Source organism: Lynx canadensis, chromosome E1, assembly GCF_007474595.2.
Source record: "Lynx canadensis isolate LIC74 chromosome E1, mLynCan4.pri.v2, whole genome shotgun sequence".
Classification (NCBI taxonomy): Eukaryota; Metazoa; Chordata; class Mammalia; order Carnivora; family Felidae; genus Lynx; species Lynx canadensis.
In genome coordinates, this window is record NC_044316.2 from 8,868,338 (window position 1) to 9,011,935 (window position 143,598).

General features: G+C 42.1%; 4 protein-coding genes, 1 non-coding gene and 1 pseudogene across 13 annotated transcripts in view; 5 read left to right on the forward strand and 1 right to left on the reverse strand.

Moving 5' to 3' along the window:
- The window catches only part of LOC115501485 (zinc finger protein 883-like), an 11,664-nt gene extending 514 nt beyond the window's left edge, over positions 1-11,150 (reverse strand). Inside the window, exons 1-6 of the mRNA XM_030296564.1 lie at positions 10,046-11,150; positions 9,868-9,958; positions 7,346-7,428; positions 4,647-4,794; positions 4,257-4,352; positions 1-1,652 (exon numbers count right to left, since the gene is read on the reverse strand). The exon at positions 1-1,652 is cut by the window's left edge and continues 514 nt beyond it. Of these exons, the coding sequence (XP_030152424.1) occupies positions 31-1,652; positions 4,257-4,352; positions 4,647-4,794; positions 7,346-7,375 (1,896 nt within the window). The 5' untranslated portion in view covers positions 7,376-7,428; positions 9,868-9,958; positions 10,046-11,150 and the 3' untranslated portion in view covers positions 1-30. The remainder of the gene's footprint in view (positions 1,653-4,256; positions 4,353-4,646; positions 4,795-7,345; positions 7,429-9,867; positions 9,959-10,045) is intronic.
- A 16,687-nt stretch (positions 11,151-27,837) lies between these two features.
- On the forward strand, positions 27,838-54,907 carry ZNF286A (zinc finger protein 286A). 3 transcript variants are annotated; one of them, XM_032591149.1, is made up of 6 exons: positions 27,838-27,869; positions 28,267-28,487; positions 29,467-29,555; positions 33,354-33,468; positions 34,822-34,914; positions 43,501-45,930. In XM_032591149.1, the coding sequence occupies exons 2-6, from the start codon at positions 28,460-28,462 to the stop codon at positions 44,730-44,732; spliced, it is 1,557 nt and encodes a 518-aa protein (XP_032447040.1). In that variant the 5' UTR covers positions 27,838-27,869; positions 28,267-28,459; the 3' UTR covers positions 44,733-45,930. The 3 variants fall into 3 exon arrangements, with proteins under 3 accessions (XP_032447040.1, XP_030152145.1, XP_030152146.1); XM_030296285.1 differs by lacking the exon at positions 27,838-27,869 and adding an exon at positions 54,326-54,907 and having other exon boundaries at positions 28,369-28,487; positions 43,501-44,755; XM_030296286.1 differs by lacking the exons at positions 27,838-27,869; positions 28,267-28,487; positions 29,467-29,555; positions 33,354-33,468; positions 34,822-34,914 and adding an exon at positions 36,602-36,950.
- Positions 54,908-65,252: 10,345 nt separating this feature from the next.
- Positions 65,253-98,952, forward strand: ZNF624 (zinc finger protein 624). Of its 6 annotated transcripts, none has more exons than XM_030295720.1 (6): positions 65,253-65,328; positions 75,851-75,939; positions 78,194-78,259; positions 85,934-86,060; positions 86,806-86,901; positions 96,453-98,952. In XM_030295720.1, exons 2-6 carry the CDS (start codon positions 75,853-75,855, stop codon positions 98,669-98,671), a joined length of 2,595 nt encoding a protein of 864 aa, XP_030151580.1. In that variant the 5' UTR covers positions 65,253-65,328; positions 75,851-75,852; the 3' UTR covers positions 98,672-98,952. The 6 variants fall into 6 exon arrangements, with proteins under 6 accessions (XP_030151580.1, XP_030151581.1, XP_030151582.1 ...); XM_030295721.1 differs by lacking the exon at positions 65,253-65,328 and adding an exon at positions 65,576-66,190; XM_030295722.1 differs by lacking the exon at positions 65,253-65,328 and adding an exon at positions 76,406-76,493 and having other exon boundaries at positions 75,850-75,939; positions 77,901-78,259.
- Positions 98,953-114,175: 15,223 nt separating this feature from the next.
- TRNAW-CCA lies at positions 114,176-114,247 on the forward strand. Its single transcript has one exon. It is a non-coding gene; the product is annotated as a tRNA-Trp (tRNA).
- A 6,820-nt stretch (positions 114,248-121,067) lies between these two features.
- LOC115501327 lies at positions 121,068-127,283 on the forward strand (annotated as a pseudogene).
- A 10,373-nt stretch (positions 127,284-137,656) lies between these two features.
- The window catches only part of ZNF287 (zinc finger protein 287), a 19,393-nt gene continuing 13,451 nt past the window's right edge, over positions 137,657-143,598 (forward strand). Inside the window, exons 1-6 of one of the 2 annotated variants that reach the window (XM_030296630.1) lie at positions 137,657-137,721; positions 138,492-138,535; positions 139,175-139,775; positions 140,410-140,510; positions 142,871-142,997; positions 143,482-143,568. In XM_030296630.1, coding sequence (XP_030152490.1) covers positions 139,373-139,775; positions 140,410-140,510; positions 142,871-142,997; positions 143,482-143,568 — 718 coding nt within the window. In that variant the 5' untranslated portion in view covers positions 137,657-137,721; positions 138,492-138,535; positions 139,175-139,372. The remainder of the gene's footprint in view (positions 137,722-138,491; positions 138,536-139,174; positions 139,776-140,409; positions 140,511-142,870; positions 142,998-143,481; positions 143,569-143,598) is intronic. The other variant, XM_030296631.1, reaches the window with a different exon arrangement.

The following is a 143,598-nucleotide window of genomic DNA, read 5'->3' on the forward strand; positions in this document are numbered from 1 at the left end:
TTAACAAAGTGAAGAGTCTGGATGACACGTTCAGAGTGATTCCCCACTATGAAGTCTTTGATGCCTAATGAGGGCTGAACTACACCTGAAAGCTCTCCCACATTCATTACACTCACAGGGTTTCTCTCCAGTGTGAATCCTCTGATGTTGAGTAAGATGGGCACTTCTGCTGAAGGCTTTCCCACACTCAGGACAATCAAACGGTTTCTCTCCAGTATGAATCTTCTGATGCTGAGTAAGAGACGAACTCTGGCTGAACGCTTTCCCACAATCTTTACAGGTGTAAGGTTTCTCTCCTGTGTGGATTTTTGTATGTTTTATGAGAGTTGAGCTCTGACTGAAAGCTTTACCACATTCCCTACACGTGTAGGGTTTTTCTCCAGTATGAGTTCTCTGATGGCGAATAAGGGCCGATCGATCACTAAAGGCTTTCCCACAGACATTACAGGTGTAAGGTTTCTCTCCAGTGTGAGTTCTCTGATGTTGATAGAGGTGTGAGCTCTGACTAAAGACCTTGCCACATTCACTACATTCGTAGGGTTTCTCTCCAGTGTGAATAAACTGATGGACGATAAGGGACGAGTTGTGGCTAAAGGCTTTCCCACATTTACTGCATTCATAGGGCTTCTCTCCAGTATGAATAAACTGATGTTCAATACGGGATGAATTGTGACTGAAGGCTTTACCACATTCGTTACATTCAAAAGGTTTCTCTCCAGTATGAATTCGCTGATGTTGAATAAAGTGCGTTATCTTAATAAAAGCCTTCCCACATTCATTACATTCATGGGGCTTCTCTCCAGTATGGATTCTCTGATGTTGAATAAGAGAGGCACTATGATTAAAGGCTCTCCCACATTCATTGCATTCATATGGTTTCTCTCCAGTATGAATTCTCTGATGTACTGTAAGGGCTGAATAATTACCAAAAGCTTTTCTACATTCACTACATTCATAAGGTTTCTCTCTGTATTGGGTTCTCTGATGCTGAATAAAAGGTGCATTCTGAATTAAGGCTCTTTCATGCGCATTATATTCCTTCCCACCATGAACACTCTGACGATGTTTGGTAAGGTACGAGTCCCAGATATAGCCTTTCCTATCTTCATAAGACTTCTCTCCAATATTGGTTTTCTCATGTTCAGTGTGGTGTATGCCATGGCCAAAGGTCTTCCCATACTGATTACATTCCAAATTTTTTTCTCCACTATGAGCTATACAATGTTGCACATATACTGAGCGATCACTGAGTAGTTTACTACATTCATTACACTGAAGAGCTTTCTCATTTGTGCTATCTTTCTGATGTCTTGCTAATTTTGAATTCTGTTTAAAGATCTTTCCCTGAGCGTCACATATATATGGTCTCTCTTCTTTAGGATGTCTTGATTGTGTAACAAAGTCTGACTTTGGACTAACACATCTGCCAGATTCAATACATTTGGGGTTACTTTCAGCTACAGAAGTTCTTTTCTTGAAGATAACCGTTGCTTCTTTCCAGAGTCTATCTTGAGCATCCTCTTTGAACCCTGTATATCCCCAGGCTTCTTTCAAACTTGCATCAGCCTCTGTGTTTTTCTCCATACTTATCCCCTGGTATGATTCTTCTTCAGAAAATACATTCTTTGGGCTTAATTTTCCGGTCTCCAAATCTGCAGGGGAAAAGTAAAAATGTTCCCTGTACTAGAAGAAGGAAATGGCTACAGCAGGAATGAGGTAATAATTGCATAAATACTATTGGTCACGAATATAAGTCTAGTAGTCAAAAAATAATTTACGGTGGGCACTTGGGTGGCTCAGTCGGTTAAGCGTCCGACTTCAGCTCAGGCCGTGATCTCAAGGTTGGTGAATTCAAGCCAAGCCCCGTGTCGGACTCTGTGCTGACAGTTCAGAGCCTGGAGCCCGATCCAGATTCTATGTCTCCCTCTCTCTCTGCCCTGCCCCACTCACGCTGTCTCTCTCTCTCCCAAAACTAAACATTTTTTTTAATTTATAAAATTATGAATTTTATTTATAAATAAATAGATAAATAAAATAATTTATTGAATACCTATTATGGGCTAGGACTCAGTGATGAACATAGTACAAATCTCTTTTGAGATTTGTAGTCTATTGGGGAAGATAGGTATTAATCAAATAATTTCAAGAATGATGACGCTGTAAAATAATGTGTTATGGAGATTTCAACTGTGAGGTGATCAGTGTAGGAATGATACCTGCCCCTAGCCTCTGAACTGCTAGAATCTTCCCTTGCTTTTGCTACTGTCACCACCAGCAGTCCCCAGGCCCCTCATCTGGAGTTCACTACAGCTAGGGTCATTCTTCAGTGCTACATCTTCTGTTCCCACTGGTCTAGTTCCACCCTCTTTGATGATGTCTGAGCTTGCTATCAGATTCAGTAAGATCATTTCCCATATTGTCCTTTGCTACCATGAATGTTACCATTTGCCAGAGATCTCCTTTAGCTTTCACTTTTTTCCTTCTCTCTGGGCCTCCAAAAATACACACACACACACACACACACACACACACACACACACACACACACAATCAAAGACAAAGAGGGTCAAAGCTCAGGAGAACGCAGAAATTTTAGGAGGATCAGGGATTAGGCTTACTACTGGTACTAGTTCAGCTTCCTTATAAACTACACATGACATACATTTTAATTGTAAAATTGGGGCTTCGTAGTTGGGGATCTTGTAAGTACTTGTTCTACCTTACTAAGGGTCGAACAGAGCATACATGTTTTGCAAGCTGGACCATTTTCAAAGTAATCTTGTATGTGGCTTATATAATGTAGGAAAACGAAACTTAAAAGAAAGCAATGGAAGTTAAGCAGGGGACAAGAACAGTAGCAGGGGGACTAATCCACTATCGGAATAGCCGAAAAGAAGGAATGACCTATTAAGTCCAATGGATACTCTTCAGGTCTTCTTCTCTTGATCACGTAACGCTATGAGCACCTCCTCTCCTTGAAATGTTCTTTTCTGTTGGCTTCAGTGACAAAATCTGACCTGGTTTCCTCCTACTCTGGCCACCCTGTCTTAGTATCCTTTTTAGACTTTCTTTCCTTCATTTACATTGATAAAATTTGTATGGCATATCTTTACTGCCATCACCCATTATTAAAAATTATTACCATTTTATTATTTTGATACCATTTTCCTCCTGTGTTTATTTTTGAAAAATTACGCAAGTGATATAGATATATACATAGACAGACAGATAGCAGATACTTAAATGTGTATGTTCATTGGGCTTCTAGGTTCTCTTTCACTTTTCATGCTCTATTTCTCTATTTTCGTATTTCATCCACTCCCGCGACTTCAATTACCATCTATTATTCTCAGATGATTCTCAAATCTGTACAACCAGTTATGATCTCTTTCCTTCACCAAAATCCATTTGACATCTCTTTCTTATATTTATCTACTTTCCAGACACCCCGATTTAGGCCAGAGTTTCTCAACTGCAGCACTACCGGCATTTTGGCAAGACAAGTCTTTGTGTGAGAGGTTGTCTTGTGCATTATTGGATATTTAGAAGCATCTTTGGCCTCTACTCACTAGATGCCCATAGCACCCTCCCAGTCTTCAGACATGTCACCTGGGGGCAAAACTGCCAGTCTTTCAGAACTACTGGTGTAGACCTACCATCGACTCTTCAAACAACTCAGAATAAACAGAACTTATCTTCCACGCCCATCCCCAAACTTGCCATTTCTCATGCGTTTTCCATCTCAGGGAAAAGAACTTCCATCCACCTACATCACCAAGCCAGAAACCTGGACATCATCTTTGTCTGTTTCTGCCTCACCTCCCACATATACTCAGCAAATTCTATCAATTTTACAACCTTAAAATTGGATGTAAGATCACATTCCTTAAACTTACATTCAAGCTCCTTCATACCCTTCATACTTTTTAGGGAGGACAAAAACCAGGTGCAATGAAAACAAAGTAAATGAAGGAGAGACTCCAGCAACTAGACAGGAAAAGGGAATGACCTCATACAATGCCTGGAGTGAGACACAACAGTGATCTCTGCATCGAGTGTCAGGGCTATAACTTTAAGGAGGAAGTACATCATTCTTTGAGTCTGGGAAGAAGTAGAGTTAGGCTAACAAGACTCTGATCATGTCCAAATGAAGATGAGACTTGAGGAGGCCTCAACATTTTCTATAGGCTGGAGAATTTGGGGAAGAACCCCTAACTCATATTTCAAATGATGCTGTCTGCCTTGTTTCCACTTACGTGTGCAGCTGCCTCTTAGTACCTCTCCCTCCTGCATCCATGGATTTACTGCTTGTTCCAACTGGGAGATGATATCAGGTTTAGAAAATGGAAATCCTACTCAAGGAAAAGAAACGGAATGTGATGATTGGTTTCAAAGACCGAGGACCACCCCATTTTCAACCCTACTCTTGCATTTTTAAGAGCAGAAAACAAAATAACTAATTGCCAAAAGCAATTAAATATTTTCAACCAAAGTGGGGTGAGAAACAGTTTAAGGATCTGCTCTGGAAACTGGAGGGAAAAGTTAACCAAAGCCTCCTTTGTGATATTCCCCTAACAGGAGCAAGGGAATCTTTAGAAAGCAAGGGCATCCCAAAAGGCCTACCTGAGGTGAGGACCCAACCTTACCCAAGGAGACCAGGTTCCTGTAGTTCTCCAGCATTACATCCCTGTACAAGACTCTCTGCACAGGGTCTAGTTCTCTCCATTCTTCCTCAGTGAAGTTCACAGCCACATCCTTGAATGACACAAAGTCTTGAAACACCGGCAAGTGGTTCTGAAGGGATGGATGAATAAGGCAGAATTAGGGGAGATTGACGGAAATGGAGAGGAAATGGACCCAACCATGTTCATAGTGCCAAAAGCATACTGATTTGTTGGTTAAGGAGTCTTAAAAATGTATATACCCTTTTGACATGCCAATCGTATAACCAGAAATCAATTATAGGGGCGCCTGGGTGGCTCAGTCGGTTGGGCATCCGACTTCGGCTCAGGGCATGATCTCACAGCTTGTGGGTTCGAGCCCCACATCAGGCTCTGTGCTGACAGCTCAGAGCCTGTGCTGACAGCTTGGAGCTTGCCTCAGATTCTGTGTCTTCCTCTCTCTCTGCCCCTAACCCACTCGCATTCTGTCTCTGTCTCTCAAAAATAAATAAACATTAAAAAAAAAAAAAGAAATCTATTACAATAAAATGGTCAGAGACATGACAAAAGGGTTATAAACAGATTCTTATTTTTAACTTACGACAGCACAATAGTTCTAAATAACCTAAATGTCTGAGGAGAGTTGCAGAAACTGCTAACTACACTTCCCCTCCTCACCTTTCTACGTAGACAAACGTTCCCAATCTCCTTTGCAGTTAGATGGGGCCACGTGACTGAGTTCAAGCCAAGAGAACGCACCACATGCAGGCCTGACTCATACATTCCTCCATGCTGTTCTCCCCTTCTGGCTGGCTAGTATGTGATGAACCCAAAAGTGAATTTGGGAGCCATGTGGTAGAGATATCAGAGCTTCAGACAGCTCATGGCCCTGAATGGCCACACTATCAACCCACTGACCCAGTCATGGTTGATGAAAGAAACTGATGAAAGAAACAAGAACAAGAAAGAAACTTCTATCTTACCGCAGCCCTTATACATTTGGGGTCTATTGGTGACACCAGTTACAAGTTAGCCAATCCTAATTAATTCAGAAACTAGCACCTTGAAGCGGAAGGTATCATAACAAAAACCTCAAATATACCGGGGCATTGGCTGACATTAAGGCAGCGAGTTTCAAAGAAATGGGTATTTAAGGCTGGAATGATGTAGACTCTTGATGCACACTGGCAAAGTAATTAAGAGCCATGAAAGCAACACCAAAAGTTCACTGAGCCTGTAGCTCTGGGGGAAGAAGTAGCAAAGAGCCAGAATGCTAGCTTGTGCAGGAGGCTTCTGGATATACTTGGCAAAGAAAACAAAGACTTGCGCTCTGAAAGGAATTTACCACTTTCAAGCTAAAATAAAATGGAGTCCCCAAATTGGGGGCTTCACATGGTTGGAAAAGCAAACAGTTTCTACACCTCATACAAGAGGAAGTAAATCTCAGAAAGGCTTTGAGCGACAAAGGCCCATTAAAACTTCTCAGCTAAACAAAGTAACTTAACCCAATAAAAAAGATTGAGTTAAGGATAGGGTGTTCCCATTCAAGCCTATTGTTCAGCAAGCCTTAAGGTTATCTTCATTAAGAAAGAGACACAGTAGGGGCACTTGGGTGGCTCAGCTGGTTAAGGGTCTGACTTCGGCTCAGGTCATGAGGTCATGAGGTCATGATCTCCCGGCCCATGACTTCAAGCCCCGTGTTGGGCTCTGTGATGACAGCTCAGAGTCTGGAGCCTGCTTTGGATTCTGTGTCTCCCCCTCTCTCTCTCTATTTCTCTCTCTATTTCTCTCTCTCTCTCTCTCTCTCTCTCTCTCTCTCTCTCTCCCCCCCCCCCCCCGCTCACCCTCTGTCTCTCAAAAATAAATAAAAACATTAAAAAAAATTTTTTTTTTAAAAAGAGACACAGTAAGTAAGAAACAGAAGTATACCAAGCTTGAGAATTAAATCTAGGAAAGAACTTTGGGTGTGATTATTAGTACATGGCAAACAGATCAGAAGCTTCTTAAGTTCTTTAAGTTTTTATACCCATGATTTCAATGGACTTCCTTTCTTCCTGTCTCAGAGGAAGCAGTACATCTCCTCAGTTCTAAGCTGCTTATGTCACTGACTTCCCAAATATTTCTTCTCAAAAATCTACTCATCCTTCAGGCCCCATTTCAAATCTCACTCCTTCTATTAGCCGGGGGCTCCTTAAAAGGGCTTAAAAGTGCCGACTGAATGAATAAAGCCTTCCCCAATCTCTCTTAGCCAGACACACTTGCTCACTCTCCTCTGAAATCATACATTTTCCCTAAAGCACTTGGAGGAGGCTCTCCATAAATTTACTGATCTGGGCCACACAGATTTGTGTTCATGTCTTTTTACCCCACAGAGAACATTCTAAGCAGGTGGATACCATAGATATTTCATGGGTCTTTGCTGATCTAAGCCAAATGCCTCAAGGGGACAAAAGGAGGCCTGACTCTCACCCAACCGTGCTCCCAGACCTCTCCCTCCCCATGCCCTCTATTGCCAACTGATGGGAGAGACCACGTTGTTGACGGTCCATCCCACCCTCTTGATTCTATCTTTTAAAACTACTGATGCAGACAGGGCTGACGAGCTTCATGTGAAGAGAGAGAAACTTATTTGCTTCAGGAATTAAAATGAAGTTTCAGGGAGGACAGGAAAAGCCCCGACTCACCTGAGACGTTGCTGCCCAAACAGCAGCCATATTCTCCTCAAGAGACCTCTTTTAGAAAAGGGCAGAGTCCCAAGATGGCAGAACTGGAAGGAAAGTATGAAAAAGTAATACAGTTTATTTTCTTAACTTTACTCATTTATTTTGAGGGCGGAGGGGGGGAGAGAGAGAGAGAATCCCAATCCCAAGCAGGCTCCGCACTGACAGTGAAGAGCCGGACAAGGGACTCGAACCCACGGACCAGGAGATCATGACCTGGGCCGAAACCAAGAGTCAGACGCTTAATGGACTGAGCCACCCAGGTGCCCCAGGATCCCATTTATTAATATGTATCTCAGACCTGTTTTTTGGAAATAGCCTCTTCTGACAAAAAGTACCTCTGACCTTGGCCTGTCACATGGTTTGAAGGATTCCCGCAGACATCCACATTATGAGGCTTCCCAGATAACCTTAGAGAGTAGACTGAATGTGAACTTAGGGAACGGTATGATCATTAACTGGGTTCAGGACATACCTGAGCCTGTTCCCTGAGAATGAGGATCCCTGTGACACACACCACAAAAAGCACACACTGTTAGGCTTGGCAGGAAGCTAGCTTACAGATCTCCTGCCTCCTTTATTCATAAACAGAGAAACTTTCCAACTTCACAGAACAAGAAAAAGGGGCCACAGAGGAAAAGGGCAACGGTACCCAACCTGGCGGTCAAGGGCACCGGAAGCATCAGCTACCAGATCGTGAGTGTTCCAGGCCCCCACCAAGTCTACAGCCATCCTAGGTTCGTTCCATCGCACAGGTGATCCACTAAATCGTCGTCCATCATCTCAGCCTCCCCTGCATCCCAAGCACCCAACATAGTATACCAGACGGCAACAGGCCCAAAGTGTTGGGAACGAATTAATGATCCCCTAACTTCTTTGTCGGACCCCATGCCCATCAAGCACCCTCCTGTTTGCGATTGCCTTCCCCATCTTGATTTTTTGCCTACTGGGAGAAAACCAATAATACTAACTTTGAGCACTTCTTTGAGCTTGTCTCTGGATGGGACGGTTACACACCATTTATTTTACTCCATATATAATTCGGTTGTCCTAATACTCTACAGTTTATTATTCAACTCTCACCCTCCACCACCACCAAAAAGGAATACGTAAAGCCCCTTGTGGATTTGTTTGGGGAAGAAATAGGAATTTCAAGCCCTTATCAAAAACAGTTTAGGGGCGCCTGGGTGGCGCAGTCGGTTAAGCGGCCGACTTCAGCCAGGTCACGATCTCGCGGTCCATGAGTTCGAGCCCCGCGTCAGGCTCTGGGCTGATGGCTCAGAGCCTGGAGCCTGTTTCCGATTCTGTGTCTCCCTCTCTCTCTGCCCCTTCCCCGTTCATGCTCTGTCTCTCTCTGTCCCAAAAATAAATAAACGTTGAAAAAAAAAAAAAAACAGTTTAGAGTTTCACGATTTAAAAAAAAAAAGTATGCCCGCCCCTAAATGTTTTCTCACTAGAACACTGCCTCTGGAGGCCGCCTGCCAGCTTTAAATCCTGGGCTCTGCACGGCTACAGGCAGGTTTCTTCTGTGCTTCAGTTTCCTCATGTGAAAAATGGGAATAATAATAGTATCCGCTGCAAAGCATTGTGCATTAACGTATATAAAGGGTTCAAATCAGTAAGCATTCAGTAAAGGTCATTTGTCAGTTAATTCTTATTACTATTTTCTGCATATCACCACTAACCAAAATGTTATGGGATTTTCTTTCTAGCCTTTGTTTTATGAAAACAGAAGGCATAATCAATGTATTTGGTCATACCCCAAACCCCGACTTCCCCACAAGATGCCTGTCCCCTCCCTGTGCTGAACGCTGAAAGATAGGGTAGAGACAGGAACCGGTAAGTTTCAGGGCCTTGAGGGGCACCTGGGTGGCTCCAGGGGGTTAGGCGTCCGACTTCGGCTCAGGTCGTGATCCCACAGTTCGTGGGTCAAGCCCCACGTCGGGTTCTGTGCTGACAGCTCGGAGCCTGGGGTCTGCTCTGGATTCTGTGTCTCCCTCTCTCTGCCCCTCCCTCGCTTGCACTCTTCTCTCTCTCTATTTCTCAAAAATAAATAAACATTAAAAAAAAAAAAAAAAGTTTCAGGGCCTTGAGAAACCAGAGGGGTTGCAGGCAGGATGTCTGAGAAAACCAGACCACAGACAGACCATGGAATCCCCTTCTAACCTGGGCCATCCCTTTGTATCTCCCTCCTTAAGAGAGAATACTTCAGAGAGTCTGAAAGGAGTCCTACCAGAGCGGGCAATGGGCCCTGCAGACACAAGCACCTGAGCTCCCCCAAGTGCTAGAATGCCAAATCAATTCATCAGCCTCTCCCTGCCCATTTCCTTCTCTCCATCCAAGGAGTCTGGCACGCCCCCTTGTCCTCCTTCGGAGAGGCATCTGGTATAACAGAAAGAGGATGGAGGGTGAGAGGTCTTACCCTCTGGAGCTTCAGGTAAAAAGGGAATGACGTTAGTAAAATTACTACTACTCACGGCACTCACCATGGACCCAACGCTTTCCATAAATCACTTGTTACAAATGCGGAAGTTGATGACGCGTGTCAGACCTGCCCACACACATCTTACAAGGCTGCTGTAAAGACAAACCAAAATGAGGTTATGTGCGCACACTGAAGGTGCCCAGCTAACAGCAGAAGCCTGTCCCCCTTGTAGATCTTACCTCTGTTCTGGGGTTTGCGGATCTGCTGCTCCAGAACCACATCCTCCACACCGCCATCTCCGTAGAGCGACCTCACCCAAATCCTCCATGCGTCCTCCTGGGGATTTACCAACATTCTCCCAGAAACTCCGGCAAGAGATTCTGGACTGAATTCTTCTTTCCCGTGCTCTGAGACCCCCCTCGTCACAGTAATCAGGGAGTCTGAAGCAGTCTACTTTGAGCGAAGACTAAAGCCAAGAAGTTCAGCCGTCACTCAGGCTTCAGGAAGCCCTATTCACAGGGGAGTCTCAGTGGAACCTTGACCCCGGGGCCCTGCAGAGACAGACACCCAGGAACATAGATCATCACAGACAAGTGGAGGTACCGTTGCCAACATGCCTTTAGGACACACAAGTGCAGGCCATGATGGCAAGCGGCCCACCGGGAGTGAAGGCACCCGGGTTCTCACTTCTACTATGTACCAGCTGGCTCGGTGACCCAGAGCAAGTAACTTTTCCTCCCTGGGTTTCAGTTTCTTTTTATGTGCAAGTGGGAAGGGGGATACCTACTATTAATAATGGCTACTACTGATCCAGCCCTTACTTAGTGCCTGGCGCTGTCTCAACTGTCCCATATCACATTTCCATCTAACCTTCACAATCACCACTTAAAAGGTAGGAACAGTAAACTTCACTTGACGGATACGACACGGGGGATGCAACGTTCGGTATGCTTACGGTTCCATCAGTATGCAATAACCGCTTTCTCGAGCTGTAGACACACAGATCCCTTACATCCACAGCGTCTCACGTCAACATTGAGTCCACGCAATGGTTCCACCACGCCGTGGGTTGCAAAGGCACAAGGGCAGGCGCGCGTTGGTCTCCGGCCTGGGAGCACGGAGAGCCTTGGGCCCTACCTGCCTCGCCTTCCAGCCAAGCGCTTCAGGCTATGCGGGCGCGCAGCCCGTTTCCCAACAAAGGACCTAAGGTATCCCAGACGTCAAGCACACGTACACACCACCGACACGTACACACAAATGCCAGAGCAGAGGGGCAGGGTCGAGGTGGCCGAGCCCAGACAGACGGCACCCCGACTCCAGAAGAAGGGATTATGGTCAGGTCAGCAGGCCCTGGGAGAACCCCAGTGGGACGCGGTGAGACCCCCCCCCCCCACGCCTGACAATCCACTGCTGGACACCCCCCCACCCTTGCCCAGCGTCTGCTCCTCCCCGCTTCAGACACCGAGCAGGTCACTTTAAGGGAGCACCGCTAGGACAGAGTCGCCGCGAGCAAAGCCCGTGCAGACAAAGGAGCCGGAAGCGGAAGTGTGCGCGGAGGCTTCTGGGAAATGTAGTCCCTCCCTGCCCCGCGCGGGGACGCCCTGCCTCGGCCGTGGCCTCCCCGGCTCCCGCGTGTTCTGCGCTCAGAGACAAGCCGTCGCACGGCCCTAAGAAGGGAGGTTAACGTTGGCGGCCCCGGGAAAAGTGGACAGGAACCATTGGGGGCGTCTACTAAGCCATCTATGACTGTCGAGAGTATTTGGGGGCGGGGCGGGGTGCATCCAAAGAGCAGAGGTCTCGTCCGGTGGGGTGGTCCCTTTGGTCACTTGTCATAGAATGATTGGAGCTGCAGCCCTGCTTCAGAAAACCCGACACAGGAGTCCCACGCGTGCGGTTCCGCGTCATTACCGGAACCCGGGCGGATACCCTGTGCTCTCGCATTCTGTGGCCAGATCTTCGGTGGTTCCGACGCTCCCACATCCTCAGCCCAGAGCACGCGGTCGTTTGACGGCCTTTAGGGTTCCTGTCACCCAAGTGTAGTATTCTGATAGTGGAGAAGTGGGACCCTCCCCGGGCGAGGAACAAATCTAACGTGCAAGGCTGTTCTTAGCACCATGACGTTTACATGTCCCTGTCCAGAGATGTGCAGCATTGTCCCCGTTAGTTCCTGTTTGCTAGCCACTTTCATAGGCATGACAGTCCTCTGGATCCCTTGGTTGATTGATTTGATATGTATACAGATTCAGTTAATTTAGTTTCTTGGGGGTAAATTCTACAGCCAACCTCTCCATGATAGGCCCATCAGAATGTGCTTCTACTCGGTTCTACTGGGACAAGACTGAAGCTGGTTGAGCTGTTGGTGTCTTCGTTGTCACTTCCAGAAGCAGAAGGTGCTGAGAAGGTGAATACTCCAACTTCTAGAACAAACCCGCAGGCTTACCACGGCCTTTACCACCCACCCCGCTTCCATAGCGGAGGAGAATCTCTATGCAAATACAGCCTATTCGGTCTTCATATCTATGCCCTGGATCCTGTCTTTCTAAGCTCTTTTTTACCCAGAATACAGTGGGAATCCACAAAAATCCTACCGTAAAAAAAGCAAACCATGACATACTTGTGCTGGGATTTCAGAAGAAATGCTGAGGCCTCTGTTATTTGGGGGGAGGGGTGTTTTTTTAATGTTGGTTTACTTTGAAAGAAAGACAGGGAGAGAGCAGGGGAGGGGCAGAGAGAGAGAGAGAGAGAGAGAGAACGAGAGAATCCCAAGCAGGCTCAGCACTGTCAGCACAGAGCCGGATGTGGGGCTCAAACCCATGAACCGTGAGATCATGACCTGTGCCAAAACCAAGAGTCAGATGCTTTACCAACTGAGTGACCCAGGCACCCCTACAATTGGGGATTCAGTAGGGAGATCCCACAGAACATTCTACCAGCTGGACTCTCCCATCCCCACACTATCTCCACCCCCAAATCCCAGAGCCCCCGGTTGTCTAATGGTCCGTTTTAAATGTGTGAGCTGATGGATGCAACAAGAATGGAAAATTGTTGAAAATTGTTGACAGTGGATGACAGATAAATGAGGGCTTATGAAGCTATTGCCTCAACTTTCGTGTGTTTGAAATTTCCATAACTTTTAACAGTATAAATTAAGTTAAAAAATAAAGCAGGTTTGGGGCGCCTGGGTGGCGCAATCGGTTAAGCGTCCGACTTCAGCTCAGGTCACGATCTCACGGTTCGTGAGTTCGAGCCCCGCGTCGGGCTCTGGGCTGATGGCTCAGAGCCTGGAGCCTGCTTCGGATTCTGTGTCTCCCTCTCTCTCTGCCCCTCCCCCATTCATGCCCTGTCTCTCTCTGTCCCAAAAATAAATAAACGTTGAAAAAAAAATTAAAAAAAAAATAAAGCAGGTTTGATCATATCTCTCCTATACTCAGAGAATTTTTAGTTGGCTTCCCATTGCAGAATCAAATCCAAAGTTCATACTACTAAGGGTTCTTGTAATCAGTTTAGTGCCACACCACCAGCATTTTTAGAGAGTGATATAGAACACAAAAGAAGAAAAACACTAGAGTGCATTACATGTAGTAAGAATATGTCTTGTTCGATGCAGTGTTCTGTGTATGTGCGTATTTGATTATGATGGGGTGTGTGTGTGTGTTCTGTGGGTCATATCAATAAAGTTTCAAATTATTGCTGTAGTGATCCAATCTCCAACCTCACATCTCTCTCCCGTGTCTCTTACCACTACTTTACCCTCCACCCCCGTCCTCAATGCACGCCAGCCTCCTGGCTATTCATTAACATGCCACACTTAGCCCCAGATACCCCCATAGCTCCCACTCCCTCACCTTTTGCAAATCCTGTTTGAATGTCCCCTTTAACACCAGTTAAAAGGGAGCCCTAGAATGTCATTCACTATCTCCCTGATCTACCTTTATAATTCCTTTTTTTTTTTAAGTTTATTTATTTTGAGAGAGAGAGAAAAAGCCTGCGTGGGGGAGGGGCAGAGAGAGAGAATCCCAAGTAGGCTCCCTGCCACCAGCACAGAGCCCGACTCAGGGCTGGAACTCACAAACTTTGAGCTCATGACCTGACCTGAAATCAAGTCAGTCGCTCAACCAACTGAGCCACCCAGGTGCCCCCGCCCCCGCCGTTATACTTTCTTAATGATACTTATTTCTACTTGACATACATTTATGGTTATCTGTTTACTACCTTCCTCTCTCCTCTCCAAAGGGAAGCTCCTCTGTTTTGACCAATGTTGTATCTGAAGTAGACACTTAAGAAATATCTGTATTGTCCTGGGCATTCTTTATTAGGTTGACACCTAGGTATTTTTGTTGAGCTTGTGACCGGCGTCGTACAACATTGGCCCCTTCCACCATGTGAGGACACAGCAAGAAGTCCACAGTCTGCAGCCTGGAAGAGGACTGTCACCAGAACTCAACCACACCAGCACCCTGATCATGAACTTCCAGCCTCCAGAACCGTGCGAAATCAATTTCTATTGTCCGTAAGTGACCTGTTGTATCCTGTTACAGCAAAACAGGCTAAGACATGTTTTTTTTTATTCTTAGAATTTGAGAAGTAGGCATTATATCAAACATTTAAAAATGATACTTGGTGGCGGGGGGGGGGGGGTGGTGCGCAGTGCACCTGGGTGGTTCATTCGGTTAAGCGTCCGACTTTGGCTCAGGTCATGATCTTACAGTTTGTGGGTTCGAGCCCCATGTTGGGCTCTGTGCTGACAGCTCAGAGCCTGGAGCCTGCTTCAAATTCTGTGTCTCCCTCTCACCCACCAGTGTGCTTGCTCTCTCTCTCTCTCTCTTTCAAAAATAAATAAATGTTAAAAAAAAATTCTTTTAAATGATATTTGGGAGTGCCTGGGTGGTTCAGTCGGTTAAGCATCTGACTCTTGGTTTCAGCTCAGGTCGTGATCTCATGGTCATGAGATCGAGCCCCACGTTGGGCTCCACGCTGGGCATGGAGACTGCTGAAGATTCTCTCTCTTCCTCTCCCTCTCAAAAGTATAAATGAAGTATAAATTAAGTTAAAAAATAAAGCAGGTTTGATCATCTCTCTCCGATACTCGGAGTATTTTTAGTTGGCTTCCCATTGCAGAATACAATCCAGAGTTCATACCACTAAGGGCTCTTGTAATCAGTTTAGTGCCACCCCGCCAGCCTTTTTAGAGAGTGATATAGAACACAAAAGGAGAAAAACACTAGAGTGCATTACGTGTAGTAAGAATCTGTCCTGTTCTCTCCCTTCTCAAAAAGAAAAATATTTCAAATATGGTCATGGTACGAATATTATTAAGAAAATATAATATATTTTAATACAGCTACACAAAAATCATTACATAAATTATAGAGCCCTCGGCAGCAGCTTTTAGTATTTTCCCAAAGGGAAGTATTGTATTTCATTGTAGATTATTTTTGTGTTCTACAGAGCACCTGTGCATACACACTCCAGGAGGAAAAACAATCCGTATTGCAAGTTGCAACTAGCATAGCATGGAATTGTTTTTGGTTTTTTTTTTTTTTATTTTCACTGGTAGTTTACAGCCAAAAATTGTTTTATTAGGAACAACATACAGAGTCTTGAGTAAGACCATCTTCATCATCCTGAGTTCTATTTTACAAAAGAAATCAATCTGGAAGAAATATAGTGACGTATAGTAGCTTATGGTTTACTTATTTCCCAGATAGGAAAAGAAGAAACAAATTAATACTTAATGGCTGCTTTCCAAGTGCTCAGTTCACCATGCTTTATATGTATATTATCTTATTGCTTTATATATATATATATATATATATATATATATATATATATATATATAAAATCTTATTTACTCTAAGAAGAATGTTCCTTTTTTTTTTTAAGTTTTATTTATTTGAATAATGTCTACACCCTATATGGGGCTCAAACTCACAACCCTGAGATCAAGAGTCACATGCTCTTCCAACCAAGCCAGCTGGGTGCCCCAGAATGTTCCCATTTTAAAGATGGGGCTGAGGTGCCTGGGTGGCTTAGTCAGTTAAGTGCCTGATTTGGCTCAGGTCAAGATCTCACAGTTTGTGGATTCGAGCCGGTATCGGGCTCCGTGCTGACAGCTCAGAGCCTGGAGCCTGCTTCGGATTCTGTGTCTCCCTCTCTCTCTCTGCCCCTTCTCCACTAGTACTCTGTCTCTCTTTCTCTCAAAAATAAATAAACATTACAAAATTTTAAAAAATAAAGATAGAAAATATTTCCTTTTTTTTTTTTTTAATGTTTATTTTTGAGAGAGAGAGCACAAGCAAGGGAGGGGCAGAGGAACAGGGGGACAGGAGGTCTGAAGCTGTCTCCATGCTACAAGACAGCCCGTTATGGGGCTCGGACTCCAGAACCATGAGATCATGAAATCAAGAGTCAGACACTTAACTGACTGAGCCACCCAGGGGCCTCTCATCATCTCCTTTTAAAGACAAAAAAGTGGAGGCTCAGGGAGTTACAGTAAATAGTCCAAAGTCACACCAGTGGAAAAAGACATTCAAGCTAAGAACCAGGTACCATTTAATCCACAAATCGTGTGATATGTTCACTATGTTCTGCCTAATTGAGAAGAGATTATCACTTTCTGATGAAGATATAATTATATAGACTATTAAAATATCAAAGCACTCGGTCTGGTTGAGCGATAGCTCATGTAGAGTCCCCTTCAGCTGCCTCCCAGAGACTATTTTTGGGAATAGAGGCACTACTGAGTGTTTAAGAGCCGGGGTTGTAGAATCTGAAAGCTTGCATTTGAATGTGGGCCACTACCATTAATAAATCTTTCTACGTCTGGGTTTTCTCATCTGTAAGACGGAGATAATAGCATCCAACTTAGCAGTTTGTTATTAGGAATGAATGCAATAATACAGAGCTCTTAGCATGATTCCTGGCGTGTAAAAAATGTCCAGTAAATATTAGCTAATTGATTTGTGTAGGAAATTTTATTTTCCAACAGTAAAGGGAAGGAAAAAGCTTTGGGAAGAGAGGAACCTGAATAAAATGCAGTGGGATAGAATGGTCCCTGGGATTTAGTGATTAGATGGTAAAGGCCAGCAGTCAAAATGCTGTTATGGGGCACCTGGGTGGCTTAATCAGTTAGGCATCTGACTCTTAATTTCAGGGCAGGTGAAGATTTCACAGGCGTGAGATCAAGCCCTGCATCAGGCTCTGTGCTGAGCAGGGAGCCTGCTTGGGATTCTCTCTCTCTCTCTCTCTCTCTCTCTCTCTCTGCCCCTTCCCAACTTATGTTCATGCACTCTCTTTCTCTCTCAAAATAAATATATATGGGGGAAAAAAAAGATTTGTCTATCTTAAAAAAAAAAGAAAACCTGTCTTGTTGAGAGGCTTTATATGAAATCAATCAGTAGGAGAACCCCTCCACATCCAGCTGACTGGCAAAGAAAAAGCCATGCTTCCCCACCTCTTCATGAACTTAGTACCTTCTAAACACTGTGAAGATTGGCAACTTGGGAGTACCAAGAGGTAGAACAGTAGAATAGTCCGTGGTTTTCTTTACTACTGGCAATAATGAGTCTCCTTCAACATTTGAGCAGGCCGTGAATGTTCCCCAGGGGAGCCAGAGCATGAACAGGAGAATGAGATAAACCCCCAAGTCTGGTTTATGCCCGGGTAGCTTCTAGAACCTCACTGTGCACTCCCAGAAATGCCTGGGGTGACCTTGAAGGAGGGAATATAAGAACAGAAGGCAAGAGCAGCAATTCGGGATTATCAATTGTAACATGGTATAATAGCATATCTTCATGGTGTAAGATCTGACACTTTGGTAGATTTTAATATTTATATTATATACACACATAGGTTTATATAGATGGATATATTGGCATCATGATCTCTTTCTTCTGCAAATTCATTAATTAGCACCCCCCCCCCGGCCAAATAAATGTAATATAAATGTATAATGCGTTGGGAAAGCAAATTTTGTAGAGCAAAGATTTATCTAAATGACAGAACCCCTGACTTCCACAAATTATTTTTAGGTTGTTAGAAAATAGGAGAAAAAAGGACTCCCTTTAAAAAAATTTTTTTTTAATGTTTTTATTTATTTTTGCGACAGAGAGAGACAGAGCATGAGCAGGGGAGGGACAGAGAGAGAGGGAGACACAGAATCGGAAGCAGGCTCCAGGCTCTGAGCTGTCAGCACAGAGCCCGAGGTGGGGCTCGAACCCACAGACTGTGAGATCATGACCTGAGCCGAAGTCGGATGCTTAACCAACTGAGCCACCCAGGCGCCCCAAGAACTCCCTTTTAAAAGCTTATGATATAAATATGACACATGCACACGAATGCATACTGCTTCAAATAATAGTAAAACATGCCCGTGTACCTACTACCCAGCTTGACATTCTGTGACCGGTATGTTACTTTCTGTGACAGTTGGTGTAGAGGAATGTTACTGGTATCAGTAAACCAACTGAATCTAGAAACTTGGCTAACCGATTTTTTACGGTTTTAAGGATTTGTTGCTTCTTTCAGGTTTTCTCTGTAGATATTCATATCCTACTACATCATCCGCAAAGAACTAAATAAAATACATATGAACCCATTTAACCCTCACCTGTATAACTCATTTATCTTCACAACCATCAGGGAAGTACGTATTATTTATTGTCCTCACTTTACAAAAAGAGAAGTGAGGTATAGAGAGGTTAAGTAACGTGCCTGAGGTCAGACAGTATGCAGCAGAGTCAAAATTTTAAATTTAAAACCTGGCAGTCTGGCTCTAGGGTCTGTATTTTAACTTCTATGTATATAAGTAATTGCCATTCAAATTTTGTCTCTTCCAGCATCCTAACCAGCACCCCCCCCCCGCCATCCCCCCCTTCCTATACTGGAGAGTACTGTACTCCCTCTTCTGTATTTAACATCAACAGTGCTAACATTCTCGCCTCATTCCCTCCCAGGCTGAAGGGACTACTCCTAAGCATCTGTGTTAAATTCACATTTGCTCTGGGCTTTTGGTAAATAGATTTTACCAAGTTAAGGAAGCTTATCTGAGTTTTTAACCTAATCATTTATAGATAATGAACTTCGCCAAATGAAGTTTCGGCTTCTGTTGATTTCATCATTTTATTTAATCATGTAATCATTTTATTCTTATCCTTTAGAGTCCATTAATGTAGCAAATTGCATAGCTAGATTTCCTGATGTTAAACTCTATTTGACCATGGTACCAGCCAAATTCACTTGCCTTGAGATACTATAGATATAGGATTTTTGCATCTATATCGAAAAGTTGAATTAGTTTATATTTGTGTTCCACATAGTGTCCTTATCCATTTTAAGAACAAAGATGATCCTGAGTCACTAAAACAAATGCAGCAGCTTTGTCTCTTTGTTTTCCTGTTTTTAGAACATCTTGTACAAGGTAGAGATTTGTTCCTTGAAAGTTGGGTAGAATTTGCAGTATGGTCTCTTATTTCAATTTCTTTTATGGTAATTGATTTCCTAAAGTTTCCAATTTAATTGTGTACCGATATTTTTTCATTTTATATTTTCCTAAATTTATCTACTTTATGTTTTCAAATGTATCGTTTAATAATTTCTGTTGTGTCTCTATTTCTGCTGCTTATTTCATCTGTCTGCTTTCTTTTTTATTCCTTTTTTTAAAGTTTGTTTGTTTGTTTGTTTGTTTGTTTGTTTATTTAGAGAGACAGAGCATGTGCACAAAACCGGGGGAGGGGCAGAGAGAGAATCCCAAGCAGGCTCCACATTGTCAGCTCTGAGCCCCTACACAGGGCTCAATCTCACAATGAGATCATGACTCAGCTGAAATAGAGCTGGACGTTTAACAGATTGAACCACCCAGGCACCCCGCTTTCTTTTTTTAGATTCATCGTTCTCTCTGGAGATTTGTGTAACTTATTAATGTATTCACCAAACCAGTTTTAGGGTTTTTTTTTTATTAATTAATTGTTTTTAAGTAATCGCTACAGCCAACATGGGGCCATAATTCACAACCCTGAGATCAAGAGTTGCACACTCTTTGAACTGAGTCAGGTAGGCACCCTACCGGCTTTAGGTTTTGATAATTTTCACTACTGGTTTTGGGATCTAGTAGTTCATTTATTTTAACTCTTTATTATTTCTATATTTCTTATTTCTTTGGCTTAATCCATCCTTCTTTTTAGCTCCTTGAACACACTCCTTAGCCCACTTGTTTCTAATTTTTCTAAAATGTGTTTAAAATTATATGTGTATCTCTGGGGGTTCCTGACTGACTCAGTTGGTAGAGCTTGCAACTCTTGGTCTCGGGTTTGTGAGTTCAAACCCCACGTTGGGTGTAGAGATTACTTTTAAAAAATCTCTAAAAAAATTATATGTGTATCCTTTCAAGTATCCTTCTAGTTATGCCCTCCAATATTTGAATGGAAATTTTCAGTGTGATTCAGTTCTATGTATTTCTTTATTTTTTTCATTATTTTCTCTTTAACCCAAAATTTATTAGTAGTATATTTTATTTTGCTCTTAATATTCAGAAGTAGAGAATTTTTAGCTCCCTTTTCAATTTTTATTTCTATTTTATCACATACAAAGAAGATAGATCTGTGCTATCCAATATGATAGCCAACAGCCACATGTGGGTACGGAGAACTTAAAATGTGCTTAATCTAAATTGAGGCGTGCTCTCAGCATACAATACACAACAGATTTAGAAGCCTTAGGACAAAAATGTGAAGTGTCTTATTAATAAGTTTGATACTGATTAAAAGTTAAATATATTGGGGTCGCCTGGGTGACTCAGTCGGTTGAGCGTCCGACTTCAGCCTGGGTCACGATCTCGCGGTCTGTGAGTTCGAGCCCCGCGTCAGGCTCTGGGCTGATGGCTCAGAGCCTGGAGCCTGCTTCCGATTCTGTGTCTCCCTCTCTCTCTGCCCCTCCCCCATTCATGCTCTGTCTCTCTCTGTCTCAAGAATAAATAAACGTTAAAAAAAAAATTTTTTTTATAGTTAAATATATTGGATATGTTGAATTATTTAAAAAAAATTTTTTTTATTTATGTTTTGAGAGAGAGAGCGTAAGTGGGGAAAGGGCAGAGAGAGAGGGGGACAGATGATCCAAAGCAGGCTCTGCGCTGACAGGCCGACAGTAGCGAGCCCAATGTGGGACATGAATTCATGAACCGCGAGACCATGACCTGAGTTGAAGTCGGATGCTCAACCCACTGAGCCACCCAGGTGCCCCTGGATATATTGAATTAAATAAGTATATTTATTTAATGCATTTTGCCTCTTAAAAAAAACCTTCAAAATATGACTATTAGAAAATTTTCAATTACATATGTGTCTTGCATTCTATTTCAATTATCTATAATATATGTAGTGACGTAGATATCTGATACTCATTTTGTTTATTTATTTATTTTGAATTTTTTTTTTTTTTTAAGGAGACTCCACACCCAGCATGGAGCCCAAATCAGGGCTTGAACTCACGAGTCTGAGATCAAAACCTGAGTTGAGATCAAGAGTCAGGTGCTTGGGGCAGCTGGGTGGCTCAGTTGGTTAAGCATCTGACTCTTGGTTTTGGCTCAGGTCATGATCTCACGGTTTCATGAGTTTGAACCCCGCATCCGGCTCCATGCTGATGGTGCAGAGCCTGCTTGGGATTCTCTCTCTCTCTGCCCCTCCCCCACTCACGCTATCTCTGTCTCTCTCAAAACAAATAAACTTAAAAATGTATATATTAAAAAAAAAAGAGCCAGATGCTTAACTGACTGAGCCACCCAGGCATCCCTGATACCTAATTTAATTGAGGCATCTTCTGTATTTGAGCATATAGTCAGTTTTTCTGAATAATGCATGTATGCTAGAATAGAATGTGTATCTGTTTGTTGCATGACAAGTTGCTGTAAATCTATTATCTTGGGCTTCTTAATCCTGTTATTAAAACTTCTATAGCTCTCCTTCCTCTTGTCTGCTTGGTGTATAATTTCTCAGGGGTTATGTAAAACTTTCCTACTACCATTACTGACTTTTCTGTCAGTCATTCTATCTACTTGATCTCTCATTCATTTTTTATAAGTATATAATGGGTTCAGACGAGAGGATACGTAGACTGATTTCTCCCTGATCCTTCCTGCTGAGTTCATTATAAGTGCTAGAAATAACAAACGAGAGCTCTGATAGGTAGAAAGAGGAGGGTGGACTGGGTAGAGAGACAGACCTCAGGACTAGAGGAACCCCATGGTGGCAGAGCAACTCACAACCCAAACCTAGCATGAGAAGGTGGCCCAGGTAGGCTCATTCTTCTCCCAAATCAAATAGAGGCCCTACCTACAATACCAGAGGAGCCTGATAGCACTGGAGGGGGAACTTACTGGAAGGCCCACTGACCATAAGAACCAGGGAAAGCATTCTCTTTCCCTATAAGCCTGACTCTCCTCACCCATCCAGAACACCAGCTGTATGGGGAGCACCTGCAAGTGGGGAAGGGGGAGGCCTGTCACGATCACACAGCCAGGAAGCCTCTTTGTCCCTTGGACCTGAAACTCCCCTCCCCCGCCTAGAGCTGAAGTAGGAGGGCAGTGTCACTTAGAAGAAATGGCACTGACAAGGGGGATCCCACCACTACAACTGATTGAGAAGCTTCCATGTTCCCCCAAGCCTGAGACCCCTCCCATGCACAGAGAGAAAACAGGCTTTAATCTGCACATACTGGGGGATCCGACCAAGACAATCAGCTGGCCCAGAAAGCTCTCTCTGTCCCAGCCACCCCTGGGAATCTCCACCTCCACACCCAACACACATCCACACTCACATCTGGAGACACCAGGTGGTTGGACCAGCAGGGGAATGCCACCACATGAAGGGCCCAAACTAGGAGCACTCTTTTTCCTCGTGAGCTGGAGACCCCTTTCCCCACCTTAGCCCAGCCTGCGGAAGCTCTTTCTACCCACTCGGGCAGCACCAGCAAGGACCAGTGGGAGCCCCAGCCAGATCCGATAAACCAAGCAGACCAAAATAGTATCACAAAGGCTCTGAATGTTAAATGCTTATTGAAATCACAGCCCACAAAAGTAGGCCAAGACTTGTATGCTAAACCTAAACAGGGTGACAGTGGTCTAAAACAGAAGATTTAAATAGGACCCAGAGTCTCCTAACGTAATCGACAGAATATCCAGGAATCAATACAAAATCACTCATCATACCAAGAACCAGGACAATCACAACCTGAAGGAGAAGAGACAGTTGACAATGTCAGCACTGAGAAGAATCAGATGTTTGATCCATCCAACAGGGATTTAAAGGAGCCATCATTTGAAAAAAATATTTCAGTAAGAATTTACAAATTCTCTCAAAACAAATTTAAAAATTTTAAATCGTAGCAAAGAAAAGAAGTTATACAGAAACAAATGAACATTATAAAACTAAAAAATACAAATACTGAAATAAAAACCTCACTGGATAGGCTCAATAGTAGAGTGGAGATGACAGATAATAGGATCTATGAACTTAGGTACAGATCAATAGAATGAACTCAATCTGAAAAACAGAAAAATACACTGAAAAAAAAAAAATGAACAGAGCCTCAGGGACCTGTTGGGACAATGACAAAAGATTAAGCAATGTTAACATGAGTCCCAAAAGAAGAGGAAAGACAGAGTGAAGCTGAAAGAGTATTTAAGGAAATAATGGCAGATAAGTTCCAAAACTTGGTAAAAGACATAAATTTACAGATTCAAGGAGCTGAACAAATCCCAAATAAATAAACATAAATAAATCTTGAACAAGACACATCATAATTAGAATTCTGCAAACTAAATGCACAGAAGAAATCTTGAAAGCAGCAGAGAAATGTCACATTACCTATAGGGGCACACCACTGAATGACAGCAGGTTTCTCATATTTGAAACCATAAAAGCTAGAAGGAAATGGTACATTTTCAAGTGTGTCAATTTGAAGGGAAAGCATTGCCGACCATGAATTGAATACCCAAAGAAACTATCCTTCAGGAATGAAGAGGCATTCCAGACATTCTCAGATGAATGGTAACAATGAGAATTTGTCACTTAGCAGACCTACCCTTAAAGAATGGCTAAGAGAATTTCTAACAACAACAACAACAACAACAAAAACAACAACAAAAAAAGACATGATAAAGGAAGGACTCACGGAGCATCAGAAAAGAAGAAAGAACAATGGAAAGAATAGAAATATAGGCCAATACAATAGATTATACTTCTCATGAGCTTTATAAGTATATGAGGTCCCTCTTTTGTCCATTATGTTGTTTTTATCTTGAGTCTAATTTTATTAATAATAACATTTTATCTGGGTATTCTTTTAGTTCTTTGCCTGGTATATCCTTTGCCATCACTTTGTTTTTAATACTTCTCTGTTGTTTAGTTTCCAGTGTATCTTTTGTAAAAAATATATTGCTGCATCTTGGGGTTCATGTTAGTTTTTTGTTTGTTTTTAATTCAGAGATTCTCTGCCTTTTGATGGATGGGTGTGACTCATTTACATTTATTGTGATAAATTCTATAATAAGTCTTATTCAATGTTTTCCCTTGATCATACTTTATTGTTGTTTCTTGTTTTCCTCTTGTCTGGGTTTCCATTAAATAATCAATTATTTTCTTCTGGTTTGAATGTTACATCTACTTTTACTCTCATGGTACTTGTACCTAACTTATTAAAACTCACACCTATGTTTTTCCCCCAATTCCATCCATTTATTAAGCTTGTGAATATGTGTATTCTCCCTGTAATCAAGACAAGTAACTTAATTACCTCACTTTTGCATTTCTACTTCCCACCCTCATCCCCAATGGTATTAAAATTTTAGTACTGGATCGTTGGGTACACGTAGTTGGTGTCACCCTGTCTTACTACCTCTGTTCCTTCGTTAAGATGATGATAAACTCTTTACTAAATTCTTTCCAAGATGATGATAAACTCTTGGCTAATTATTTCTCTTTATTTATATCTTGAAGCATCTTCTTGAATTTTTTCTTCTTGCAGAAATACTTCGTCCAAGAATATTTCCAAGGTCTTGTATGCATAAGAGCGTCTTTATTTTGCCTCAATTACATGGTACTTAACTAAAATTCTAAGTTTTATCTTTTCCAATTTGAAAACACCATTACACTTTCTTCTGCAGTCAGTACTACGATTGAACAATCAGATTTATTTTTGCGATTATTATTTACTGAAGGGCCACACAATTCCAGGTGCTGTTTTTGACAGTGGGGATTTAGCATTGAACTTTGTTTTGTAGGTGATCTGTTTTGTTTCTGGGAGTTTTTAGAGTTTCTTGTTATTTATTGTGGAAGAGATAATCAAGAGTGACTGCCAGTTGAGCTGTGAGTTAGACCCAAACAATGGGAAGCTCCTTGCCCCATCCCTTGTCCTTGGAAATATATATTCTGCCCACCGTTGCCACAGTAAGGGTCATTTTGGGGATGCAGCCTTTAGAGAGTAATGTGTTATTGAGACCATGTGGACTGAATATGTGACTGAACCCAGTTAAGGCCTCTTTATAAACTTTAAAGATTCTGGTGGGTGGGTGCAGAGATAAACTTGTCTTGCAGCACTCAAGACAAGCTGGTATATAATTTCCTTTGCTTATTAAAATTGCTGCTTATTGGGGCACCTGGGTGGTTGTCGGTTAAGCATCCAACTCTTGATTTCTGCTTTATATGTTATAAATTGTTCAGTTTATTTTCTTTTTATAGCAATAAAATTCTTAAGATATCTCCCCCCCTCCCCCTGTGGGCCCAACAGGTTATAAGCCGATAATAATAGGGAGGGAAGAGAACCAAGCCCTGGAGTGTTTCCTTTATCCTCTTCAACTTACCAGGAAGGGCACAAGCTGTAGATCATATGTTTGTCTGTGGAGATGGCAAGGGGCACTTAGGGGGATTTGAGTTATTTTTAAAGCAGAGAATCTATTGCGGTAACATTTGGGCAAGGTCACTCCCCATATACCACCCTCTCCCTAACAGATTACCTTATCCCTCAGAGGACCTATCTCTACCTCTTTTTTTACAATAATCAGCTGGCTCACTGTGTGTGTGTGTGTGTGTGTGTGTGTGTGTGTGTGTGTGTGTGTGTGTGTGTCGGGGTGGGAGAAAGCTGAATAAAATCCTTTGAGATGAATATACTTGCATCTATCAGTATCCACTCTTCTCCCAGCCCAGCTCTAAGGCTACCCTGTGAAATGGTGAAGGAGTAGGCAAGGAATTACCCAGCTCAGTGTGAGAGTAGATGGAAAGGACCAGAAAACAAAAACAAAAACAAAAACAAAAAAAACTAAAAAGCAGCCCCACTCCCTATAGCACCTACCTGCAGTCTCCTTTTGGCATCTGTCTTCCACTGCTGCTGCCATTCTGTCCCCACCTACACACACACACACACACACACACACACACACACACACACACACACACACACCCCCCCCCCCCCCCCCCCCTAGGACCAGCCGTAGCCATTAGTGTTCCAGAGGGTTTCCAATCAATTTTTCAGTAGTCCCTCAATCCAACAACCTCCCTCCTACCACAGGATATCCAGGTTGGGTTTGGGGAAAGGAGCTAGACATTTAAGTTAGGATGCTGTATTAGTTAGCTTTTCTTTGCATGACAACATTGCTATACATTTAGTGGCTCAAAACAGCATGCATTTATCATCTCATACTGTCTTCAGGTGAGGTCTGAGGCCAGCTTAACTGGGTCCTCAGCAGCCAGCTATTAAGCTGTCAGCCAGGGCTAGGTTCTCGTGTGAAGACTATCCTAGAAATGATCCACTTCCAAGCACCAGGGGGTTGTTGGCAGCGTTTGGGTTCTTGCTGGCCACCCACAGTTCCTTGTCATGTGGGTCCCCCCCCCCCAAACACCAACCCTTTTTATATCAAAGCCAGCAAGGAGTCTCCTAGCAAGAAGCATTAGAATCACGTGACCTTTGTCGTGTGCAATTGTTTAACAGTGAGTCACCGGTCCTACCCACACTCAAGACGGATTACACAAGGGTGTGAATGATGGGAGCTACGCCGGATAACGGGGGCCAGAGAAGGGGTGCCTTCTTGTGGGGACTAAAAATCATTTTTCCCCAAAGTTTTTGAAAACCATTTCAAAAGATTTTGGCAGTAAAGTAACGTTATATTCTTGCTTTAGAATGATCCCTGACCAGAAAGTGAGCAGAATACACTGGTGGGAAAGAAAACTTGAGTTAGGGACTTGGAGATAGACCGTGAAAAAGAAGAGTTGAGCATATTCTGGTTCTGGCTTTTGCAGAGGGGTTTGTGGGCAAACGATGAATGAAAGTCATTCGTCAAGATGAGGAAAGGCAGTTTAGAGGTTCTAGAGTTTGGTCAGTTAGAGGTTAGTGAAAGAATACAATCAAAGACTAACCACGCTCCCTTGGGCAAACAACCTCTTTTGATAAATTTCAATTAATTGTTATGGCTGCAAAGAATCTGCTGCTCCCAGTTGTTGAAACTGGCCGAGTCTTTTCAACTCATCTATCTCACAGAAGTCAGTGTTCTGCATCACAAGCCGTCTATGGATGCACGAACAGCGGTTTGGGGATACAACCCGCTGTTCCCCAAAATACACCTTTCACATTGTTTGAAGGCAAAGGAGGAGTTTGGGAGGACAAAAATACGGGGAAAGCCTACATGCCCTCATATAATCTGACAGCTGAGTCGTCAGGGTTGAAGTCCTCAGCGGTCCTAAGCACTGCGCGGCGGTCCCACGAAGAGACAAAGCGCGGGCACCCGCCGACGCGGCTCAGTCTCTCGCCGTCCGCGCTCTCCCCGGGATGAATCCGACACGAGCGTTGCGGCCCGATACTCTCGCGAGAGGAAAGGAGACCACAGCTCCTTCGAGTCTCCCAGCCGCGCCACGTGTGCTCCCACCTGCTGAGAAAAGGAGTCTGGCAGCGCCCAGAGGCTTCTGGGATTCGTAGTTCCGGGGCTGGCTGAGGCCTGCCAGCCTTGCCCCGCTCCTTCTTACGCATGCGCGACTCCGAGCTGGCCCAAGAAGTTCGTAGCCTTTGTCAGGCCCGGGATGGGAGGTGAGTTGGACGCTCGCCTGCCGCTCTTCTCCGCCCAGCCTAGATGGTGGCCCCTGGGGCATCCTTTCGTGCCGAGTCGGGGCTGGAGTGCGCGTTTGTGGAAGGGGCCTCGAGGGAGGATCATGAGCCCCATCCCTTCGCGCTCCGGCCCGAATCCCTCCCGCGGTGCCGCCTCCCCGGGACGCGGGTGCGAGCGCGGTGCGGGCGGGGGCGCGACGGGCGGGGCGCGGGGCAGGCGCGGGGCTTCGGGGAGAGGCCGGAGCGCGGCGGGGTTTGTCTGCGCGCCTGCTACCTTGGCTGGACCCGTGCAGCCGCTCGGTGCCCCCAGGGACAGCTGCGAGCTGCAGGGACAGGCACCTGGCACCCAGCCTCAGGGATGCTCTCCCTGGGTTTCCAGGTTCCAGCCTCGCGGCACCGAGCCAGGCTCGAGAGTGAGGAAGAAACCCGACCCGACCAGATCGAAACCTTTCAGCGGAGCCCCCCGAGGGAAGGCAGGAGGGAGGACGACGAGGCCACGGAGGCTTCTCACTGTTCGGCCCAGAGAAGTCTGAACTGGCGGGGGAGATCGGAACCGGGAGCAGGTGGTGATCATGGAGACCGATGTGCACGAGAAGAGAGGTGAGAGTTGCATAAGTATTGAACTTGTGTTGTGGAAGGGCCAAATTCCTTCCTCCTGAAGGGAAATCAGTTGGCCTCACAGGAGGTGGCTGGCTCTTGGTTGAGAGTGCTGTCCGTCTCCTTTGTCTGGGGGACGGATGGTCTCTTTGAGTGAGCAGGGAGGGCTTGGTGTGGGATCCATCCCCCTTTCCTCTCCATCTGGGCGCACAATGGACCCTTCAAAGCCACCCCCAAAGTCCGAGCGGAATGTTAGCTTCTAAGCGTGAACATAGCCTGGATTACTTTTTCTCCCACCTTCTTCTTCCCAGATGATTATGCCATCCTAGCCTCAATCATCGGTCTGAGAACTTAGCTTTTTGCTTGGCAAAAGTATTTCCCATACCTTTTATGCCTTTTTGTCTGGACAACAGCCCTATGATTTCAAAAAGCAAGTGATTTTTGTGTTATACAGGAGAAAACAGGCCTAGAAGTCCGTGACTGACTTCCAGTGCTACTAGAACAGTCTTTGTTGAAGTCCGTGACTGACTTCCAGTGCTACTAGAACAGTCTTTGTTGAAGTTTGGCTTCCTACATCAGAATTACATGCCCGGGTGCTTGTTAGATTTCTAGATCGCACCGCAGACTCAACTAACGATAATTATTTGGAGATGGGATACAGCAGTCTCCGGTTTTCAGTAAGCTTGCAGGATGCTTTTTGAAAACCGGTTGAGTCTGTTTTTCTGATAGGGACGTTCGGCTCAGGGATCAAACGGACTTATTTTGCTTTCAAGATCAGAGAGTGCCATCTTGCAGAATGTGTTATAATTGTAGCAATGCTTCTGGACATTGGCCGTGACGCTGGGATCCTGGGTTGTTTGGGGCTCCCTTCTGTTACGGTGCTGGTAGGGAGCTTCATTCGTATGGTGGGGGGGGGGGGGGTTGGCTGATCCGAGTCACAAGATGGATCCAGGTCCCATCATCACTGCTTTCTTGCCCTTAGCTCTGTCTTCCCAGGATGCTCCCCTTTCCCAAGAGCAGAGCACAGAAGAGGGGGAAGTGGCAGCTCTGCGACTCACAGCTAGATCCCAGGTGAGTGGGAGTCCCTACCGATTATTGAAAACGCCGCCTGATTTCTCAGAGTACACACGTACCCCCTTGTTTTTAGGGTGGGCTTTCGTTGTCCGCTAGAGCTGGAGTAGAGAGCTGGGTTCCAGTTCTAAGAGACTGCTTGGGTATCTAATGCACTCCGTAGAAAATGTCTTCTACTTACCCCCAGTACCCTCTCCATCTAGTATTTATTGTCATTCAACAGGCATAGGAGGAGCATTGTCCTTCTTGGACTGTTTATGCTCTTTCTGTGCTTGGTAACTTGGGGAACTTTTTTTTTTTTTTTAATTTTTTTTTTTTAAGGTTTTATTTATTTTTGAGACAGAGAGAGACAGAGCATGAACGGGGGAGGGGCAGAGAGAGAGGGAGACACAGAATCCGAAGCAGGCTCCAGGCTCTGAGCCATCAGCCCAGAGCCCGACACGGGGCTCGAACTCACGGACTGCGAGATCGTGACCTGAGCTGAAGTCGACACTTAACCGACTGAGCCACCCAGGCGCCCCGGGAACTTATTTTATTTTTAAACGTTTATTTATATCTGAGAGAGAGAGAGAGACAAAGTGTGAGCGGGGTAGGGGCAGAGAGAGAGAGAGGGAGACAGAGAATCCGAAACAGGCTCCAGGCTCCGAGCTGACAGCACAGAGCCCCACCGTGAGATCATGACCTGAGTCAAGGTTGGTTGCTCAACGGACTGAGCCACCCAGGCACCCCCTGAAGACTTAATTTATTTTTTTTTATTTTTTTAACGTTTATTTATTTTTGAGACAGAGAGAGACAGAGCATGAACGGGGGAGGGTCAGAGAGAGAGGGAGACACAGAATCTGAAACAGGCTCCAGGCTCTGAGCCATCAGCACAGAGCCCGACGCGGGACTTGAACTCACGGACCATGAGATCATGACCTGAGCCGAAGTCGGACGCTTAACCGACTGAGCCACCCAGGCGCCCCTGAAGGCTTAATTTAAAGAATTAGAATCCAGCCCTCCAAATTGATGAATGTTGAAGTATTTTAGAGGTGAAGTGTTACGTCTGCAGCTTACTTCCCGATCCGCCCCCCCTTCCCGAGGGAAAATACTAAGAATTGTTGAATTCGAGTGGTGGTTGGACTGTGTGGGCAAACAGTGTATTAGTCTCTTAACTATTTGTATTTTGAAAAGTTGGGGAGAAGACAGAGCTCCCCATGATGTGCATGGCGTACCTCAATTAGCCTTTCTTTTTGCTACTATAATCCGAAGCGAAAAAGTAGACACTGGCACATTCGTACTGTTTGAAAAGTGACTTCTCAGGATCCTTTTTTTTTTTTTTTCTTAAAGTTTTTTAGTTTTTTATTTAAGCACTCTACACCAAACATGGGTCTCGAACTCACTACCCCGAGATCAAGAGTCACACGTTCTTCGGGCTGAGCACCCCTTCTCACGATCCTTCTATATACTTGCTTGTCTCCCTTGGTTTCTCCACTGCCTTACATGAATCTCAAAGCGTGTATTAGTCAAGAAGTTTTAAGATGCAGCTCATGAAAACTCAAAACTGGCTTAAGCAAAAAGTTATTGACTAACATAAGTGAAACATCCAAGCGTGGTATGGAGTTCAAACAGTATTATTAGAACTTACTCTACCCATTTCAGTGACCTTTTTTTCCCTCTCTCATTGGGTTTTGCTGTCAAGCAGACTTTTTTTTCCTAATGCTGGTTCCTAACATATTTAGGCTTACATCTTCCCGTGTTGAAGACCAGAGGAAAAAAAGGCATTTTCTCTCCTACTCATTCCAACAAGTCCTGGAATTAACTCCTTAATGGGCACTAGGCACATTCTGGCACCATTATTGGCCAGATCTGATGGTAATTTTCCAATTGGTTAGACCTAGGGGATATACCTGCACACACCCTTATAAATACATGTCCCACCCATGAGTCAGGATGGAATTAATACCACCTGAACTATACTAAAAGTAGCCAAGCATAGCAGCCAGAGGAAAATCGGGGTATAGGTACCAAGGGAAAGGTGAGCGCTTTCTATATTTCAACACTTTGATAATGGATTCAGGACTGTTATCGCTTCTGGGTGGATTAAACCTTTTATGGAATTTTTTTTTTTAAAAACTGTCTTTTGCAATGCATTAGATTTTGCTTGATGCCAACTTTGCAACTTTCTTACTAGAATTTTCCTGGGCTATTTTTTGTCTTTAACTTACTAGATTTCTTAAAACATTAAAGTTTTAATTCTTGCTCGCTGTAACCAGGTGAACAGCACAGACATTTATAAAGATAAAGGTAATATTACTTCCTCCCATTCAGTCCCCCATTTCTCCCTACTGAGGATAACAGTGTGATGTATATTTCACTTCCCTCTCATCCCAACTTTGGATTTTTTTTTTTTTTTGAGAGCCCTTTCTGTAAAGAGGATGCAGCATTTAAAAAAAACAAAAACATGGGGCGCCTGGGTGGCGCAGTCGGTTAAGCGTCCGACTTCAGCCAGGTCACGATCTCGCGGTCCGTGAGTTCGAGCCCCGCGTCAGGCTCTGGGCTGATGGCTCAAAGCTTGGAGCCTGTTTCCGATTCTGTGTCTCCCTCTCTCTCTGCCCCTCCCCGGTTCATGCTCTGTCTCTCTCTGTCCCAAAAATAAATAAACTTTGAAAAAAAAATTAAAAAAAAACAAAACAAAACAAAACAAAAACAAAAACAAAAAAACCCCACCTTTTTATAAGGTAAATTAACTTATTCATATTAATTACTTGTTTCAGATTTTTACCACATGATTTTTATAATTCTGTTTGCTATGCTTTGTTCTTTTGTATTGTTTCTTGCCTTTTGTGTAATAGTTGGCATTTTTCTGGGGTTTTTTTTCTTTTAATCTGGAAATTAATTCCCGTTGAGTGTCATTTCAGCTATAGATATGCAGATTATAGGACAGCACCAAGTTCATTTTTTACTCATTATATCTTGTCTGTTTAGTGGCTACTCAATGATTTTTTTATATTTCATTTTATTTTTCAAGGACGATTCTTGTTTTTTTTTTATTCTTGTTATTTAAATCTCAGATCATTTCCACTTTGGAAACGTTATTTTGAAGTAATTTTAGACTTAAAGAAATGTTGTAAAAAGAGTTTTCAAATACTCTCCATTCAGATTCTCTGAAAGTTAACATTTATCTCACTTATAATAATTCATTACAGCTTTTATATATTTTGTATTATATAAACTTAATCCTATGATATTTACAACGTTTATAAGTTCTATCTGTGCCTTCAGTTTGTTGCTGGTAGTTTCCAATTTAATGCTTTTTGCCTTGAATTCCATGCCTACCTGGATTTGGTGCCTTTTGCCAATCTTTTCATTCCATAACTTCTTCCTTTGCAAGTTTTGCATTTCAATTCATCTTCTGATTGGCTAGGTTAATTCTTTGAGTTTTTATTGAGGACTCACCAGGAGAATTATGCAGACATGCATCATTTTTCCTCTGCTCTTTTTTTTGTTTACTTTGCCAAATTGCATTGTTGACTCACTGGTTCATGTTTCAGGTCTTCATTTCCCAGAAGAACTGTGGTCTCAATGGAAAAACCACAGTCTGTCTTCTTTCGGTTCTCATATTGAATCCAGGACATAGGTGATACCCAGTGACTTTGGAGTATTCTGAATTTGAATACATGACAAGGCTTGTCATTTATCACAACGATTCCCCTCATGCATGTATTTTACACATCTCCTCTAGGGCCATCAGAAATTGGGGGGTGAAATTGAGTCTGTTGAGTGAAAGATGTGAACAAAAGTATGTTTGTGTCTTAGGCATCAGTGACATTCAAGGATGTGGCCATGGACTTTACCCCAGAGGAGTGGGGGAAGCTGGATCCTGCCCAAAGGGAGGTGATGCTGGAGAACTATAGGAACCTGGTGTCGCTTTGTAAGGATGGGTTCTCATTGTGACTCGAATCTGCTTTGGGGACGTCATTACTTTATTGAAAGTGAAATAGCTTAACAAAGCATTCACTTTTGCATTCAGAAACCATGAAGTATTGATCCCTTTGGGCCCAGAGAAAATCTATTTCTGCCCTTGGTTCTTGGTGAAATGTCTGTGCTTGTTTTATATCAAAATTCTTTGGATTCAAATGACCGAAACCTATTTCACACTAACTTAAAGGGCATAAGAATCTTGGTTCAGGAAATTATAAATATTGTCAGATATCTCCTTTATTTTGTTTTAATCACGTGGCTTGCTTTGCCCTATATTAGCTTTATTCTTAGGCTCTCCCCATGTGGCAAAGGTGGCCATCGGCAGCTCTAAGGTGGCATGAGTCTCTCAGAGAGAGAAATTACTCTCTGGCCAGTGTGGATCTTACGCTCACTTCCGTGAAGGGTGTGTGGGTGTGGGAATGTGCGAATGGGTACTCCCACATGTATGTGTTCTTTTGGGGGTAGAAGGAACTATGTTATCTTCTCCCAGTGATATTTACACATGAACATTCAGAAGTTCTATTTGTATCAGTAATTTGCTGCCATCATTTTCTAATTTAATACTTTTTGCCTTGAATTAATTTTGTGCTTGTGTAATAAATTCCCTAAGAAAGTGGGTTCTGATAAGTGAAGAAGGAAGAAAGGGGAAAACTATTAAAAAGGAGACAAAAACTCTAGTCGCCACGGGGCACAACTTTTTGGTGCTGCCACTGAGGTCCCACTTTCTCTACCTCTTCCCTAAGCTAAGGACTCACCTGCGGTGTCTCTCTGGAACTTCCTCAATAGAAAAATAAAGAGAAATTGTCTTCTTCCTTTTTAAGTAAGCGCTACACCCAACGTGGGGCTTGAACTCATGACCCTCAGATCAAGAGTCATGTGCTCTCCCCACTGAGCCAGCCAGCCAGGTGCCCTGAGAAATTCTCTTCTTTTTGACCGGCAGATACATTTGCCTTTTCCAGTGCATGTAAACTTACCAGACCCAGACTCTTGCTGCAGATATTTTGAGTTCCATTCAAGGTCCATCCTCCCTTATTTCTGATCTTCTTTTAATATCCTATCTTTGTAGATTAAGGGGTTGGGACTGTGCTCTAGAATAGACCTTTGTGCCCATCACAAATAGTTAAGTCCTGTTTCTTTTTGTTGTTGTTCTTTCTTTCCCTTTCCCTTTCCCTATCCCTTTCCCTATCCCTTTCCCTATCCCTTTCCCTTTCCCTTTCCCTTTCCCTTTCCCTTTCCCTTTCCCTTTCCCTTTCCCTCCTTCCTTCCTCTCGTTCTCTCTTTCTCTCTTTCTTTCTGTGAGCAGGGCTTCCAGTTTCCAAATCTGAGAACTACAGTTTGGAGAGCGGAAAAGAACCACTGATGCTTGAGAGAAAAGCCCCCAAAAGCAGCTATTCAGGTGAGTCAGATGTATGGGAGTCTTCAGAAACAGTAACACCACAGGACAGCGAAAAAGTGACACTTTTCCGTGCTTAAAAAAGAATACTGGCAATACCTACGCGCTTTTATTTTTTAATATCTTATTTTAAATTATACAGCTTTTTAAATAATATAAAAGTTGAGAAAATAAAATAACACGTGTTCACTGTCAAAACCAAACATAATATGCCAGTACTTTGCTTCTTTTGCCTTTGTTTCTTTATTTTGCAATGCAAAATAAAAATATAACTGTACAGTTCTTTGAATTTTCGCAAATGAACACGTTCATGTAACTACTGCCCAGATCAAGAAGCAACCTCATCAGCCCGGAAGCACCCTTGTCCCTTCATTCCTTCCAAGGGTGACCTTATCCCAACTTCTAACACCATAGAACTTGTTCTTGAACTTCATTTAGACAGAATCCTATTGTATATTCCAATGTCCGGCTTTCTTCACTGAACATGACCATGAGATACATCCATGTTCTCGCATGTACTTATAGTTCGTTGTCTTTGTTGTGCCATCTTTCATTATGTCAATATACCAGTTTATCCGTTCTCTTGAGATGGGCGTGTGGGTAGTTTCCAGGTTGGGGCTAAATGAAGAAGACTGCCCTGTATATTCTTTTACATGTCTTCTGGTGAACCCATGCAGGCATGCCTTGGAGATACTGTGGGTTTGGTTCCAGACCACCAGAGTAAAGCAAGTGTTGCAGTAGAGGAAGTGAAATGAATTTTTGGGTTTCCCGTTGCATGTAAAAGCTAAGTTTATATTATGCTACAGGGTACAATAGCATTATGTCTAAAAACCAAACAACACGCAAACCTTAATTAAAAAATGTTGTCTAAAACTCCTGTCATATGAGCCTTCAGCAAACCGTAATCACTGATCGCAGATCGCCATAACAAATACAGTACTAATGAAAAAGTTTGAAATACCGCAAGAATTACCAAAATGTGACCCAGAGGCACCAAGTGGGCAAATGCTGCTGGAAAAATGGCGTTGATGTACTTGTTTGATGCAGGGTTGCTACAAACCTTCCATCTGTAAAAAGCAAAACACAAGGCAGTATCTGCGAAGCACAATTAAGTGGAATGAAACAAGGTATGTCGGTATATGCATTTCTGTTGGACAAACACACAGGTAGAATTGTTGGATCCTGGGGCCGGTATTTTGGTAGATGGCACCAAATAGGCTTCCAAAGTCATTGTCTTAATTATAGTTACCCTCCCACTAGCAGAGTATGTGAGTTGCCCCACATCCTCACCAGCACTTAATATTGTCTGTCTGCTTCATTTTAGCCATTCTTACAGGTGTGTGATATCTTTTTAAGAAGTAAAAAATGGGACAGATTTAAAGTCCTTTTATTTGCTCTGTCCCTAGAAGTAACTAGTTGGGGTGAATCATTCTAGTGTGTGTGTGTGTGTGTGTGTGTGTGTGTGTGTGTGTGTAGTTACTCACACATATACATATACACACGTCAAAGAACAATTGTAGGGGTGCCTGGGTGGCTCAGTCAGTTAAGCGTCTCAGTCTTGACTTTGGTTTAGGTCACGATCCCAGGGTCATGGGATCTAGCCCCGTGTCAGGCTCTGTTGAGTGTTTCCTCTCTCCTACTCTGTCCCTCTCCCCCACTCACACTCTTTCTCTCTCTCTAAGATAAAAAAAAAAAAAATAGTAATAATTATGTGTGCATAGTATTATGTTGTACTTTTTATTTTGTAATCAATTATTTTACAGCTTCACACTGTATTTTGATAGTACCTATGTTAATGCATGTGAATTGTGTTCATTTTAACTGCTGTGGAGTAAGTCCATTGTGTAAGTGAACTGAGCAGTTTAATTTCTCTGCTGTTACTAAGAGAGTTGCAATGATCATCCTTTTATTGAGTCTTTATATTCGTCTTGAGATTTGGTTTAGGTACGTAACCAGGATAAGGTGGACTGAATCTTCAAGTATCACATGTTTGGCTTCATTAGGAACTGCCAAGGTCCTACCTTCATCCGGGCCAACAGGTGATGCTATCAGATGTAGTAATTTGTGTCAGTCTGATGGGTGTGAAATGAAATTTCATGTTTTTTAATTTATGGTTCTCTGGTTATGAGTTTTAGTAATTCATATATTTCATTAGCTACTCAGGTTTCCTCTTTTGTAAATTACCTACTTACATTCTTTGCCTTATTTTTTTTTTTGAAATTGGGCCATTCACACCTTTTTCTTGATTTGTTGGAGTTCTTTACATATTTTAAATACCAATATATGACAGGTACCCTTACGAATCAGTGAGAAAAAAAATATTGTTTCTTTTTCTCTGCGGCTTATTCTATTTTATGGTGTCTTACGCGTGCAGAATTTTAAAATTTTAATGTTAATAGATTTATCTTTTTTTTAGGTTTATTTATTTATTTTGAGGGAGGGGTGCAGAGAGTGAGGGAGAGAAAGGGAATCCCAAGCAGGCTCCACGCTGTCAGCACGGAGCCAGCCGTGGAGCTCGAACTCACAAACCACGAGATCGTAACCTAAGCCGAAATCAAGCCTCAGGCACTTAACCAACTGAGCCACCCAGGTGCCCTGTCTTTTATTTTTTTTTAATATACTTTATGTTTTTTCTTTTTTTTTTTTTTTTTTTTTTTTTTAATTTTTTTTTTTTCAACGTTTATTTATTTTTGGGACAGAGAGAGACAGAGCATGAACGGGGGAGGGGCAGAGAGAGAGGGAGACACAGAATGGGAAACAGGCTCCAGGCTCTGAGCCATCAGCCCAGAGCCTGACGCGGGGCTCGAACTCACGGACTGCGAGATCGTGACCTGGCTGAAGTCGGACGCTTAACCGACTGCGCCACCCAGGCACCCCCTTTATGCTTTTTCTGAATTGTCTTCTTATTCCAGCGCCAGGAAGATAATCTATACTTTAGTCTAAAATGTTCAAGTTTTACCTTGCAGGTAGATACTCGGGGTTTGCATACTGTGTGAATAAGGAACTACTTTTATCTTTTTCCATGTTTAAAACTGATAATTCAGCATCTTTTTATTGAAAAATCTATATTTTGTCACAGATTTGTAACCCTAACTCTGGTAAACTCTGGTCCCATATATACTTGGGTCTGTTTCTAGGCTCTCTGGTCTTACTTATCTGTCCATGCTACAATAATATGTTTTAATTATCACAATAATTATTTTAATTATACCTGATAGTATATCTCCAAAAGGAAATCTTGTCTTAATATCCTTTTTTAAATCCTCTTATTCTTTGGAATACTGAGAGTTCTAAAATCTTCCCCTGTGATTATAGATTCATCTTTTCCCCATGTAGGCATATCACTTTTTGAGCCTTGCTTGTTTGTAACCCTTCTCCCTTTTTTTACAGGAGATCTTGCCATTTTCTAAATGAGCTACAAGAACTCTTCATACATGAGGCATTTAATCCTTGTCAGACGTTTTTTCTAGGTTTTGTTCTTCAGTTTTGGGTGCTTTTTAATGTACAAATTTAATGTATTACAATCTTCTAAATATTCCAGTTTTTTTAAGTTTATTTATCTTTGAGATGGAATAAGCAGGGGAGGGGCAGACTGAGGGGGGGGGGGAGACACAGAATGCAAAGCAGGCTCCAGGCTCTGAGCTGTCAGCGCAGAGCCTGATGAGGGGCTCGAACCCACGAGCCTTGAGATCACGACCCGAGCTGAAGTCAGATGTTTAACTGACTGAGCCACCCAGGTGCTCTTAAATTTTCCAATTTTTGATTTGTGCTTGGAAAGATCTCTCTCTGGCGTGCTTGGGTGGCTCAGTCGGTTAAAATCAATCCAACTCTTGGGGAACCTGGGTGGCTCAGTTGGTTAAGCGTCCGACTTCGGTTCGGGTCATGATCTTGCGATTTGGGAGTTCGAGCCCTGAGTCAAGCTCTATGCTGACAGCTCAGAGCCTAGACCCTTCTTCAGATTCTGTGTCTCCCTCTCTCTCTGCCCCTCCCCTGCTCTCTCTCTCAAAAGTAAATAAAACATTTAAAAAAAGATCAATCCAACTCTTGGGGCACTAGGTGGCTCAGTTGGTTAAACATCTGACTTCAGCTCAGGTCATGATCTCAGGGTTTGTGAGTTCGAGCCCCACGTTGGGCTCTGTGCTGACAGGTCAGAGCCTGGAGCCTGTTTGGAATTCTGTGTCTACCTCTCTCTCTGCCCCTCCCCCGCTCACTTGTGCTCGCTCTCTCTCTCTCAAAAGTAAATAAAACGTTAAAAAAAAAAAGTCTATCGAACTCTTGGGGCGCCTAGGTGGCTCAGTCGGTTAGGTGTTCGACTTTAGCTCAGGTCATGATCTTGTGGTTTACACGTATGAGCCCCATTTTGGGCTCCGTGCTGACAGCTCGGAGCCTGGATCTTGCTTCAGATTCTGTGACTCCCTCTCTCTCTCTCTCTGTCCTTCCCATGCTTGTGCGCTCTCTCTCTCTCTCAAAAATAAATAAAAACATTTAAAAAGAATTTAAAGTCAATCCAACTCTTGATTTTGACTCAAGTCATGATCTTGCAGTTTGTGAGTTCAATCCCTGCTTGTTAGGGTCTGTGCTGACAGTCTGGAGCTTGCTTGGGATTCTCTCTCTCTGTCTTTCTCTCTGCCTCTCCCTCCCACTCTCTCTTTCTCTCTCTCTAAAAATAAATACATAAAACTTTAAAAAATCTGTATAAATTGGGTGGGCCAAATACAGTAAGTCTGAGGGTCAGATTTGTCCCACTGGCCGCCTGTTTGCAACCTCTATTTTCTCCCACAACCAAATGATCATCACTATCTAGATGAATCCCAAATTTGTATTTCCAGCCTAGACCTCTCCTTGGGCCAACTGTTGTAAACATTTGTGTAACTATTTGATGTCTTTATTTGCTTATGTTAAAGACGCCTCAATACAGCATGTTTGAAACTGGTTGCCTGATATATGCCCAAATTCTCCATCCACCCAGGAGAATCCTTTTCCAATCATTGTCTTAACGACACCCGCTGTCTTGTCAAATTGCACAAGCCAGAAATCTGTGAACGGTTTCTACCCTTCCCTCTCTCTCCTTTTCCAATTTGTCACTGCATTGATCTAATTTTATTGTAAATATTTCTTCATTCTTAGCCTCCCTCCGTCTCCCTTTTGTTTGCCTGGACTACCCAGATAATCTCAGTTCTACCTTTGCCCCCATAGATTTCCACCATTCTTTATATCACAGTGAGAGTGATGTTTTCAAAATACAAATCTGATGGTGTCATCTTTTTGCTTGGAACATTGAAGTGTCTTCCTGTTGCTCGTAGAAAACAATCAAAATCCTTGGGGCGCCTGGGTGGCACAGTCGGTTAAGCGTCTGACTTCAGCCAGGTCACGATCTCGCGGTCCGTGAGTTCGAGCCCCGCGTCGGGCTCTGGGCTGATGGCTCGGAGCCTGGAGCCTGTTTCCGATTCTGTGTCTCCCTCTCTCTCTGCCCCTCCCCCGTTCGTGCTCTGTCTCTCGCTGTCCCAAAAATAAATAAACGTTGAAAAAAAAAATTTAAAAAAGAAAACAATCAAAATCCTTGAGGTCGACAAAGTCTTGTAAAGTCTGGCTTTTCGTCATCATTCCAACCTTATCTCACACGTGCTCTCCCTATTTCTGTACTCTTAGCAGTTCTTGGGTACTCTGGCGTGAAAGGATCCAGTTTAAGATTATTGAGGACCCTCACGAGCTTTTGTTTATGTGGTTTATATTTACCAATACTTCCTGTATTAGAAATGAAACTGAAAGCAATTTAAATTATTAAGTTATTCATTTAAAAATAACAAAAATAGGGGATGCCTGGGTGGCTTAGTCAGTTAAGCGTTCGACTCTTGGTTTTGGCTTAGGTCATGATCTCACAGTTCCGTGAGTTCAAGCCCCGCATCAGGCCGTGCGCAGCAGGCAGGGCAGAGCCTGCTTGGGATTCTCTCTCTCTTTCGCTCGCTCTCTCTCTGCCCCTCCCCCACTCACACTGTCTCTGTCTCTCTCAAAATAAATAAACTTTAGGGAAAAAAAATAGGGGCACTTCGGTGGCTCAGTGGGTTAAGCATCTGACTTCGGCTCAGGTCACGATCTAACGGTTTTTGGGTTTGAGCCCCACATCAGGCTCTGTGCTGATAGCTCCGAGCCTGGAGCCTGCTTAAGATTCTGTATCTCCTTCTCTGTCTGCAACCCCTCCCCCCCACACACACACTCTATCTCGATCAAAAGTAAATAAACATTAAAAAAATAATAATAGAAAAAAAAATAACAATTACACGGGCACCTGGGGGGCTCAGTCAGTTGACTAGCTCTTGATTTTCCAGGGTCATGGGATTGAGCCCCATGTCGGGCTCTGTGCCGAGCGTGGAGCCTGTTAAAGATTCTCTCTCTCCCTCTGCCCCTCTCCCCCACTCATGTGCACTCTCTCTTTCTCTCTCTCTGTCTCTGTCTCTAAAATCAAAAAAAAGGGACGCCTGGGTGGCTCTGTTGGTTAAGAATCCGACTCAGCTCAGGTCATGATCTCACAGTTCGTGAGTTCGAGCCCCGCATCGGGCTCTGTGCTGACAGCTCGGAGCCTGGAGCCTGCTTCAGATTCTGTGTCTCCCTCTCTTTCTGTCCCTCCCCCACTTGCGCTCTGTCTCTCTCCAAAATAAATACTAAAAAAAATTTTATGTAAAAAAGCAATTATAAACCCATTACATGTTAATGCAAATGATGTAATTTTTATGAAAACAACTATTTGCTGCAAAAAAAAAAAGTACTGAAAACACACTGTTTTACATTTTTGTAAATCTGTATTCTGCTTCTGAATGCAGTTTGTTGTGATATGTTGTTCTGGTTGATTTGTGTGAAAGAAATCCAGCCTCACTCCAATATATAGTTGGAAAAGAGAGGAGTATTTTATAGGTGTTTTCAGATAAGTGTGGCTGTTCTGATCCACACTGAAACTGGACAAGCGGTAGTTTCTTAAAGACGAGATACAATGTGGTATCTGAAATCAGATCCATGAATTTTTCGTACTCTTGTTAAAATCTACTGATCTTTTCGAAAATAGTGGTTCATCGAGTCATGCAGATCTTCTGAGTATTGAGACATTACATTATACAATTATTTTTTAAATCGTAACTTAAAAAAATTTTTTTTAATGTTTCTTTTTGAGAGAGAAAGCGTAAGCAGGGGAAGAGGGGCAGAGAGAGAGGGAGACAGAATCTGAAGCAGGCTTCAGGCTCTGAGCTGTCAGCACAGAACCTGATGCCGGGCTCAAACCCACGAGCCGTGAGATCACGACCTGAGCCAAAGTCGGACACTTAACCACCTGATCCACCCAGGCGCCCTTAACTTAATTTTCTTCTAAATGTTTAATCAGTTGTCATAGCTCCATTTGTTGGAAAACAAATTACCTTTTACTGACTGACTGAAATATCACCTTTGTATTGTTTTTAGCCGCACATCCTTGACTCTTTCGGAAGTTGCTCTCCTGTTTGATTGACCAATCTATTCCTTTGACGCACACTCTTTAAATTATTTTAGCTTTATGAAGTAGTTTTATATTGGATGTAAAAATTCTAATATATTTAGAGAGATCGAGCTTCCATCCCTGCCCTCTTCTATTCTGATACTTTCCCCATAGGCAGCCATTTTTACTAGTATTTCATTAATCTGTCCTTGGTTTTTGAAGATATAACTAAATATGTATGTATATTTGTATCTCCCTACCCCCCTCCCCTTTTTTCCTAGACAAAAAGTAGCAAACTATACACCCTTACTTGCAGCCTGCTGGGTTTTTTTAAAAATTATTTACTCTATTCTGGAGAGAACTTCACACCTATATATGGAAAACCTTTCTGACTTTTTAAAAAGTTGCCTAGTACTCCCATTTTATGTCTACATCGTAGCGTATTTAATGAGTTCTCTACAGTAGAATATTAAGATTTTCCAGTTGTATGTCTACATCATCATGTGTTTAATGAGTTCTCTGTTGTATAGGTAGGATATTAAGATTTACCAGTCTTTGGCTGTGTCAACTAGTGTTATAATGAGGAGTCTTGTGTAAGTATAATTTCATATATTTGCCATTATATCTTTGGGCGATCATAGATTTTTGATCAGAGGTGTATTATAAAAGCATTGTTAGGGAAGATTAGACTGGAAATGGGACGCATATTTGGACACGAGTAGGACTGGATGTCTGGAAACCTAGACGTCATGACCGTCCTCTACACTAAAAGTGATAACCGTGTATTTATTACAGAAGTCGATGTTCTGTAAGAATTTGTTTCTCCCCTCTGCTGATCTAGTGTGCTCAGTACCTGCTCATCCAGTGATGTATTGCTCCATCTGAATCTCTCCTTCTCCTGTATTTCTGGTCATCTTTATCCCCTTTTGACTGTCCTGGATAAGGTCTCCTCATTCTCTCCGCGTCTGTGCATTTGTTTCCTTTCATTTGCTTCTCTTTGCAAATCATCTTATGAAAGTCAAATCCACCTACTCCTCGAAAGCATGCATTTCATCTTCATTAGCTGTTACAGAACTGCTTTTTGTTGAACACTGAAAACAAAGGAAATTTGCATTTCCAATTTCTTTCAGACCTGGAGGCTAAACCCGAGGGCAAAGATTCAACTTCAGCACAAGATATTTCCAAAGAAGAATCATGCCAAGCCGCAGTAATAGACAGACTGACAGGAAACGGTGTCTATGACTCCAGCTTGGAAACAACTCTTGAATGTGAAAATTGGTTAGAGAATCAGCAAGGAAATCAGGAGAGACCCTTGAGAGAAATGTTCACCCATGTGAATTCACTCCCCGAAGAAGGAGCTCATGAGCATGACGTATATTGGAAAAACTTTGGTCAGAAGTCTGTTCTTCTCACTCAAGACAGAGTTCCCAAAGGATCCTATGTCTTCCATACACTTGGAAAAAGGTTGAAACCGAAATCAAACTTAATGAAAAAGCAAAGAACCTGTAAAGAGAAAAAACCTCATAAATGTAACGATTGCGGGGAGCTCTTCACTTACCATTCAGTGCTTATTCGACACCAGAGAGTCCATACTGGAGAGAAACCCTATAGCTGTAATGAATGTGGGAAATCTTTTAGCCACAGAGCTAATTTAACTAAACATCAGAGAACTCATACCAGAATTCTCTTTGAATGCAGTGAATGCAAGAAGGCCTTCACAGAAAGCTCATCCCTCGCGATACATCAGAGAATTCACATTGGGGAGAGACCGTATGAATGCAATGAATGCGGAAAAGGGTTTAATCGAAGTACACATCTGGTACAGCATCAGTTGATTCATACTGGAGTGAAGCCGTATGAATGTAATGAATGTGATAAAGCTTTCATTCATTCCTCAGCTCTTATTAAACATCAAAGAACTCATACTGGAGAGAAACCCTACAAATGTCAGGAATGTGGGAAAGCCTTTAGCCACTGCTCATCCCTTACTAAACATCAGAGAGTTCATACTGGAGAAAAGCCATATGAATGTAGCGAATGTGGAAAAACCTTTAGTCAGAGCACACATCTTGTTCAGCATCAGAGAATCCATACTGGAGAGAAACCCTATGAGTGTAACGAATGTGGGAAAACCTTCAGCCGGAGCTCAAATTTTGCTAAACATCAAAGAATTCATATTGGAAAGAAACCGTACAAATGTAATGAATGTGGGAAAGCCTTCATTCATTCATCAGCTCTTATTCAACACCAGAGAACTCATACTGGAGAGAAGCCTTACAGATGTGACGAATGTGGGAAAAGCTTTAAGTGCAGTTCATCCCTCATCAGACATCAAAGAATTCATACTGAAGAGCAACTCTGAAAAATTACTGAATGTGAAGAATTGTAAGTTGGTTTTATCACTGTGTTAAATACCTGAGCATTTAGGTGGAATACCCATAAAATGCTGCTGGAGGACCAATCGTGTATGCATCTGATTTTACTTGCATAATACATAGTTTTGAGCCATAAACAGAATGTTCCTTCTATCTACTGATTGAATCAGTATGAAAGCTTCTAGCTAGGGATCTCAAATTTTGATCCCCTTCCCCCTTACCCCCACCAAATACCCTTTCGTGGAAATTCAAGAAATCCTTGGGAGTGGATAACAATATCATTGTGGTGAGATCTGGGTCCTCCCTCTCTTTGTCACTTCAAAGCCCTGTTTATAGCTTCTCATTCTGTACGGAAATTCTTGTTTGTTAACTTAGGCAGAGGACCCATATCTTTATCATCAGGAAGGCACAGAGCTGTTCCTCTTTGGATCCAAAGTAGATCTCCAGATAATACAGGTAGTGTCATTTCTCCAGAGAGGGTCATTTCTTTTATATTAGCTATAAAACTTAAAGGTTAAAAGTTGAAATATGCTTTGGATCCTCTCCTTGCCCCAAAGGCTACATAAATGCACATAAATAGAATGTATTTACAGCAGGTTCCAAGTCACATTCATTTAAGATTATGCTGGTCATCAGTTTAGATAATTGTTACCCTCTACTGTGTAGATCTTCTTTTTCTACTTCCTTGGAATTACCCTGAAGTTGAGAATGGGTCAACCTCTTAACTGTAGTTTTCAGTCAAATGCCTCTTTTCTCATCTTTGGCATTGAAGGAATCCTGGTTTGTTTGTTTGTTTGTTTGTTTGTTTTTATACTCACGTGAAGATTTCATTTCTTTACATTATTCTGCTTTCTGTAAACTATGTCGCATTGAGAAAAGGCCCCTGGGATGTTGAGGGTCTGAAAAGTTGATGAGTTCGATGTGTTATTATATTTAGGGTCCCAGTCAAGAGGAATAATTGAAGCAACTGTGAGACACAAGGACACACCTTCCTGTCAGATATGGAAATTAGTTCACAAGGCAGTGACTCATTGGAGGATAAGCAGCCTCCCTCCATGAAGAAGAGGTTGCCATTTCTCTGGCTCTTAAAAGTCTGTCCACACTTTTTGTTGTTATTACTGTTCTCCCTATATGTGTGTTGGTCTTTGCTACATCCCAGAGCCCTAAAGAAGGTAGAGGGGTGCCTGAGTGGCTCAGTCGGTTAAGCGTCCGACTTTGGCTCAGGTCACAATCTCACGGTTCGTGAGTTCGAGCCCCGCGTCGGGCTCTGGGCTGACAGCTCAGAGCCTGGAACCCGCTTCAGATTCTGTGTCTCCCTCTGTCTGCCCCTCTGCTGCTTGCACTCTGCCTCTCGCGTTGTCTCAAAAATAAACATACATTTAAAAAAAAAAAATTTTAAGAAGGTAGAAAAGACATGAAACCACAATGATAACATAAGTTACTTGGGTGACCAAAAACCAGCAGTGGGATTGGAAAAGCAAAAGTTGAAATAAATATTTAGCCAAATGCTATGCAAATGTCAGTTTTTATTGTTACTCTATTGTATGACAAGAAAATTATAGAAAAGGTAGAAGGAAAGTAGTGACAGATTTCTTTTCTCTTCTGACGTCTATCCTTTATGAACATTTCAGCAACCAGTCCGTGCTCTTGCCTTTTCCACCCTGTCCTTGTTACTGTAATTCCTTCTCTGTAAACCTTTGTTGTATTATTGAAAAAAAGTAGAGGAATAGAGTTTAAAGAAGTGATAGTGGAGAGCAAACAAGATGGTTAAGGATGAAGGAGTTAACTCCAGCAGCAATGAAAATCAAAACAATAGGATATGGGGCCAAAAGGGCTGGAAAGAGGTTTTGGAAAGAACAGAAAATACGTTGAAAGGGTGGAGGCTGGTGGGAAGGCTCAAGGTCTGAGAGGTCAGAATAGGGGGCTGGCACAGGAACAAGGGAAAGGCGCTTAATCCTTTCACCACCTCAGTGCTCCATATTCATGGTCTAAAGTAGGAACTGACAGACTGTGGCCTGGACCCATGGACCAAGTCCAGCCTTCTGCCTGTTTCTCCAAACACAAGGCTTAGTTGGATCTTGACCACACTCATTTGTGTATGTTTGTTGGTGCTACAACGGCAGAGTCAAGGAGTTGCCGTAGAGATTGTATGTCCCCCACAAGCCTAAAATGCCTAATATTTCTCAGCGTGCCCAACACTTGAGTGAAAATAAGGTCATAATTTGGTGGCCCAAATTTGACTAACAAAATGAGACCCACGTGGGATTTTCAAAGTTGGGATTGAATTCTGCCACCTTCACTTAGCATTTATGTGACCTTACTGAGTCTCAGTGTCTTTATCTGTAAAATGGGAATAAGTCATCCTTCTCTCATAAGATTGTGAGGATTAGATAAGAATGCATGTAAAAGACCTGGCACAAGATAAGTTATGTGCAAAACCTCTATATGTATATGTATGTTTGTAAATATATATATACACACACATATGTATATATATGTGCGTATATATATATATATATATATACGCATATGTATATATATGTGTGTATATATATATTTACTTTTTTTTTTTTTTTAATGAAATGTCAGTCCATTTGGGCTGCTAACCAAATAACTCGCCATAGACCGAGTGGCTTATAAACAACACTCTCACAGTCCTGGAGACTGGGAAGTCCAAGATCAAGGCCTCAGCACATTCAATGTCCAGCGAGGGCCTCCTTCCTCGTTCTGGGACAACCATCTTTTTGCTGTGTTTTCTGGTAAAAGGGCAAGAGGGCTCTCTGGGGCCTCTTTTCTACGGGCACTAACCCTATTCAGAAGAATTCTGCCCTCATGACCTTCTAAAGACCCCACCTCCTAATACTATCACTCTGGGGATTAGGTTTCAAGATAAATTTGGGGAGATAAAACCTCAGTCTATATAATAAGTGGCTAAGCATCAATCAAGCAGAAATTACTTAAGAATGAATGTATCTGACACCTCTTGTTTACCGGTCAAGAACTGTGACCATCCTACTGTCTAGTTCATCATAGAGAAGGGGCTTCTCTATTCTTCCTTCCATCTGGTGCTGCTCCCTACAGAGCCTCCTTGAGACCTTGGGGAATCTGCTTTTTTCCCTTCTGCATACCACTCTACTGGGAACTATCTGACAGTTCCAAAGACTCAAGTTTGTAATCTATTTACAGTTTCAACAGCATTGAGAGACGTGCTCTAAGTTCGTTTTGCTGAGAACTCTGATCCTTTACATTTCAGTATTCTGTTTATGCTCGATGTTCGACCTGTGTTGTTTGTACTCCAGTGTGATTGTTGGATGTTTTAATGTTCCATTTTTCAAGTGTTTTTGGTTACGTATAAAACCAAATTGACTGCTCTTACCAGTCCACTGTCAATAAAGATGTTGTTTATATATATATATATATATATATATATATATATATATAGTCAGAAACTTTTGTAAATTGCTTCGAAGTTTTCCTAATTTAAGCATATTTTAAGAGGCAAAGAAAGACCTACCGTAAAATCCTTCAGGAAACCGATCATGCTTCTAATTGTTCATCTGGGCTCCACCACTTGTCAGACAGGGGATGGGGAAATTCCCTCCACGCCCCATGGATCTGCAAGAAGGTTAAAGAGTAGAGAAAGGTCGTTTCTACCAACTGGTGTTGAGTCCTCAAGCCAAGTGCAGGCTCCACTCCCTTAGCAGGGGGTAATGGAGAAAAAAGGGACCACTCATTTAGCAAGAGTACCTATAGAAAGTACAGTTACAACTAGACAAGATCAGGTAGACCGATTTAGCATAAATCTTAAACTATGTCTGGCTTTTGGGAGGAGAGTGTAACCACCCAAAGAATAAAAATAATAGTACTGTATAAGAACACCAAACAGTACTCAAACTCGTTGGCAATTAACCAGTTCAATTGTCTATTGAAAGTTTCTAATAACTTTGTTTTCCTAGGTGAGTTTTTACTTTTTAATATTGCAACAGGACTCAACAGGAAGCTCTTTGTCCCTGCTTTGTCCTTTCCTTTACTTTTTTAGGCCCCAACAGGGCAGTCTTGGAATCCAGAACCACATGAGCTATCTCTCACCATAGGCTTTATTGGCAAGGGGAAAGTGTGTGCCCCTCTGGTAATACATATAAAATGACATCTGTGGATTACCTTCTAGTTCCAATTAACGCCCTCAAAAAATCAGATGTTTTCGTTGAATTGTTCTTTACATTTTTCACAGTGGTAGCCTCTGTTAGTCCATAAAGCAGATAGTCTGCCCTTAGATTGAGTAGACTGTACATAAAATGTGCATACTTTACTCTCCCCCACTCCTGCCAATTCACTCATAAACGTTACTACCATGTCAGAAAAGTTCACGTGTCTGGGGAATTGAAGGGTTGAAACCAGAGACTCAGGCATTGCTTGGTCAAAGACTTCCATCTCTGCTCTGTTTTTGTTTTTTGTTTTTTGTTTTTTTTTTTTTTTCTGTGTGGGCTATATTCTATCTTCTCCAGTGATGACAAATACATCTACTGGAAATCCCAAGTTAGTATGGTTCGAAACATTTACAATTCCAAGAGGAATACTTCTTTCTAAATAGCTCCGGCAAAATCCACAAGGCTACTTCTCAGCTTTGCTTGAGATCATGCTGATTGATCACCGAGCCATTTGCTGCTTTGAATTGCAATCTTATCATTGAGCAGGCCGAGTCCCTATAAAACCGTGGAGCAGGGGAGGGTGAGGCCCATCCCACTCAACTTGCACTGCAGTGGGAAAGGGCTGCTTCCCTAAGAGAAATCCAAGGATGGTAAAACAAACAGGTCCACTGCAATTGGTAGCAACCTTCAGTATGAACAAGTCTCCAGCTGTGTCCCCAAAAGAGCTCTTCTTCAAAGATCAGTGACACACTGATAAAAAAAGGCCAAAACCTAAAAATATTTACAACATTGACTTCATAGGATTTCTGTGAGTGTTGAATATGTGAAAATGCTTTGTAAGCTATAAACGTGTTGCAGAGTTACATTGTTATGAAAATGGTCTATTCTTTGATGTCAGGCTCTGGTATATATACAGTAAGCATGGACTTCTCACCAGAGTGCCAATTCTGGTTTTTTGTTTTGTTTTGTTTAATGTTTGTTTATTTTTGAGAGACAGAGACAGAGCATGAGTGGAGGAGGAGCAGAGAGAGGGAGACACAGAATCTGAAGCAGGCTCCAGACTCTGAGCTGTCAGCACCCAGCCCGAAGTGGGGCTCGAACCCACAAACTGTGAGATTGTGACCTGAACCGAAGTCAGATGCCCAACCAACTGAGGCACCCAAGTGCCCTGCCAATTCTGTTTAAAAAAAAAAAAAAAAAAGTTTATTATTTTGAGATAGAATCCCAAGCAGGCTCCATGGTGTCAGTACAGAGACCTACTTGGGGCTTGATCCCATGAACTATGAGATCATGACCTTAGCTGAAATCAAGAGTCAGATGCTTAACCGACTGAGCCGCCCAGGTGCCCCCAGAGTGCCAGTTCTTTTCTTTCTTTTTTTTTTTTTAATGTTTATTTATTTTTGAGAGAGAGCACAAGCAGGGGAGGGACAGACAGAGGAAGACAGAGAATCCAAAGTAGGCTCCAGGCTCCGAGCTGTCTGCATGGACCTGAGCCACCCAGGCACCCCCAGAGTGCCAATTTTTAATGCTAACTTGTCCTGTCTATTGTGGGTTGGCAAAGAGTCTTTGCTCATCAATAGTTATGTTCCCGAGGTGATATGTTACTTTTGCCATAGCAAAAATGTGGTTATTTTATGTGGAGTTGAACTCAATTCCCAATTTTATTGACCCATGCAACTCATGTTATAGTGACTTAAACCTACTGAACTATCCAGGACTCTAATCAGTGAAAACCCATTTCAAGCAAGCATAAACAAAAGGGCTACCATGATTAATGAGTTTAAGGGCTAGACATAACTTAAGATATGACTGCATCCAGGGGTTCAAATATGTCATCAGATCGTGCTCCAGATTCGTTTTATTCTCAGGCAGACAGAATGGCAGAGATGGCCATTGGCAGCTTTTGGCTTGAGTTACCCTGGCAGCTGTTGATGCCAAAGAAAATATTTTATTGTCTATGGGGCCATTCAAAGTTGCAAGGTAGATTATGATTGAATGGCTTGGATCACGAACCCATTGAACCAATCACTATGGCCAAAAGAATTGGGTATTCTGACATGGGGCAAGGTAGGGTGGAATTTAGCCTTATCCAAAATGGTAGCATGGGTTTCCCACAAGGTCTCTGTTACCAGAAGGGGAGAAGGGAATGTGTGCTGAGCAGAAAATAAAATCCACTATCTCAGGATCTAGGCCCACCCAATCCAGGGACATGGGCTTAACTTACTAAGTACAGGATGAGGGCATTATGCCTACTATAGACCTGGAAGGAGGTAGAGCGAGAAAACAAGTAGTGTGAACATGGATTTGTCCTCTTCGGGATCTGTAGTTTCCCTCAAATTTATGGCATCTCAGAAGGGTGGAAGAACTTGGCTTTTTACCTCCAGGGATCTTATTTCAAAGGACCTCATGTACACGTGGACATAAATATTGAAACAAAAATCTTTCATGCCCCCACAGAAAAGGACAGATTTAAGTGGATTTTAGCCTTTTAGTTTGTAAGTCCTTAATTACATCTCCTTTTATATTTAGAGCCATGTATACATAACAACTCAGCTTAAGTCCCATTCTATCGTATGTGACAGGCACAACTGAGGGAGAGGGAAATCTAAGGTTTACCTGGTGGGGGTGGAGACTGACTACATCTACTTCCAGATACTCTCAAGCAGTAGGAATGCTAAGAAGAGAGAGAGAGGATGTGGAATGTGATATTGTCCCCCTGCATTGAGATCAGAGAAAGCTCTCCCAGATTTCCCCCCCTCCCCATCGTATAACTGGATTGTGAGGTTAGCAAACCACAGCAGTATCATTGTTTTCGCCTACTCACTAGAACACTCATTCTCGATGCTTGCTTGTGTGACCTATTCAGTGTGGGCTGGCAGGAAGGTTCTCCTCATTATAATCATTCAGAAAGCCAAGCTGATGAAGCAGCCATCATCTCAAACACTGCTTTTGCCATGCTAGAAGGAGAGGAAGGATCTAAAGGGTCTTGCACTGACACATTTCATTTCCACTCACGTTTTATTTCCCTGAACAGGTCATGTACCCCAATCCAACCTCAAGTGAGGACCAGGAAAAACTATCTCCTTTGCAACACTTTCCTGGAAAGGAAGCCCACTCTCCTACTCTCCGCTCGTTGTAGGATTAGTAGAAGGTGGCATGGCATCCTTGTGTGTTTTAAGCCTTCCTCACCACCCCTCATATGTAAACACCTTCTCTGAGCCTCTGACTATGTAGCATTTCTTACCTTTTGCTGCCATCTCTGACTCCCTGCTCACTTCCCCATGTTCATTGAGCCTTTGGTCTCCTATCTTTTACCATTGCTCCCAATATCTACACCCAGGATTGTTCAGCAAGGACTTTGGAGCAACTGTTCTAGGTGCCAGGTACTATATGCTAGGCCTAGTATGTGCTAGGTGTCAGGGATAAAATGAGGAGTCAGACACAGACTCTGCTTTTAGCTAAGAGACTTGGCCAAGTCAACAAGCGATCACAATGTGGTGTGATAAGAGCTGTCATACAGACGTGTGTAAGAGACCCAGCCTTTCTTGGTCAGAGAAGTTGGCATCCAAAAAGCCAGGAAGATGTCACCGTAGCTGAATCTCAAGGCAAGGGAATCACATGCTGAAGAAGTTAAGTGGGAAGGCATGACATTGCAGGCAGAGGGAGCTATGTGTGAGGTAGAGAATGGCGTATTTCAGGAACTATGTGTGGTTTAGCACGTTGTGCCTAGAGCTTAGAGACGAAGAGTAGCACTGGTGGTAACTGAGGACGTAATGACCATCAACAGGCAGATCTTGAAGGGTCTTGTAAGCTCATCTGGAGTTGATTCTGGAGTATGGATATGGAAGGGAGGGAAGAGGCTTTCAGTTGCTATGTGTAGCAAGTGAGAGTTCATATGTGAGAGATTCCCATGACTGTGGTGTGGCGAATGCACTGGAGAGGGGTGAAATTGACAGCCAGGAGCAAGTTCAGAGGTTGTGCAGCGGTAATGTGGGAAAGAGACAGTGACTCTAGATTAACCTTTCTCCCTGTCCCACCCTTCTGAATAGGGTTATTCATGTTCTTCCATTGCTCGTCTAGGTTTCAAAGCTATGATTAAGGGCTCTTAAAGGTACAGATACACACACACTCCTTTAGACATTATTTGTATTTTTATTATCCCACTCTTGGAACAAAACTGGTGTACGCTATCCAGTACAGAAACAGAAGCATTACATTTTGCTCTTTTCTTCCACCTGGGAGACAGGATATGTTAAATTTTTGTTTTTAAGTTAAAAGTATGACTGTTCTATAGTAAGCCTGTGACGAAGATTTATTGGACTCATTAATGAGGGAACTACCTGGCTAATAATGCTGGTTCAAGGATGGATACCAGAGACGGTGTATAAACGGTCAGTGAAGGAAAGCATGTTGGGATAAGCTTGCTAAATGAGATACAAAACTGGCCAGTGTCGTACAGGGCAATAAAACCACAAACTCTGAGGTCATCTTTTCTACCAAGTAGAAATCCTTTGCAACTTATCAAGGGTTTTGCTTTTGTTTTTAACAGGGCAGCAAATGGCTTCACAGAGTTAGGCCCTAATCAATAGTAAATAGTAAGTCAAACAAAGCTATACTACCCCAAGGAGTCAGATAGCCTTTTCTTTTTTTAAATGTTTATATATTTTTGAGAGAGAGAGAGAGCATGAGCAGGTGAGGGACAGAGAGAAAGGGGGACAGAGGATCTGAAGCGGGCTCTGCACTGACAGCAGTGAGCCCAATGTGCGGCTTGATCTCACCAACCTCAAGATCATGACCTGAGCCAAAGTCAGACATTCAACCGACTGAGCCATCCAGGCGCCCCCTGGAGAGCCAAATCACCTTTCAATGGGCTTTTCAGATAAAGTTGCATTTTGATGTTCACATGTAACCAGACTTTTGCCTTGTTTCCAAGTTTTGGATAAAATTTTCTTAACAGTCTGCCCTGTGTTCATAGATGTTCTCTACAGATTTTTTTTTATTAAAAAAAAAAAACAGATTCATTGTGGTTTTGTTACTTGGCTTCATTTACATGGTACACCTATAGGGCACTTTGTTATGATGCCAGCAAGTCTCAGGCCGTCTGGTTCTGAGCAACTACTAAGGCCAGAAAACACATTTCTCATTGGAGACTTTATAAGGAATTTGGGGTTCCATCCTCAATGGTTTCCATCATTCTAGAGATTTTTCTAATGTTTTTAAATGTTTGTTTATTTTTGAGAGAGAAAGAGAGACAGAGTGAGTAAGGGAGAGGCAGAGAGAGAGGGAGACAGAATTGTAAGCAGGGTCCAGGCTCTGAGCTGTCAGCACAGAGCCCAACGTGGGGCTTGAACCCGCAAACCATGAGATCTGAGCCACCCAGGTGCCCCTGGAGATTTTTTTTAAGATTGCTTTTATTTGTTCTTCTGTTCCAGGGCTAGAAAACTAAACCCAATGGATTCATCTCTATCAAGTTCCACCTGTAATACCTATAAATATGGATGAATTCCTCTCCTTTTGCGGTTCCCCAGATCTGTTACAGCTCCTGTTCTACCGGAGAGTGACCTTCTTTTCGACTTGTAGGGCTGGGATCTTGAAAGCGATAGCATAGGTACCATAGACATTTCCTAGATGGCTTCTCTAGGTATTGATTCTATATATGAAATAAAACATTCTTCCTTAATGGTGGACTGCTCATGGCTGAGCAGGATATATTCTTAAATATAATTCCAATGCTGTATTTGCATAATTGATTTGTTCAGTTTTATCTTGGTAAAAAGGACAAATGCTTTTTGTAGTTACTCTATACAAATAACTGCATTGTTATGAAAAGAAAATAGACTCCATAAAAGTATATGCTCCTTAATTCTGAGTGATAATGAGAACAAAATCCCATTTAAGCTTTAAATTTTCACACTTTAAGGGATATTTTATTTCCATTTGCAAAGGCACAGTCTACTAAATTGAGCGTTAGAAACAGATCAAGAAGAGAAAGGGCTTCCTCATATGTCTATCAGATAGAATTTTTTTTTTTTCAACGTTTATTTATTTTTGGGACAGAGAGAGACAGAGCATGAACGGGGGAGGGGCAGAGAGAGAGGGAGACACAGAATCAGAAACAGGCTCCAGGCTCTGAGCCATCAGCCCAGAGCCTGACGCGGGGCTCGAACTCCCGGACCGCGAGATCGTGACCTGGCTGAAGTCGGACGCTTAACCGACTGCGCCACCCAGGCGCCCCAGATAGAATATTTTTTAAATTACCAAAATGCTCTAAACAGATAATCACAAATATATTTCATCTAACAGGTCATTCATTCCTCCTCAATTAACTCTTTGTCCTCCACTGAATCGTCGGTTAACAGTCTGATCTCATGAAGTAATCTGCTTCCAGACAAAAAACAAAAACAAAAACAAAAAACAAAAAAACAGAATACCGGAAATCTGACAGTTCTCTAAGCAATGTCAGCTTTGGCTTGGAAGTGTGCACCCATGAGTCTGTTCTTTGAAGCAGCAATAGCTGATATCCGGTGAGGTTATTTCCACCGAATGTTTACATCTTCCTTCTTTTTTTAAAGACTCCGTTTCTGGCTTGTAGCTTATAGAAGAACCTTCAGACAAGGAAGAAAGGAAGACATAAACCACTTATTCAGAATCAGACTGGCTAGCCCTGCTTAATTTATTACAGTAACCAACAATATCTCAATAGAGGAGAATAAAATCCTTTCTTGGTGTATAATACATGAGTCTTTCAAGAAGGAGTTGATCAGTGTTTCCCCAGAGGTTAAGAACATATTAAGGGCCATGAGGACCATCTCCAGGGATTTCAACCATAAATAAAGTGTACAACCTCTGAAACATACTTATCTTAATAATATTTGTATCAAGGTAGTCTCAAGAAGGCTTATATTCTCTTTTATTTGGTATCTCTTCCCATAAGCTGAGCAGCTGTCAACAAAAATTCTCAGCTAATTAATAACTATGAAACATACCAAACAAACCTAAATATTTCTCGCATTTCTCCTTTTGTGGGTGCCATATCACAGGCTCCTAGGTAAGGGACTATTTGGGGCCTGTTTATTTTTTTTAAATCAAGAGTATGACAAAGTTAGCACAAAGCACAAAACATAATTCTGGTGAGAGACTGAATCTGTAGTACGTGGACAGATTATGCAGAAAGTTAAGAATGATTTTTCACCTCCTCTTGTTAAGAGCGGACTATCACTGACACAAGGATATAACCAAACTCTGATGTTATATAAATACAATATTTAGAGTTAAAGATTTTGGGGGCACCTGGCTGGTTCGGTCAATGGAGCATGTGACTCTTGATCTCGGGGTCATAACTTTGAGTCCCACATTGGGGGTAGAGTTTACTTAAAAAAATAGAATCAAAGATTTTGCAAACATATAATGAATAAACCCATCAAAATCAAGCCAGTTTTTGTCAAAATTTTAACACATTTTATTGCTTCTTTTCAGTATTTGCAGCCATTATAAAGTACAACAAACAAAGTTCACTTTTCCTCAGACCTTCTAAAACTTACTGTGTCCACTCTAATTTTGTCTCTTCCTATCTTTTCACATCCTAGAACAACCAGACTCTAAGAAAAAGGTATTTGTGGGGCAGCTGGGTGGCTCAGTCATTTAAGCTTCTGACTTCAGCTCAGGTCATGTTCTTGCGGTTCATGGGTTCGAGTCAGGCTCTGTACTGACAGGTCAGAGCCCGGATCCTGCTTTGGATTCTGTCTCCCTCTCTGCCCCTCTCCCACTCACTCTCTCTCTCTCTCTCTCTCTCTCTCTCTCAAAAATAAATAAGCATTAAACATTTTTTAAAAGGAAAAATTAACTTTTTCTCTTGAAAAACAGAAGCAACATCCCATTCTCTTTTATATATGTCTGGGGGGGGGTCCCCAACATGACCCCCAGCCTCAATGATTGGCTAGAAGGATTAACAGGGTTCAGCATATTGCCATACTCGTGGCTGTGATTTATTACAGTAAAAGGATACAAAGCAAAATTGGTAAAGGGAAAAGGTGCGTGGGACAAAGTCTGGAGAAAACAAGGTATAAGCTTCCAAGAGTTCTCTTGGCACTAGAGTCACACAGGACATGCCCAATACCCCCTGCAGTGAGTCGTGATAACATGTGAAATATAGTTTACCAAGAGAGTTCACTAGAATCTCAGTACCCAAGGTGGTTTTTTAAAATATTTTTAAAGTTTATTTATATTTTGAGAGTGAGAGTGTGCGTGGGGGAGGAACAGAGGGAGAAAGAGAGTCCCAAGCAGGCTCTGTGCTGTCAGCATGGAGCCCAACGGGGGCTTGATCCCACAAACCAAGAGATCATGACCCGAGTCGAAATCAGGAGTCAGATGCTTAACCAACTGAGCGACCCAGGTGCCCCAGTACCCTTCGTTTTTATTGGCACCCTCTGTCTAGCACGTACCAAAACTACAGACTCCTAGAAGGAAAACAGGTGTTCAGCATAAACCACAGTGTTTATACACATAGTTTAGGCACAGCAACCACTCTTATCAGCTCTGGGAACGGTGGGAACCATCCCCAAGTCAGAAGCCCCAGACGCCAGCCAAGGGTCTACCTTGTCAGCAGGACTTTCTAAAAATAGCAGTCTTGCACTTGCCATGTTAACTATTTTTCTGCACAGTTTTGTTGCCATTATTATTCCAATATAGTCTTTTAACCACTTACATTAATCACAACTTTGCTAACCAAATTACCTAGGAAATAGATGATTGAGAACTCTCTGTTATACACAAGCAATTTATCAGATAAGCAAAATTCACAAACATCCATATTTGGCCTCCTTAGCTACACATCCCTTTTATACCTTCTTAACATGGGAAAATATATCGTTATATATGGATGTATACATACATATATATCTTAGCTCTGTCCACTGAAAGGGGCTAGAAACAATGACACCCAAGTTGCAGTAAGCTCAGAGCTTGATTTGATACCATTCTCCACGAAAAAAGAAAAAAAAAAAAAAGAAGAACCAGGGTTCCTCAGAGAAATGGCTGATTCCAAGTCTGAAGGAAGGTAGTTACAAGAAGATTCTGGAACATCTTATTCCAGAAAATAAAGTAGGACTCAAAAAATGGTGAGAGTAGGTCAGAAAGGCAAAGGAGCCAGCTTGGCGTGGCCCTCACTAACCAAGTCTGGGACAAATTGAGTACCAAAACAAGACAGTAATGAATTATTGAACCGTCGGGAAAAAATAGTGCTTGCGTTCACATTGATAAGAAGTAAGTAAACAGGGGCGCCTGGGTGGCTCAATAGGTTAAGCATCTGACTCTTGATTTTGGTTCAGGTCATGATCTCACAGTTGGTGAGCCTGCATCAGGCTCTGGACTGACTGTGTAGAGCCTGCTTGGGATTCTCTCTCTTTCCCTCTGTCTCTGCCCCTCCTCCACTTGCTCTCTCTCTCTCTCTCTCTCTCTCTCTCTCAGGAAGGAAGGAAGAAAGGAAAGAAGGGAGGGAGGAAGGAAGAAAGAGGTAAATAAACAAGGGAGAGCAGAGGCCCTTGCTTGCAGTAGAATGCCCAATGCAAACTGGTAAATGTGAAACTGGAAAATCATCATTTTGCAGCCATGACAATCAAGATTGGTCAGACAAGAATCATCAATGGATGGTAAATCCAAAAGGGGAAAGTGTGATGAGGAACAGGATATTTGCATAGTATTAAAGTATCTTCTCCATAAATTGCTTGTTACAATTGGCAATTGCAAGCAAAAAAATTATATGCTAATAATTTTATACTACTATATGGGAAGCACCCTGATTACATGATCAAAAATTAATATATTGAACAAGTGGCAGATGGCAATTGTGTGCCTCAGATGTGATACCATGGGGACACAACATAATTTATGTAATATTAGAGAATGCATAACTGGAATCCAATCATGAGGAAACATTCAACAAACCTCAAAATGAGGACTATTGGCAACAAAAGATTGGGGCACCTGGGTGGCTTAGCCAGTTGAGTGCCCGACTTCAGCTCAGGTCATGATCTCATGGTTTGTGCGTTCAAGCCCCATGTTGGGCTCTGTGGTGACAGCTCAGAGCCTGGAGCCTGCTTCAGATTCTGTCTCCCTCCCACTCTGCCCCTCTCCCACTCATGCTCTGTCTGTATCTCAAAAATAAATAAAGGTTAAAAATTTTTTTTTAAAGATCGCATTCTTCAAAAATGTTACTGACATAAAAGACAAAGAAAGGTTGAATCCCTGTTCCAGATTAAGAACTAAAGACGTGATGACTATATACAATATATTATCCTTAACTGGATCCTACGCAGGAGAAAAAATACTACGAAGGACATATTGGTTCCATTTTTCAAAAGTGCAATACAAGCAGTAGAGTGGATAAAAGTATTACATCCATGTTAAATTTATTGAAGTTGATAACTATACCATGGTTATGTAAAATAATATCCTTATTATTGGGAAATGCACATTGAAGTACGTAGAGGTAAAAAAGCATAATGCATGCAATTTGCTCTCAAATGATTCAGAAAAAAAATATGTATATATAGGGAGCGTACATGATAACACAAAAAGAATAAGATGTTAAGAATAAGTGAATCTTGGGGCACCTGGGTGGCTCAGTTGGTTAGGTATCTGACTTTAGCTCAGGTCGTGATCTCGCAGTTTGTGAGTTTGAGCCCCACATCGGCCTCTGTGCTGACAGCTCAGAGCCTGCAGCCTGCTTCGGATTCTGTGTTTCCCTCTCTCTCTGCCACTCCCCCACTCATGCTGTTTTTCTCTCTCTCAAAAATAAACATTAAAAAAATAAATAAATAAAATCATCTTCAGTATTGCTTTCTCTAAGCTCTTAGGAACCATATTAAGTCAATAACTGAACATCGTGGTAATGCCCAGCACATACAAGATTTTTTTTGTTACATTATGCCTAAAGGCAGCTGTAGTTTGCATTAGGCCAAGAACTAATTTATTTTTTTTTTAACGTTTATTTTTGAGACAGAGAGAGACAGAGCATTAACGGGGGAGGGGCAGAGAGAGAGGGAGACACAGAATCGGAAGCAGGCTCCAGGCTCTGAGCCATCAGCCCAGAGCCTGACGCGGGGCTCGAACTCACGGACTGTGAGATTGTGACCTGAGCTGAAGTCGGACGCTTAACCGACTGAGCCACCCAGGCGCCCTGGCCAAGAACTAATTTAACTTAAAATGATCTCATTCCAACCCTCTACAAAAATGTGGAATGGTTAGACATTATTTTTTATTATGTTCAAGAGTCTTGTTCATTAAGTTTGACAACAACAAAGCTGAGTAAGAAAAAAAATCTTCAAATAAAAATATAAAAACATGGTTGGTTGACTGGGTGGCTCAGTCAGTTAAGTGTCTGACTCTTGACTTTAGCTCAGGTCATGGTCTCACAGTTTGTAGGTTCAAGCCCCATGTCGGGCTCCATGCTGGCAGCATGGAGTCTTCTTGGGATTCTCTCTCTCCCTCTCCCTCTGCCCCTCCCCTGCTCTGTCTCTCTCTCAAAATAAACTTTAAAATATATATATAAATATAATTTTTAAACATATATTTCTTTAGAGAGAGTGGGGGAGAGAGGCAGAGGGAGAGAGAGAGAGAGAGAGAGAGAGAATCTCAAGCAGGTTCTGTGTTGAGCCCAATGTGGGGCTTGACGTGGGGCTCAATCTCACAATCCTGAGATCATGACCTGAGCTGGAGTCAAAAGTCTGACACTTAGCCATCTGAGCCACCCAGGCGCTCCTAAAAACACAATTTTTAGGGGTGCCTGGGTGGCTCAGTTGGTTAAGCATCTGACTTTGGCTCAGGTCATGATCTCACAGTCTGTGGGTTCAAGCCCCACATGGGGCTCTGTGCTGACAGCTCGGATCCTGGAGCCTGCCTCAGATTCTGTGCCTCCCTCTCTCTGCCCCTCCCCTGCTCACACTTTGTCTCTCTCTGTCTTAAAAATAAATAATAAAAAAACATTAAAAAGCACACACAATTTTTAATCCCAATTCCAGTCAAAGTACAGAACAATATTTTTAGAATAAATTTCTCCCACTCTATTTTTGAAATCCTGGTGCTATACAAAAGACTTGGAAACAAGACTTTGGATATACATAAAAGAAGGTGAACATGTATATATGTAAATCACTAACAAAAGTAAGGAAATGCCCTAGAAAAGAACAGTGACTGACGATTGCCATGTCACTTTTTCCAATGAGTCATGTTAGAATGCAAAAGCAAAGAACGATTTCTATGATTTTTTTTTAATGCTGGTAACAATCACCTGGAAAGAACTTTAAGGTTGTAAAGTCTTATATGTGTAGTACTTTTTAAAATGTACCTTTGAAAAATATTGATATCATAGAACCACCTATTTTAAGTGGCCAAAAATTCCATTTTGGTGGAACGTGTAGATGATGACCAGGTTGCTTTTCTATAGCTCTAATTATGTGAAATATTTTTAGTTACGAATACGCTGGGGTTATGATGACACCACCACCCAAAAAATGTGATGAAATATTTATGAAAATGGAATCTGATAATTCACTATCGTTTGAATGCCCAATCTTGAGCTACTGCAGACATTTGTACTTCTGGAACTGGGATGGAGAAAGCTTTGACTTTCAAGTGGAATGGATTTGTATGGCACAAGAAACGTATGTATTTTCTACAGAATCCAGGGAAAAAAATGCATCCCCATGCCCTGATGGGTTCCACCATGAAAAACTAATGCCCCTCCTGGGAACCCAGCTCGTCGTCTCTGAAATGAGCATCCGAGGTTTTCTCAGCTATGCATATTCTGAGCAGCTCTGCCACTGCCAAGGTGCAAGAGAGGACAGTCCTTCTGATCCTTCTGTGCCTGGCAAACCTCTTCATGCACTTAGTGTCTGCACATCTTCAAATAAAGACCGTCTGTCGCCATTGCGACCAGAAGGCACTTGCTTGACTATCTACTACACACTGGGAATTTTTTTTTTTCTAGATCATCTATTTTAACCCATGATGCTTCTCATTCTTTCACTTTTAGCTTCTCTTCCAGTTTCTCTGCTTTAAATTATTGCGTGTCGTCATCAAATAGTTTTTGGTTCATCTTCAGGAAGAATGCTATCACATTTTATATCTAACAATATGTTTTCTTGTTCCAATGTACCTTTAAATTGCAGTACGAGGGGAGAAACATGATGGGAAGAATTTTTGCTGCATTGTCACTGATTAAACTCAGATTCTGGATTTACAGTTATTTTCTTTCAGCACTTGAGAAACGTTGTTTCACCTACTTCTGGCCTCCATGTTTCCTGATAAGAAGTCCACTATCATTTGAATTATTTTTCTGTTGCTGATATGGTATCCTTTTTCTCTTGCCGCTCCCAGGATTTTTCTTCATCTTTTTTAGTTCTCAGAAGTTTGATTATTAGCTGTCTTATTAGACTGCATATCTTTGTGTTTATCCTGCTGGCATTTTCTTAGATTCTTGAATCTGAAGATGTAGGTCTTTAGTCAGATTTGGAGACACTTTTGAGTACTATGATACTCTGGATTTTTATGTGAATCTTGTGATTTAGCAGGCTTCTCCTGACATCACTCTGGTGGGAGAAGGAAGTTCACCACTGAGCTGTTAGCATTAGGTGGGAATGGAAGTCCAAGATACTCAGCTTCTTTTGACAGCTCTGGGGAGGGGAATTTGTTACTGCTGGGCAGAGGTCGAATTTCAGGCTCCCTATTAGACCACCACCACTAACAACACCTCGTTGAGGATGGAAGAGGTATTCTCTTACCTACCACATAGCTGTCACTGACACTGTGTGTGGGGAGGCTCAATACTACCAGCCGGGTGCAAATGAAAGTCCCAGCTCCCCATACTGTCTTCTCTGACATTATCCTTGCAGGGACAGAAGAGTCCCTCATTGCAATCTTTGCTGTTGGGGATGAGACGGGTCTACAGTTTTTTCTGTGGTGTTTGGCTGGAGTAGAGGTTATTTTCTTAAAGGTTTTCTGTCATTCTAGACTATCCTTTTCTTGGTCCTTTGGCTGGAGAGAGACAGGCTCTTCTTGGAGCCTTTTTTTAATCTGCACCCACTGGCATATTGTGTTGCCAGCTTCTCCAAGCACCCAGGCCAGAGTATATGAGGCAAAACAAAAATGTGGATAAGTTATCACTGTGTCTTTCTTCACGTTGCACGATCCCTAGCTGGCCTGCCTTTGATCCAAATTTCAGAGTCTTCTTATATTTGTTTTATCTATACAATATCAAGGGTTTTTAGCTATAATTAATGGGGGATACAGGGAGAAGCATGCCTATTCCATCTCAGCCCATTATCTATTCACCTTCATATATGACACTATTTTAATGGGTATAAATTTCTGGGCTGACAGGGTTTTTTTTTTTTTCTTTTTCCTTTTTTTTTAATGTTTTTATTTATTTTTGAGAGAGAGAGAGAACGAGTTGGGGAGAGGCAGAGAGAGGGAGAGACAGAGAATCTGAAGGAGGCTCCAGGCTCTAGGCTATCAGCACCAAGCCTGACCCAGGGCTCAAACTCATGAACCAGGAAGTCAGAAGCTTAACGGACTGAGCCACCCAGGTACCCCTCTTCTTTCTTTCAGTACTTTAAAAGTGCTCCATTGTCCTCTGGCTTGCTTGCTTTTTTTCTTTCTTCCTTTTCTTTTTTTCCTGGTGAAAAGTAATTATCTTAGAACCCAGTAAAATACAGACCTTTTCTCCTCTGTTTTTAAGATTTTCCTTTATTAGTGGTTTGTAACAATTTGATTATGATGTGCCTTGGTGTGATTTTTTCACATCTTTGAATTTCACTGAGCTTCTTGGATGTGTGGGGTTATAATTTTCATCAAACTTTGAAAGTTTCTAGTCATTATTCTAACTAAAATTTAAATTTAAAAAAGGGAGGGGGGCGCCTGGGTGGTGCAGTCGGTTAAGCATCTGACTTCAGCCAGGTCACGATCTCGCGGTCTGTGAGTTCGAGCCCCGCGTCAGGCTCTGGGCTGATGGCTCAGAGCCTGGAGCCTGTTTCCGATTCTGTGTCTCCCTCTCTCTCTGCCCCTCCCCCATTCATGCTCTGTCTCTCTCTGTCCCAAAAATAAATAAAACGTTGAAAAAATAAATAAATAAATTTTAAAAAGGGGGGAAACAAACATATTCAGTCATCCCTCACTCTCTCCTTTCCTTCTAGGATTCTAATTACACTATAACTCTCTGGTGCTCCATTCATTCTCTATTTTCTCTCTGTGTTTCATTCTGGACAGTTTCTATTTTTATGCCTTTGAATGCTGATTCTTCTCTTTTGCAGTGTCGAATCTGCTCTTCATCCAATTTTTTTTTCGTTTCATCTATCATATTTATTATCTCTAGTAGTTTGATATCCCGCTTATATTTTTTTCCTTTCACAGTTCAAGAGTCCCTGGGTTATGTCATATTTCCTCCAAAGGTATCCATTGGCTCTTTGCGATCCCAAGAGCCCCCCTTTACAGGGTTGCTTCACGGAGATTTATATTTCCCCGCAGATCCCCATAGGCAGGGGCTCACCCTGGTGGGCCTCACACACAAACAAAGCAGCAGAGAATCCAAGTCACAGAGCGTAGGGGCGGGTTAGGAAGGAAACGGTGTCATTGAGGGAAAATGCTCTACAGCCCCAATGGAGTCTGTTTCACTATAGAAAATATGGCCTCCGAGTATTAACACCACGGAATTGAGGCAAAGGAAAACACGCCTTATAATATATATATTATAATCTAAGATATAATAACCTCAATATAAAAACTTAGAAAAATAAATGTCTATTTAGATTAATATCAATCTCAATATTAGTTAAACTTTTGTTTTTATTATTTTACTATTACGATTTGGATGCGCTGAGGAAGGAAGCTCTAGTTCACAGAGCCAGAGATTATAAGGAAGGCATCATCGCTTCTTCAGTCAAGAACTTGAAAGACAAGCACAAGGGTGCACACGCGCTCACCAACTCCACCGGCATCCGAGGTTTTCGCTAATTTGCAAAAGGCCCGTATCTTCTATCAATGACTGGGCCTTCAGCCACACTGAAATGGTCAGTGGCAAGAGCTGGCGTCATTCTTTTTTGCGTCGCTCGTACCTGATGGTAGCGCTTGACAGGTAGTCGCGGCCTCTCAATACAAGTTTGTTCGATTTGATTGGATTTTTTTTAGGTCACCCAAATTGTCGACAAACACAGCCCATTCCCGCTTAAACGCAGACAAGAGAGAAAAGGGGAGAGCGGGGAAAAGGAAAAAAAAAAAAAAAAAGCTCTGGCGCTGAGGATTCTGGGCGCTGGAGTTCTGGCGCCCCGGCCGCGCAGGCGCATTGTCTTGCCTGGCGGCCGGCCCCGCCAAGCCGGCGCCATTGCTGGAAGCGTTCCCGCCCTGCTCTGCGAGTGCCCTCAGTTGTCCTCAGTTCGGCAGCCAGGTACTCGTTGCCCCGGGCGCCGGGCCCCGGTTCCCCGCCGCCCCTCCCTCGGCGCTGGGCTCCTGGCGGCGTCCGGGGCGGGGCCGTTCCCTCCAGAGCCCCTGTCCCTGAGCCGACACGCCCACCCGAGAGGCGACTGGGGCTGGGCCTCCTGCCTGGCTGTCGGCGCGGTCTCCCCCAGGCTTGGCTCCAGGACTGGCGGTGCCCTCGGCGGCGGGCGAGGCGCTGGGGTTGGGGAGCACGGGGCGCGGCCGTAGGCTTAGTAGGGTTCGACTAGGGCCTGCTGGCCTCTGACCTGACTTTCCGCCTGTTCCCAGTCCCGCGCCTTTGATGGAGGAAGTGGGGGGACCCCGGATGGGCACTTAGGGAAAAAGGGCGAGGCTGGAGGAAGGACAGTCTCCGTCCTGGCTTCTGAACCCGCAGGGATGGAACGATTTCACACCTGATGGCCTGACAGGTGGATGAACTCCTGTCCTTTCGGTAACCGGTAACCGAGGCAGCTTCCCCCCCTCCCCCCGCCCCGTCTCATTTTATGGCATTTCACGGAATCACTTTCAAATCACCTGTCTCTCCCAGACCTGATAATGGCATTATTGCTTTGGCTGGGAAGTGCTGGATTGGCCCGTGGCGCTGAAGTTCTCAACAAGAACATGGACCCCTTCGTTATTTTAAAATAACAAAGCTAGCTGAGGACCCACAGCAAGGGACATTTTTCAAGTCTTTGATACTTCCGCAGTGCTTGGGAAGACAGACAGGGACACTATCCAGAAAAAAATATCTAGGCAATTACGACTATGGAGAAATGTTGGCCTGGATTAGATATCTTCTGCATAACGGCAGAGGTGAAAGGAGAAACAGTGCGGTAAGCCTCATTTGCTAATAACGTGTGCTCAAATGATTTTGCCAATGGACACATTTCTACAGTAGCTAAACCAAGGTTAGAACCGGGGGGAGGTGGACACTCTGGAACTTTATTACTACACCAAACTCCTATGTATATGTAAATACTTCTTATTGTCTACTTGGAAAGTGTAGAAAAGTAGGAGTGTAAACATCACAGGCCCAGGTCTCCGAGGTCACAGTGGACTTCCGTTTGTTGACTTGCTGTCTTTTTCTCTATGCGTTCTTTTTTACACAATAGAGATCAAGCTGATCTCGATTAAATAGCGTTGGCTATTCTGATTATAAAATTTAAACAGATGCTTATTGCCCAGTTTGGTATTAAACGTATTTGACTAGCATTATCTATATGGCATATTGCCAAGGAGGAGTTCATTAATCTTTAAAAATTTATGGGATGCCTGGGTGGCTCAGTCGGTTTTGCATCCCACTTCAGGCTCGGGTCATGATCTCACTATTCGTGAATTTGAGCCCCGCAGAGGCCTGCATCGGGCTCTGTGCTGACAACTCAAAGCCTGGAGCCTGCTTGGAATTCTGTGTCTCCCTCTCTCTCGCTCTGCGCCTCCCCACTCATGCTCTGTCTCTAAATAAAAAACAAACAAACGTTGAAAAAAAATTTTAAAAAGAAGAGTATTTAATTTGGGGTGAGGAATTAGTTTGCTTTAGAACAATATTTATCAAGGTAAATGTTTGAGGTGCTTGTTGACAATGTAGATTTCTGTGTCTCATACCTAGAGATGGTGATCAGATCTTGGATGGAGCTGAGGAATTTCCTTTTTTTTTTTTTTTTTTTTTTAAGATTTTTTTTCAGTGATCTCTACACCCAAGGTGGGGCTTGAACTCTCGACCCTGTGATCAAGAGTCACACACTCTACCGACTGAACCAGCCAGGCATCCCAGAATTTCCTTGTTTTTCTTTTCTTACTTTGAGAGAGAGCATGAGCAGGGGAGGGGCAGAGAGGAAGAGCAAGAATCCCAGGCACTGGGAGCACAGAGCCTTATTCGGGGCTCAGTCCTGCGAATCTTGAGATCATGACCTGAACTGAAATCAAGAGTCAGATGCTCAACCAACTGAGCCACCCAGGTGCCCCCAGAATTTCCTTTTTAATGAGCTTTTTGCATCCTCAGATTTAAGATGTGGGAATTTTCTAATGATATGTAGGAGTTTTCTGGGGAAAAAATCATTTTCATTAGATTTGCAAAGGAACCCATGACCTAAAATAAGGTAGAGAAACACTGAAGTATGGGAAAAGCACTTTTATTAACTCTGAGACTTAACTATAAAAATCAAGAGTCAGGGGCGCCTGGGTGGCTCAGTTGGTCAGGTGACCGACATCGGCTCAGGTCATGATCTCACAGTTTGTGAGTTCGAACCCCACGTCGGGCTCTGTGCTGACAGCTCATAGCCTAGAGCCTGCTTCGGATTCTATGTCTCCTCCTCTCTCTACCCCTCCCCTGCTCACGCTCTGTGTCTCTCTGTCTCTTAATAATAAATGTTAAAAAAAATTTTTTTTTGTTTCATCAAGAGTAAGATGTTCAACTGACTGAGCCACCCAGGCACCCCAAGAAAGACTATTTCTTTCTCATAAAAGTCTGAGTTTTCAGGTGACTGGCAGTGATAAGGGTGGGTAGGGGTAGGCAGCTCTATGGCATTAGGTCATCTAGAAACCCAGGTTCCATTCCTCTTTTTGCTTCAGCACCTCCTAGGGGCTGTTGTCTTTCCTATGGTAGAAGCTGGCTCACTTTCATACTGTTGCATTGCAAGCCTTTTACAGGGGGTGGGGGGGTAGGGAACAAAGAACTGGAGGACAGACAGCTCCCTGGTAAAGATGTGATGTCACCCGGGGGCACTTGGGTGGCTCATTTGGTTAAGCGTCAGACTCTTGATTTCGGCTCAAGTCATGATCTCACAGTTTGGGTGTTCAAGCCCTTCATTGTGTTCCGCGTTGGGGTCCATGTAGGGCTCCTTGCTGGGCTCCATGCTGGTAGTGCAGAGGCTGCTTGGGATTCTCGCTCTCCTTCTCCCTCTGCCCCTCCCCTGCTGACACACGTATGCTCTCTCTCTCTCGAGATAAGTAAACTTTAAAAAAATAAACTAAAACTCCTTTAAAAAAAAAAAGATGTGATATCAACCCTTTTATTCAAATCCCGTTTGTTATAATTTACTGTCCTGGGCACACCTGCCTGCAAGGTGGCTGGGAAATGTCTGTAGTTGGGTGGCCTTGTGGCCAGCTGAGATTTCAAACCTTTGTCAAGGAGCAGGGGAGACTGGATGTTGAAAGGCAATTAGCAGTCGCTACTGCATTGGCCTGCCTAAGTTTTCTGCTGCTTGAGTCAGTCTTAGAATATTTTTTAACAAAAATTGTTCTTTGGAAAATTTTATTTTTATTGACATACAATTTTAAGATGATTTATATGTTATAGCCCCTTTCTTGTTTCTATTTTTGGTTTATTGGTATTTTTTCTTCTTTAGCCAGTGGCTTATATGTTCATTATTTAGAGAATCACCTCCTTCCGTTCTCAGCTGTTTTGTTTTCTAATTTATTAGTTTCTTTATTATTTCTTCCTTATGGTTTGCTTGTAAATTATTTTTCTTATTTAGTTAGATGTTTAATATTTTTATTCTTTAAAAACATGTTAGTTGTGGGGCACCTGGGTCACTCAGTCAGTTAAGCATCCAACTTCAGCTCAGGTCATGATCTCAAGGTTCGTGAGTTCGAGCCCCACGTTGGGTTCTGTGCTGACAATGTGGAGCCTGGAGCCTCCTTCAGATTCTGTCTCCATCTCTCTGCCCCTCCCCCCGCTCGTGCTGTCTCTGTCTCTCTCCCTGTCAAAATATAAATAAACATTAAAAACATTTTTTAATGTCAGTTGAATGTCTTTAGGGATATAAATTTTATCTTTTTAAAGTTTTGGCAGGAATCAACGAGTTTTTAATCTATTCTCTCACTTTCTAATTCACTGGCAATTAAAGTTCTCTCTTAGACTTAATAGGTATTCCAGGAGGATTTATTTTATTTTCATTCCCTGGTGATTGAGTTTTTCCCTTCCTCCCTTCAGACTTATGTTTGTAATTCTACTACATCATGGTTAGAGAATGTCATGTATTCAGTTTCTTGTTTTTGATTGAGATTTTCTTTATTGTCAGTAGTCTTTGCAGTATATGATTAATATTAGCAAATGCTCCTTGAATACTTGAAAATAACTTTTGAATATGTTCCAGTATACTCCATATTTATTTTAATTTCATCTCTAGAATTTATAACAGCCATGCTTTATACAGTTCTTGTTTTTCAGAAGATACTGGTTAACTATAACAAGTATCATTTCGGATGAGCTGATTGGCACAAACTTTAAGATTAGGTTAATAACGTTCTGCTGTTTATTAAGCCAAAGCTCCTCAATCTTATGTGAAGTAAGGTGTTCATTCAGGACAGGAGGACACTGAGCATGCTTATTAATCATAACAGAGTCCCTAACTGAGGGTCCATGCAACTGCTGGTAACACATTTTGCACAAAGTAGGGTTTCAGAACTTGGTATGTCACTGCCCTTTTTTATACATGAAACTGCTATTACCATGTTGGATGAATTTATATTAACAATCTGTACCATTGGGTGTAAGGAAATCTCATTTATCAGGCACACCTGGTTCTTGAACCAGACTCAGCATCAGCAAGGTCACATCCTCATTTAAGAAGGGGGCCGGGAAGGGAAACGGTGCCTAGGTGTCTCTGCTGGCTTAGTGGATGGTCATATATCTAGCCATCAGGTTGCATATATTTGTTTTTTTGACTGGCTACAGGTCAGCTAAGTCATATTTGTAGATAAGTATTCTCTTACTTTTTATTATTTGTACCTTTCTGTCTCATCATAAACCTGTGGCCTTTCTCTGTTAACCATATTCATTGTTTCTTTTTCTTTTTATTATATTCTAATATGTGTGCTATTTTTCTTCTTTCCACCAGCTTTGATGAATGCTATTATATGTTGTCATACCAAACAGTGTGTTTAAATTGCAGGGCCAGTCCCAAATTTAGGTGTCTTCATTTTCTTTTTGTTGTTGTTGTGAATTGTGGCTTGAATATTTTGGAATGTATCCTGACATAATGATCTGTTTTAGTGTGTGTGTGTATTTGTAGTGAGAGCTTTCTTTCGTTCTTTTTTTAATCCACAAATATACTTATTCATTTTTTAATTGAGATATAATTGACATATAACATTATATTAGTTTCAGGCATACAACATCCATACAGCGTGGTTCAATATGTGTATATATTGCAAAGTGATCACCACAAATCTAGTTAACATCCATCACCGCACCTAGTTACAAATTCTTTTCTTGTGATGAGAACTTTTAAGATTTACTCTTATCAACTTAAGATATACAATACAGTATCATTATGAACTTTAGTCACCATTATATATATTACATTTCCAGGACTTGCTTATTTTATAAGTGGAAGTTTATAGCTTTTGACCACCTTCTTGCCACTGTTGATCCCTGCCTCTGGCAACCACCAATCTGTTTTCTGAACCTATGAGTTCAAGTTTAGGTTTGGTTTTGTTTTGTTATATTCCACATAAGAGTGAGGTCATACTTGTTTACATCTGTCTGACTTGTTTCACCTAGCATAATGCTCTCTTGGTGCATCCATGTTTTCACAAATGGCAAGATTTCCTTCTTTTTTTATGGATGAATAATAGTCGTGTTTCTGTGTCTCACATTACCCATTCATCTGTCAACAAACACTTCCATTCCTTGGCTTTTGTAATTAATGCTACAGTGAACCCATGGGTGTGGATATCTTTTTGAATTAGTGTTTTTGCTTCCTGTATGTAAATGCCCAGAAGTGAAGTTGCTGGGAAATGTAGTACTATTATGAGTGTGTGTGTGTGTGTGTGTGTGTGTGTGTGTGTGTGTGTGTTGGGAAAATGCAGTACTATTTTTGAGAAACATTTAAGGCAATTTTAGGTATTATTCTAGTTTTGTGAAAAATGTTGGTATTTTTATAGGGATTGCATTAAATCTGTAAATTGCTTTGGGTAGTATGAACATTTTAACAATATTGGTTCTTCCAATGCACGAGCACAGAGTATTTTTCCATTTAGTGTCTTATGGTTAAATCTTATGTATAGATCTTTCACCTCCTTGGTTAAATTTATTCCTAGGTATTTTATTCTTTTTTGATACAATTGTAAATGGGATTATTTACTTAATTTCTCTTTCTTACAGTTCATTGTTAGTGTGTAGAAACACAGCTGATTTTTATAAGTTGATTTTGTGTCCTGAAAATTAACTGGATTTGTTTATTCAACAGTTTTTTGGGAGAGTCTTTAGGACTTTCTATATATAATATTATGCCATCTGCAAATAGTGACAGTTCTTTTCCAATTTGGATGCTTTTTATATCTTTTTCTTGCCTAATTTCTCTAGCCAAGACTTCCAATATCATGCTGAGTATAAACGATGACAATGGACATCCTTGTCTTGCTCTGTTCCTGATCTTAGAAAAAGTTTTATCATTTCACCATTAAGTGTGTTAGCTGTGGGCTTGTCATATATTGCCTTTATTATGTTGCATTATGTCCTCTCTATACCCCCTTTGTTGACAGTTTTTATCATAATGGTGTTGAATTTTGCCAAATGCTTTTTCTGCGTCTGTTGAGATGATCATACGATTTTTATTCTTCATTTTGTTAATGTGGTGTATCACATTGATTGCCTTGCAGATATTGAACCATCCTTGCATCACTGGAATAAATCCCAGTTGGTCATTGTGTATGATCCTTTTGCTATATTGTTGAATTGAGTTTGCTACTATTTTGTTGAGGAATTTTGCATCTGTGTTCAACAGGGTTATTGACCTCTAATTTTCTTTTCTTGTGTCCTTGCCTGGATTTGGAATCCAGGTAATGCTAGCCTTGTAAAATCAGTTTGGAAGTATTCTTTCCTCTGTTTTTTCAAAGAGTTTGAGAACAGTTGGTATTAATTCTTCTTAAATGTTTGATAGAATTCAGCAATGAACCTACCTAGTCCTGGACTTTGTTTTTTGGGGGAGATTTTTTATTATTGATTCCATCTCCTTACTAGTAATCGGCCGTCAGATTTTCTCAGTCTTCACGATTCTGTCTTAGTAGATCACATGTTTTAGGAAATTACTTGTTTCTTCTAGCTTGTCTAATTTGTTGGCATGATCTTTTTTAGATCCATATTGCCTTCAGCTTTCATGTGTGGCATATGAATCAACTAGGGATCTTATGAAAAAGCTCATTCTGATTCAGTAGGTTCTGTAGTTGAACCTCAGATTTTGTATCTTTCACAACCTCCCCAGTAATGTTCATGCTGCTGTTCTTCAGACTACGCTTGTGAATACAAAGCTCTTGGATGCGTATTCTTTTTAAAAAAATTTTTAAGTGTATCTATTCATTTCAAGAGAGACAGAGCAAACGGCGGAGGGGCAGAGAGAGAGGAAGAGAGAGAGTCCCAAGCAGGCTCTGTGCCATCAGTGCAGAGCTTGATACAGGGCTCAAACTCATGAGCCACAAGATTATGACCTGAGCTGAAATCAAGTGTTGGACACTTAGGCTGATTGAGCCACCCAGGTGCCCCAAAGTGGTTCATTTTTAGATGAGTCGATGATTGTGGCAAAGTAAGATTGAATTATTTTTTTTTCACATCACACAGCAAATTGATTTAGTGGAAAAGGTGTGAGCATTGGAATTAGACTGATTTGAGGTCATATATGGCCTCAGGTAAATAGTGTAGTTTTTCTAAGCCTCATTTTCTTCACAGTGGAATGGGAATATAATTACCATTGGGTTGATGTGAAGTTCGAATAAAAAGGTATTTTTAGGGGAACTTGGCTGGCTCAGTACAGCATGCAACTCTTGATCTCGGGGTCATGAGTTCAAGCCCAATGTTGGGGGTAGAGTTTACTCAAAAAGTAAACAAATATTTTTTTTAAAGAAAAGATATTTTATTATTATTTTTTTTTATTGTCAAATTAGCTAACATACAGTGTATACAGCATGCTCTTGGCTTTGGGAGTAGATTTCCATGATTCATCATTTACCTACAATACCCAGTGCTCATCCCAAAAAATGCCCTCCTCAGTCACCCATCTTCCCCACCTCCTGGGTCCCCAACCCCCATCAACCCTCAGGTTGTTCTCTGTATTTAAGAGTCTCTAATGGTTTACGTCCCTCTCTGTTTGTAGCTATTTTTTCCTTCCCTTCTCCCATGATCTTCTGTTAAGTTTCTCAACCTCCTCCTATGAGTGAAAACATATGAAATCTGTCTTTCTCTGACTTATTTCATTTAGCATAATACCCTCCAGTTTCATCCACATTGTTTCAAATGGCAAGATTTCATTCTTTTTTGTTGCCAAGTAGTATTCTATTGTATGTATGTGTGTGTGTGTGTGTGTGTGTGTGTGTGTGTGTATATATATATGAACATGTGGTCTCTTTCCATAATTTGGTTATTGTTGATAGTGCTGCTATAAACACTGGGATACATATGGCCCTATGAATCATCACTCCTGTATCCTTTGGATAAATTCCTAGTAGTGCATTGCTGGGTTGTAGGGTAATTCTGTTTTTAATTTTTTGAGGAACCTGCATGCTGTTTCCCAGAATGGCTGCACTAGTTTGCATTCCCACCAATAATGCAAGAGGGTTCCCCTATCTCCACATCCTCATCAATGTCTGTTGTTTCCTAAGGTTTTAATTTTAGCCACTCTCATTAGCGTGAGGTGGTATCTCAATGTGATTTTGATTTGCATTTCCCTGATGACGAGTGATGTTGAGCATTTTTTCACGTGTCACTTGGCCATTTGGATGTCTTCTTTTTAGAAGTGTCTATTCATGTCTTTTGCCCATTTCTTCACTGGATTATTTGTTTTTTGAGTGTTGAGCTTGGTAAGTCTTCATAGATTTTGGATACTAACCCTTTATCTGATATGTCATTTACAGGTATCTTCTCCCATTCCGTTGGTTGCCTTTAATTTTATTGATTGTTTCCTTTGCTCTGCAGAAGCTTTTTATCTTGATGAGGTCCCAGTAGTTCAATTTTGCTTTTATTTCCCTTACCTTTGGAGATGTGTCAAGTAAGAAGTTGCTGCGGCTGAGGGCAAAGAGATTGTTGCCTGTTTTCTAGGATTTTGATGGTTTCTTGTCTCGCATTTAGGTCCTTCATCCATTTTGAATTTTAAGAAAGTGGTCCAGTTTCATTCTTCTGCATGTTGCTGTCCAGTTCTCCCAGCACCATTTGCTAAAGAGACACTTTTTTTCTATTGGATACTCTTTCATGCTTTGTCGAAGATTAGTTGGCCATACATTTGTGGGTCCAATTCTGGGTTCTCTGTTCTATTCCATTGGTCTGTTCTTTTCCATGTGTCTGTTTTTGTGCTAAATACCATACTGTCTTGATGATTTCACCTTTGTAGTACAGGCTAAGGTCCAGCCAGGATTGTGATGCCTCCAGCTTTAGTTTTCTTTTTCAACATTACTTTGGCTATTTGGGGTCTTCTGTGGTTTCATACATATTTTAGGATTGTTTGTTCTAGCTCTGAGAAGAATGTTGGTGCTATTTTGATTGGGATTGCATTGAAAGTGTAGATTGCTTTGGGTAGTGTAAACATTTTAACAATATTTGTTCTTCCAATCCATGACCATGGAATGTTTTCCCATTTCTTTGTGTCTTCAGTTTCTTGCATAAGCTTTCTATAGTTTTCAGTGTACAGATCTTTTACCTCTTTGGTTAGGTTTATTCCTAAGTATTTTATGGTTCTCGGTGCAATTGTAAATGAGATCAGTTCCTTGATATCTCTTTCTGTTGCTTCATTATTGGCAAATAGAAATGCAACTTGATTTCTGTACATCGATTTTATATCTTGTGACTTTGCTGAATTCATGTATTAGTTCTAGCAGTTTTGGGGTGGAGTCTTTCGGGTTTTGCATGAAGAATATCATGTCATCTGCAAAAAGTGAAAGTTTAACTCCTTTGCCAATCTGGATGCCTTTTATTTCATTTTGTTGTCTGATTGCTGAGGCTGGGACTTCCAACACTATGTTAAACAAAAGTGGCGAAAGCGGACATTCCTCTCGTGTTCGTGATCTCAGGGGGAAAGCTCTTAGTTTTTCCCCATTAAGGATGATATTAGCTGTGGGTCTTTCATATACAGCTTTTACGATGTTAAGGTATCTTCCTTCTTTCCTGACTTTCTTGAGGGTTTTTATTAAGAAAGGATGCTGTATTTTGTCAAATGCTTTTCCTGAATCTATTGACAGGATCATATGGTTTTTATCCTTTCTTCTGTTAATGTGCTGTATCACATTGATTGATTTGCGAATATTGAACCAGCCCTGCAGCCCAGAAATGAATCCCGCTTGTATTTTAAAAGATCCTTGTACAGTGTCTGACCTACTAGTTGTGACTACATTTAATGGTATTAAAATGTCACAATATCCTGGAGCAAGGATCTTTTTTTTTCTCACTGATCTTGGGGGTTAATCTTGTGTCCTTTAGTCATGCTTCCTTGTAATGTCAGGATTCCAATGAGGTAATTCTGAGATTTCCAAGGCAGGATTGATTTTCATTGCTTATTTCTCTTTCTCAGCCATGTCTTTGCAGGACCCCACTCTCGGCAGAGAGGGGAACACAGAGGAAGAGATTATGGCTGCTGTGGTTTTTTCTGTTGGACCTCTGGTAAGTTGGGGTTTCCTCTAGTCCTGACCTGCATCTTGGTTTAAGAGCATGTCTATTTTTCCTGAATTCTGTGACTTCTGTATCTCACCCAGACCCCTTCCGGTAACTGAATCAGATGGTTTCCCCCATGAAAATTGGGTTTATCATAGTGAAGCTTGTAATCTGTAAGAAGTTTCACTCTACATATGGAACCAAATATCAAGACACATGATCTTTCAAAAAATACTTTTGCTATTTTTTTATAAACAGTCTAACTGGAAATTTACTTTTGATGTTAAATTTGTATTGTTCCCAGGAAATTTCAGTTATTTGTGGGGTAAAAGAATCGAATATTTTAAATTGGAAATATTGCTTAGGAAATTTTGGGGAAAGTATGTACACACAGACACACCCACACCCTCTTAATTAAGAGGGACCGTTCCCCTTGTGCCCACTCTCAGTGATCTCCTCTTTTCTACCCATTAAGAAGTGACCAAGCTTAATAGATGACATGGAGAGAAAGAAGATGTTTAAGACACAGAGCTTGGCTGTAGGGTGCTTACAGTCTCATTGAGGTAAGGCCTACAAAAGAAATAGTTACATAATTTGTTTAGGTGAATGATAGTTCCTGCATCTGTTGCTAGGAATTTTGCTAATGATGCTTAGCTGTATGATAAACATGATGAGTGCTATGTAAGAAAAGAAATGGGCATTAGTATGGGCAAAACTGGTCACAGAAAGCTCATGAGGACAGTTAGACTTAAGTAGTACTCACAAGTGGGATTTAAGTTGTCGTAAAGTATTTATAAGGGTACTTCAGGTGAGAAGGGAGTTTAAGGGCAAGAGAACAGTGGGGTGAGCTAGTGATTCCAGCTGGAAAGTATGGAAGATAGTACTGGAAATCAGATATGTAAGCTGAATCTTTTAATGTTTCCCTGAAGACATTTAAGTATATATATGTATGTGTGTATGTTTGAGCTGGGTGTCAGTGAGGTACAAGCCGTGTCTTAGCAGTGACTTTTTGAAATAGATTCCAAAGAAAGGTAATACCAACAAATACAATTTGTCTAGTCGTGATCTGCGGTAACCTATAGTAGTGACCTTTCACTCTTTTTTTTTTTTTTTTTAAATTTTTTTTTCTCAACGTTTTTATTTATTTTTGGGACAGAGAGAGACAGAGCATGAACGGGGGAGGGGCAGAGAGAGAGGGAGACACAGAATCGGAAACAGGCTCCAGGCTCTGAGCCGTCAGCCCAGAGCCCGACGCGGGGCTCGAACTCATGGACCGCGAGATCGTGACCTGGCTGAAGTCGGACGCCTAACCGACTGCGCCACCCAGGCGCCCCGACCTTTCACTCTTTATAGCCAGGATGTATAACGTGTAAACAGTCCTTAAAACATACTCTTGAAAAGATAAATAAAAACCAAAATGTTACACTTGATCAGCATATCTGAAGTATTTGTCTAGTATTGACATGGTCAGACCCATCCCTAATTACCAGAGGTTGATGTTCACATTATTAATTTTCTGGAAGCTGAATGTTTTTATTTTTTAGATAAGAACTTGGAAGGGGAGAAATAAGATAACAGTTTTTCTCAATGGACTTTCAGTAGTTTTATTACCGATAGTTTTTTTAAATGGCACACACAAAACCTAAAATCATAAGTACTAATCGAAAGAGGTAGTAAAATACCATCTCTATAAAATCAGGCCCTCGTAGGGATACAGCTTATAAGGTTAAGAAAATAATGTAGTGAGAAGTCCCTGAAATGCTACCTGAGTAACTACAAGACGTCCCCCCTGACCCCCCACAACACTGAAATGATTTTCAACTGTACAAAGTACATAGTGTTAGTAGGTTTTGAATACTATTCTTAAGATAGATACTTTCTGAGAAATACATTTCAACTCTATATGAAAAGGGAAAATTATGTAGGATCTGAAGGTCTCTTACTATAAATCTATTTTTTTGTTACAATAGGTTCTTTGTTGGAAGCCTCCTTTAAAAACTATGCGGTTGTATCTTTCTCAGTCTTGTGTTTGTCATTGTCTCAAACAAAGTTGAAGAAGATGATTGGATGTTACTATGGGACGGTAATTTCAGCGCTAAATTAACCAATAAAAGGGGCCACCCTGTTAATTTCAGCCCTAAATCAAACAATAAAAGGGATCATCCCATGTATGCCACATCCACAGTGGACCGTTGGTACTTGAGGCTCTGCTGTGAGTCATCAGCAGCCTATCACTGAGTGATTGTATCCTATATCCCTTCAGAATCCTGAAGTTTCCAAGCCAGATGAAGACCTTCACCTTCAGGCTGAAGAACCAGAATTGGAAAAGGTAATGCCTAACATGTTACATGAGAGGAATAAAGTGCCTCTTTTACTGTGCCTGGTTCTTAATGTTCCTAGTGCCTTGCAAGTTTGCAGTGAGTATCATCTCGCTTGATAGCTGTAGTAACTCCAGGGCTGGCCGCATCAGTTTGACGGATTTCATTTCCCTTGGTGGCAGCCCTAATGTGGCAGGTCACATTGTAACTACTGATGATAAAGTATCCTATATCACATGCTCTGATTCTTGCTTTCATCGTGAGACTCAACACCATTAAAAATATCAAGAATACATGAACATCAGTGGAGATATTTAAGGTGTGTTTAAATTGGTTTAGGTTTTTTATTTCATTATATTGTTAAGCTGACGTTCTTATTCATGAGTATAGAATTCAGCTGATTTTTCCAGAAAATACCAAAGTCAGAAATGTATGAAATATGTTAAGAAAAGTTATCTAAAACTTAGAAATAAGGCAAAAGGTAAATGTATGCCCTTTCAGTGTCGCATTAAACCATTGTCTAACCAGCCTGTGTAAGGGTCACCTGACATAGCCCGGAGAGTTACGTTGTTTGATGTACTAGTTACTGTTGGTTAATATCCAGAACATTGAAAATTTGCAAGTTATTTTACCTTGGAGAAAAAATAACCCCCAAATTTATGGTTTTATTGTCCTTGTAGAACATTCACCAGGTTTCTAACTAATTTTGTGGTCTTACTCCAGCATTCTTTTTTCTGCAATCAGTAGACAGCTGTCTTTGTGTCTCCTTTGAACCAGGTTTGTCAGGCAGCTGATCTCTCATTAATGACTTAAGTAAATCTTTGGCATGTGTTGACAATACTTTTAGAATTACAGGGGTTAACTTTTAAAAAAAATTTTTTTTTGAAGTATAGTTGACATACAGTATTATATTAGTTTCAGTTGTACAGCATAGTGATTGGATAACTCTGTACATCACACCGTGCTCATGGCAATAAGCGTAGTTACTGTCTGTTACCATACAAAGTTATTACAATGTTACTGACTATACTCTCTGTGCTATACTTTTAATCTCTGTCGTTTATTTTATAACTGGAAGTTTGTACCTCTTAATCCCCTTCACCTATTTCACCCATCCTCTCACACCACCCCCCAACAACCACCATTTTGTTCTCTGTATTTAGGAGTCTGTTTCTGGTTTTTGTTCTTTTGTTTTCTTTTTTAGATTCCACTTATAAGTGAAATCATATATTTATCTTTGATTTATTTCTCTTAGCATAATAACCTCTAGGTCCATCAATGTTGTCAGGAATGACAAGGTTTTGTTTTTGTTTTTTTCTTTCTTATGGCTGAGTAGTAGTTCAGTGTGTGTGTGTGTGTGTGTGTGTGTACGTGTGTACATACCACATCTTCTTTATCCATTTATCTATCAGTAGACACTTGTGTTGCTTCTATATCTTAGCTATTGTAACTAACGCTACAATAATTATAGGGGTGCGTTTATCTTTTTGAATGAGTGTTTTTATTTTCTTTGGGCAACAACCCAGTGGTGGAATTACTGGATCATATAGTAATTCTAGTTTGAATTTTTTGAGGAACCTCCACACTGTTTTCCATAGCAGCTACACTAGCTTGCATTCCCACCAACAGTATACACAAGTGACTCCTTTTCTCCACACCCTTGCCAATTCTTATTATTTCTTGTATTTTTTATTTTAAAGCCACTTTGACAGCTGTATCTCATTGTGATTTTGATTTGCATTTTTTTTGTTGACCATTCACATGTTCTCTTTGGGAAAATGTTCATTCAGGTCACCTGCCCTTTTTAATTAGATTATTTGTTTTTTTGTTATTGAGTTGTGTGAATTCTTTTTAGATTTTGGATATTAACCCCTTACCAGATAAATCATTTGCAGATACCTTCTCCCATTCATTTGGTTGCCTTTTTTCTTTTTTTAATTTTTTCAGGTAAACTCTATGCCCAATCTGGGGCTTGAACTCACGATCTGAAGTCAAGAGTTACAAGCTCCACTGACTGAACCAGCCAGGGCCCCTCAGCAGGTTGCCTTTTTGTGTTGATGGTTTCTTTGGCTATGCAAGCACTTTTAGTTTCGTGTAGTCCCAGTTGTTTATTTTTGTTTTGGTTTCTCTTGCCTCCGGAGACAGATCCAGAAAACTGTTGCTAAGCCCTATGTTTTATGGTTTCAGGTCTTACATTTAGGTCTTTAATTCAGTTTTTCTTTATTTTTGTGTATGCTATAAGAAAGTGGTCCAGTTTCATTCTTTTATATGTAGCTGTCCAGTTTTCCCAACACCATTTTTTTTGAAGAGACAGTCTTTTTCCCATTCTTGCCTCCTCTCTTATAGATAATTGTGGTTTTTTTTTTTAATTATGTAGAAGTTCAGCTCCTTTTTTTTAGAATTACGTTTTGAAGTTTTTTTAAATTATACTTTGAAAGTTGGTTTTATTCTAAGAATGTTTTGTGTAAAACTGGGCTTTTCTTTTTGCTTTTAGGAGAAAATACATTCTGACACTCAGTTGTTCACATAATTTTTATATAGGTTTTGTTTTTTTTTTAATTTAGTACTGGGCCAATCATCCTTAAAATTGTCCTTTAACATATGATAGTTTAGACTTAAAATTTTTAAGGTAAAAATATTAATAGTTTCAGACTTTGAGTCATGAACTGTAGGAAAGTGCCATTATTTTTGACCTGGTGAATAATTCATATGGTTTATTTTTGTTCTTCTGACAGGAAATCCCTGACAGAAGAGTAATTCTGTGTGGCTCTTTCTTAAATTCTACATCCTGTTGATAAGTACTGAACTTAGTTTTATTTAACTTAGTTTTATTTAACTTTAATTCTAGTAAAACCAGTTTTTCAGTGATAATTTTTAACATTTCCGTATCTGCAAAAGGTGCAAATAGAATTTTCAGGGGCGCCTGGGTGGCTTCATCGGTTGGGCGTCCGACCTGAGCTTAGGTCATGAACTGATGGTCCGTGGGTTCGAGCCCCGCATCAGGCTCTGTGCTGACAGCTCAGAGCCTGGAACCTCCTTCAGATTCTGTGTCTCCCTCTCTCTCTGCCCCTCCCTACTTGCTCTCTGTGTCTCAAAAATAAATAAGCATTAAAAAAATTTTTTTTAATTAAAAAAAAAAGAATTTTCATAGCACGTGTATTGAATCTGTTGATCAATTTGGGAAATATTAAAGTCTTAATGTTAAGTTTTATAATAAGAATATGGAATGTTTTCCCATTTATTTAGGTATTCTTCAGTTTCTTTCAGTGATGTTTTGTCATTTTCAGTGTACGTGTCTTGCATATCTTTTGTTAAATTCATTCCTAAGTGTTTTATTCTTTTTGCTATTTTAAATGGATTTTTTTCTTAATTTCTTTTTTTGGAATGTTCATTGCTAGTGTATAGAAATGGTTGACTTACGTATATTGATCTTGTGTCCTGAACCTTGCTGAACTAGTTTATTTAGTTCTAGAAGGGTTTTTGTTTTTGTTTTTGTTTTTTTGTTTTTGTTTTTGTTTTTGCATGGGCATGTGTGTGGATTTTTGTTGGGTTTTCTATATGCAACATAATATCATCTGTAAGTGGAGATTATGTCATTTCCAAATAGAAATTTACTTCTTCCTTTCCAGTCTGATATTTCTTTTTCTTCTCTAGTTTTTCTTGCTAAAACTTATAGTATAATGTTGAATAGAAGTGAGGAGAGGGGACATCTTTGTGAGGTTTGTGATCACAGAAGGAATGCATATGGCCATTCACTATTAAGTATGATGTTTGATTTGGGTTTTCATAGATGGTCTCTATCATGTTGACGAAGTTTGCTTCTATTTCTAGTTTGTTGGGTTTTGTCACATACTTTGTTGGGTCTATTAACATCATTGTGTGGGTTTTCTTTATTCTATTAATATGGTGTATTACCTTGATTGACTTTAAGATATTAAATGAACTTTGTACACATGGGATAAATCCCATTTGGCTATGGCATATATTATGTTTTCTTTGTTGCTGTTTTCAAACTGAATCAGACTGAATTAATTCTGTCTCACTCTTCCTTAAATTCTACATTTGTCTTATTTTGGTAATACTGGCCTTACAGAATGAGTTGAGAATGTTTCCTTGTGTTTTTTGGAAGAGTGAGTGAAAGATTGGTGTTAATTCTTCTTGAAATGTCTGGTGGAATTCAGTGAAGCCACTTGAACCTGGGTGTTTATTCGTGGGAAGTTTAATTATAATTTTCATATTTTCTATGTCTTCTTGAGTCACTTTTGGTAGTTTGTGTCTTCCTAGGAATCTGCCCATTTTATCTAGATTTTTCTAATTTGTTGGCATACAGTTGTTCATAGTATATTCTTTTATAATCCTTTTATTTCTGTAAGGTCAGTAGTAATGTCTCCTTTTTCATTCCTGATTTTAGTAATTTGAGTCTTCTCTTTTTTCTTAGTCAGTCTACCTAAGGGCTTTGTAATTGTTATCTTTTCAAAGAACTGACTTTTGCATTAGTTGATTTTCTCTATTGTTTTTCTATTCTCTGTTTGGTTTATCTCGATTCTAATATTTATTATTTCCTTCTGCTTTAAAAAAAAAATTTAGTTTGGGGCACCTGGGTGGCTCAGTCGGTTGAGTGCCAACGTGGGTCATGATCTCACGGTTTGTGGGTTTGAGCCCCACATCGGGCTCTGTGCTTACAGCTCGGAGCCTGGAGCCTGCTTTGGATTCTGTGTCTCCTCTCTCTGTCCTTCCCCTGCTCACGCTCTGCTTCTCTCTCTCTCTCTCTCTCTCAAAAATGAAGAAACATTAAAAAAATGAACAGGAGGGTCATTACCTTGGTGAAGTGTCCCTTTAAAAAAAAAAATTAGTTCACTCTTCCTTTTCTTAGTTCCCTAAGGTATATATTTAATTTTTTATTAAGTTCTTAATTTAAATTCCAGTAGAGTTAACATAGAGTGTTATATTAGTTCATGCCTCACTTTTCTTATTAGCACCTTCCTTATTGTGAGGATTCAGTCATTATGTAACAAGCCCTTATTAGATCAGTACCTGACAAATATTATGCACTATACATATACATGAATCCATTTGCACCTGTTGCCTGCCTCCCAACAATTATTGGACCATTGATAATAATCATGTTTCATTTGTAATCTTACCCTCTCTCACTAATTATTTTGAAGCATATACAAGACATTATATAATTTATCTATAAATATCTCATTATATATCTATAAAAGATGTGTTTTAATGTTATATATACTATCATGGTTACAGCTAAAAAATCAGCAGAAAGCCTTAATATCAAATGTGGAGTTGGTATTTGTTTCCCCAATTGATTCACATGTTATGATTACTTAATGTTGTCTCTTAGGTCACTTTTAGGCTAGAGGTCCCCCCCCTCCTTTTCCCCCTTGTAATAATTCATTGAAAAACCACGTTATTTCTACTTTAGAACTGTGTTGTCCAATACAGTAGCCACTAGCCACATGTGGCTTTTGAGCACATGAAATGTAACTAATCCAAACTGAGATATGCTGTCAATTTAAGATGCACATCACTTCAAAGACTTAATACAAAAGATAGAATCTCATTAATAATTTTTACATTGATTGCACATTGAAATTATATGTGCACTAGTCTGAATATATTATTTAAAATAATTTCACTTGTTTTCTTTTATGTTATTTATTTATTTATTTACATTATTCTGAGAGAGAGAGAGAAAGAGAGACCGTGAGCAGGGGAGGGGCAGAGAGAGGGAGAGAGAGAGAGTCCCCAGTGCATGGCTTGAACTCACAAACTGTGAGATCGTGACCTGAGCTGAAACCAAAAGTCAGACACTTAACCAGCTGAGCCACCCAGGCGCCCCTCACTTGTTTTCTTCTTAATGGGGCTACTAGAAAACCTTACATTACATATGTGACTTGCAATATACTTCTTTGGACAGCATTGATTTAGAATTTCACACAATTTGGATTTTATTTATTGTGTCTCCATGGGGATATTTAACATGTTCATCTGTTCCCTGTATTGTTAGTTAGATCTAGAGGCTTTATCAGATTCCAGTTTGACTCTTTTAAAAATGTTTTTGACAATAGTATTTCATGTATCTGGTGTATACTACCAGAAGGCACCTATGCCTGGTCGAGAGGCCTCTTTGATATATTAGCAGCCACTGATGACCCTTTAATTCGTTAAAGGTTACAAAATGATGATATTCTAATTCTTTTATTTCTTTTCATGTATTAGCTGGAATCCTTCCATAAAGAGAAATCTCTCCTCATCAACAATGTGATCACACTTGATAACCATAAAAATTATATTTTACATGGGAAAAGGGCAAAAGGTTAATTTTTTCTCTTTATTTGCCAGTTTCAAGGCATCCTCCAAAAATGATCAATGAGTATTTTTATAGTATTATTATGAAATCATGAGCTTAAAGGTATATTTTTGAAACCCATTGTAATTTATTATTCTTACTGATGTACAAATTGTCCCATTATTAGCTAGGGGGAGACTCTTCAAGTAGTGTTTGATAGCTTGTTTGCATTTTGGTATCACAGAAAGTTCCAGGCCCTGATTCCTTTTAGTGGGAGGTAAAGTCTAGCTTGCATAATGTTACTTTATTAGCTATTGTTTTTATTTTTAGGACTTTTCAGTGGATGAAGCTAGGAAAAATATTTTTCTTTCCTAAAAAATAAAATAATTCATGAGTTTATACTGATACTTCCAATTCAAATTTGGATCTATGGAATTACTGTATAATCTCATCAGTATTACATTTATATCTTCTTTCTCCCCTGCCAAATTTCTCTCTTCTCAATGACAGCAATGTAATAATTTGTTTTATCAAACACTACACACATAGCAGTTACAAAATACCGTTTTCATCATTACCACCAACAATCAGGCTATTTATTGAAAACATACAGTTTTTGCAGTTCTTTTTCTTCTTGGGGTATATCTCACAAAGGATGAACAGAAAAATTGCTATGTTTTAAAGTTACTTAAAATAATTTCTCTTTGATGAATGCATATACTTCAAACTGGTTGCATTTTACTTTTAATTTTTAGGAATGACTTTTTAAATTGAAGATTTTTCTTTTATAATAATACATTTACATGGTTCAAAAGTAAAATGTAAAAAACAAGAAATATTCAAAAGAGTCTAGCCTCTATTCCAGTCCTCTCCATTTTCATGCTCAAAGTGAGAGCTTACAATATTCTGTATCTGCAATCTGATTGATAAACTGCATCTTTTATGAAGCCATATTCTATAGATCTGGAACTGAAAAAGAGCTGATATTGTAGATACCTGTAGATAAGCCAGGGTTTTGAGGGAGAAAAGATTATTTGGGTGGAAACTACTAGCTGTTACCAATATTAAGACTTTCTAGAGAAGGAGGAAACCATGCTGTTTGATTCCAGATAATGTAGTAAGACCAATATTTCAGAGTTAAAGAAAGCCAGATTTGAATTAGTGTGAAAAGAACATTTTCACAGGAGGAGTAAAACTCCTCTTGTGGTTTTAAGTTCTTGTCACTGGAGAGATTCATCCTTTAAGGGCTGCACTGGTTGACTTCAGTGGTCATTTAGTGGCCATGAGTTCCGGAAGTTTCCTCCAGTTTTGTATGTGTTATTCTGCCCAACAGGTCTTATTATATAGTCCCCAGGTGATCGTAGTATATTTATTTTAGGATTCTGTGACATTTAAAGATGTGGCTATAGACTTCTCATTAGAAGAGTGGAGGTTGATGGACCTTTCCCAGAGGAACCTGCACAAGGACGTGATGCTAGAGAATTACAGGAATCTTGTCTCCCTGGGTAAGAATAACTTCTTTGTTCGTTTACTGACCATTTGACCGGGTTTGCTGAAGACAGAGAACCTTCAAAGTACTTAAATGAATTTGGGGTTAGAGCTTAGGCATTAAACTCTTCTATTGTGGGGATGTTGCTGGGAGCCATGCCATCCCTTGTGCTTAACTAAGGGGTCTGCCCATTGTAAAGTAAGAAATACACATTTCGTTGGAGTCTTGGAGATTGTTGACAGTCCCCAGATTTAGGACTAAAGTTTTTTTCTGATCCTTTTATAAATGAGGGCTATAGTTATCAGTACCTCCAGAAAGAAAGACACAAATGCATTCATTTTCTTCCTAAACTCAGATTACTCCCATGTTCTATTATCCCAGAAAACCTGGGATCATCGTGTTGAACTCCTTTGAGATAATGTTTGTAATTCTCTATAACTCCAGTGTACAATAGAATGTTCTGCTGTGATGGCAATGTTCTGTATCTGTGCTCTCCAATATGGACACACTAGCCACTTGAAGCTACTAACAGCTTGAAATCTGGCTAGTACAACTGAAGAACTGAATTTTAAATTTTACATAGTTTTAACTAATTCAAATTTAAATAGCCACCTGAGAGTACTGAAAAGTGTATTGGACAGTCCGTCTCTAGAACTTACCATAATAGCCACTCTGCACAGAGGATTAAGAGCTGAGACTGAGTTTGGCAATAGTTCTTACTCCTAAACACAGTCAAATCCTATTCATTCTTCTCTAACAAGGGCTTGCAGTTTCCAAACCAGACATGATATCTCACCTGGAGGATGGCAAAGGACCGTGGGTGGTAGTGAGGGAAATTGCAAGAACCCCCTATCCAGGTGAGTTCAAAAGAACCAGGAGGATTGGATTTATTGCAAGTTAGTAGGTTATGGCTGGAGCAGAACATCTGAAATACTTGGAGGAGTATCATCTCTCCCCCACCTTGCCTGCTCTCTCTTTTTGCCTCTCTCTCTGTTCTCTACTTTTGGTTCCTGTCCCATCCTATGTTGCTGTCTTGAGGACATGATTTTCATAATTATTCCTTCACTCAAACATGCATGAAACCTCCCTTTCAGTTCTGTCCTCTCAGTTAACTTTACATTTTTCTCATTTGTTTAACTATTATCTGACCTTTCTTCCTTCATTAATCTTCCTTCCTAAAAATGCTTTGTTAAGGGTCACCCCTGATTTTAATGTTTATTTATTTATTTTTGAGAGAGAGAAAGCACAAGTGGGGGAAGGGCAGAGAGAGAAGGAGACACAGAATCCAAAGCAGGCTTCAAGCTCTGAGCTGATAGCAGAGGGCCCCATGTGGGGCTCAAACCCACGAACCGCAAGATCATGACCTGAGCCAAATTCAGACATTTAACCTACTAAGCCACTCAGACACCCCTCTGCTGATTTTTTAAGAGTTTATTTATTTTGAGAGAGAGAGAGAGAGAGAGAGAGAGAGAGAGAGAAACGAGTCGGGGAGGGGCAGAGAATGAGGGAGAGAGAATCCCAAGCAGGCACTGTCAGCACAGAGCCTGACACAAGGACTAGATCCCACAGACCGTGAGATCATGACCTGAGCTGAAACCAAGAGTCTCATGCTTAACTGACGGAGCCAACCAGATGCCCCACCGCTGATTTCTTTTAAGCTAAACCTATTTACTCATTATTTAACTTGCAGGTGAACCTGCAAGCCTGCCGAAACTTTGGGGGAACCCTCCTGTTCTCCTCCAGTTTCTTAACTAATTGAAAGTACAAACTAGGTATCAGTTGAGAATTAAATACAGTATTTATTCATATATTTAATTGATATTTACCAGACATCTCTTTCCTGCGTACTGGGTTAGGTACTAGGTCTACAACAATGAGTAAGATGGACCAGGTCCCTGCCGTCATGAAGATTATATTTTAAGAAGTTGACAAGTATATAAATAAAAACAAGCTAAATAGCAGATATAATAACCTTCAGTTATGAGATAAACTGGGTGAGATATGAGATATGAAAGAGTGACTGGGATGGGGATGAGGGTACCTCCCTCAGAGAGTGTGGTCAGAAGGCTTCTGAAGAGGGGCTTTTAAGCTGAGCCTTGAAGATTCAGAAACAACCGGCCAAAGGAAGAGGAAAGGAGAAGCATTCCAGACAAAGAACCTGACACAGAAAAGAATGAAATGTGTTCTAGAACTCGAAAGGAGGCTGCTGTGAGAGGGAGGCTGGTATCAGAGCTAGGCAGCAGCTTGCCCATCCAGGGCTTTGTAGGTGACGATGATGAGTTTGGATTTTAATCAGTGAGTGTGAAGGCATTGACAGACTTTAATCAAGGATTTTAGGAAGTAACTCTGCGGAGACTGAACTTGAGGGCATTAAATCAGGTAATCAGTTAAGAGGTTGTTACAATGGTATGAGCAGAGATGATAACTTTGATTAAAGTAATAGTGGAGATGGAACAAAAGAAATGGATTCTAGTTCACTTGAACATTCATTTTATCATGATGCCGTGCGTAACTCACGTATGTGTTACATATATTCTTTTCATATGTCAATATTATGTATTTTTTGTTCAACTATAATATATAGTTGTTTTTTTTTATTTTTTTATTACGTTTCTTTATTTTTGAGAGGAAGAGAGAGCCAGCATGAATGGGGGAGGGGCAGAGAGAGAGGGAGACACAGAATTGGAAGCAGGCTCCAGGCTCTGAGCTGTCAGCCCAGAACCTGACGCGGGGCTCGAACCCATGAACCGAGATCATGACCCGAGCCGAAGTCGGACACTTAACCAACTGAGTCACCTAGGCGCCCCAACATATAGTTTTATATGAATTTCAGGTGCACAGTATTATGATTCAGCAATTCTGTACATCTCTTAGTGCTCGTGAAGATAAGTGTACTCTTAACCCCCTTTATCTATTTCCTCCATCATCCCACTCACCTACCCTCTAGCAACCACCAGTGTGTTCTCTGGGAGTCTGGGAGTCTTTTGCCTCTTTTTTTCTTTATTCATTTGTTTCTTACATCACACAATGAGTGAAATCATATGGTATATGTCTTTCTCTGACTTATTTCACTTAGCATTATACCCTCTGGGTCCATCCGCATTGTTGAAAATGGCAAGATTTCACTTTTTTGATCACTGAGTAATATTGCATTCTATATATACACCACATCTTCTTTATCCATTCATCTATTGATGGACCCTTGGGCTACTTCTATATCTTGGTTATTGTAAATAGTAGTGCAATAAACATAGGGGTGCGTGTATCTTTTCAAATTAGTTTTTTTGTTTTATGTGAGTAAATACCTAGTAGTTGAATTACTGGATCATATGGTATTTGTTTTTAATTTTTTTGAGGAACCTCCACACTGTTTTCCATATTAGCTGTACCGGTTTGCATTCTCACCTACAGTATGTGAGGGTTCCTTTTTCTTCACATCCTCACCAACATTTGCTATTTATTGTGTTTTTTATTTTAGCTATTCTGACAGGTGTAAAGTGGTATCTCATTGTGGTTTTAATTTGCATTTCCCTGATGAGTAGTGGTGTTGAGCATTTTTTCATGTGTCTGTTGGCCATCTGGATGTCTTTAGAAAAATATCTCTTCATGTTTTCTGCCCATTTTAAATTACATTATTTGTCTTTTGGGTGTTGAGTTGTGTAAGTTCTTTATGTATTTTGGATAGTAGCCCCTTATCAGATAATGTCATTTGCGAATAATCTTCTTCCATTCAGTAAGTTGCCTTTCTGTTTTGTTGGTGGTTTCCTTTGCTATGCAGAAGCTTTTTAGTTTGGTGTATTCCCAGTAGTTTAATTTTGCTTAGATACCCTTGCCTGAGGAGACAGATCTAAAAAAATGTTTCTATGCCTGATGTCAGAGAAATCACTGCCTGTATTTTCTTCTAGGAATGTTTCAGTTTCAGGCCTCACATTTGGGTCTTTAATCCATTTTGAATTTATTTTTTGTGCATGGTGTAAGAAAGTGGTCCCGTTTCATTCTTTTGCATGTAGCTGTCCAGTTTTCCCAGCACTGTTTGTTGAAGAGACTGTCTTTTCCCCATTGTATATTCTTGCCTCCGTTGTTATAGATTCATTGACCATACAACCATGGGTTTATTTCTGGACTCTATCCTGTTCCATTGATCTAGGTCTGTTTATGTGCCAGTGACATACTGTTTTGATTACTGCTGTATCGTAATATATTTTGAAATCTGAGATTGAGATACCCCCAGCTCTGTTCTTTTTCAGGATTGCTTTGGCTATTTCTGCTCTTCTGTGGTTCCATACAAATTTTAGGATTATTCTAGTTCTGTGAAATACGTTGTTGGTATTTTGACAGGGATTACATTGAATCTGTAGATTGCTTTGGGTAGTATAGACATTTTAACAATATTGGCTCTTCCAACCCATGTATCATCTTCAGTTCCTTTCATTAACGTTGACTGTTGAAAATACTATATATTTTTAAAAGAGTGAATGAAAAGTAGACATTGGAGACAGTTTTAGGTGACTCTTTAGAGAAGGATTTCCCCCTCCCCCCATCAAGAGGGAAAGAGAGATGGGGCAGTGGCTACAGGAAAGTGTGGAATGAGGGAAAAAACTCTTGTTTTGTATTTAAGATGGGAGTATTTATGGCATGACTGAGTAATAAGAAAGATACCCTGATGGAGAGGGAGAAATTGACTTTGGAAGACCAGTGGGATCACTGAAGAGTTCACATGTCTGAGGAGGTTAAAGAGGATAAACTCAAGAAAGGAAAAGGAAGGAGGGCTTCACCACTGATAGGCAGAGAGGCCACCTTTTCTGTTATAACACTAGGAAAGATGGAGAAGGCAGGCGTAGATAAAAGGTCAAATGGTGGTGAGAAGATCAAGGCATTCGATTTTAATAGGCTCTGAATTTTCAGTAAAATATGAAGCAAGGCCACCAGCTTATAGTGAGGATAAGAAAGAGTTGTAAGAGAGGGAAAGATACATATAAAAAAGCTTAAAATTAAAAACAAAAAGATATATAGATTTCACTAGGGAAGCCACATTGACCTCATGCTTTTATTAGGGAAGGAGTTTAATTATAGTTTCTATTCCTTCTGTAGCTATAGGACTATTAACATTTCCTATTTCTTTCTGTTTTAGTAAATTATATGTATCTGGGAATTGATCCATTTACTCTAAAATTTAAATTTATTGACATACTGTCCTTTCCTTTAAATGTCTATGTGGATCTGAAGTAATGTTTCCCTTTTCATTCCTGATACTGATTTTTTTTTTTAATCTTCTCTCTGTTTTCTTATTCTGTGTGGAGCCTGATGTGGGGCTCAAACCCACAAACCAGGAGATCATGACCTAAGCCAAAGTGCCCCAATCTTATTTGGCTTTTAAAATAACTTTTTTGTGTGTTTGATTTCTCTATTATTACTTTCTTCTCTTTATTTTATTATTTTTAACCTTTTTAGCATTTAATTTGCTGATCTTTTTTAAACTTCCTGAGTTGGGTACTTATATCGTTGATTTTCAGCCACTCTTTTTTTATAGCTTATTTAAGGCAATCTAGACTGCATCACACCCCATTAAAAGACAAGAGAAAATTCTTCTTGACAACACCAAAAAAAGAAAAGTAGACTACATCACATCTTTTTTTTTTAATGTAGCAACTTCATAATTATTGAGTTCAAAACATTTGATAATTTCCATTGTGATGTCTTTGTCCCTTGTGCTCTTTAGAAGCATTTTTCTTAATCTTGTACCATCTGGGATTTTCTAGTATTCTTTGTTTTTTTAGGTTTATTTATATAATTTTGAGAGAGAAAGAATGAGTGGGGGAGGGGCAGAGAGGAAGGGAGAGAGACAGAATCCCGAGCAGGCTCCACACTGTCAGCGAGGAACCCAATGCGGGGCTCGAGCCCACAAACCCGTGAGATCATGACCGGAGGCAAAATCAAGAATCAGGCACTCAACCAACTGAAACCACCCAGGTGCCCCAGGAAAACAGATTGTTATGAACTTATGCAAAGAACTATAATTGCTATGAAAGAAAGAATACACACTGAGATATCTGAACTCTGGAGTTCAGGGAGTATTCTTGTTACCTTAATTTTTCCTGTGGTCAGAAAACATGCTATGGATGATTTTAGTCTTTATAAGTTTCTTAAAATTTGCATTACCACACGGCCAATTTTTGAAAACATTGTATGTGCACTTGGAGAAAATGTGTAGCCTGTTGGTACTAAGTGCAGTTTTAGTTATACCAAATATGTTGCTAAAATCTATGTGCTTACTGATTGTCAGCTTATTCTGTCAGTTATTAAGGTTTTTCAAAGTCTCCCAGTAAGACTGTAAACTCGTCTGTTTCTTATTTTAGTTGCTTTAATTTTTGCTTTATGTATTTTGAAGCTGTCCTATTAGGTAAATACAAAGTTATAACTGCTACATCCTTCTGTTAAAATGGACCTTTTATCCTCATGAAGTGTCTTTATCTCTGTACTGGTTTTGCCTCATCCTAATATTATTATAGCATCTTTCTTCTGGTTATTGTTTTATCGTATATCATTTTAATTCTGTTCACGGTCATCTTTTATATATCCTTGTATTTTGTTTCTCTGATAAGTAGCATATTGTTAGATTTTTCTTTTAACCAATCTGACAGTCTGTATCTCTTGGGAGTGTTTAGTTCCTATACATATAATTCAGTTACGTAATGTTTAAATCTATCATCTAACTGTGCAAGTGTCTTGCACGTTCTGTATTCTTTTTTCCCCCATTCGTGCATTTAGATTTATTATCTTATTTTTCTATTTACTTGGTAATTATAAATTTCCAAAATTAGTTGTGTAGTGGTTAACTCTGAGATTAAAGCATGCATCCTTCATTCAGCAGTCTAATGTAAATTGTCCTTCTTCCTAAACAACACAAGAATCTTACAACCACTTATTTCATTTAACCTGATTTATATGTTGTTGAAATTATGTATTTTAACTGTGTCTATATGTCAGATCTCATAAGAGCATTATTAATGTTCTGTTCCGTCAGTGTTCATTTAGATTTGCCTGTTTTTGCCTATATTTTCTCCTCCTATTTCTCTTCGTTTCTGAGCTTGTATCTAGGATTATTTTTCTTCTGTTTAAAGAGTACCCTTTAATATTTTATTTTACCCACATCTTCTAGTGTCCTACTCCCTCCATTTTCTTTTTTGTCTAAAAATATCTTCAGTCTTCATTTTTATTTTTCAACGTTTATTTTTATTTATTTTTGGGACAGAGAGAGACAGAGCATGAATGGGGGAGGGGCAGAGAGAGAGGGAGACACAGAATCGGAAACAGGCTCCAGGCTCTGAGCCATCAGCCCAGAGCCTGATGCGGGGCTCGAACTCACGCACCGCAAGATCGTGACCTGGCTGAAGTCGGACGCTTAACCGACTGCGCCACCCAGGCGCCCCAGTCTTCATTTTTAGATAATAGACTTCTAGGTTGGCATTTACATTCTTTCAGCATTTTGGAAGGTATCATTCCATTGTTTCCTGTCTTACATCGACTCCCTTGACAAGTCAGTCATCTGTCTAATTCAGGAGTCAGTAAACTTTTTTCTGTAAAAGACAAGACAGTAGATGTTTTAGGCTTTGTAGAGACATAACACCTCTGTTGCAACTACTCCATTCAGCCATTGTAAGTGCAAAAGCCTCCAGAGACAAAATGTTAACCAAAGAATGTGGTTATATTCCACTAAAACTTTATTTAGGGACCCTGAAATTTGAAATTCATAGTTTAATGTGTCAAAATATATTTTCCTTTTAATATATTTTTCAACCATTTAAGAATGTATATTCTTATCTCACTGGCCACACGGAAGTGTAGTGGGACAGATTTGCTGTAGTTTGCAACCTCTGATCTGTTGGCGCTCCTTGATAGAACTCTTAAAGTTGTTTTTTTTTTTTTAATGTTTATTCATTTTTGAGAGAGAGAGAGAGAGAGAGAGAGAGAGCGTGAGAGCGTGAGCAGGGGAGGGGCAGAGAGAGAGGGAGACACAGAATACAAAGCAGGCTCCAGGTTCTGAGCTGTCAGCACAGAGCCTGACACGGGGAACTGCGAGATCTTGACCTGAGCCTAAGTCAGACACTCAACCGGCTGAGCCACCCAAGTGCCCCCAAAATCTCTTAGTTTCCATTATTTTTGCCTTGTATTTCTCCCACTTGGAATTCATTTGGCTTCTTTTTTTTTTTTTCTTTTCTTTTCTTTTCTTTATTTATTTTTTTTCAATATATGAAGTTTATTGTCAAATTGGTTTCCATACTTCATTTGGCTTCTAAAATCTATGGCTTGATATTTTTTATTCTGTTTTGGAAAATGCTTCAGCATTATTTCTTTGAATTTGATTTCATCCCATTCTCTCTCACTTCTCTTTCGAGCTTTCTGGGACTCTTTCACATCTGTGATAGACCTTATCACTCTATCCCATGTGTCTCTAATGTCTTTTGAAATTAAGTTTTCAAGTTTTTCATCATTCTGTACTTCAATATGCATATTTTCTACTGACCTGTTTCCCATTTTGCTAACACTCATGTTTCAAATCTGTGTTTTTCAGCCTATCCTTTGAGTTATTTTCCAGTTCTAGAATCACCATTTGGTTCTTATTTTATACTTTCCAATTATTTGGTGAAATTACTGGTCTTATTTTCTTGAATATACTAATCATGAGTATTTTGTAAGTTTATGTCTGAGACCTCAACTGTCTGGATTCCTTCTAGATCTGTTTCTTCTCTTGACTTTTTTCTAATTAGACTTTTGTCTCTTTGTATGCCTATTATTTTCCACTGTCAAGCATTGATATGAAAACCTATAACAATAATTTGAGGTTCTGGATTGTGTAATCTTTTTTCATAGAGGACTGTTTGCTTTTGGCAGGCTGCCAGGATAAAGGTTCTAACAGTCCTCAGTTACCTTAATTCAATTAGACATTTAAAAGAGCTGGGTTCTAGAGTTGTCCTCTTTGGTGGCCCTAAACTTAAAACTTGGCCTATTTTGAAAAAGATTACACTGCAGGGTGGTGGTTTTACAACTTGTTTGTATATACAATGTAAAATTTTACTATTATATTTCTTTTAAATTTCTAAACGTGGGTGCCTGCATGGCTCAGTGAGTTAAGCGTCAGACTCTTGGTTTCAGCTCAGGTCATAAACTTGCAGTTCATGAGTTTGAGCCCCACGTTGGGCTCTGTGCTGACAGTGCAGAACCTGCTTGGGATGCTCTCTCTCTCTCTCTTTCTCTCTGCCCCTCCCCCACTCATGCTCTCTCTCAAAATAAACTTAAGAAAAATTTATAAATTTGCAAACTCTATAAAAAAAAAAAAATTTTGCAAACTCTATAAATTTGCAAACTATAAATTTGCAAATTCTATAAATTTGCAAACTCATTTACAGGCAATTTTTTCTCAATGTTTAAAAAAACAAACTGGATCAAAACCTTTTGTGGATAGTTTTTCACTTTAAAACTCAAGGTAGGGGCGCCTGGGTGGCGCAGTCGGTTAAGCGCCCGACTTCAACCAGGTCACAATCTCGCGGTCCGGGAGTTCGAGCCCCGCGTCAGGCTCTGGGCTGATGGCTCAGAGCCTGGAGCCTGTTTCCGATTCTGTGTCTCCCTCTCTCTCTGCCCCTCTCCCGTTCATGCTCTGTCTCTCTCTGTCCCAAAAATAAATAAACGTTGAAAAAAAAAAAAATTTAAAAAAAAAAAAAAAAAAACTCAAGGTATAAGTAGTTTTGATCCAATTTTTGACAGACATACAGGAATGTTGTTAAGATATAAAAAGGTTGCAAAACTACCCTCGGTGATAATTATTATCACTATTTGGAATATTAATAGCTATAAATACTAATTTTTACTAACTTACTGTTCAGACTACTTTTTGAAGAATCAAAGTGTCTTTTTCCATAAACATTTGATTAATAAGTACATACAAAGACTTGAATAAGCTGATCTCACATGAAAATTTGAGAAAGCCGTCATACAAAAAAGCTAGCAAACAAAGAATGAAAACAAATAGAAAGTATGGTTGGAAACAATTGCCTGGTTTGTAGAGTAAATGGAAAGAAAGGAAGTAGTCGTGACTATGAAGAATGCTCTATAAATGCTGACTATAAAGGAAATGAGAAAAGAAGTATTTGAGAGGCTTAGATTCTAGGGGGTTACCGTAAATTAATTTGTTTAGTAGGGGAAAAACTCTGAATTTGTTACTTTGGTTCTTGGCTCAACCAGTCTCCCTCAAACCTATCTGCTCCTTAGAAAATAAGGCCAGTTTGGAAGCAGTTAAAACTTTGTATTCATTATCAGCTCAGGTTTCCCTTTTATTATCCTGTTTACTGAGATCTTCCTAATGTAGAAAATAGGAGTCATTTGATTTGATTTTTATCTTTTTTCCCCCCAGAGCTGGAGACCAAACCTGCAGCCAAGAATGTTGTATCAACAGAAAATACTTCTGAAGATGTATCACAAGAGACCATAATAGATAAACTCACAGAGAATAGTCTGTGGAACCCCAGCATGGGAGGATTATGGAAATGGAATGAAAGGATATTGAGATTGCAAAATAGTCAGGAAAATCATTTGAGTCAAAGAATAGTTACTCACAAGAAAATTTCCACTGGTCAAAGAGGATTTAGATTTGGATCTATTCTTTTTCCAGAAGCAGGAGTTATCACAGAAGGGCCCCACAGCAAATGCCAAACACGTGAAAATTTCACTGAGAATTTAGATTTGATTACAGATACCCATCTAGGAAAGAAAATCTGCAAGGATACAGAAGGCAGCAAAGCTGTAAGGCCTACTTCAGAACTTACTTTAGGAAAAAAATACAATAATAAAGAAAAACCCTATAAATGTAGTACCTGTGAAAAGTCCTTTCGTTACAGGTCACTACTCATTCAACATCAGAGAACGCACACTAAAGAAAAACCTTATGAATGTAACGAATGTGGGAAAATGTTCAGCCAGCCTTCATATCTCAGTCAACATAAAAAAATTCATACTGGAGAAAAACCCTATAAGTGTAACGAATGTGGAAAGGCCTTCATTGCTTCTTCATCACTTATGGTACATCAGAGAATTCATACTAAGGAGAAACCTTATCAGTGCAATGTCTGTGGAAAATCTTTTAGCCAATGTGCTCGCCTTAATCAACACCAGAGAATTCAAACCGGAGAGAAGCCCTATAAATGTAGTGAATGTGGGAAAGCTTTCAGTGATAAATCAAAACTCGCAAGACATCAGGAGACTCACAATGGAGAAAAGCCCTACAAATGCAATGATTGTGGGAAAGCCTTTAGGAATAAGTCCTATCTTAGTGTACATCAGAAGACCCATACTGAAGAGAAACCATATAAATGCAATGAATGTGGGAAATCTTTCAAGAATACCACAATTTTTAATGTTCATCAGAGAATTCATACTGGAGAGAAACCCTTTAGATGTAATGAATGTGGGAAAGCCTATAGAAGTAATTCAAGCCTTATTGTACATATAAGAACTCATACTGGGGAAAAACCTTATGAATGTAATGAATGTGGGAAAGCATTCAATCGTATAGCAAATTTCACAGAACATCAAAGAATTCATACAGGAGAAAAACCCTATAAATGCAACGAATGTGGAAAAGCATTCATTAATTATTCATGCCTTACCGTACACCACAGAATGCATACAGGAGAGAAACCTTATAAATGTAATGAATGTGGAAAGGCCTTCATGCGTTCTTCATCCCTAATTATACATCAGCGGATTCATACTGAAGAAAAACCTTATCTATGTAATGAATGTGGGGAGTCTTTCAGAATAAAATCACACTTAACTGTGCATCAGAGGATTCATACTGGAGAGAAACCGTATAAATGTACTGACTGTGAGAGGGCATTTACCAAAATGGTAAATCTCAAGGAGCATCAGAAAATCCATACTGGAGTGAAACCTTATAAATGCTATGATTGTGAGAAATCTTTCAGGACTAAGTCCTACCTTATCGTACATCAAAGGACCCATACTGGGGAAAAACCATATAAATGTAATGAATGTGAAAAGGCTTTCACTAACACATCGCAACTTACCGTACATCAAAGAAGGCATACTGGAGAAAAACCCTATAAATGTAATGAGTGTGGGAAGGTTTTCACAAGTAACTCAGGCTTTAATACCCATCAGAGAACACATACTGGAGAGAAACCATTTAAATGTAATGACTGTGGGAAAGCATTTAGCCAGATGGTACACGTCACAGAACATCAGAAAATCCATAGTGGAGAGAAACCCTATAAATGTGATGTCTGTGGAAAAGCCTTCAGGAGGGGTTCCTACCTTACAGTGCATTGGAGAACACATACTGGAGAAAAACCCTATACGTGTAAGGAATGTGGAAAAGGTTGTATCACTCTATCACAGCTAACTCTTCATCAGAGAATTCATACTGGGGAAAGGCCCTACAAATGTGAAGAATGTGGAAAAGCCTTCAGAACCAACTCAGATTTTACTGTACATTTGAGGATGCATACTGGAGAAAAACCCTATAAATGTCACGAATGTGGAAAAGCCTTTAGGAGTAGCTCAAGCCTTACTGTACATCAGAGAACCCATCAGAGAGAAACTCAGTTAATATAAAAAGTAACAAACCATTCATCCAGATGTCAGCTCTACAAGGAGAATCTTATAAACTGTGTCTTTTATGAATGTGGGAAAACTTTCAGGAGCAATTCACCAGAAAACACACACTTAAGGGATACTTTATAAACATAAAAATGTGGAAAACTCATATTAAATCTTAGAAGTTACAAGCAAATTCACAGTAGAGAAAAATAGTGGACAAATGAAAGCCTTCACCCAGATTTCATACTTTGTTCACTTAAATTATCTTCAATGAATTGCCTATAATTTTTTACCTATTTTTCTATTGGTTTGTCTTTCTTACAAATCTTGAGGTGCTCTTTATATACTTGAAATATTAATCCTTTGTCATGTGTGTTTGAAAATTTTTTAATCCAGCATTTGTTTTTATGCTTTTTTATATGGTAAAAGAAGTTGCCACATTTTAATTTTTCATAGATATTTATTTTCCTTTTCAGATTAATTTACTCTTTTAGTTAAAAGAGTCTCCTTAATCCCTAGGTTATACATAGTGTTCTAAATTTGTTTCTAAGATTTTGATAATTTTATATTTTATATTAAAGTCTTTAATCTGTCTGAACTAGATGGCTAGTCATAGAAGAGCAAATTGCCATTAATCTCTGAAAATATTATGAACCTAAGGTAGTACTCAGGGAAATGCAAATTAAAACAACCAATGAGATGTCACCTCCACTAAATGGAGTTGGCAAAAATTAAGAGATCTTTTGGTAGTGGGATTTGGGAAACCATGTACTCTTAACACAAACGGTTATATCAACTTCTGTTTCCACCAGCAATTAAGCAATATGTATTCAAATATTTTAATAAGATTTTAAAATAAAAATACTTTGACCTAGCACTCTCACTTTGGGGATCTTCCCCACAGAAATAACAGCATCAGTGCATAAGAATACACATAAGTCAGGATTTTTGTTGAAGTACTGTTTGTAGAGGCAAAGTAGAAAACCAAGTGGAGACTAAGTGAATACCCATTAATTGGGGAATGGTTGAATAAAGTGTGATATAGCCATTCTATGGAACAGCATGAGAGTAATTTTTAAAGTTAGTTATATCTACACTAGTTGATCTCAAGGTATTTCCACAATTTTTAATAACTAATTGCTTTATTGCAGAGCTTTATGTGTACAGGATTTCATTTTTTGTTAAATGATCATACCCATTTATGTATATATGTGTATGTGATGAGCATGGAAACAAGTATATATACTTGGCTGAATATATACCAGGCTGTTAATATTGGTTACCTTGAAGGAAGGGAGAAGAGAAGTAGGGGAAAGGACTAGAAAAAAAAAATTTTTTTAATGTAAGTGCAGCATGTATGGTATAAAATTCTATGTAAAACTGTATTTGTATGAACTTTTGAGAACTACGAATGAAGGATGGCCTCCAAAAAGTTAGATTGTTTTAGAGTTGGGGGAGTATGCAGTACTTTTTGTCCGATTACTGCACTTCTATGTATTTTATAAGCTTTCCTTCCCAACAAGCATGTGATATTTAACATAAACAGGAAACACCTATTTTACTTGTGAAGGTAATTTACTGGACACCTGTTATGTACCAAGAATTACCCTAATATATTGGCAGGGTAGGGACAGTCAGGAATCTAAGAGCATGGGAATTTGTTCTGATGCTGCATAGATTCCAAACAACTTACCCAGCACCTCATTACACCCACCCTCTCGGTTTCATTTAGAAGAGGTAGTAATTTCAGACAAATGAGAAACATACCCAAGAATATCTGGAACTTGTGTTCAGGCTATAAACCAGAAAACTGCAAGCCTCAAGAGAAGCTCCACCTTCAACATGGCACCAAAGAAAAGGCCACAGTGATGAAAAGTTCCATGTACAGCCTCATAGAACATTACATGATGGAATAGAGGGGAAACAGCCGGACACCCGAGTCCATAAAAAAGGAAGTCTTGGGAGTTCTGGAAATACTAAGAGTCCTGGAACAAAGATGAGAACCAAAAGGCTATGGCCCTGATATCAGAAGGCCATAACAAACAATGGACCTGATACCCAAAAAGGACAAGACATGATGAGCTATACTTCAGTGAAGGCTGAAGAAAAAAGAATCCCAGTACTCCTCCCACAATGTTGGAATATGTATATATCCAATATTGGGGAGGAGATATTGGATAAATGATAGGAGCTACCTCCCATTACAAGTAAATAATTTGCAACTGGTTAAAATGACCATTTCTGATTGAATTTTAATAATGGAATTTATGAATTGTTACCAAGAGACATACCTCCTTTGGATGTAATGTATGGGTTTCTGATTGGAAAGTTTAGAGTTACACCCTGACATACTATCCTTAAGAAACCTTGCTGTTAAACAGTTGACATGACTTGATGCCTACTCTGTCAGCTGCTTCTTTCTACCTCCTAACCCTCACCACACATAAAACCCTCTGCCCTGCTTTAGAGCCAAACATTTCAAGAAGAGGAGCATCGTCAGCAGGTTCAAATGACATAACTGAAAAGTGTCCACAGGGTTAGGGGACGGAGATGGCACAGGCTACCTTTACAAGAGCAGTTTCAGGGCGCCTGGGTGGCTCAGTCGGTTAAGCGGCCGACTTCGGCTGGGGTCATGATCTCGCGGTCCGTGAGTTCGAGCCCCGCGTCGGGCTCTGTGCTGACAGCTCAGAGCCTGGAGCCTGTTTCAGATTCTGTGTCTCCCTCTCTCTGAACCTCCCCCGTTCATGCTCTGTCTCTGTCTCAAAAATAAATAAACGTTAAAAAAAAAATTAATACAAGAGCAGTTTCAGTGGAGAGGTAAGCCTGGTTCTAATGTATGGCAGTATCTCATTATAGGTTGAATTTGCATTTCCTTTATGGCTAATGATGTTGAGTCTCCTTTTAGGTGCTTTTTGAATATCCTCCTTTGAGAAGTGCCTGTTCAAGACTTTTGCCCATTTTGGGAGGCACCTGGGTGGCTCAGTTGGTTAAGCGTCTGAGTTCAACTCAGTTCAATGGAGTGCAGCCTGGAGCCTGCTTTGGATTCTGTGTCTCCCTCTTTCTACCCCACCCCCGTTCGTATGCTGTGTCTCTCAAAAATAAACGTTAAAAAAAACTTTTTTTAAGACTTTTGCCCATGTTTTAAATTGGGAACTGTGTTCATTTGTAGGATTCTTTCTATATTCTGGGTGCAAGGTACCTTTTTTTTAATAATTTTTTGGGGGGAGTGCAAGTGGGGGAGGAGTAGAGCGAGGGGGACAGAGGATCTGAAGCAGGCTCTGCGCTGACAGACTGACAGCAGTGAGCCTAATGTGGGCTTCAAACTTGCAAACCACAAGGTCATGACCTGAGCCAAAGACAGACACTCAACCAACTGAGCCACGCAGGTGCCCCACAAGGTACTTTTTAGATACTTAGATCACAAACATCATCTCCAGCTTGCCTTTTCACTCTCCAAATGATGTCCTTCAATGAACAGATGTTTTTAATTTTAATAAAAAATAATCTATTCGTGCTTTTTGTGCCTAGTTTAAGAAATCTTTTCGTAATCCAAGGTCACAAAAGATATTTTCCTACATTTTCTTCTACATTTCTACTATTTTAATTTTAATTTTTAGGTCTACAATCCATTTGAAGTTAATTTTTATGTGTGGTCTGGGGTAGAGGTCAAATTAATATTTTCCATACAAATGTACAACGTATGCAACATCATTTATTGAAAAGACATTCTCTCCTCCCCCTTGGGTTGTAGTGGTATTCTTACGATAAATCAAATGATTATATTATATGGGGGTCTATTTCTAAATTATTCTGTTACATTCTAAGGAACACCAGATGTTTTTAGTGTAAGCAGATTTATAGCAAGTCTTGGTGTCTGGTGGTGTGTGTCTTCTAATTTTGTTCTTGTTCAAAGTTGCAATTCTAGATCCTTGGCATTTTCATGCATTTTTTAATGATTTTTTTTCAATTGTTCCACACCAAAAAGTTGAGGTTTTAATGAGCATTACATCAAATACGTAATTGTGGAAGAACGCATACTTCAACAATATTGAGACATCCAGTCTGTGAGCATGCTTTTCATTTATATACATCTTTTAATCTCAGCAATTTTTGTATTTTTTCAGTGCAGACGTTTTGAACATTTTTATTAAGTTAGTCCTATGTATTTGGGGTTTTGATGTTATAAATGCTATTATTTTAGTTTTCTGATTTTTGCTAATATTTACTAAATACATACAGTTGGTCCTTGAACAATATGGGTTTGAACTGTCCAGGTCCGTGTAATAGATGTTTTTTTTTTTTTTTTCCCAATAAATGTATTGGAAAAATTTTTAAGAGACTTGCAACAATTTAAAAAACTCACAGATGAACCATGTAGCCTAGAAATAATTGAAAATTTAAGAAAAGGGTACAAGTGTACAAAATATATGTAGATAATAGTCTATTGTATCACTACCATAAAATATACACAAATCTATTGTAAAAAGTTAAAATTTATCAAAACTTATGCACACAAGCAGACCATACATAGCACCATTTGCATTCAAGACAAATGTCAACAAAAAGACGCAGCAGCAAATGAGAACTGTGTAAAATTAACTGTAGTACATATTTTACTACTGTAATAATTTCGTAGCCACTTCCTGTTGCTGTTGAATTGAGCCCAGTGTAGTGAGTATCCACTTAAAATGCCTGTGACACTAATCGTCACTGAGCAGTTCATCTCCAATAAGTTGTATATCACCGTAAAAAGTCATCTGTCCTACTTCTCACATATTTTTCATCATGTCTAAGTGAAATACTGTAAACCTGGAGTAATACCAGGGGACCCATAGGGAGCACCACTAATGATGTGGCAGTGCTCCCCAAAAGCAAAGAAAGGTTATGAAATTATAAGAAAAAGTTGAATTTCTTGATATGTACCAGTGATTAAGGTCCACAGTTGCAGTTGCCTGCCATTCCAGGACAAATGAATCCAGTATAATCCTCAGGAGGAAGGAAGGAAGGAAGGAAGGAAGGAAGGAAGGAAGGAAGGGAGGGAGGGAGGGAGGGAGGGAGGGAGGGAGGGAGGGAGGGAGGGAGGGAGGAAGGAAGGAAGGAGAAAAGAAAAAGAAAGGCGGGGAGGGAGGGAGAGGAAGGAAGAAAGAAAGAAAAGAAAAACTTTCATGAAGCCATCACTGCCCCTAAGCCAGCCGGTGTGAGAACTTTGCACTTTTTGTGAAATACATTTTTATCCTACTGAAAATAAAGCTTTTTTCAAAAAATATTTTGAGAGAGCACAGGGGAGGGGCAGAGAGAGGGAGAGAGAGAATCCCAAGCAAGTTCCATGCCATCAGCACAGACCCCGATACAGGGCTTAAACTCATGACATCATGACCTGAGCCAAAATCAAGAGTCAGATGCTTAACCGACTGAGCCACCCAGGCACCCCAAAAATGCAGCTTTTATGTGGGTGTAGAATTGTTAAAAGAAAGGCATACCTATAGACTGTACTATGATTTGAGAAAAAGCGAAGTCCATATGGCAACTTTCAAAGAAAAAGGAAGGTGAAGGATCTAAAGCTGGAGAATTTAATGCCAACAGTGGATGGTTTGATCATTCCAGAGGTTTGGCTTTTAAAATGTCAACAGAAGTGGCTTCTGCCTACCAAGAGGCAGTAGATGAGTTCCTAGACACCATTAATGAAATCATTGAGAAGAAAGAATGTCAGTGAAACTTTTTAATAAAGACAGAAGTGCCCCATTCTGCAGGGGCGGGAATCCACATTATTAGGAAGAGAATCGAGCACCAGGATTTAAGGCATGAAAGGATAGGCTATGTTATGGGCAAATGTAGTTGGGTTCATGATCAGGACTGCCCTTACCTATAGACTGCTAACCTTTATTGTTTTTTTTAAATGTTTGTTTATTTTTGAGAGAGAACGTGTGAGCAGGCAAGAGGCAAAGGGAGAAGGAGACACAGAATCCAAAGCAGGCTCCAGGCTCTGAGCTGTCAGCACAGAGCCCGAAAGGGGGCTCGAACTCACGAACCCGAGATCATGACCTGAGCCGAAGTTGGATACTTAAGCAACTGAGCCACCCAGACACCCCAAAGCTGCTCGCCTTTGAAAAGCTATTTAGCAGCTGCCATTCTTTTGGTTGTACAGCAAGAAGGTCTGGATCCCCCCCTTTTTTAAAAAAAACTTCTTTTATTGGTTCCAACAGTACTTTTGTCCCTGAAGTCAGGAAACACCTTGCAACTAAGGAAACTTCCTTTTAAAGTTCTTTAGAGGGACACCTGGCTGGCTCAGTCAGTGAAGCGTCCAACTTCAGCTCAGGTCATGATCTCACAGCTCCTGAGTTCCAGCCCTGCATTGGGCTCTGTGCGGACAGCTGGACCCTGGAGCCTTTTTCAGATTCTTTTTTTTTTTTAATGTTTATTTATTTTTGAGAGAGAGAGAGAGAGTGCAAGCTGGGGAGGCGCAGAGAGAGAGAGAGAGAGGGAGACACAAGAATCCAAAGCAGGCTCCAGGCTCCAATCCGTCAGCACAGAGCCCGACGGAGGGGCTTGAACTCACGAAACGCGAGATCCTGACCTGAGCCGAAGCCTGACGCTCAACTGACTGAGCCACCCAGGTGTCCCAAGATTCTGTGTCTCCCTCTCTCTCTGCCCCTCCCCAGCTCATGCTCTGTCTCTATCTCTCTCAAAAATAAAAACATTTAAAAAATTTTTTAAGTTCTTTTTTTTTTTTAATTTTTTTAATGTTTATTTTTGAGAGACAGAGCACAAGTGGGGAAGGAGCAGAGAGAGGGAGACACAGAATCCAAAGCAGGCTCCAGGCTCCTAGCTATCAGCACAGAGCCCAACGCAGGGCTCACGAACCATGAGATCATGACGTGAACCAAAGTCAGCGCTTAACCGACTGAGCCACCCAAGCACCCCTTAAGTTCTTTTGATACTGGACAATGTCCCTGGCCATCCAGAACCCCATGAGTTCAACACTGAAGGTGTCTAAGTGGTCTTTTTTCCCCAAACACAACAACATCTAGATCAGGGGGTCACAAGGGCCTTTAAGGCTCATTGCACATGGTACTCTATGGAAAGGATTGTTAGCTATGGGAGAGTCCCCCAAGAACAGAATAAAAGTCTGGAAGGATTACACCCCTGAAGATACCATTGCTGTTATAGAAAAAGCTGTGAAAACCATCAATCCGGAAACAATACATTCCTGCTGGAGAACCTGTGTATCAGCCTATCATCACAGGGAAGTAATTTTCCAAAAAATGTAACAATGTTTCCAATACTGTATCATGGATATGACTGTAATACTCTATGTCATAAGAATTTTATAACAATTTGTTCAGTAATATACAGGCTAAGCTACCATGAAACAATCATGCTGGGCTACCAATAAAGCGATCATATTGCTGCTTTTTTGTTTTCAGTGCAGGATTTGTAATACCTGTAAATAAATGTACATTTTTTTTCACATTTCGTTTTTGAGATATGTTAGTAAAGCATATAGCATCACAGTGTTTTGTATCCTATAAGACAATATTGACAGGTACTGACAAATAAATGATTTATCTTGTAAACAGACCATGTAAACTTACAGTATCAGTAATTTTAGTTCTGTAAAGGTATTTTCTCTTATGATTTTCTTAACACTTAATTTTCTCTAGCTTACTTTATTTTAAGGATATAGTATATAGTATAATATACAAAATATGTGTTCATCAACTGTTAATGTTATCAGTAAGGCTTCTGGTCAACAGTAGGCTATTACTAGTTAAGTTCTTGGGAGGTCAAAAGTTATATGTGGATTTTTGATTGGGGGGGCAATACCCTTAACATCCACATTGTTCAAGGTTCAACTGTATAAATGATATAAATATTTTGTATATTACATGTTATAGTATATTATATGTATTATAATATTATATATAACATGTAATAGATTCATATTATACCCAAAGGAATGAACAAAGCTACGTAATAATTATAATTATTATATTACAAACTGACCTTCTATCCAGTGACCTTGATAAATTCACTTGTTAATTATAATTAAGTTTATTTTATTGGACTTTGTATACAAAATGTCATCTGCAATAAAGTAAAATTTTTTACTTCATCCCTCCAATTTTTATACCATTTTTTTTCTTGCTTTTTTGCACTGGCCAAGGCCTCCAGAAGTAGTGATTGTGGGCATCTCTGCGTTTTTCCCAGAATCTAAAAGAAAACCCTAGACGTTTTACCATTAGGTGTGACATGAGGTGTAAATTTGTAGATAATTTCTATCAGATTAAGAAAACTTTCCTCCAATCTTAGTTTGCTGAGATTTGTTATCATGGGGAGGGGTTAAATTTCACTAAATATATATTTTGCATCTATTGAGATGATATATGGTTTTCTCATTCTGTTAATGTGCTTGAGTTATATGGATTGATTTTTTTTTTAATTAAAAAAATTGTGGGGCGCCTGGGTGGCGCAGTCGGTTAAGCGTCCGACTTCAGCCAGGTCACGATCTCGCGGTCCGTGAGTTCGAGCCCCGAGTCAGGCTCTGGGCTGATGGCTCGGAGCCTGGAGCCTGTTTCCGATTCTGTGTCTCCCTCTCTCTGCCCCTCCCCCGTTCATGCTCTGTCTCTCTCTCTGTCCCAAAAATAAATAAATGTTGAAAAAAAATTTTTTTAAATAAAAAAAAAAATTGTGAAATGCACACAACATAAAATTTACCATCTCAACTATTTTTTTTTAACGTTTTATTTATTTTTGAGACAGAGAGAGACAGAGCATGAACGGGGGAGGGGCAGAGAGAGAGGGAGACACAGAATTGGAAGCAGGCTCGGGCTCGGAGCCATCAGCCCAGAACCCGATGCGGGGCTCGAACTCACGGACCGCGAGATCGTGACCTGAGCTGAAGTCGGCCACTTAACTGACTGAGCCACCCAGGTGCCCCTCAACTATTTTTAAGTATATAGTTCAATGAAATTAAGTGCATTCATATTGTGCAACCATCACCATGATCCGTATCCAAAACTTTTCATCTTTCTAAGCTGAAACTCAATACCCATTACACAATAATCCTCTGTGCCCCCTCCCCTCAGTCTCTGGAAACTACTGTTCTATTTTAATTATTTTGAATTGGACTACATTAGGAACCTCATATAAATTTTTGTTCTTTCGTGACTGGCCTTATTTCACTTAGCATAATGTTCTCAAAGTTTGTCCAATGGATTGATTTTTAAATTTTTTTTCAACGTTTATTTATTTTTGGGACAGAGAGAGACAGAGCATGAACGGGGGAGGGGCAGAGAGAGAGGGAGACACAGAATCGGAAACAGGCTCCAGGCTCTGAGCCAACAGCCCAGAGCCTGACGCGGGGCTCGAACTCACGGAGCGCGAGATCGTGACCTGGCTGAAGTCGGACGCTTAACCGACTGCGCCACCTAGGCGCCCCCCAATGGATTGATTTTTGAATGTTAAGGCAATCTTCCATTCCTGGAAGAGATACCATTTAGTCATTGTATATTATCTTTTTAATATATTATTGGCACCTGGGTGGCTCAGTTTGTTAAGCATCCAACTTCGGCTCAGGCCATGATCTCACCATCTGTGGGTTCGAGCCCCGTGTCAGGCCCTGTGCTGACAGCTCGGAGCCTGGAGCCTGCTTCGGATTCTGTGTCTTCCTCTCTCTCTGCCCCTCCCTTGCTCAAAAATAAGCATTTAAAAAAATTAAAATATATATATATTATTGAATTAGATTTTTAAGTTTTTATATAGGATCTTATGTCTACGTCCTTGTTGTTTTGTATGTTTCCTTTCTTGTAGTAGCTTTGTCAGAGATTAGTATCAGAATAATGCTGGTCTGGGGCGCCTGGGCAGTCGGTTAAGCGTCCGACTTCAGCCAGGTCACGATCTCGCGGTACGTGAGTTCGAGCCCCTCGTCAGGCTCTGGGCTGATGGCTCGGAGCCTGGAGCCTGTTTCCGATTCTGTGCCTCCCTCTCTCTCTGCCCCTCCCCCATTCATGCTCTGTCTCTCTCTGTCCCAAAAATAAATAAAAAAAAACGTTGAAAGAATAATGCTGGTCTTATAAAATTAATTGGGAATCACTTCCCTTTTTTGTCCCCCAGAAGAGTTTGCATAAGACTGTGCATTATTAGTATTGGTATTCTTTTTCCCATAAATATTTTCTGTAAAAATCATCAGTAAAGCCATCTGGGCTAGGAATTTTCTATTTAGGAAAGTTTTATTTTTTTATTTTTATTTAAAAAAATTTTTTTTAAGTTTATTTATTTGAGAGAGAGAGACAAAGTGAGCAGGGGAGGGGCAGAGAGGGAGAGAGAAAGAGAATCCCAAGCAGGCTGTTTACTGTCAGCATGGAGCCCAACATGGGGCTTGAACTCATGAACCATGAGTTCATGACCTGAGCCGAAACCAAGAGTCAGATGCCTAACCAACTGAGCCACCCAGATGTCCCTGTGTAGAAAAAATTTCAATTATACATTCAATTCCTTTGATAGACATAGGACTATTGATATTTTCTGTCTCTTGTGTCATTTTTGGTAAATATCATTTAATCTCCATATCATTTCATTGAAGTATCTAATTATTAGCTTTAAATAGTTTATATCTGCTTGTTATATTTTTAATATCAGTAGAATCTAAAGTGATATTCTCTTTTCTGTCTCGGCATTGGTAATCTGTGAGGTCTCTTTGTTTTCTTGATTAGGCATTCTAGGGATTTAACACTTTATTAATCTTTTCAAAAGGTCACCTCTTAACTACTATATAATTGATTTCTTTTTCAGTGGTTCATGCTCTTTTCTAAAAACAACCTAATTCAAGTGAGCAAAACTTGCAAATATTTCACAAAAGAGAAATATCAATGACCATTAAACACACGAGCCTTTCTATTTTATTTGAGTTTAATCCACTGGGGTTTTTTTCTAGCGTCTTGAAATTTAAGTCTTAGATAATTGATTTTTTCCAACCTTTCTTTTTGGCTAATATTTTCATTTAACAATCTAAATTTCTCTATACGCATCCATTTCACTGCATCCGGTAGAGGTTTTTATCACCTTTATTGAGTCATAATTATACATATAATAAGTTGCGCTAAATTTAACTTTACATTTTGATGAGTTGGGGTAAATACACACTTTAATATAACTACCACTAAAATCAAGAAGTATAACATTTTCATCACCCCAAAAATGTTCTATATCCCTTTCCAGACGATTCTCCACACCTGACTCCAAGAAACCATTAATCTGCTTTCTGTCACTATATGTGAGAACTGTCTTTACGAGAATTTTATACCAGTGGAATTACATTGTATATACTGTTCTGTGCCTACTTCCTTTCACTCAGCTTAAATTTTGAGATTTATTTATGTTGTGTATGTCAATATTTCATCCCCCGTTATTGATGAGTGGCATCCCATTGTATTAATATGTCACTATTTCTTTATGTACCCATTGATGAACATTTGGATTGTTTCCACTTTGGAGCTACTATGAATAAACCTGCTATGAACACTCATGTGTAAGTTTTTGTGTAAACATATTTTCATTTTTATTGTATAAAATACATCGCTGGGTCATATGGTAAATGTATGTATATCTTTTTTTTTAAATTTTTTAATGTTTATTCATTTTTGAGAGAGAGAGCACGTAAGTGGGAGAGAGGCAGAGAGAGACGGAGACACAGAATCCAAAGCAAGCTGTAGGCTCTGAGCTGTCAGCACAAAGCCGGATCTCGGGCTTGAACCCATGAACTATGAGATCATGACCTGAGCTGAAGTTGGGCGCTTAAATGACTGAGCCACCGAGGCATCCCTTAGAATAGCCTTTTATTTAGTTCTGACATTTAGAACTATGGTGATATTTTACAAATGCAAAAATTTAAAGAAAGCAATGAAAAACAATTGAGGTATGTATGTGCATGTGAACCTGAAATGGAATACAGAAGTAACAACAGCCTACTGTATTACAAATGAATAACATAACCAAGAGTGAAGGGCTCAGGAAAGAGACCTAACTGAAATTATTTTTGCAAAACAATGTCCTGTCTGTAAAGCCGAAGACATCAAGAGCTGTACAAATGTAAGGTAATCGTCTTTTTTCTTAAGCTATTGTGTTGGTTTTTTTAAATTTATTTTGCGAGAGAGAGAGCACAAGTGGGGTAGGGGCAGAGAGAGAGGGAACAGAATCACAGGCAGGCTCAATACGGGGCTCGAACTCATGAACTGTGAGATCATGACCTGAGCTGAGATCAACGTTTACCGGACAGAGCCACCCAGGTGCCCGAAGGTAATCCTTTCAATGAATCTTTTCTTACAGGTATACACACGAGTAATTCTGAAACACACACATATGCACACATGTATAAATACACAGGCATACATATACATATATATTTACAGTAAGTACATACATTATAACTAATGAGAGCTGGGCTTCTCAGGGTCAAAGAGAGAAGTCACAGATAAGGAAAAGGGAAATGACTCCAAACTTCAATGGGCACACCTGACACCCAGATCTTGATTTCAAACACCACTCTCCAACAAGAACCAGGGCCCCTAGGAGAAATGGTTGATTCCAGGACCCACAAGGGAAACATACAAGATGAACACGGCATATCTTGTGCCACAAAGTAACGAAGTGCTCAAAAGAGGATGGTAGGGCGTCAAGCAAACAAACAAAAAAACTCCTGAGCCAACCTGAAGGAGCTCATGATGACCAAAGCTGGAATAATGTTGGAAACAAAATAAGAAATGATATTCTGTGGATTAAACCCATAGGATTAAAGAATCCCCGGGCGCCTGGGTGGCTCAGTAGGTTAAGTGACCAACTTCGGCCCAGGTCATGATCTCACGGGTCGCGGGCTCGAGCCCCCCGGTGAGGCTTTGCACTGACAGCGAGGAGCCTGTTTCAGATTCTCTCTCTCTCTGCCCCTCCCCTGCTCTCTCTCTCTCTCTCTGTCAAAAAATAAACATTAAAAAATAAATAAACCACGAGTCTGTATTTTTTTTTAATTTTTTTTTTCAACGTTTACTTATTTTTGGGACAGAGAGAGACAGAGCATGAACGGGGGAGGGGCAGAGAGAGAGGGAGACACAGAATCGGAAACAGGCTCCAGGCTCTGAGCCATCAGCCCACAGCCCACAGCCCGACGCGGGGCTCAAACTCACGGAGCGCGAGATCGTGACCTGGCTGAAGTCGGACGCTTAACCGACTGCGCCACCCAGGCGCCCCAACCACGAGTCTGTATTGATGCAAATGAGTAATGGAGTCTATAATGTATTAAGTAAATGGGAGAGAAGAACCAGCTCTTTCTTATGGAAGGATTATGATGATAAATGTAGAAGGAAAAAAGAAATAGAAAATCACCATGAGGCAAACACCACAGTAATCGTTGCTGCAGTCAAGATGGATGATAAACATTAGCAGGTGCAAGTTGGAGGAGGAAGAGGATATTTGCATGGTTTCAGAGCACTTGCCCCAAATAGTTTTGTGGGGGTTTTTTTTTTAACGTTTATTCATTTTTTTTTAACGTTTATTTATTTTTGAGACAGAGAGTGACAGAGCATGAACAGGGGAGGGGCAGAGAGAGAGGGAGACACAGAATCGGAAACAGGCTCCAGGCTCCAGGCTCCGAGCTGTCAGCACAGAGCCCGACGCGGGGCTCGAACTAACGGACCGCGAGATCGTGACCTGAGCCGAAGTCGGCCGCTTAACCGACTGAGCCACCCAGGCGCCCCAACGTTTATTCATTTTTGAGAGACAGAGCATGGGCGGGGGAGGGGCAGAGAGAAAGGGAGACATAGAATCCAAAGCAGGCTACAGGACCTGAGCTGGCGAGCACAGAGCCAGTCCTGGGGCTCGAACTCACGAAACCGTGAGATCATACCCTGCGCTGAAGTCCGTGGCTTAACAGACTGAGCCACCCAGACCCCTCTACCCCCAAGTGGTTATTAATTACAAAGAGAGAAACAGCACAACGGTGGAGAAACAGCAGAAACCACGTTAAGTAAATGATCTAAGTCATAAGACACACTGGGAGGTACTGAGGTCACAACGTCATTTCATTGGGGTTGCGGGGACGCTGTGAAGGGAAAAGGGAGGGAGGGGGAACCACCAGCCGATGAAAAGCGACTTTAACATCAAACCAAAGGAAACTGTAGTGTTTACGCATGCGCGTTTGGGTGATAACAATATACAAAAAAACTTTTTTTTTCTTTATTTTTATTTATTTATTTATTTATTTATTTGGGACAGAGAGAAACAGAGCATGAACGGGGGAGGGGCAGAGAGAGAGGGAGACACAGAATCGGAAACAGGCTCCAGGCTCTGAGCCATCAGCCCAGAGCCTGACGCGGGGCTCGAACTCACGGACCGCGAGATCGTGACCTGGCTGAAGTCGGACGCTTAACCGACTGCGCCACCCAGGCGCCCCTTTTTTTCTTTATTTTTGACAGAGAGAGCAGAAGCAGGGGAGGGGCAGAGAGAGACGGAGGCACAGGATCTGAATGAAGCAGGCTCAGAGCCATCAGCACAGAGCCCTGAGCGGGGCTCAAACCCACGTAGGGTGAGCTCGTGACCTGAGCTGAAATCAGACGCTCAACCGACTGAGCCACCCAGGCGCCCCTGGGTGACAAAGGGTGTAAAGAAAAGCCGGGAAGTGATTAGCATAAAGGCGGAGAGTGGTTGCTGCCGCGGGGAGACGGGGCGTTCGTGGACACCCGCGGACCTTGCGGGTGGCGGGCAGTTTCTGTTTCTTGACCTGGCTGGCGGTGGTCAGGGTGTCCTCTTGGCGATGATGATTCATTAAGTCGTACCTTTGTTTTGTGCAGCTTTCTGAAACGCTGGTGCACTTAACAGTCACCGAGCTTTAAACGTTGGGCATTTGTGCGGAGCCGAGAAGAAGGAAATGGAAAGAAATACTTCCAAAGACTATCCAAGAAATCATGGGTTTCAAGTTTTATTACCCTTTTCTAGAAGAGCCAAATTTTCAAAACTGAGACTTCGTTTTATAGCTGGGGGCGGGGGAGGGGCTCGTGAGCATTCTCTCTCTATGCCAAGTTCCAAAGTCATTCGGGGTTTTTTTTCCCCTTTACTCCTGTCCGTGGGGACGAGCGTCCTCCCAGCCCTCGCCTCTTGGCGCTGACCCGGTTGCGGGTTGTGCGGCCGCTTCCTTCCAGCTGCCCGGCCCCCCGGGGACCGGGCCCCCGCCGGGTCCCCAACTCTGGTGGCCCCCGGAGACAGCAGCCCGGCCCGCTCTGGGACCCCTGAAGCCGCCTGTCCCAGGCGGAGATCGAGCACCACGACCGGCAGGTGGCGGCGGCGGCCGCGGCTCCGGGGATACTGGCCCGGCGGCGGGGGAGCCCCGGGCCTCGCGGGGTGCAGCCCTCCGCCCGCGCCTGCGCCCTGTCCGCCCTGCGGCCCCTCCCGGGGGGCAAAGGAGCCAGGCAGGTACGAGACCGGGAGGTGTAGGACGGAAGAGTCTTAAAAGATCAAAAGTCACGGGAGTCCAGTGACCTCGTGGCGCAATGGTAGCGCGTCTGACTCCAGATCAGAAGGTTGCGTGTTCAAGTCACGTCGGGGTCACGGCTCTCCGTTTTCTCTCCAACGCGAGGAAATACAAGGTGTGTTTGTAATTCCGACCCCTCCTTGACTCCCGGTCAAATCCCGCTCCTTAATTCCCTTGCAGCAGACAAGCCAGAGACCTGAGCTTCAGGAGAGGAGCGGTGTCGTTTTCCTAGCTCGTGGGGGCTGGTCTGGGGACAGCAGGAGGCGCCGCTCGGTGGGGACTCCCCTGAAGGGCACCCCGGCCACTTCCCGGTGCACCTCGCCCCCCTCCCGCCACCCCACCCCCCGTCACAGAACTTGTCACCAGAAGAGCGATTTTGTTTTTTTTAAGGCCAACAACAATAGAAAACAGGTACAGGACAAAACTAGTTATCAGAAAATGAAATGTAAATTGTTTTTAAACATAGGAAAAGAAACAACTCCCATAAATAAATAAATAAATAAATAAGCTTTCAATGAGTTCTTTTTAACCTATGAGGTTGGCTAACCTATGATCAAAAAACTCTCATTAAATCGCATTGCTGACGACCTCGACGCTGTGACGGAGAACAAGGACATTAGCCCAGGAATGGAGGAAACTAAAATAGTTGTAAGAAATATGTTTTATTCAGCCATTTTAGTAAAGTTTTCTGCTGTGTTTTTCCACTTTGCTTCTGTTCTTTTTTGTTCTCGACTTTTCCCATAAATGCCATTCACCCTTCCATATGGTGGCTAATTAGCACCATGTGGACAGATACTTATGCTTCTCTGTACTCTGCATCTGTAATCTCTCAAAGTGTTTCCTGTGTTTTCCCATTTTCCCCACATTTGGGGGGTATCTTCTCAGATTTGTCTGTCATCCGGGATTCCATTTTCTGCAATTTCACTTCTGCTCGTTAAAGACAGGGCATTGTGGGAGGCCTGGGTGGCTCCGTGGGTTAAGCATCTTGACTCTTGATTTCAGCTCAGGGCTTGATCCCAGCGGTCGTGAGTTTAAGCCCCACACTGGGCTCTGCACTGGGTGTGAAACGTAATTTTTTTTTTTTTTTTTTTAAACAAACACTTGCTTTTACCTCTTCCTCACTGAAATTAGATTCAGCAAGTCAACTGGGAATGTGGCTAGCTTGGTCCTGCTCTCCGCCCTTTCTCAGACTGATCAGCTAGAGGGTAGGTTGAAGGTGGAGCTCTCAACCCCATTTCCAGAGTTTAGAAGCCACTGCCCTAGGGGTGCCTGGGTGGTTCAGCGGGTTAAGTGTTGGGCCTAGGCTGTGGGCTTGTGGGTTGTGGGTTTGAGCCCCTCATCAGGCTTCGTACTGGTTTTATTGCAGTGATATTTTCTCCCCCTTTCCTGTGTTGTCCCCTTGCTGTTGTGAACCAGTAAACAACCACGAAATCAGTACTTGAGATCCCGCATCTCAACATGAGTTTTAACTTGAACGTCTGAAATGGATCGTACCTCCTTGGCTAGGACAGAAAACACCTTTCTGTTCACTTAAATCTCCTATAATTAGCATTTTAATTGAACGCAAACAAAAACTTGGAAACACCTAGATTCCTTTCAAGAATTTTACACCCAAAGAACCTCTTTTGTAGATATTACAGCCTAAGAATTAGTTCCGTGCAAACCTTATTAATCTTAACATTTTCCCAATGCCCTTCAAGTCTCTCATGTGAATCAACAAAATTCTTTTCGTACATTTATGAATCAAATTTTATTTTATTTTTTTTAACGTTTATTTATTTTTGAGACAGAGAGACAGAGCATGAACAGGGGAGGGGCAGAGAGAGAGGGAGACACAGAATCTGAAACAGGCTCCAGGCTCTGAGCTGTCAGCACAGAGCCCGATGCGGGGCTTGAACTCACAGACCGTGAGATCATGACCTGAGCCGAAGTCGGACGCTTAACCGACTGAGCCACCCAGGCGCCCCTGAATCAAATTTTAAAAGGTCTACTTGTTAGATAACATTTGACCATTACAATCTCCTTTTGTATTATAAAAGCAGATCTTCGGCCATCAGTTTTAGCCCTCAGCTCATTTATTGCAGATGAACAAGTACCTATTCCTCCAACATTGAGGAAACAGAATCAGCGTAAACTTCTAGAAAAACCGAGGCAAGAGTATTTTTTTTTTCTGGGCAAAGTATCATTTCCTAGAAAGAAAAGGTACAGAAGAGTAGAAAGACAAAGGTGGGGAAAATGCCTTACACTTACTTTCAAAGGTTTGTCCCACCTGACCCAACACATTGGATTTTTTTCTTTTTTTCTTTTTTCTTTTTTTTTTTTTTTAATTCCTCTAGGGGCCCCTGGGTGGCTCAGTCAGTTAAGCATCTGACTTCAGCTCAGGTCATGATCTCACCGTTTGTGAGTTGAGTTCGAGTCCTGCATTGGGATTCTCTCCCTCTCTCCTTCTCTGTCCCTCCCCGACTTGCGTGCTCTCTCTCAAAATAAATAAACTTAAAAAATTTTTGTTTTTAATTTTTTTAAATAAAGGAAAGGAAGGGAAAGGAAAGGAAAGGAAAGGAAAGGAAAGGAAAGGAAAGGAAAAGAAAAGAAACTTTAAAGATGGCAGAGTATTTCCACACAGTATTTGATCCATTTTGTGGCCCCGTGGTCCCTCCCAGTGAGGGTGCTTACTTAGCTCCAGCCAGCCTGGAACTGCTTCTTTAGCCAGAGAAATGCTCTCCTGACACGACCTAAGCCAACTGCTTTTGAGCTCCAAGGAATCTGGATTGGAAATAAACGGAACTCGGTATTCGCTTTGGAGGGCGTTCTAAACGGGCACCGGCGTGAGATAAAAATCATAGAGTGACTTTGTTTTCTATCATTCCTTAAAATATGTATGGTTTGCTAGTTCCCCTCACGGTGACGGAGCGAAAGGGGGGTGGGGAGAGGGGAGGGGAGTGAGGGACAGTTGCCGCGAACTTTCTGGTCACTTTGTGATGAGAACCGCTCCCCAGGCTATGACGACAGCATCCATCCATCCGTGTAATAGTCATCGGCAGGGGATCCTACTCTTGGGGACTCATGGAATTTGGAGGGACCCCCTCCGCGCCCACATTTCGCTTAGCCTGGATGAACACATTTTTATTTCAGCTGCTTGTTCTTTATTGGGTCAACATCTAGGTCTGTCCCCTTATAGATGTGATCGGCACTCCAGGCTGCCCCTGTAGATAGCACCTAAGAAGGCACACAGATCATGTCTACACCACGAGAAGAACTCGTGTGTCTCTTGTCTCCCAGTACGTCCCCCCAAAGGTACGCAGACGCCTTCTTTCCACCTGACTCTCTCTTGCCCATTAGGTTTCCTAAGCAAAGATATGCATCAGGCCACCGAGACTCCCAAATCCTGCGGACATATATCAGGCTGTCCAAGGGCTGGGGGGTCCCGCTGGCCTAGCCCCTCTCACTAGGTCCGAACTGTGGCGTGAGCAGCCTCGCCTCCCCTTTGGGCAGCTCTCTCCCAAAGTTCAGAAGCCACATTCAGTCTCTTCTCAGGTCCCTTCGATGCTCTCAGTATGGGCGAGGACCTTACTCGGCTCACGGTTTCTCGGCCACTACATTTTTTTTTTCTTTTTTTTGCCAGTTTTGCGGTGACTCACCCCTCAACTCACTTTAGCTCTATGTTCTCTCTTGTTAGAGTCTCAGCACAAGCTTCCATTTGAACAGCGTGCTGCACTTGAGCGGTGGAAGGGAAGGACTGGGGTGGAGGCGGGGGCATTTCTCTTCTCTGCACAGGAGCGGGGTCCCCCCAGGGGTCCAGGCCTGGCATGCTACTCCGGGAGGGCAGTAAGAGGGTCCTAACCCGTACATCTCCAGCTGTCTACCCTCTGCCTCTGCCCGGTCAGCAGAGCAGGGCTGTGCTCTGACAGAGGAGACCCTCAGTGACACTCCACCTTGCCTCCCGGACCCAAGCTCTGGTGGAGGGAGTGAGGACACCCCTTTTTTGGGGGGCTCAGTGCTGCGGCATCTCGGTTCTCTCCACCCTTGAAGGAAGTGGCCCAGTCTCCATTTCCACGTGGCCTGAAATCCAGACCCGGGCCACACAGACCCAATTATTGCCAGCGACCCTCCACTGCCCTCAGCCTTCTGACCACTGGGCCTTTGAACCAGAATCTCCTGGGGAGGCCGACCTTCCCTGAGGAGGCCCAGAGACAGCCAATGGCTCTGTGAGAGACTCAGAGGGTGAGAAATGGAGCAGAGCCCTCCCCCCGCCACTTCCTAGAACAGGTACACACAAAGGACATCCTCACCAACCTCAGACCTTTCCGAATTGTGAGAAGGGGCTGGGCTCAAGGGAGCACCTCCCACTTTCTAGGGACTCGAGAAAATTCCTCAATTCCTCTCCCGCACCTTCCAAGCCAAAAAGACACCTCCTCTAGTCCCAGCCAACTCTCAGCTGCGTGGACACTCCCATCCCTTGCCCCCAAGTCTAGGCAGGGAGATCATTCAGGCATCCCCAGTGAAGGGGAGAGAGAAACTCTGGATACAGACTCTTGTCCTGGAGCGTGTCGATGGCAAGGTTGCCTTGGAATTTTTGCAGAATCTGGACGGCAGAGATGTTGGGGAGCACGAAGAAGACCAGTGCAGCTCCTATAGGCAGTGACCAATTCAGAAAGGAAGGGGCTAAGGGAAGCCAGCATGGGAGCTGATGGCTACCACCGAGCCCCCCAGTACTCACCAGCTCCCCTCTCCCTGGCTGCCCCTGGGACACCCCCCCACACACACACTTTGCAGCAGTCCACACTTCGCACCTCCTTAGTTAGCAAGAGCCAGCGATCAGTGCGCGACCAGAAGGGAGACGGGGTCGTGGTCAAGAAAAAATGGTTTGGAGAGAGTGTCCCAAAGCAGCCTGCATCTTGGCTGGGCAAGGGTCGCTTCTAGAAGGCGGGAAGCTGGGGCCCCTGGGTGGCTCAGTCGGTTAAGCGGCCGACTTCAGCTCAGGTCATGATCTCGCGGTCCATGAGTTTGAGCCCCACGTGGGGCTCTGTGCTGACAGCTCGGAGCCTGGAGCTTGCTTCGGATTCTGTGTCTCCCTCTCTCTGACCCTCCCCCATTCATGCTCTGTCTCTCTCTGTCTCAAAAATAAATAAACGTTAAAAAAATGTAGAAGGCGGGAAGCTTCCCAGGGGGACGGAGTCCAATCACCACCAGGTGGCGCTCCAGTTGAAGACTCCGGCAGGTGCAGGATTGCTTGTTTGTTTGCTTCAATATAATTTATTGTCAAATTGGCTTCCATACAACACCCAGCGCTCATCCCAACAAGTGCCCTCCTCAATGCCCATCACCCATTTCCGCTCTCCCCCACCCTCCATCAACCCTTAGTTTTTCTCTGTGTTTAAGAGTCTCTTATGGTTTGCCTCCCTCCCTCTCTGTTTGTAACTATTTTTTCCCCTTCCCTTCCCCGGTGGTCTTCTGTTAAGTTTCTCAAGATCCACAAATGAGTGAAAACATATGATGTGTGTCCTTCTCTGACTGATTTATTTCACTCAGCATAGTACCTTCCAGTTCCATCCGTGTTACGGCAAATGGCATGATTTCCTTCTTTCTCATTGCCAAGTACTATTCCATTGTATGTATAAACCACACCTTCTTTATCCATTCATCAGTTGATGGACATTTAGGCTCTTTCCATCATTTGTCTATTGTTGAAAGTGCTGCTATAAACATTGGGGTACACGTGCCCCTATGCATCAGCACTCCTGTATCCCTTGGGTAAATTCCTAGCAGTGCTATTGCTGGGTCATAGAATAGTTCTATTTTTAATTTTTTGAAGAACCTCCACACTGCACCCAGTTTGCATTCCCACCAACAACGCAAGAGGGTTCCCCTTTCTCCACATCCTCGCCAGCATCTATAGTCTCCTGATTTGTGCATTTCAGCCACTCTGACCGGGTGTGAGGTCCCAGGATTGTTGAAGCATCCCCAGGACGAAGTTTTGTAAGATGGGGTATTGCAAAGCATGTTGCTGGACCCTCACCGCTTGCATCCTTCTTTTCCCGGGAGACCAGCTGGAAAGAGGCACTTCAGAAGTCCTAAGTCCTAAGCCACACAGAGGCGAGGAGGTAGTTCACCCTCCTTCACCCTCATCTATGTGGATGGTATTCAGGACACGCATTTACTTACTCAAGAGGGCAAGTCCTTGGTGGGAAAACATCTTGATATTAACCCAGGGCCAGACGGTTATTTTGAAATGTGTAATTTTGTTACGCCTTAATATAGACCACGTTAACAATTGACTTGATGTTTTTAATTGAAAATTGTGTTTTCCCCTGCTTCATTGAGGCATCATTGACAAATCGTTTTGCAAACGTTTTTGTTTTAATTTTTTTAACGTTTATTTATTTATTTTATGTTTTTATTTTTTTTATTTTTGAGAGAGAGAGAGAGAGAGAGAGACAGGGTGAGAGTGGGGGAGGGGCGGAGAGAAAGGGAGACAGAATCCGAAGCAGGCTCCAGGCTGTGAGCTGTCAGCACAGAGCTCAATGTGGGGCTCAAACTCACAAACTGCGAGATCATGACCTGAGCCGAAGTCAGATACTTAACCAACTGAGCCACCCAGGTGCCCCAAGATACACTTATTCTTAACATTCTATTCTTTTTGGGTTATCATGTACCCTTTTTATATATACATATTTTGTTCTGAATCATTTGAGAGCAAATGCATGCATTATGCTTTCTTACCTCTACACACTTCACTGTGCATTTCCCAATTATAAGGATATTATTTTACATAACCATGGTATGGTTATCAACTTCAATAAATTTAACATGGATGTAATACTTTTATCCACTCTACTGCTTGTATTGCACTTTTGAAAAACGGAACCAATATGTCCTTCGTAGTATTTTTTTCTCCTGCGTAGGATCCAGTTAAGGATAATATATTGTATATAGTCATCACGTCTTTAGTTCTTAACCTGGAACAGGGATTCAACCTTTCTTTGTCTTTTAGGTCATTAACATTTTTAAAGAATGCAATCGTTATTTTTTTAAATTTTTTTTACGCTTTATTTATTTTTGAGAGAGACAGAGCATGAGTGGGAGAGGGGCAGAGAGGGAGGAAGACAGAATCCGAAGCAGGCTTCAGGCTCTGAGCTGTCAGCACAGAGCCCGACACAGGGCTCAAACCCACAAATCACGACCTGAGCCGAAGCTGGATGGTTAACTGACTGAGCCTCTCAGGCACCCCATTTAGCAAAAGTTTTTTTTTAATTGTTTTATGTTCATTTACTTTTGAGAGAGAGAGAGAGAGAGAGAGAGAGAGAGAGCATGAGCAGGGGAGGGGCAAAGAGAGAGGGAGACACAGAATCTGAAGCAGGCTCCGGGCTCTGAGCTGTCAGCACAGAGCCCGACGTGGGGCTTGAACTCTCGAACCGCAAGATCATGACCTGAGCTGAAGTTGGACGCTTAACCGACAGAGCCACCCAGGTGCCCCTTAACAGAAATTTTAGTTAAGTACTTGGCATTGTTATTCGGCAATTTCATGGCTATGAAAAATCATAACATGTAAATGAAATTAACATGTACATGCATACCTTGGAGATATTGTGGGTTCTGTTCCAGACACAGCAATAAAGTCAGCCACATGAATTTTTTTGGTTTCCCAGTGCCTATACAAGTATGTTTATATTATATGTAGCCTATGAAGTGTGCAATAGCATAATGTCTTTAAAAAACAACGTATATACCTTAATTTCAAAATACTTTATTGGCGGCCACCTGGGTGAGGCGTTGGTTGAGCGGACGTCCGACTCTTGACGTTGGTTCAGGTCATGATCTCACGGTTCATGGGTTCAAGCCCTGCATCAGGCTCTGCGCTGGTAGGAATTCTCATTCCCTCTCCCTCTCCCCAACTCGAGCTCTCTCTCTCTCTCTCTCAAAACAAAATAAATAAGCTTTTAAAAGTATATGAAAATACTTAATTACTAAAAATGCTAACCATCATCTGAGCTTCCAGCAAAGCAAAATCACTGCTCACAGATCACCATAACAAATATCACAATGAAAAGGTTTGAAATATTGCAAGAATTACCAAAATGTGACACCAAGACGACAAGATGAACAAATGCTGTTGGAAAAAAATGGCATCATTAGATTTGCCACGAACCTTCAATTTGTAAAATGCACAATATCCACAGGGGCGCCTGGGTGGCTCAGTCGGTTAAGCATCCGATTCTTGGTTTCAGCTCAGTCCCAGGTCATGATCTCACGGGTTGGTGAGTTTGAGCCCCACATCAGGCTCCGCACTGACAATGCAGAGCCTGCTTGGGATTCTCTCTCTCTCTCTCTCTCTCTCTCTCTCTGCCTGCCCCTCCCCCCACTGGCATTCACGCTCTCTCTCTCTCTCTCTCCCTCAAAATAAACTTTAAAAAAATAATTTAAGGGGCGCCTGGGTGGCGCAGTCGGTTAAGTGTCCGACTTCAGCCAGGTCACGATCTCGCGGTCCGTGAGTTCGACCCCCGCGTCAGGCTCTGGGCTGATGGCTCAGAGCCTGGAGCCTGTTTCCGATTCTGTGTCTCCCTCTCTCTCTGCCCCTACCCCGTTCATGCTCTGTCTCTCTCTGTCCCAAAAAAAAATAAATTAAAAAAGTTGAAAAAAAATTTTTTTTAAATAAAAAATAAAAAAATAATTTAATACTGATGATTATAAAATAGACACACAGATAGATGTGGAATGACCCCCTCATAAAGGACAACATCAAGGGCCAACTTGTAAACTTGAGGAAATTACTAGTGTTGGAATATTATCGCTTTGCCATCATCATAGTAAAAATGGATCATGCAAGAATCATCCATGAATGTTAAACGTTAGGGAACCAGCGGGAAATTATACTGAGGAGCAAGATGTTTATACTGTCTTGAAGTATCTCAAACACACACTTCTTATTAGTTGCAGGCAAAAAGACATTATAACTTATGGGATAAAACTTTCACTGGGTAATCAAAGTTATTACCAAGAAATTTTTTTTTTCTTTTTACCGACTACCGTGAGGGACAGATGGACGTCGTGTTCCTCTGTAGGCGAGGCAAAACTTTACCTCTACCCTCTTAGAGTCTTTGGCTGGACCTGAGAATTAAATTGAGACAGATTAAGGGGGGTGGGGGGATGCGGATTTATTTCATGTAAATTTCACGTGCCCCCCCCCCCCAGCTCTCACAAGAAAACAAAGACCCAGAGAAATGGCAAAATCTAAATGCTGTTTAACTAAGTTAAATTGTGGAACAAAGACAAGCAATTGTGGAAAAGTAACTAAAATGTAGGGGGAGGTTAAGGGAAGATAAGAATTATCAACAAGGCCTGTTTGCAAAGAATTCTCTCTGCCTTGACTCCCAGCCTGTGGTGATAAAAATGTCTCGTTCCTCCTCCTGTAAGGAAGATATCTTTCACATGGGTTTTATCGTCTATTTCCAGGAAGAAAAGGAGGGGGGGTAAGTGTCAGAGTCTTATACCTGCTGTTTAGCAGCATATTTTGGGTGACATATTTTGCCGCCCTTCACTTCCAATTGTCAAACCCTGACAAAGAACCAGGATCACCCATCTTGTCTTTCTTTCTTTTTTTTTTTAAATGCTTATTTGTTTTTCTTTTAATTTTTTTTTTAGATTTATTTATTTTTTTAATTTTTTTTCAACGTTTATTTATTTTTGGGACAGAGAGAGACAGAGCATGAACGGGGTAGGGGCAGAGAGAGAGGGAGACACAGAATCGGAAACAGGCTCCAGGCTCTGAGCCATCAGCCCAGAGCCCGACGCGGGGCTCGAACTCACGGACTGCGAGATCGTGACCTGGCTGAAGTCGGACACTTAACCGACTGCGCCACCCAGGCGCCCCTAGATTTATTTATTTTTGATAGACAGAGAGACAGAGCACAAGTGGGGAAGGGGCAGAGAGAGAAGGAAGACACAGAATCTGAAGCAGGCTCCAGGCGCTGAGCTGTCGGCAGAGAGCTCGAACTCACAAACCATGATGTCATGATCTGAGCCGAAGTCGGACGCTCAACCAACTGAGCCACTCATGAGCCCCAGAATTTTCTTTTTTTTTTAATGTTTATTTATTTTAAGAGAGAGGGAGTGCGCATGAATGGGGGAGGGGCAGAGAGAGAGAGAATCCCAGGCAAGTTCTGCACTGCCAGCTCAGAGCCTGATGCGGGCTCAACCCCACAAACTGTGAGACCATGACCTGAGCCGAAATCAGGAGTCAGACACTCAACCCACTGAGCTATCCAGGCGCCCTATAGTCTATACTGGGTTTTCACCTCTCCGATCAATGATCTGAGATCCCTCCCTCTTTCCATGATAGCCTTCCAGCTTATTCCTACAGTCCCAGGTTCTCTGACCACATGGGAACTCCCAGGGCATTGAATTCACTTCTCTTTTTTTTTTTTTTTTTTTAATTTTTTTTTAACATTTATTTATTTTTGAGACAGAGAGAGACAGAGCGTGACTGAGGGAGGGCCAGAGAGAGATGGAGACACAGAATCTGAAACAGGCTCCAGGCTCTGAGCAGTCAGCACAGAGCCCGACGCGGGGCTCGAACTCACGGACCGCAAGATCGTGACCTGAGCCGAAGTCGGCCGCTTAACCGACTGAGCCACCCAGGCGCCCCTGAATTCACTTCTCAAGAACGAGTTCCCACCTCTCCTCTTTTTTATTGCCCAGTTTCACCCACAGTTATCTGGAAACAAACACTAAGTGGACCATGACCTCCTTTTGAGTGAGTTCTTTTTCCCCTGCGTCCTTTGACATCTCAGGCTCCTGACTGTCCTCAAGCTACCATAAAAACTTCTTGCCAGTGTCTGCTGCAAGGCCCGTCCCAAAAGGACTAGTTGAACCATTCCAAGATTGTCCCCACCCCTGTGCTCTCCTCCGACTATACAGGATCTTGGAAATCTCGTGCATTTCTTCAACTGCTTCAGTTTCTTCCATTGTTATCTCTATGGTGACAGGGTCTAAACACTCAGGCCTATATTTCATTCCTGCAGTGCTACCTCTACAGAAAGTTAAAATGAAATGTATCCCAAATTGAATCTTAACTCCCTCCTCTACACAAATACAATCCAGCGCTGCTGTTATCTCTACACAGAGTTCTATTGTGATCAGTTCATTTCCTCACACCGACACCCAAACAGTTCTCCCACCCCATGTTCATAACACCTCTTGGGTCTCAGATTCAACGTCAGCTCCTCGAACAATGCAATCGTTGGTATTGAAATTTAAAGGATAATGTTTCAACCTCCAAAAAGCAATTGGAAAACCGATTTCACCCATTTCTTTTTCACATGAGGGAGTGGACTTGGTAACATAATTTCTAACCACTACCGGTCACAATGGGCCCCCCCCCCCAAGAGAGAAAGCTGAAAAGCTGAAATTAATGAAGTCATCTGAGATTGTCACTGGGTCATGAGCAATCTTCAAACATGTCAATCGTGGCAAGTGAACACGAGGTCAGGTTAAGAAGTATACTTTTAAAGTAGTAATTGATGAGTTTGTTTCCATTAAAGCCAGGAGGGTCCATTTATTATCAATTTTCTTTTGCTATAAGCTGAATTTAAAATCACGTGACTTTTAAATCCTCTGCCTTTGCAATTTTTCAATCCGTTTCCAAGCGCTGCGGCGTTCCGTGCTCTGAGAGCGCTGGGCTCCCCTCGGGTTCGGGGCTTACGTGGGACGGGAAGGCACGACACTTCGCCCACTCCCGCCACCGCCGTCCGCCCTGCTCCCCCCTCTGCATTTTGCAAACACTCCCAGGGACGTTTTTCCAAAACAGCGAATGCAGAAGCTTTTATTTTTCTGGAGTGTGCTCGTGTGTCCTGTCGTATGCTTCCTCACGTCATAGTTTATCAAGGCTTGCTTTATAACAGCAGCCGTTCACCGAGGCGTGTGAGACGAGGGACAGAGCCCCGCACTCAGCCGCGGGGGCTGGGTGGACACCCAGCACTTCCCTCCCGTCCAGGGGACAGAGCGCCCAAAACCGTGGCCGAACGCGCAGGCGCGCTCCGCGGATCAGAAAGGGCGAGTTCGCGCGCCCTCCTGTGGCCGTCGGGGCTCAGCGCACGGAGTTTTACAGTGTTGGCATGTGCCCCCTGCTGGCCGTCTGCTGAATCACTGGACCTGAACTTTCCATTTCCTCTAGAGGACTCCATTTGTGGGGCGTGCGTTATTCACCGTATTCTCTTACAATCCCTTTTCGTCGTGTAAAGTGGAAAGCAAGCATGCGCAACCGTTTCCCCCAAACATGGAGCCTTACCTGAATCGGGATGAGGGAGCGGTGGGTTCAGGTGGGGCTACTGGCTGTGCCTCTGCGTGCGGCCTATCCGCATATCCCACCCCCCCCACCCCCCAAGCTTTCGCCTGCCCTTCACTCCAGGAGACGGTCAGGCAAATTTTTACCTGCCAGGGACTGCGCATCTTCTACCAAGACTCTGTGGGTGTGGTGGAAGTCCTGAGATCGTTGTGCTTTTACGTGGCTTTCCAGCATCCAGCTCTGATTGGTACAAGATTTGGAAGGTCCGACCCTAAGGTTTCGAGTGATCACCCTTGATTTCTCGAGCTTTGGCTTTAGTGACAAACGGAGACCACATCACTATTCCATATTTGAGCAGGCCAGCATCGTGCAGGCACGATGTGGCCCCTGGGGGCGACAGAACCGCAGGGTCAAGCTTTTGTCTCCTGATTGTGGAGATACCGCTGCTCAGGAGTCGCTCTGCAGGTTCGGGCAGAATCCAGAATCGAGCCGGCGGACTTACCATCAAGAGACTGTCAAACGGAGGTATCTTTGCTGAGACTCGCCGGGGTCACCTTCTCCAACAGCTTCTCCAGGATGGGGGTGTGCTCTCACCCCTCCTCGCGCGATGTGTTCTTTGTATTCTCTCGAGGTCTCACCCCAGTCTTTGGGCCTGCCCCCCCCCCCTCCCCGAGGGTGAGCCGTGGGACCTGTGGGCAGGGATCTGGCACAATAATGGAAACTTAGTTGTCGACGGTCTCTTACAGTACATCCACCAGAGGAGGAACTTTAGAAGACCCTGGGTGGGAGCTCTGGCTTCTGTGACGATTCCCAGACTGGTGATGAGCATATAGTAAAAAGCCCGCCGATGCTCAGGCTAAGGATGGCCCTGACAGTCCGCCTCCATTCTTCTAACATCTGAGCCAGGGTATGGACTTGCCTTTGTGTGCTATTAGAAAATCCTGATGAGGGGCGCCTGGGTGGCTCGGTTGGTTAAGCATCTGACTTCAGCTTAGGTCAGATCTCGTGGTTCGTGGGTTCAAACCCCACTCGGGCTCTGTGCTGACAGCTCAGAGCCTGGAACCTGCTTCAGATTCCGTGTCTTCTCTCTCTCTGCCCCTCCCCCCCTCATACTCTGTCTCTCTCTCTCTCTCTCTCTCTCTCAAAATAAATATTTTTTTAAAAAAATTTAAAGAAAAAAAGAAAATTCTGATGAGCCCTACTACTCACAGCTACAGAAAGACGGACGTTCCTAAAAGTCTTTTTAACAATTCTGTGGACTTTTCTGGAATATTTAGAAATGTTCATTTCTGGCTCATCCTCGATAGGAATCCTATGGTAAAGAATGAGGAGAGGGTGTCTCCTTACCCGTCCTCAAATGGCATTAAGGGCACATGCTTTTGTAAGTTGTCTAAGCAACACAGCTTAGTGACAGTGAGTCTCCCTTGTCATAACTTTGGATTTCGTTCCATCAGCTGCTTTTTTTTTTTATGTTTATTTTTGAGATAGAGAGAGAGAGAGAGACAGAGCATGAGTTGGGGAGGGGCAGAAAGAGAGGGAGACACAGAACTGGAAGCAGGCTCCAGGCTCTGAGTTGTCAGCACAGAGCCTGACATGGGGCTCGAACTCACGGACTGCGAGATCGTGACCTGAGCCAAAGTCCCATGCTTAACCGACTGAGCCACCCAGGCGCCCCTCAGCTGCTTTTAACTATAGGCATTTTGTGGATCTAGGTTTGGGTTTGAATATGCAATATTCTAAGTATATTTTTAGACTCTGATTTACCTGCATCCATTATATACATATTTTTAAGGCTACTAAACCAACAGACATCCTGGTAGAGTAGTGAACCTCATTCGACAGGTTTAATTTCTGAATATATTGAATTAAATCCAAACTATGTACAGAATTTCCTAAAATCACAGGATGTTAAGGGCCAGTAACATCCGTGCCAGAGATTTACTGCTATTAGCTAATTCTAACAGCAAATAACAGTCTGACTCTTCATACGTCAGTGCTTGGAAGGAAGTCCCTCCTGAGCTGGAGGGGGAGGGGATTGTTGTATCGTCCGAGTTACCCTGCTGAAGGTACATGGACTCCTTTTACGATGACTGCTTAACGTCTCATTGGTTGTCCTAGAGAAGCTTCCTCTTGCAGCTCAGTAATTCCTGTACTTTCCAGACAGGAAAGTTCCAGAAACTTTAAGAACAATTTCTGAAAGGCCCGCGAGCAAATAGTGCTGAATACTTTTGTTTAAGCCACAGCTTCACTGTCTTAGTCAAAACAGGATGATTGAGGGGCCCCGGGGGGGGGGGGGGGCTCAGTCAGTTAATCGCCAACTTCGGCTCAGGTCAGGATCTCAGGGTTGGTGAGTTCGAGCCCCGCCTCGGGCTCTGTGCTGACTGCTCAGAGCCTGGAGTCTGCTTCAGATTCTGTCTCCCTCTCTCTCTCTGCCCCTCCCCCACTCGTGCTCTGTCTCTCTCTCAAAGATAAACATTAAAATTTTTTCTTAAAAAAAGAGGGGCACCTGGGTGGCTCAGTCACTTGAGCGTCCAACTTCGGCTCAGGTCATGATCTCAAGGTTCAAGAGTTCGAGCCCTGTGTTGGGCTGACAGCTCAGCGCCTGAAGACTGCTAAGGATTCTGCGTCTCCCTCTCTCTCTCTCTCTCTCTCTCTCTGGCCCCTTTCCCACTCATACTCTGTCACTTTCTCTCTTTCAAAAATAAATAAACCTTAAAACAATTTTTTTTTTTATTTTAAAAAAGAGAGAGTAGGGGCACCTGGATGGCTCAGTCGGTTGGGCGTCCGACTTCGGCTCAGGTCATGATCTCGCGGTCTGTGAGTTCGAGCCCCGCGTCGGGCTCTGTGCTGACAGCTCAGAGCCTGGAGCCTGTTTCAGATTCTGTGTCTCCCTCTCTCTCTGACCTTCCCCCATTCATGCTCTGTCTCTCTTTGTCTCAAAAAAATGAATAAACGTTAAAAAAAAATTAAAAAAAAAAGAGATAGTGCCTGAAAACAAATGAGAGGTGGCTTGGGGAAGGGGGGGAGGCCACGGGGACAGAAAGAGACTACAAAAGCATCCCTAGGAAACATTTGAGGGTGACTGTGCTGATGGCTTCACAGGTATGTCCGTACGTCAATACCGAAATTGTGTATTTTAAGCACATGAAGTTCACTGCCTGGCAATTATGCCTCAGTGAAGCTGGTTTTTAAAAATTCTCACCAGATTTTCTGATCATTCATTGCAGGCACTTTCATGAACCTGTAGACAGAAGATGTACTTATACGAAAGATAAGTCAAATAATCACTCGCAAACAAAAACCGAGAAAGAATTTTACAAGGTGCAGGCAGTTCGGACCCCTGGGTGCCCCAGACTGAGCCTGGGTAGTGGGAAGACTTGCTGAGCCCCCAGCAAACAGGTCCTTCTCCGCCACTGTGGGCACTTCGAGGGATTTTCTGCAAAGGAAGCGTCGCTATTTGAGCTGACTTTAGAACTTAAGTCCCTATAAAACAGCCTTTTGTAGAAAAACAAATTTCAATGCCGTGACTGCTGGGATCACTGCACGGATGGGTGCGAGAGCTCAAAAGTATCTTAATTCTTCTCCTTTTCCTGTCTCGGGCTGAATCTGTCAGCCCCTGAATCCTGGTTATGGAGGAACACACCTGCTCCCACGGCCTTACACAGCTGGAAAGGGACGATGGCTCCAGACGTCCCCAGCCTGGATGCTGGCCTTGCCCCTTCTGCTGTGTGGCTGTGGGAAAGTCCTCGCCTCTCTGGGCCTCCTGTATAAAACGGGGGATCCTTCCACCTCTGTTGCAGGGTTGATGTCAGAATAGAAAAAAAAATTGGTGAGGATTTGGCAGGGTACTAATCCTGCCACCCGAGCCAGCCCAGTCGAAATCTACCCGCTGCACCCAGGTTGATGCTGATAACCCAAGGTATTAAAACCTAGTTTTGCTTCTATTTCCATTGACAGGGACGGAGAAATCGAAGCTGTGAAAAACGGGTCTCTCCTGCAGTGGAGGGCGGGAGGCCAAGCTCAGTGGTCCATGGGAGAGGGGCGGGACTGGAGCTGGGACAGAAACCTCACAGGTACACTGACTTCTGGAGTAGGTATATTTCCATTCTCCATCATTACAGCTGGGAATTTTTCCTGGGTTTTTAAAAATTTGCTATCTAAGCATTCTAGCATCTCCTCTGACCCTTCTTTTAATGAGTGCAATTAATTTACCTCCCGTTCCCACCGAAGGCACGATGACCACGTGAGAAGATTTTCCAAAGCCACCGTGTTTGTAGATACGGGTAACCAAAAAAAAAAAAAAAAAAAAAAGAACAGGGCTAGGCTTAGAGATAGCACTGCAAGATTCAAGGCCGGGGTCTGCACCCAAGCCCTGGAGGTTGGTTGAGTCACACTATCTCTCTGAGCCTCCCTTTCCTCCGTCTATAAGTGGGATCACCGCCCTCAGCCTACAGCATGAAAGAAAATGCATTGATTCAGTCTCATGACTGCACAGACCTCACATCTCAGGAGAGGAAGGGAAACTGTTTGCACCCATGGGTCCTCACCTCCCTGGTCTCTCACTTCCCCCCTGGGAGGCGGCCCTGGGCCCTAGTGCTCCTGGGAGTTGAGTTAAGGCTGCATCCATTTCTACCAGACCTCCATCTAATCTCATCATATGAAGTCTCTGCTGAAGTACGGGCACATAATCCCTAAAGACAAACACTAGGGGAAACATTGTCCCGTCCTACCGCGACGGTTAGGGACCAGAGGAACCATCCCCAAGCGGTAAACATCATACATCTGGGGCGTTTGATGTTGGGTATTACTGCTGAACAGCCCACCTCTTAGAGAGAAGCAGGATGCGGGCCCACACACAAGCCAGATTTAAAACGGAGGCTCGGCTCCAAAAACCACCAATGAGCTGCCTGAGTGGCCTGCCAATATCAACCAATCGGGGTGAGGCCCTTCTGACCAATCAGGACGAGGCCCTTCCAGCCAATCAAGACAAGGCATTTTCCTCTCTCCACCCCCCCCCCCTTATTAGCATATGGGACGTGTAGTGGGAATTTTCTCTACTGAAGCAGAGCGTGCCCAGGCCAGTGCCTTAGATCCGGGGGTGGCCTCGTTTCAGTCGTTGGGTGCAGGAACCTGACTCTGGTAACACTACCCTAAAACTTTATGTTTACAGCCTTTGGGTGAGGGTGAGAAGGTTTGGGGTATAATTGATGTTCTTATGAATTAACAGGGCTCACTAAAATTTTTACCATATAGGCTTTCTCTCCATTATTTTATTTTATTTTTTTTGGTCTCTGTTACTTAGATAATCTTTAATGTTTCTCAAAAGCGTTGACTAGTTTTCTCCATAAAGTGTTTGCCCAAACGGTGTCTTATTCATGCCTTCCTAGGTTCCTATTTTTGTTTTCATTCTGCAACTTTTTCTTTGGATATAAGGTTGAAATTCTTTCCTGGGGGGGAGGGACGGCGGGGGGAGGCACCTGGGTGGCTCAGTAGATTAAGCATCTGTCTTTGGCTCAGGTCATGATCCCTCCGTTCAGTTGGTGGGTTCGAGCTCTGTGTCGGTGGAGCACGCTTCAGAACCCGCTTCGGGTTCTGGGTCTGAACACTGACTAGGATCTGGAGGTGGGGCAAAAGATTGTGACATTGGATTAACCTCAGCCTCTTGATCATTCATCTTTTATTGCGTTTGATTGTATATATCGAAGCACTAGCCCCTGTTGTCTGCCCATATGGCTCATGCCTGTAGAGACGCCACACCCTATTGTCCCCACAACTCTCTGAAGATAAAGCGCTCTCCCCTTCCACTTTTTAAAAAAATGTTTTATTTATTTTTGAGAGAGAAAGCGCACGTGCTGTAGGAGGGGAAGGGGAGAGAGGATCCGAAGGGGGCTCTGCAGTGAAAGTAGTGAGCCCCACGTTGCAGGGCTCAAACTCATGAACCATGAGATCATGGCCTGAGCCCAAGTCTGACACAACCGACTGAGCCACCCAGGTGCCTCATGCCAGAGTATTTAAATCCTGTATCACAGGAGTGTGCTCCTTTTCATTTTCTTTTTAATAAGAAAGCGGCATTCCATTTATTTTTTTTAATTGAGATATAATTGACATACAGCATTATGTTAGTTTCAGGTGTAGGACATAATGATTCTATATTCATAAATTTTGTGAAATGATCACCACAGTAAATCTAGTCAACACCCATCATGACATAAGTACAACCTTTTTCTTGTGATGAGAACTTTTAAGATCTAGTCTCTTAGCAACTTACAAGTCTACAACACAGTATTGTTAAGTACAGGTTCCATGCAATACATGACATCCCCAGGACTTATTTATGTTATAACTGGAAGTCTGTGCCTTTGGCTAACCTTCACCCATTTTGCCCATCCCCACCCCCACCCCCAATCCACCCCTTACCAATCTGTTCTCTGTATCTCGGAGTTCAGATTTTTGTTTTTGTTTTTTATAGATTCCAAATATAAGTGAAATCCTATAGTACTTGTCTTTCACTGTCTGTTTCACTTAGCATAATGCCCTTAAGGTCCATTCATCTTGTCTCAAATGGCAAGATTTCCCTCTTTTGTGTTTTTTTAAAATTCTTTTTAATGGTTTAATAATATTCCATTGTTTTGTATTTATAGAATATATATAGATGTGTATATACATATATATATATATATGTATACACACACACACACACATACACCACAACTTCTCCATCCATTCATCTGCTGATGGACCCTTGGGTTGCTTCCATGTCTTGGCCTTTGTAATTAATGCTGCAATGAACATGGGTGTGTAAATATCTTCTTGAGTTAGTGCTTTTTTTTTTTTTTTTTTTTAATTTTTTTTTTTTAACGTTTATTTATTTTTGGGACAGAGAGAGACAGAGCATGAACGGGGGAGGGGCAGAGAGAGAGGGAGACACAGAATCGGAAACAGGCTCCAGGCTCTGAGCCATCAGCCCAGAGCCTGACGCGGGGCTCGAACTCACGCACCGCAAGATCGTGACCTGGCTGAAGTCGGACGCTTAACCGACTGCGCCACCCAGGCGCCCCTTGAGTTAGTGCTTTTGTTTCCTTTGGGTAAATACCCAGAAGTGGAATTGCTGGGTCACGTGGTAGTTGTTTCTAATTTTTTGAGGAACCTCCGTTCTGTTTCCATAGTGACCACACGAGTTCATATCACCACCAACAGTGCACAGGGTTCTCTTTTCTCCACATCTTTGCGAACATTTATTTCTTGTGTTTTTGGTAATAGTCATTCTAACGGGTGTGAGGTGATAGCTCATTGTGGATTTTATTTGCACTTCCCTGATAATTAGTGATGTTGAGCATCTTTCCATGTACCTGTTGGCCATCTGTATGTCTTCTTTGGGGAGGTGTCTATTCAGATCCTCTGCCCATTTTTTTTTAATTGGATTGTGTGTTTCTTTGCTATTGAGTTGTATTAGTTCCTTGTATATTTTGGATATCAACCCCTTCTCTATGGTTTGCAAGTGTTTTCTCCCGTTCACTCACTTTTCAATTTGCTGATGGTTTCCTTTGCTGTGCAGAAGCTTCCTAGTTTGATGTAGTCCCACTTGTTAATTTTTGCATTTGTTGCCTTTATTTTGGTATCAAATCCAAAAAAAAAAAAAAAAATCATTGCCAAGACTGATGTCAGAGAGCTTACTGTCTGTGTTTTCTCCCGGGAACTTTATGGTTATGGGTTTTAAGTTCAAGTCTTTAATCCATTTAGAGTTGGTTTTTGTGTATGGTATAAAAGAGTGGCCTACTTTTATTCTTTTGCATGTGGCTGTCCAGTTTTCCCAACACCATTAAAGAGATGGTTCTTTCCCCATTGTACATTCTTGGCTGCTTTGTCGAAAATTAATTGAAGGGCGCCTGGGTGGCTCAGTCGATTAAGGTCTGACTTCGGCTCAGGTCGTGATCTCACGGTTTGTGGGTTCGAGCCCCGCGTTGGGCTCTGTGCTGTCAGTGGGAGTGCTTCAGACTCTGTGTCTCCCTCTCCTCTTGCCCCTCCCCTACGTGTGCTCTGTCTCCCTCCCTCTCAAAAATGAACAAACGTTAAAAAAAAAATTAAGAAAATTAATTGACCATATCTCTATGTGTTCCTTTTCTCTTTTTTCTTAAAATATTTATTTCTTTTTGAGAGAGAGAGGGCACGAGAGGAGCAGAGAGAGAGGGAAACAGAGGATCTGAAGCAGGCTGTACACTGACAGCAGAGAGCCGAGTGTGGGGCTCGAACTCACAAACCATGAGATCGTGACCTGAGTCGAAGTCAGACGCTCACCCAACTGAGCCACCCAGACGCCCCTATGCTCCTTTTCAATAAGTTCTCCAGCACTCGCTATATGTTCTGCCCTCCTTGATCCAGCCCCCTCAGGATCCAGACCCGCCAGCTTCAGTCAGGACCAGAATTTCTCCTGTTGGGTTTTGTGGTCACCTGACCCTATTAATGGATCTAGTGGTCAGGAGGGGAGGAAAGGACAGATCCTCAGAGGGGCACAGAAGCCTCTATGTGCATCATCTTCAAGCCAGCCTGGAGGGAGTGGGCCACTTTTGCGGGCCCAGAGAATTCAGAGGGATGGGTGTTTGCAGGTGTTTGCCTGTATCAATCCAAATGTCCCATCCTGAGTCTCGGGGCTCTACAGGGGTACTGTTAGGTAGTGTTCTCTAGAAAAATAACCTGTAACGGAGTGATGTAAGGAGGACTGGGCCCAGGAAAAAGTTGAAATGCTGTATGATTGCAACCGGGGCCTCATCTGATCCTACGGGGAGCTCAAGCCAGGATGGCCCTTTAGAGAAATTGCATGTCGAAGCAAGGGGACCAGGTCTTCGAACCCCTGCAGTGACGCCACTGGGTGTGGACTGCTCTGGAGGGGAGAAACCTGGGACGGGCAGCTCTGTTCAGCCAGGACAATTCCCAGAGAGGTGTTCTGTCATGAGCTGTTGGCAGCCAAACACACTAGCAACCAAGGAAACAGGTGCCCCAGCCCTGAAAGGGGATCCTGGCAGCCCAGCACAGTGGCTCTAGAGGGTGTGTTAAAGTTTCCAGCTTCAGTTGTTAATTTATGTTTTGCGCCCCGCAGTTATCAGTTACTGCTAGTATCTCTTGAGGCCTTATCGTTAGGGACATACCTCAATGGTGGCTATATCGTCTTTGTCAATTTTTCTTTCTATAAGTGGATAACATGCTTATGTATTCCCTTGTGATTGTTTAAAATTCCATCTTGTCAGTTATTGGGATTATTACTTGTATCAGTCAGGGTTCAGCCACAGAACAAGAACATATATGCTAAGAGATTTTTTTTTTACAAGGGATTGGCTTAATTGTGGGGGCCAACTAGGCAAGATCAAAATCCATAGGGCAGTGGCGCCAGGATGGCTCAGTCGGTTGAGCATCTGACTTATTACCAGCTCAGGTCATGATCTTGAGGTTGTGAGACAGATTCCCATGTCGGGCCCTTCGCTGAGCATGGAGACTGCTTGGGAGTCTCTCTCACTCTGTCTCTGCCCCTCCCCCACTTGTTCTCTTTCGTTCTCTCTCTCTCAAAATAAATGAAATAAACATTAAAAAAATCCATATGGCAATCCGTAGGAAGGGCAAGCTAGTAGCTTTGTCCACAGTTTCTTCTTCATCAGAGAAACCTCAATTCTGCTTTTAAAAAGGGCCTTTCGTGGCGCCTGGGTGGCTCAGTCGGTTAAGCGTCTGACTTCAGCTCAGGTCACGATCTCGCGGTCCGTGAGTTCGAGCCCCGCATCGGGCTCTGGGCTGATGGCTCAGAGCCTGGAGCCTGCTTCCGGTTCTGTGTCTCCCTCTCTCTCTGCCCCTCCCCCGTTCATGCTCTGTCTCTCTCTGTTTTAAAAATAAATAAACGTTAAAAAAAATTAAAAAATAAAATAAAATAAAAAGGGCCTTTCAACTGATTGAATCAGGCCCACCCAATTTATCTAGGATAATGTCCCCTCCTTAATTCAACTGAGTTTGTGGACTTTAACCACATCTACAGAATACCGTTACAGCAACACCTAAATTCGTGTTTCGCTGAATATCCGGAGACTGTAGCCTAGCCAAGTGGACACATCAAAGACCATCACACTCCCCAGTTTCTTTTTTGTTCAAATGTGCCTATTGTGGTAGTATTAAGACTCTATGACACTCCTCCCGTCAAGAGATGGAATCTACATTTGCCTCTACTTGATTCTGCACAGACTTATGACTGCTTTGATCAAATGTGTAACAGAAGTGATGCTATGTGACTTCCAAAGCTATGTCGTCATCAGCCATGAAGATTTCTTATTCACTAGAACATGTGCTCTTGAAGCCCAGAGACGCCATGTAAGAAATCCAACGAGCCTGAGTCCTTCATATGGAAAAGGCCACTGTGTTCAATTCCAAACTGAGCTCATCCTTAAGCCATCTCAGCCCATCCATAATACATGTAAGTGAAGAGGCCATCTTGGAAATGGACCCTTCCTGCCATCAAATCATCTCCGCTGAGCCCCCAGACACAGTGGAGCAGTGAAGAGCCGTGCCCACTGTTCCCCTTCCAAATTCTTTACCAGTGAAATCCATGAGCATAATAAAATGGTTGTTCTTTAAAACCATTTGGTTTTGGGTGGTTTGCCAACACAGCAGTAGACAACAGGAACACCTGGAATGTTTTTCTATCCTTTTATTTTCAAGGGTTTTATGGGGGGTTGTTGTGTCTCTATAAACAACACGCTCTCTATCCCTTTTTCCGATCTGAGTCTCAAGATCAGATTCCTTAGGAGGGACTCAGAACATTTAAGAGTGAATGTGTACACACAGTAAAGCCCAAAAACGCACTTTGGGTTGTTCTACCTTTAGACCCACATCTTGTCTGCCCATCCTTCCTGTAGGAACTCTGGCACCAGGTTTTCTCTAGTTAATTAGCACGGAGCTTTAACCACCCATCCGCAGCCCCCTCGCCCAGATGCTAGCTGCTCTCCGACCTCCCAGTCATCTACCAGACCTGCTTCTGACCAGGGAAACTTTAAAGTTCCCTTCAGACCCTTGCAGCCTAAACGAGCAAGTCGCAGTGATGGGTGGAGGAGGTTACCATGGAGACAGGTCCAAGGAATGAGGCTCCGGCGGGAGGGAGGGCCGGGACGCGGCTTCCGATTGGCTCAGCGGGCGCGCAGCGTTCCCCTTGCGCACATGCGCAGTGGCGCTGAGGCGAGGTCGCGGCGGAGCCGAGGCGCGGCGCGTTCCGGGACAGGCTTCTCAGGAGCGGGCTGGAAGGTGAGGCTCCCGGCCGAGACACGTCGTGCTTTCCGGGTTAGGGAAGTGGCGGAGCCAGAGGCCCCTCTGCAGCGCGGGGCTGAGCTCGCCACGCAGGCGCCCGCGCCCCCGCCGCCATTGTTGCCCCGGGCCTCTCGGGCCGCTTCGGCTGCGCGTCCGCCGGGTCCCCGCGACAGGTAATGATGTCGAGGGCGCCGGGCGCGAGTGTCCGCGCGGTCAGGCCGGAGCCCCAGCCCGTCCACGCGCGGGAGCCCGTGCTCGCGGCCTGCGGAGAAGACGAACGCGGGGTGGAGGTTGCTGTGGGGGGCCCGGTCCCAGCTCAGCGCGTCGTCGGGTCCCCACTCGCTCCCCCGCTGCCCGCGACCCCCCGGCCGAAGAGGTGTTAGGGAGACCCGACCGGGAAGGGCAGGCGACGGGTGAGGCCGGCGCGTCTCCCCTGCAGGGCCTGGTACACAGTTGGCTTTGGTTACAAGACTGAGCTTTGAGGAGGGTTCAGAACTGGGGCCCGCGGACAGGTGGTGTCCGTGCTCCAGGTCTGGCCTGTTCCGAGGTTTTCTTCGGGAATCCCGGTTTCATATTTATTCCTAAGGAATTGTCTCCTGTAGAAGCATTTAAAAGGGCTTCAAATCACACCAGCCTCTTCTGCACCCCCCCCCCCCCCCCCCCCGTCTTACCGGCTCGTCTCCCCAGCCCTCTGATAGCTAAAAGCTAGAATAGTCTGGCATTAATATGCAAAGCAGGTAAATGGCTTGCCCTTTTTTCCTTGACAGTTTCCTTGGGAACCTTGAGCACTTCATTAAGAAGAAATTCTCAGGTATCGTTCTAAGTACCTAATAGATTCGCTCTGTTGTTCTTGAGAGGTAGTTCCGTCCTTTACAGCTTCTGTAAGTAACAGAAAAATAACTGAAGCTTTCTTGCCCCCTCTGTAAAAGTTTAATTTCTTTTTCAACAAGTTAGAAGTTTGATCTGTTGTTTGGCTCATGATCCAGGTCTTTGCTTTTATGACCACCTTTTTTTTTTTTTTTTAATTCTTTAGAAATATTTTTTTAAAATGTTTATTACTGAGAAAGAGACAGAGCGCGGGTAGGGGAGGAGCAGAGAGAGAGGGAGACACAATCCACAGCAGGCTCCAGGCTCTGAGCTACCAGCACAGAGCCGACACGGGGCTCTAACTCACGAGCCAGCCGTGAGGTCATGACCTGAGCCGAAGTCAGATACTTAACCAACTGAGCCACCCAGGTGCCCCTCTATTACCACCTTTTGATGGCATTCCCATCCCCTGTCCCCAACAGATTGCACTTATCATACAAATCTAAGGATGTAGGGGAGGAAGACCAAGGTAAAGTCCGATTGTGTTTATCTGTGCAGACTGAGTAGGCGATCTCTGTTGGTGTATGCGCATAGCAAAGAGCACCAGGAATTCTTGACTTTGTGGTCTGTTCTTGTGTTTTAGGGTCTCTTAACCATCCCTGCAAGTTCTGGGCTCCAAATTTGTAACTAAGGCTGCTGACTCTACCTTGACCTTGTTCTGCCCCTGGCTGCAGCAGCCCTTGAGAGAATGTCTTTGTGGCTCTAGCATGAGACTTCAAGCAGTTGGCTCACTACTGGAAAAATAAAGGATACTGCCAGACTGACCTTCCTGTCTGTAGCAATGTTCTCCCCGTGCAAGAGGATGACCAGTTCTTCACGCTCCCAAATCCTTCTAATGTGGAAGCCAGACAAGGTTCAGAGTGGACCCCACAATGTGGAGAAGGAAACGCATGCTTTGAGACTCTTGCGTGACACTGAGACCTGTCGACAGAATTTTCGAAATTTCCCATATCCAGACATAGCTGGTCCTCGAAAGGCATTGAATCAACTCCGAGAGCTCTGCCTTAAATGGTTAAGACCTGAGATTCGCTCCAAGGAACAAATCTTGGAGCTGCTGGTGCTAGAGCAATTCCTGACCATCCTGCCTGGGGAGGTTAGGACGTGGGTGAAGTCCCAGTACCCAGAGAGCAGTGAGGAAGTGGTGACTCTGGTGGAGGATTTGACTCAGATTCTAGAAGAGGAAGGTGAGGATTGTAGGGCAGAGAGGGGAAGAGTCCTGGGTGGTTAGAGAAGACTAACCGGGACTGTCACAGAGCAGCCCTTTAAAGAAACCGGCGAGAGCAGAGCTCAGTGAGTGAGAACACACTTGAACGTGCGCCCCATCCTGCCTGGTCTGCCCCTGCCAGACTGCTGGAGACCACACACACATATTACCCGAAGGCTCAAACCAAATTACCCCTGTGGGTAATTCCCTCAGGAATTTCACCTGCAGAGGTTTGAACCATTCTGCAAAGAAACCATTTGCTTTTGTGAATTAGGTTTTACAATAACATGCTTGCAGAAAGGTAGAAAAGGGTCCAGAAAACATTTCCTTGTTCAGACACAACACACAAAATTTACATCACATGACGCTTTAGTAGAAAATTGTGAATTTAGTACGTATCCTTAGCCGTCCCAGAACAGACTTGTTTTTGAAGCCTGGTTTGACATCTTAGGACAAATCATCGGCCCTTCCCTCTGCTTCTTTGAAGTGTGGGTGCTGGTTTTGGTTTCTTTCTCACTTCTCACTGTAGGAAAGTGTAGGCATCTATCTGGTGAAGAATTTCGTAGGCTGTTCAAACAGGACTAATCTCCATCACGGTCTCCCTTCTTCCCTAGCTGCTCCTCAGCATTCTGCCCTTCCCCAAGAGACCCCAGAGGAAGACCCCAAAGGAAGACCTGCTTTCCAGGCAGGATGGTTAAATGACTTGGTGACCAAAGTAAGTGTTGGTTTCTTCTATGATTTTAAAATGGCTTGTTAAGAGGTGTACGTATGAGGACGTTTTCTGTCCTGGCCCTGTAACTTCTTTGCCCCCTAAAGCCCAATCTAGGACTTAAAACATCAGTTTCTCTCTTTGAATCCACCCTGTTTGTTAAGGTAAGTGACTGCCCTGTGTAGGAAATAGGCTCCCCAGAGCCTTCCCCAGATATGCCCTTCCTCACTTTTTGACTGTAAGGCAACAACCATAGAGGTTAAGGGATTGACCTCCACAGCCAGATGATCAGATTAGTTCGTGGTTCTGAACCTATGATTTGGAGCAAGATACTTGACCACACTTGGCCTGAATTATTAAACTCTAATAAATAGAATTTGTCTGTTAGATTGGGAGGATTAAATACTATGCGACTTGTGGTTAGCCTGGACTACAGTAAGCCATCAATAAGCAGTGGTTGCTAATGTTATTTTTCTCATTAACAAGTAATTAAAGGCCATGTGTTTTGTGGTGTAATGTTGATCGTAAGTCTGTGTTACGTCAGGCCATCTTAAGAGAAAGTTTTACTGTAAAAATACACACCTGACACTGGCAGCCTGGAGCCTGCTTCAGATTCCATGTCTCCCTCTCTCTCTACCTCTCCTTTGCTCGTGCTCTCTCTCTCTCTCTCTCTCTCTCTCTCTCTCTCTCTCTCTCTCTCTCTCCAAAATAAATGTTTAAACATCACTTTTGTACATACACATTAAAATCAGGCAGATGTTAAGATGAAATAAAAGATTCCATGCACAGGGGCGCCTGGGTGTCTCAGTCAGTTAAGCGTCAACTCTTGGTCTCAGCTCAGGTCATGATCTCATGGCTCATGTGTTCGAGCCCTGGGCTCTATGCTGCTAGCATGGAGCCTGCTTGGGATTCTCTCTCTCCCTCTCTCTGCTCCTCCCCTACTCACTCTCTCTTTCTGTCTCTCTCTCTCTCAAAATAAACTTCAAAGCAAAAAAAGATTCCCCACCCCCAAAATTTAAGATATCTAGGACTAAACATAATATAAATTTTATAGTACATCCATATCGTGTTTCATTCTGTAAGACATGAAAGAAGCTTTAAATACTATAAATCGTCTGTTCTCCCGAAATTATAAATTGAAAATGTAATTTGAAAACCCAATATAATTTTTTTAAGAAACGTAAAGTTCATTTGAAAGACATGAAGAAGTAATCAGTTTTGTGTAACAAAAGGAAGAAAAGAGCCAAGAGGAATACTAACCTTGCCAGATTGAGAAATGTATCTAAAAGTATAACAGTTCAACAGTGTGAGTTTTGGTCCCAGTTTTAAAGATTTTTAGATGTTTTTTAATGTTTATTTATTTATTTTGAGAGAAAGGGTGGGTGGGCAGAGAGAGAATCCCAGGCTATCCGCACAGAGCCCAAGGCAGGGCTCCAACTCACCAACCAGGAGATCATGACCTGAGCCAAAATCAAGAGTCAGATGCTTAACCGACTGAGCCACCCAGGCGCTCCTAAAGGTTTTGTTTTTCAGGAATCTCTACACCCATTGTGGGGCTCAAACTTAGAAATCCGAGATCAAGAGTCACAGGCTCTACCTAGTGAGCCAGGCAGGTACACTTCATGTATGTATGAACTACATACATTCATATATACACTTCCCAGCTCTATCCACTGGAAGCAATGGTACCCATAATACCATTCAATTTTATTTTGAAAAGGAAGGAAGAGCTCTGCATTTCATCGTAGGACACACAAATATAGCTTAAAATTTCAAATTACAGCACATTGAATTCTTTCTTCTTTTTTAGAGAGAGACAGCGTGCACACTCGTGTGAGCGAGGGAGGAGGGGCAGAGGAAAAGGGAGTCATGGAGGGTGAGAGAGAGAGAGAGAGAGAGAGAGAGAGAATCTTCAGTGGGTGGGCTCAACGTCCAGTGCAGAGCCCCACACAGGGCTCGATCTCACAACTGAAATCATGACCTGAGTCGAAATCAAGAGTCTGACGCTTAACCGACTGAGCCACCCAGGCGCCCCAATAACACACTGAATTCTTGAGGCAAAGCTCAAAAAAGCACAACCATTCAAGGGTGTCATCTTTGTAAAGCCCTTTTTTCTTTAAGATGCAGTCACCAACGCATGTGCCAGTGCCAGCCGAAAATGTGATGATAAATTCTGCTTTATTTTCAGACTCCCCTGTAGGACCATTCAGGTGTTCTCATCCATAACTCGGGTGAGGGTGTTAACTAGACCTTTAGGGTCTTACTGAGGCTCAAGATTCTGCGAGTCCCCTCACCACACACACACTTGGCATTTTCACTGTCCTCATTCTACCAGTTTTTGAACCAGGTTATATTTGATGTTTTAGGAATCAATGACATTCAAAGATGTGGCTGTGGATATCACCCAGGAGGACTGGGAAATCATGCGTCCTGTACAGAAGGAATTGTACAAGACTGTGACATTACAGAACTACTGGAACATGGTTTCTCTGGGTAAGCATCATCTACGCCCGCTCCTGCCAGCATACCCTCCAAGTCTCCTTTCCTCTCTTGTTAAAAATGGGTTGGTCTCTAAAGTACTTTGCTAAGAATGGGGCCTAGAGGTGAGCGTGCTCATCCCGTTCAGGCGCAGAAATGTTTTCCCTTTTCCCAAATAAAAGGTTTCTAAGTGAAGGATCATTGAAAACTGTGATGCCCGGCTTCCCTGGGCTTCCACACAGCACTGCGCCTTGCCCATTTCCTACCTTTCCTGTGATCTCCTCCCGCCATGATCTCTATGCACATATCCTCTTGGGTGGCAGGAAATGTTCATCTTAGCTCTGGAAAGGACAGTGATCTAATTCTCCCACTACATCCTGTCCGTGAACCATTGTTTTCCCGTAGAAGTCTGTCCTCACAAATAAGTAGAAGTCAGGTAATAAAATTCGAACAACCGTTTATCTCCGGGATAAAACTCCTTCTGTTTCCTCATGAACAGGACTGACCGTGTACCGACCAACTGTGATTCCCATGTTGGAAGAACCATGGATGGTGATAAAAGAAATCTTAGAAGGCCCTAGTCCAGGTGAGAGCACAGCTGGCGTGGGATTGTTTG

Bases quoted from the DNA above. Each gene is read 5' to 3' on its own strand.
- ZNF286A (XM_032591149.1), top strand. From the start codon at position 28,460: ATGGAGACCGATGTGCACGAGAAGAGAG. The intron at 28,488-29,466 runs GTGAGAGTTGCA...TCTTGCCCTTAG, and splicing joins CGATGTGCACGAGAAGAGAG to CTCTGTCTTCCCAGGATGCT. The intron at 33,469-34,821 runs GTAAGGATGGGT...TTCTGTGAGCAG, and splicing joins TAGGAACCTGGTGTCGCTTT to GGCTTCCAGTTTCCAAATCT.
- ZNF624 (XM_030295720.1), top strand. From the start codon at position 75,853: ATGTCTTTGCAGGACCCCACTCTCGGCAGAGAGGGGAACACAGAGGAA. The intron at 78,260-85,933 runs GTAATGCCTAAC...TATTTATTTTAG, and splicing joins AAGAACCAGAATTGGAAAAG to GATTCTGTGACATTTAAAGA. The intron at 86,902-96,452 runs GTGAGTTCAAAA...TTTTCCCCCCAG, and splicing joins TGCAAGAACCCCCTATCCAG to AGCTGGAGACCAAACCTGCA.